Source organism: Prosopis cineraria, unplaced genomic scaffold (genome assembly GCF_029017545.1).
Source record: "Prosopis cineraria cultivar Desert tree isolate PC_DT_omini unplaced genomic scaffold, ASM2901754v1 PC7, whole genome shotgun sequence".
Classification (NCBI taxonomy): Eukaryota; Viridiplantae; Streptophyta; class Magnoliopsida; order Fabales; family Fabaceae; genus Prosopis; species Prosopis cineraria.
The window spans coordinates 39015307-39139200 of record NW_026555338.1 but is presented as its reverse complement, the minus strand read 5'-3'; the positions used below and the strand labels follow the sequence as shown (position 1 = coordinate 39139200).

Below are 123894 nucleotides of genomic sequence, written 5' to 3'. Positions count from 1 at the left end.
ATATTAGTTATTATACTAATATTATTGATATTTTTGACATTATTGATAATATTTTGAACATGTGGTTGTTATTGTAGTTTTTTGAAAATTGAACTTTACATAATAATTTGGTTTGTTTAATTCCAAATAATGATTTCTTTATTCAAAATTTAAAAAATTACTTGATTTAATTTAAACTAGAGAATGATTTGACTTATGTTATGCATGTGTGTTAATATTTTTAAATTATATTTTTGACAATGGAATATTTTTACACTTATACAATTTGATATTGTATGATTTGAATTAGAAATTTATAAATTTAATATTTTATTACTTGAAATAGGAGTTCTTTTGCCTAATAATAATGCTAATGTTGTTATTAATGTTTAAACGTAATTGTCTTATTGAGATTTAGAAAAGAATCATTAGATTTAATCAACTTTTAACAATGATTAATCCTTAAGTTTGTTAATACTCCTTTCGGTTCTTATTATATGACATTTTTAGTCGTTTCACACATCTTAGTAAAAAAAATTTTTTCTAATATCATAAAAAAGTGAGATATATTTTCATTTTTACCTTTGATTTTAAATAATAATACAACTACATTAACTATCTTTATGTTAATCAAGAAAGGATAAGGCTAGAAAAAGTAGTTTAATTATTGCAAGGTATCTTATATTTTAGACCAAAAATTATTTCTAAAAAGTGTTCTATAAATAGGACCAGGGAGAGTATTTATGATATGAATTCAAAATTTTATAAATTTGTTTTTTATTTTATATGTTTACTTAAAAGAGCAAAAACATTTAAAAAAATATAAAAGGGCCTGAAACTTATAAGGCTGGCCCTGGGCTTGTGAAGTCAAAGACTGAGCTTTATAAATGAGACCCTTTTTGCATAAACGGGTTTTTCAAGCCCAACCATTTCAAGCCCGAGCTCATTAAGGGCTAGGCTAACCTATTTTCCTACCTCTAACAGTTTTGAACTATTAGAGGAAGTATTACATATTAAAACAAAACTAGTAAAGTACCCATGCTTTGCACGGGTCTAATATTAAAGTTTTTATAAATACATGTCAATCTTGTAGGAAAATCTTTCTCGAAAGAATAGCTTGTAGTATACCATCTTCAATACTCTATATCATCCTATACGTAGCGGGACTATGTAATTATCATTTTTTATGTTAAGTAAATGTAAAAGCTAAATGAATGCGATGTTAATAGATATGATAAGAAGCAAATTAACAAAATTGCATAATTAATTAGATCAAATTATTGAAGACTTCCCTATAAATAACATTAGAAGTTCTGTCTATGGTGAGTAGATCAATCATTCTCATCAAGAACTAATATTTTTAAAACTTCCATGCTTCAAACATGAGAAACAGGAACATATAATTGGCTATATGTGAAAATAGGCACGAGCTTTAGCCCTGGCTCTTATTAAAGGTCATTGCAAAAGCTGATATAATAGAAAACTGCATTCTTCTTACAGCAAATAGAAACCTAAAATTGGTAGTTGACTCAAACATTTCTTGGGCCTCAATAATATGTTTTCTAATCGTGTAAACTATGAGACGTGTACTATAAACAACCTCATAGACTTATCAATGTTCCGCATTAAAATAATCAGGGCACCAACTTTCAGCCTTATTTCATGATTCAGGAGCCTAATATTATAATTAAATTTAGAAAATTTATAAAGTGTAAGTCATCAAGTGAATTTATGTCCCTATTGTCTTTTGCAACACTATCAAAACTTAAGCATACAACTCCTATTCAAGGATCATGGACAACATGTACTTATTTACTTCTTCAGCCACAATCAACGCAAAGGCTAAAACAACCCTATCTCTAAAACGTGAAGAATTATGGATATTGTTAACGAAATTTGAGAAAGTCAAATCAACAATGAACTTTATTGAATTATTTAAATCATCTAGTAACAAATCATCTACAATCTTAATGTGCATATTTCCTTCATTAACTCCAATAGCAGTTCCATCATCAATTAAGATATTCTAATTAGTAAAATCTTGAATAGTATTATTAGATGTTATATTATTTGTTGCCATAAATCTCATGTTTCTTGTTAGTAAAAAAATTGACAATTATCTCAAATGTCTGAAGAGTTAATGGTAGCAAAAACAATGTCTTCTCTAGATCCACTTGGAATAACATAAAGAATTTGCTTGAAATTTTCACCAAACACGGTAATTTTTCCTCCAAATGGAAGATTAGCAACCAATGAGTTACTGAACTTTGAGAATATGTTTTAAGCATTTGCCAAGAGCTTCAAAACAAAACTTATGCGATATTGGAGCCTCATCCTATATAATTAATGACACGTGAACTAAAAATTTAGTGAAGTTACTTCCTTGTTTTATGCTAGTGTCTTCTGTTATAGAATGAAATACAAAATTGTGAGTGAGCTGTTCGTTCTCCTGAAAGCAATAAAGAAGCTATCCTACTTGATGTTAAATTAAGAATAATTTTACCTCTAGATCATAATGAAGTAAAGAATGTCCTTTAAGCATACATTTCCCCAATACCACCATATCCATAGAGGAAAAAAGTTTCTTTTTTATTAGATGCGACAGCAGCAATGATTTTATCATAAATTATCCTTTATTTAGAAGCTAGTGTCTAAAGCAATCTTTCCAATTTAACAGATAATGTAACACTATCATAATTTAGTTTTTTTCTGCTCTCATTTGCATCTAAGCTTGACATGTTAGCTAAAAGCATAGGCTCATAATCCATGAGACTTTTCCCATTAGATTGAAGTAGTTTCTCAATCTCAATTAGTGTAAAGTTCATAAATCAGCCTCATCTAATTGTAATCTTGTGAAAAGAATGTTGTTACATCAATAGTGTTGTCCGATAATTTATATAAATTCTACCGATATTATTAAATTGTAGAAAAAATTAAAGAAGGCAAATGTAATTACTACATAGTGTGGCATCTAGTAATATTTTTTGCCTATTCATAATGTCATCTGATAAGAAGACCTATGTATTATCTCGAACAACTTCTAGTTGAGAAAAAGAATTACAAATAAGAGTACTGTAAAACAACCTTGTTAGAAATTATTCTAATGCTCACTAGCTTGCTTCTCTAATACTATCAATATATTCCTTGTCATTGTCGGATAACCCCAGTGCATAATAGGCATCTCTAAAAGTAGGGAAAATGACTTCGTCAATGGTACATATACTCTTATAGGAAGTACAACCTTTAATGATGGTTAGCAGGATGTGCTAACAATACAATTCACTACTACTTAAAGGGGTACAATACAATCTTCTGATTTAAAAACCGTGCTTCCTAGTTGCCACTTATATGGATATTTCTTATAAAAAAAATTTGGTTAGAAATTCAAGATATGTTAAGCCCTTAGCCTCATTATTATCCTCATTATCATTAGCATAGAACCATGCCTTAAGCATTGTAATCTTTCCTACACTATGATTGACAACTAAATCTATATTTTTTGTTGTTTAATTATTCATTCCTTCCTCTTCTAATCTTCCTCATTCTGTTCTAGCATCTTTGTCGTTTTAGTACGCTGCTATTAATGAAGGGGTGAGTTTTGGATATCATCAGGTTATTAGTTTTTAACTATTATAGACACACATTTTTGTTTTCCAAAATGAAAGTGAAGAACTCCAAAAAAAAAAGAAAATATGTACATGGTATTGTGATTGAATTTGCAACAATACCATGTGAAGTGATTTGAGAAAAGAAAGAGTTTTATTGATTTTTCTTCTCCTTCCTCATCTTCTTTTTACTTATTTAACCTTTTTTCTTTAATTCCTTACTTAAAGATAATAAAATAATAATAATAATTGTTGTTGTTAAAGATAATAAAAATAAATTTTAAAAAAAATAATATTTTAATGCAAGCATAAAGATAAATATAAGATTTTTTTAAAAAAATGCATATGTTAATGCGTTGGGTTGAGGAAAACATACTTCATTAAAGAGCGTAACTTTTCAACCTGTACTTACTGACTCGTAACCTGTGGGTTGGCCCATTTTTTCAACTCTATTATTAATTAAAGTTGTGCAAATCAATCTAGTGGCTCTTGTCTAATTGTAGTCATGTGAAAATCTAAATTAATTGATAGAAGATATGCTTAAAATAATTAGATCTTATATTCTTTCAGTCCTATTTATAAGTCACTTTCAACATCTCTTATTAAAATCAAGAAAAACTTTAAAACTCATTAATTCAATCTAAAAAATTGACAAATGTTTAACTTTGCCCATATTAAATATACATATTTTAACAACATGTTTTTTCCCTCTAACATTCAATGAGAGGGTAAAAGGAGAAATATATACTAAAAATTTAATAATGTGATTTATGAATAGAAAAAAAATCTTCTCTCTCTACCATATAAATAGGATAAGAGGGAGCAAGAATTTACTTTTTAGATATGTATATTTTTTATTATTTGATGGCATGGATAACATGGATCTCATATGTAGCAGCCATGGATAGTATGAAAAATAGTTGAAAAGAGAATGAACTTAATGCAATTAGTTAGAGGAGTAAGTCAAACGTGAAGATGTGAAATGTACAATTGACCTAACCTAATAATTTATGATTGAATAAGGCTAATTTAGGAGGAAAAATTAAGAGGTGATATTTTTTTAAAAAAAAATCAAGATGATTGATATTAAATATTTACTTCTATGAGTATAGATATTTAAGAAATTTGAATTTTGCCACACTTAATATATGAATTTAACGTAATGAGATCTAAATAATTAAATAGATTAATATATATATTTTATTATATTTATAAATTTTGAACCATTAAGGGCTAGGCTAGCTTGTTTTCTCACTGCTAACAGTTTTAAACTATTAGAGAGAGTATATACATATTGAAACAAAATAGAGAATGTGAATTAAAATAATGAGCCTACCCACTATTATTAGGTGGCAAGATATTCAAACTGCACTCCCCCACATTTAATTTTTGTCAACCAATAGAGACGCATTCAAAAAAACAATGCTGCATCTGAAGAGGGAGATTTCAAAGGGCAAACTCCATATTTTGAGTGTGATTTGAAGCTTTTCAAAATCATGCAAGTATTCTAAATTTTTTCTTAATTACCTATCCTTTGGTTTTTTTTTTTAGTGAATGCTGGGCTCTAACGGGACAGCAAGAGCATAAAGTTGGAGTAGCAGAGATGAGAATGTTACGATGGATGTGCAGACATACACGTAAAGATAAAATTCGAAATGAGCACATACATGAAAAAGTGAGGGTGGCACCTATTGAGGAAAAAATGGTAGAAAATCGGTTGAGATGGTTTGGGCATGTACAAAGAAGACCAAGGGAGGCACCAGTGAGAAGAGTGGAACATATAACTTTGAGTCCGATTAAGAGAGGTAGAGGAAGGCCTAAGAGAACACTCTTGGAAGTTGTTGAACGTGATCTCTTAATTAATAATATTTCTAAAAGCTTAATAAATGATAGAGCACAATGGCGTCTTGCAATCCATGTAGCCGACCCCACCTAGTGGGATAAAGGCTTGTTGTTGTTGTTGTTGTTGTACCTATCCTTTGGTTTTTGATTTCCTAATAGTGGAAAACTTAGGGTTGGATGGATTTTGAATTTTTTGGCATTTCAATTAATTACTTGTTATGGAGATAATGAAGTTGGAATAAGAGTTTGTACGATTTAGATTTTGTCTAATTAGTTGACTTGAAGAATTAAAGTAAGGGTTTAGTTCAAAATCTGTGATTTATGATTTTGGTAATGACATATTTCAAATTTAATAATTTATTTTGGATTAATGGAGGTTATATTTATGATTAAAAGGATTGATTTTGAAGTTTATAATGGAATGTGAATATTTGTGATCTTGGTGGAATTTTAAATGTTGGAATTTTGAGATTAATGATGACTTTAGTAAATTTTTGTTATTTAATGACTCTAACAAGTGAAATAGAATTATTGAAGTATAGGAATGTATTTAGGATGGAGAAATTTATTTGTGCTTGTAAATTGAAATTTTTAAAGAAATTAAAGTCTAGAGACAATTGGGGTTTTTGGATTTGGTTAAGCTCCTTGGGGTCTAAATGTAACATCCAATAATTTAATTTAAGAGTTAAATTAATTAATTTAAAATTTTATTTAGTTAATTGAGGAGCCTAAATAGCCATTTAGGTCTATTAAACCCTATATGAGATTTAAAATAGGGCTTGGAAAGCTTTTAGGTTGCCTTGGGCCTAAAATATTGGGCTTAAGTGAGGCTGTCTATTTTGAGCCATCTATCGGTTGACATGATGGGATTTTAAATCATGAGTTTACATTTCAAAAAACATAAACAATGAGAGATATTGAGAGAGAGGCCAAAGGAAGGAGAAGTGCTTTGCTAGGGTTTCATATTGGATGCCATTGGATGTAGTTTAAGGCTTTTAAATCATTAGGTAAGCTTCATTACTCCTTCTCTTATCCCTTCTTGCATCTCTTTTATAGTTGTTGAGTTAGGGGAATTAATGTCCAATGCTGGGGGTATTGTCCATACACTCTAACGACTTTAATGAATGAGAGTTATTTAAGTTCCTTATCACTAGCTTAGGTTGTTTTTAACATCCCAAAAATCTCTTTAAGTACTAATTAAATTAATCGAGAGGTTTAGTTTGTCAATTAAGGTAATTCGAGGTTAATTAGAATAATTGGATGATTATCAAGTCGATTGGACCCCATACGGAATGTAATTTTAGACTTTAATTGTAATTGGGCCAATTTAGGCCTACTTTAATGGGCTTAAGTAAGGGTTTTTGAATTGGATCATCTGCTGCAACAAAATGTGCAGTTTGTAACATCTGAAGTTTTTAATCTAGAATTTATTGGTAACTAAAGGAGAAATTATTTAAAAAATAATTAATTAATTTAAGCATGTTTTCAGGTTGTTAATTAATTTTTTGAATCATTGGATAGCTTTAAGGTCGGGTTAAGGTCAAAGTTGGGTCGAATCAGGATAAGATAACTTGATACAAGTGAGACCAAGCTCATTGTGTATTATGCTGCGACATAAGCACATTATGTTGCAACATAATGCCCAAATTTTGCAATTAAATATGCATGAATCAACTTGGAATTTCATATGAAAACTTGGTGAAAGTAGGAAGCATGAAGGGAGATCTTGGGTGGTTAAGCTAGAGATTCCATTTGGGCAAGATTGGAAATTGATTTGGGTTCTCAATCATTCAAGTAAATTTTCTAACTCCCTTTCTTCCTTCTTTAATTCATTTTTAAATGGTGGAAGATTTGGAGATTTTGGGTTTTGAGTTGGGGAAGATTATATGCAAACCCTAAAGGTTGTATGTGATGTTGGAGCTTAATTAAAGTTTTTTGAGTTGAATAAGTGTTAATATGAAGCTTAGGTGTTATTTGAAATGAGTTAGATCAAGCCATAGTTAAATTATGGGGTTTTGAAGTATGATAAGTTGAGATATCAAATGATATGTTGTGATAGAGTTAGAGAAAAGCTTGAGGAGATGGCGTGAACTAGCTGTAACCTTGATTAGCTTCTTTGTTAAGAATATGAGTAAGAAGTGGGAGAATTTGGGTGATATAAATAGTTAATAGTACTTGTGCTAAATGAACATTAACATCTAGTGCTTGTTGCTGTAGATTGAAGTGTGGGGAACCTTACTGTGACTTAAGAGAAGATTTAGTACTATGGGTAACCCTTTTAATAACAAAAGGATTGAGATAATTAGATAATTTATATTATTTATTATCTTATAAAAGTTGTTCACAAGTTATTTTTATATGATTAGTTATATATATATATATTGTAAAAGTTAAGTATTTAGAAATGTGTAAAGTATTGATTTGAGAAACTTCATGTTTTTGAAAATAAGTGGTAAGAGTATTCATTATAGTTGTTTAAAAAATTATTACGCATAGTCAGGTGGAGATATGTAGTGAACTGTGGTATGTTAGTGGGTGGAAGGTCACCCTAATGAAATTAGTGAAAATAAAGTCTGTATGGCATTGTTAGCATTTTAGGATGCCAGGTGCAGATTATATTTTTTCTTAATGCTCGAAAGGGTATAATGTTAGAGAATTACTCTCCTTAGTACTTAGAAGAGTGCAGAGTTGGAGATTATAGTCTTTAACATTCGTAAGATGTGATATTAGAGTAACGACACCTCGATTACTTGTAATAGAGGGAACTTATAGTCTAGAAGTAGTTTATAACGTCTTGACCTGGTAATCCTACCATGAATGAAAAGTTTAGGGACCAAACACGTGGTCTAGTTTTGTAAATAGCTTATTAGTTTGATTGGGAGTATTGGAGGGTTGGATGAATAACGATCATGCATTATAATTGTGGTGATTTGTATATAGTGTGTTTGCTATGCATATTTTAAAACTTGTTTATAACTTGGCATGTTAATCGATAATATAGCTTATCTTGGTTACTAAGATTTTTACCTCACCTCATAGTTATTATTTTACAAGTTCTGCCGCTAAATTTGAGTAAGGGAAGGAATTGAGTAAGGATTAGTTGAGTAGCTACACTGATTATAATGCCCAATTTTATTTTCAATTGTGCACATAAACTTAAATATATGATACTATATGTTGCCAACTAATAATGCATAACATTTTGTTGTTTACACTTGTATTATATCATGCCATGTTGTATTTTAGTGAATATATGGTGATTTTTATGGTGAAGGGCTAAAATACCAGTATAGGTATAAAGAATGTTGTATATATATAGTGATAATCTAAACTTAGTAGGTTATGTTGTAATAGAGAGCCTAAATGGTGTTTGTTTGTAATTTTGTGATATTGGCCATATTGGATGAAATTGGCATTATATAGCTTAATTTTGTATTTGGTGTGTTATCGTATATTTAAATGCTCAATCAAGTATATATTGGTTCAAGCCTTAAATTGGATTAATAATATAAGTATTGAGTTTTGGATACTTGGATGTTTGAAAATTGTTTTAAAATTTGCCATTTTCCATCCATGTGTCTATATTATAAATGTTGTATTTAGTGTGTTATCGTGTATTTACGCTATAATGAATGCATCATGCATGACAGTGCATGATATAGAAAGGGTTAGTTGCGATGCATAGCTTGTTTAGCCTCGGTTGACACCCTCTATGTTATCAGTTGTAATGGATGTGCAATCAGCTATAGTAAATGTGCAATCAACTACAGCAGATGTGCCAATTTGGGTAAAAATGACTATTTTGCGTCCTTTTGGGTGTGTGATGCTATTGGATGATTGATTTATGTTTTTGTTTGTTAGATTACTTTGATTTTAACATGCATGAGCTCAAATGATCTTGCAATATGATTCTAAATTTTGGGATTTCATTTTCAAAAGTGTTTTCCTATTAAACTTGTGTTTGGACTTTCTTGACGATGGTTAATTCCATTTACCATGGTAATGTTTAATAGGAGATTTAATTCTTCATTATCATGATAGTGATACTAATTAGTGCATTAACTGTAGTGAATTTTACATGAAATTTAACTTTGTTAGGGCTGGGTATGACTTGTTTATAAATAGGTTAAGCCTAAAGCTTGTTTATATATACTTATATATTTTAAATACTTGTATATTATATTTATATTTATATTTATATTTTTTATATTTATACATTATATTGTATTTAAATTTTATCTTGTAATTTCTTTTTTATCCTAGGGTAATTAGTTTCATTTTCTTCTCTTACCCTAAAATTTAATTTTTGTAATTTCACGGCATACATGATGTAACTCTTTAAAATATATTCATTTATATTCATTATACTTTTTGTTCATTATAATTATACATAATCCTTAAATAGGTTTTAAAGCTTTAAGCTTATTTAAAATTTGAAATATGTAAGCTTTGAAGTTTATATAAAGATGTATTCTTTGGTAGGTTTGAAGTTTACTTAGACTCCATTTGGATATACTACATCCTATTTTTGGAAAGCACTTCTTAACTTTTAAAATGGAAAAAGTTGTTTGGATATAAGATGAGTAGGCAAAATAACTTTTTAAATGTACTTCCTAAACTAATTTGAAAGTGGATTTGAAAAAGTGGCTGGAGGAAATTTTTACATTTGGAGAAGTCAGTCAAAGTTTTAAACTTAAAACAATTTTTTCTTTACCATGTTGCCCTCCTTCCCCTAGTTGCGATGAAATTCTTTCCATGGTTAATAATTTGCATGAGATGGATGAATAAAATACCAACTCAATTAATCTTATATAGGAAGCATTTAATTCAATGTGTTTATGTTTACCATTCAAAATTTTTATTATTTTTATTTTGGTTTTAAAATTTTATGTTGCTTATACTATTTTTATTATATAAATTATCCAATATAATCTTTTACATTATTTATGCATTCTTTTATTTTATAAATTATTTAACATATCAAATTTTTATAACATTTTTAAAAAATTTCTAATATATTATATTTGTATAACAAAAAATATAAATTTTCATACATCAATGTTCTTTTTAATAATTATACTTTTAAAAGTATATTTTACTGTATTCTAAATAACTTTTAGTTTATCAAATTAATTTTTTAAGAAATGTATTTAAATATAAATTTTATTACAATAAAAGACTTTTATTAAATGAACTGTTGTCAAATAAACTTTTGACAAATTAACTTTTGTTCAATGAAAAACCAAACACACACTTAAAGACTTTGAAACCTAAATTCATAAACCTTTTTAAAGGCCTACTTATGGCTATAAGTAGGCCTTTAATAATGCTTTAAGTTAAGCCAAGCCTACCATTGAGACTTGAGCCTATAAAAAAAATCTTTTATACATAGAAGCTTAGACTTGCTGTTGTATACAAGCTTAAGTTTGAGATTTATATTACAAGCTCAGGCTTATTTAGTAAAAACTTGGCTTGACTTATTCTCACTCTTTGTATTAATAGAGGTTAGATCTAGTGAAAAGGACTAGCCCTCTATAATAAGACAAATCAAGTTCCCTCATTCTTGTAAGATTAGTGACTAGGATTAAACCTTGTTTAAATTATATGCTAGTCATATTCATGAAAGTACTTATTATTAATTGGGTGATTTATGTGGAATTTGTATGATCCAAAATTTAATTAAATTAGTTTTATACTTTCAATAATTTTTTTATTAAGCATAGGTAAGATTGAGGCAGATGATTAAATGTAGGTACATTTTTTAATGAAAATTTGAAACTTTGATTCATGATACTGTGAGAAATTAACCCCTTCCAATACACCTAACATTACTTTAAAATTTTAAAATTATTAACTTTCAAGATATATATATATATATATATATATTTTAAAAAAGTATGAATTAAAAACTTTAAATTCAAATTACTTTTCTTGATGTCACCGTGCCTGTAACTGAAATCCGCATTTTCGTGTTCTTGTTGGTCATGAATAGTCAACCTGCCCCAAGTTCCAACTCGGACCTTCCCGGCTGAACCAAGTTTTAAAAACTCGGAGAGGCAGATCGAGCGCCTCCATCTCTGATATCTTCGCGCAAATTATCCTTTATTTCACTTGCTCTGACCATTTTTTTGTGCCAAAAAAAAAAAAAATCTGACTATTTCCAATTTCTCATTCCTCATTTAGATCACTTTTCTGGGAATTTGCATTGTTTACTGTAATCCGAGATGTTTCTGGTTCCTGTGAATGGATGCTGATCATTTGAGCCGACTAAACATAGTCTGGGTTGAGTGTGAAGGTGAATCAGGTTAGTGAGAGTTGGAGAAGGAGCAAAAGAGTTTTCCTCTTGCAGGGTGAAGGAAAAAGAATGGGCCACAGTTCAAGGAAGAAGAAGCGTGGAGGAGGTAGTGGAAGGAGAATTAAGGGAAGAGCACCCCATAAAGATCGTGTATCTCAATTTAGTGGGGATGATAATGAACTGTCGGAAGAAATCACTGCTTTGTAAGTGTTTTTGTTGCTTGAGTTATATTCAGCGCGACCTAGATTAACCTGTGAACTCTTTAATTCAGGCCAAGCATAGGCTAGGAAACCTGGATAGAATTGATCTAGCGAATTATTAAAACATATTTTTCTTTGTCAAGATACTTTAATTAATATGTATTTAATTGGGGTGGATAAATTGTTTGGATTAAAAATAGAGTGCCAAACTAATCAAATATCGGAGTACATTCAGGCTGCTACGTCTTACTCTTTTGCTCAGGTTAATTGTAATGTATTAACGTAATTGTAATTGTAATGTGTTAATGTGCTCGCTTGATTATACTAGTAATTTATGAATCATAACTAATTCAGATATAGAAGAATAGTACATCTATATCATGAGATTCTGTTTACTAGCAAGTTAGCAGAGTCCTTCTGGATTTCGTTTTAATACATTATGACAATATTGGACACCAGCTTTGGATAATTCGGTGATGCTCTTTGGGGAACCTGACTTGGATCAATAGTGCAATTGGAGTAGTATAAATAGGATTTATTGTTACGTAACTGGCTTTTAAGTTTGACACATGTGCTGCCATTATCTGGTTTTTTGCTTGAAATGTAGAAGACACATGTCTCATACCATATAGTGGGCTATCTTCTGTAAGACTCTTGTTGGTTTGCAACGACATTAAGGTTCTATGTGTTTTCCCTATCTTCTTTCACTTCCCTGTTTTCCGCTCTGTCTTTTGCATTTATGATTCTTCTTTTAAGCCCAGCCTTTTTTGTCTTCTCAGTTTTTCTTTTAAGAACTTTTAAGTTATGGATAGCAAAGTAGTATCTGCACTGTTTTGTAATCATGGTTTTCGTCTTCTGGCAGTGGGAGTATATTAACATAATCTAGAGGTGCTCCTCAAAGAAAAAAAATATTGCTTGCATCACTTCATTGAGGCAGACGACTTTTTTTTTTTTTTATCCAAGAAATTTGGGCCATCTATAATTATAAATTTAGGGCACAGAAAAATGTTGATAACTGAGCTTATTGCTGATGAATCTCTTTTCAGTAGTGGAGGTTGGATTTTGAGCTACAACAAATGTCGTTAACTTCTGATTTTGTCTTCATGATCTTATTTATATGATATTTTTGGGCATTAGATGTGCGATTTTCCAAGAAGACTGCAAAATTCTTCCTGGATCACCTCCTCAGATAGTTATTAAGCTCAGGTTTGTTTCTTTGCTGCTTTTCTCTGCTTCTGTACCAGGCCTGATAATTTTCTGTTGGTATCTCATAATTGATTTCTGGTTGAAATCAAGCAGACCCTATTCAAAGGACATGGGGTACGAGGATGTAGATGTTTCTGCTGTTCTTGTTGTTAGGTCAGTAAGGCTTTGGTTGATTAGCATTGTGTCTATCCACTACAATGTTGTTGCTAACTCTCTCTCTCTCTCTCTCTAGGTTCTTACCTGGCTATCCTTTCAAGTGTCCAAAGTTGCAAATTACTCCTGAGCATGGTTTATCAGAAAGTGATGCTGATAAACTTTTGTCTCTCCTCCTTGATCAGGTCTTAGTTAATGGGTGTTTGTTTCTTCAATAAGCTGTTACATGTTAACTAGTGATGTAATCTTTGTGTGTGAATTGTGATCATATTTACATCAACGCTATGACTATATTAGCACCAATCCTTTTGGTTTTGAAGTTGTGTTTGCTTGGTGCAAATGGGGATTAACATGTCTTATATTGGTGCAATGTTAAGGAAAATGAACAAGAAAGGTGAAAATGAAGGCAGAAAAACCCTCAAAACCTGATCAATATATTGTAAGAGAAAAAGTGAAAGCAGGAATTATATATCTGACTTATCTGCCTCCTAATCTTCAAGGTGTAGGTTTATTAACGAAGGGGTTGCTTAAGCTTGCCTTTGAGAGTTGTATGTGTTATAATTAAGGTAGAACAGCACTGATATTTTATTCATAAGAAGTGTTTACATATATAGAAGAGATGAGAGGAAGAGAATCTACACAAATCACTAATATCTCTCCTATAATCTTGACAAATCAAATCAGATGCTGATACGAGATAAAATCAGATATTAATAATAGATAGTAGATCTTATTTAAATGAGGAAAAATAGGTCTAATCTTGATATTGGTTTATGGTGCCTTGGGCCGTTATCCAACACTCCCCCTCAAGCTGGCAAATAGATATTAATCATTCTTAGCTTGCTTCTGAGTCCTTCAAATTTGTTTTGGGTCAAGGATTTGGTCATAATGTCTGCAATCTGGTTCCCTGAAGGGATGTCAGATAGATCTATCACCTTAGCTTCAATTTTTTCCTTGATGAAGTGTTTATCAATGTTGAACAGGGTTGTTAGCGATCTTTACAGTTGACATATTATCACACCATACTTTAATCAGACCATTTGGATTAATCTTCAATTCCTTCAAGAGACAGATGATCCACATCCTTTCACATATTCCTAGTGATAAGGCTTAGTACTTTGATTCTGCTGAACTTCTTGACACTACTGGTTGCTTCTTACTCCTCCAGCTTACTAAGTTTCCCCACACATAAGAACAATACCCAGTAGTTGATCTTCTATCACTCTTCGAGCCTCCCCAATCTGCATCAATGAATAACTCAAGATTTCTGGTGACATTCTTTGCAAAAAGTCCTTGTCTAGGAGTCTTCTTCAAGTATCTAAGAATCCTGTAAACTGCTGTCATGTGTTCCTTTTGAGGAGCACTAGAGAATTGACTCACGACACTAACTGGAAAGCATATGTCAGGTTGTGTGAGGGACAAATAAATCAATTTTCCTACTAATCTCTGGTGTCTTTCTTTGTTTACCGCTGTGCCATTAGGTTTAATTGTCAACTTCTGATTTAGTTCCATTGGAGTGTGTGCAGGCCTTGCCTCCAACATCCCTGTTTCTTTAATAAATCTAGAGTATTTTTGTTGTGATACACTAATCCCCTTTTGTGTTCTTGCCACTTCCATTCCCAGGAAGTATCTTAAGGGACCAAGATTTTTAATCTCAATTTCTGCAGCCAAATTTCCCTTTAGTTTAGTGATTTCTTCCACATCGTTCCTTGTCAACACGATGTCATCCACATAAACAATAAGGACTGTTGATTTTTCTCCACAATGCTTGAGTGTTATCTACTTGGCATTGTTTGTATCCCCAAGACTTGGCTCGAGAGAATTGGTCAAACCAAGCTCTTGGAGACTGCTTTAATCCATGTAGCGATTTGTACAACCTGCAAACTTTATGAGAGTTTTCAGAATTTCTCAAACCAAGAGGAATCTCCATGTATACTTCCTCATCTAGATCACCATTTAGAAATGCATTTTTAACATCCAATTGGTGAAGTGGCAAATCTAGATTAGCAGCAAGTGATAATAAGACCTTAACTAAGTTGAGTTTGGCCATAGGGGAGAAGGTCTCTTAGTAGTCTATACCATAGGTCTGAGTAAAACCCCTTGTAATAAATCTGGCTTTATATTTGTTTACACTTCCATCAAGGTTATATTTCACAGTGAAAACCTACTTACTGCTAACAACAGATTTTCCCTTTAGCAAGTTGGTGATCTTCCAAGTTTGATTCTTGTAAAGTGCCCTTATTTCTTCATCTATAGCTTGCCTCTATTTATGATCAGTTATCGCTTCTTCAAAACTACTAGGAATTTTCACCTGTTCAACATTCGCCATGAATGTCTTCATATGGGGAGAAAGTTTCTTATAGGAAACATACCTTGCAATGGGATGTTGGGTACAACTTGTCTTCCCTTTTCTAAGGGCAATAGGCCATTGTAGGTCTTCAAGACTCACCTCAGGTGTGGAGTTATGGCTTTGCATCGGAACATAAATGGGTTCAGCTCTTTCCCTATTATGGTCCTGTTCAGTAGCACGATTAGGTTCCTCCACCCTAGTTTCAAGGTCATCAAGGAACAGGCTAAGAGTTTCAAAAGGATTAATATCCTGAAAATCTGATCTGTTTTGGGAATTTCCAAAATTTGTAGAGTCTGTTTGGTGAGGATTTGAATTGATTCTTGGTGAAACATTAGTATATTGAGGTAAGGCTATATAATCAAAGGAGTCAGTATGTTCAAAGGTGTCATCTAGTGATATATGGGGAGCATCCTGTTTCCGTCCAGATTTGGAATATTTATGATGATCATTACACATCAGCCATTTATTCTCAGATTTATTCTTAGTAGTCTCCCCTGAATGGGTGATTTGGAGTAATAGGGTTGTTTTTCAAGGAAGTGAACATTCATGGTCACATATACCTTATTGGTGATAGGAGAAAAACATTTATACCCTTTTTAACTAGAAGAATAGCCCAAGAAAATGAATTTTATGGCTTTAGTATCCAATTTTCCTGCTCCCTCATTATAAACAAAAGCTGTGCACCCAAAATTTTTTTGAGGGATGTTGGTAGGAGAGTTAGGAAAACTTTCAAAAAACTTTTGAAAGGGTGTGGCAAAATTTAAAGTTTTGGAAGGTAAGCGATTTATAAGATAAGCGGATGTAAGAATAGCATCCCCTTAAAATTTGTTTGGAACATGACTTTCAAACATAATAACTCTAGCTACTTCAAGTAAATGTCTGTTTTTTTCTTTCAAACACACCATTTTGTTGAGGTGAGCAAACACAAGATTTTTGATGATGCATGCCTTTTTCTTTCAAAAATTTTTGAAAATTCAGATTCACATATTCCCTCCCATTGTCACTTTGAAGAATTTTTATGGAAGTCTGAAACTGATTTTGAACAAAGGCATAGAAGTTTTTGAAGATATTGAAAACTTCTAATTTTTTCTTTCATTAGAAATACCGAAGTCAAGCGAGAATGATCATCAATAAATGTTACAAACCATCTTGTTTTAGAATTTGTTTCAAATTTGGATGGACCCTAAACATCACTGTGGATGAGAGCAAAAGGGTGACTTGGTGTATATTTGTGGGATGGATGAGAATTTCGAACTTGTTTAGCAAAGTGGTAAGTCTCACAATGAAATTTAGAAATTGACTCTTTATTGATATTTGGAAATAAAAGTTGCAAATAATGTGGACTAGGGTGGCCTAACCTAGAGTGCCATAACATCAAGTCTTCATGAGACATAACAGAAAAAACACCATAACTTTTATTTGATGGAGATCTATGGATATCGTAGAGCCCATTCGTCTCCTTAGCATTGCCAATCATCTTTCCTAAGGCCAGTCCTGAAAATCACAGCCACTTTTGTCAAAAATAGCATGACAGCTTATTTGAGATGCCACACATTTTACAGACAATAAGCTGCACTTAATCTCAGGTACATATAACACATCCTTCAACACAATATTTTCAGAGATTATCATAGTGCCAGATCCGAATACTTTAGCATATTGTCTGTTTGCAACTTCAACAGTCTCATGCTTAGAAAATTCACTAAATTTAGAAAACAGATTCCTAAAACTATTACATGATCAGATGCCCTAGAATCGACAATTCAAATATTGTTGGATTTTTCATACTATCAAAAGTTTGAGTTAAAGCTGTACCTGCTTGTGCTATAGTCGCAGAAGGAGTATTATTCTCACATATTTTTGCAGATGCAGAATGTTTCTCCAGAACTTTCCTTAAGACCAGCAGCTCTTCAGTGCTTAATTCCCCAGTTTCAGCTTCTGTTGTGGTCACTGACAGTCCCTTTCCTTTCTGTTTGAAATTCTGAAGCTGGCTATGTAGCTTCCAGTAGGTTTCTCGAGTATGTTCGTTTTTGTTGCAGTGATCACACCTTCCAGACTTCTTACCCTTCATATCTCCTTGATTTCCTTTGACAGCAAGTGTAGAATCTTCGGGTGAAGTAGATGGTGTAAAATGTCCCTAAGTTAAAATCTTTTGACTTTCTTCACATTTGAGCATGTTAAAGGCATCTTCTAGTGATGGAAGAGGCCTCATGCCCATTATATGTCCTCGAACATCCCCAAAGGAGTCATTGAGTCTAAGTAGAAACTCATAGCACCTTTCTCGATCAACAATCTTTCTGTAGTACTTTTCATCTTTCTAGCAAGTCCACTCATGGAGCTCGTAGATATCAATTTGTTTCCATAGCCTCATGAGAGCATTGTAACATTGAGTGACAAATTGCTCTCCTTGCAAGAGATTTCAAAGCAATCGCTTCACTTGAAAAATGGTAGCTGTGTACTCATTGACTGAGTAGGTGCTCTTCGTAGATTCCCATATTTCTTTGGCTGTGGTTGCCAATAGGTAATTTTTGCCAATCTCAACAGTCATAGAATTCACGAGCCAGGCCATGACCATATTGTTTTTTGCCCATCAAGACTCAAACTTTGCATCTGTGATTGCTGGAGGATTCTCTGTGAGGTATTTCTCACAATTCTTTCCTTAAATAAACATTAGAGTATGTTGCGACTATTGGAGGTAGTTGTTGCCATTGAGACGATGAACAATCACAGCTTGCGAGAACGAATCGTTCCCTGGAATCAACGCCCCGAAGGAGAGTTCATCCTGTGTGCATTCAAACCAGTATCTTGTGAGTCTTCGTTGGTCGATGATATTGTGCCGTCGCCTGTGGTGAAGACTCGCAGTTGCTTTGTTAGAGTTGCCCTATATGCCATTGATCACAGACTTGAGCTTTGATACCATGTTATAATTAGGGTAAAACAGCATTGATATTTTATTCATAAAAAGTGTTTACATATATAAAAGAGATGAGAGGAAGAGAATCTACACAAATCACTAATATCTTTCCTATAATCTTGGCAAATCAAATTAGATGCTGATAAGAGATAAAATTAGATATTAATAACAAATAGCAGATCTTATTTAAATGAGGAAAAATAGGTGTAATCTTGATAAGGGCCTATGGCGCCTTAAGCCCTTATCCAACAATAAGTAAGTTGGACATGATTAGCATTTATGATCCAACTTAAGGGGAAGAGTGAAAATATTGTGTAAATAGGCATTATTATTGTATAACATTTATTAGTAGTTATTGGGCTTTATTAGGCTTTACTCTATTGTCTTTACCTTGGTGTATATATATTGACAAATTTGGTGAAAAAAACTCTTTATTTCACTACTAATATTTGTAGAAGCTAGCTGTGCTATTTATAAGAAATAAATGCTATCTTAACTTCTAACCACCAACCACCAACTAATCTATCTGTTAAAGAAATAAAATGAATTTACACTATTTAACTATACATTTCAACACTTTCCCTCAAGCTGGAGGGTGGATGTCATCCATTCCTAGCTTGGATGCTAATGTATGAAAGTGTTTACTTGATAATCCTTTTGTGAGTATATCTGCCAATTGATCACCAAAAGGAGTACCTATTAGACCACTTTCTAACTTCTCTTTGATAAAGTGTAAATCAATTTCAACATGCTTGGTCCTATCACGTTGTACAGGATTATGAGCAATGTTGATAGTTGACTTGTTGTCACAATAAAGTCTTATTGGACCTTCCCATTTGATTCTCAAATCTGATAAAATTATCATCACCCACAATAACTCACAAATTCCAAGTGCCATAGCTCTAAACTCAGCTTTAGCACTGGATCTAGATACTACATCCTACTTCTTACTCTTCTAAGTAATGAGATTTGACCCAAGAAACTTACAATATCTTGATGTAGACCTTCTAGAATCCATATCCCCTTTATGATCTGCATCTGTGTATGCTTCAAGAGTCAATTTTGTCCCTCTCTTAAACAGAATGCCTTTTCCTTGGAGTGCCCTTCAAATACTTAAGTATGCGATACACTGCTTGTAGATGAGGTTCTTTAGGATCATGTATAAATTGACTTACCACCCTCACAGCGTAGGCAATGTCTGGCCTAGTGTGAGCTCCTAACAAGTCTTTGATAGGATTCCTTATTGACAGAAGGCTCTGGAGGAGGAGGTTTGCTGGGCTTATGACTTTTCTTCGGTTTGCCAAGATGTTTTTCTTCCTTACAAAGTTTGTGATTTTGTTCAATTAGAGTGTCCATAGGTTTGCACCCCAATTTTCCTGTTTCAGTAAGCAGGTCAAGAATATGTTTTTGTTGGGATATAAAGATGCCGTGCTTAGAATGAGCCACTTCAATGCCTAAGAAATATTTCAACCTCCCTAAATCTTTCATTTGAAATTTTTCATCAGTTGATTTCACAGAGACTGAATCCCTTCCAAATCATTCCCTGTTACTATGATATCATCAGCATAAACAAGTAAAATTGTTACTCCCCATGAAGAAGAATGTTTGATCAACAAAGTGTGATTGTCTTGACTCTGTTTGAATCCCATGCCAACCATGACCTTTGAAAACCTACTAAACCATGCCTTAGGTGATTGTTTCAAGCTGTACAAAGCTTTTTTTAGCTTGCAAACAATACAGGAGGAAGATGAGAACCAAATCCAAAGGGAATCTCCATATAAATCTCTTCCTTTAAATCACCATGTGAGAATGCATTCTTCACATCAAGCTACAGCAATTCCCAATCATAGAGAGTTGCTAAAGATACTAAAATATGGAAAGTATTCATTTTTGCAACAGGAGCAAAAGTTTCTTCGTAGTCAACCCTATATGTCTGAGTGTATCCTTTGGCAAGAAGCCGAGCCTTGTATTTGTCTAAAGAACCATCAGAATTGCATTTGGGAGTGAAGATCCACTTACACCCAACAAGCTTCTTTCCCTTTGGAATGGAACAAGATTCCATGTATTGTTGTTCTCAAGTGCGTCCATCTCAACCTTCATTGCCTTAAGCCAATTTTCTTCTGCTAATGCCTTAGATACAGACTGTGGTATTGAGATGAGATGAAGACTAGTAAGGAAAGCTTTGTGATTGCAAGACAATTTCTTGTAGGAAAGAAACGAAGATATTGGATATAAGGATTTTTTGGTACAACTGTGGGTTCCCTTTCTCAAAGCAATAGGTAGATCCGAATCAAGTTGTTCTGAATTATTTTTAGATACATCTTGATTATCAGAAACATCATGAGAACTAAAAAGAATTTCAGGAAGATTAGGAGTTACCTCACAATTTTCATGTACTGGTTCAGAAGTTTGAGTAGGAGCCGTTTCAGATGACTGGACTTGTGTAAGTTGGGATATTCTCTTCTTTCGAGTGAAAACTTGTAGTGGACGAGTAGATTTAGGAATTGATGGTGCTTCCAAGGTCTCACTAGATAAGGAACTAAGAAGTTCGTTGATAAGAGGATCATGACTTTGGTCCTCACTAAGAGGGCTCTCTTTTTCAAGAGGGGTATTGAAATAAGAATCAGATTCAAAAAAAGTGACATTAGCAGACAGAAAAAAACTTCCTAGAAGGAGGATGATAACACTTATACCCTTTTTGAGTAGAGAAATACCCAACAAACACACATTTAAGAGTTCTAGGGTTAAGTTTAGTCCTTTGTTGAGAATGCACATGAACAAAGACTACAATAGGACTTTTCGAACTAGGGATTGGGGTTGGAAGTCTGTTAATCATTTGTGTAGCAATTAAAACAGATTCTCCCCAATATTATTTAGGCACATTAGTTTGAAATAATAAGGCCCTAGTAACATTAAGAAGGTGACTATTTTCCCTCTCTGCGACCCCATTTTGTTAGGGAGTATTAACACAGGATAATTCATGTAGAATTCCATGTGTATCAAAAAATATGGACAATGATTGATTAAAAAAATCTTTTGCATTGTCAGACATAAACCTTTGTATTCCAACTCCAAATTGAGTTTTAATCTTGTTAAAAAGTAGGAAAAATAGTACTAACATCAAATTTTTGTTTTAGCAAATAAATTCATGTTACAAGAGTGCAATCATCAATAAAGGATACAAACCATCGAGACTCGGTAACATTAGAGACACTAGAGGGACCTCAAAGATCACTATGAATCAGGCTAAAAGGAACAGAAGTTTTTTTATTACTCATAGGATGTGAAGATTGTTGATGTTTTGCAAACTTGCAAACATCACAATGAAAGGATTCAACAGGTACATCTTTGAACCAAGAAGGAAACATAGTTTTCAAAACATTAAACGAAGGGTGACCCAAACGATGATAATAAAGCTAAATCTAATCTTTTCTAGACTCGACTCTTTTTGACTGAGAAGAGGAGGAAGCCATCAAGCTTTGAATCCTACCACATTCACTAAGCTCATCAAAAAAATAAAGTCCATCTCTTTCTTCAGCAAGCCTAATCGTTTGTTTTGTCTCTCACTCCTGAAAAAGACAAGAGAGAGAAGAGAATAAGACATAACAATCAGAATTAGTAACAAGTTTTTTCACAGAGATAAGGTTTGTGCACAGTTTAGGAACATGCAAGACATTTTTTAGGAGAAGACTATCACTCAATCTAATAGCCCCTTGACTAGTCACAGTAGCTACAGACTCGTCACTCCACATGATTTTCCTAGTATTAGGACATGGACTATAAGATACAAAATTCTTGGAGGAATTTGTCAAATGGTTTGAGGCTCTAGAAGTCACAATCCAAGAGTGAAGAAAGTCTTGTTTTGAGGCAATAAATGCAGATGAAAATTAGACAAATGAAGGCTGAAAGGAGATACCTGAGAACCCCAAAGAACAGGTACTTGTACTAGAACTAGAAGTAGTTGCCTTGTCAAGTGATTCTAGCATAGATCTTAGTTTCTCAATCTCCCCCTTAAGGTCAATGTAACTAGAATTCTCCTTAGTAGAATCAGTCGCTACATGAGCTTGCCCTTTTTTTATATTTTGGGGCTTACCATGCAGCTTCCAGCACTTCTCTTTGGTGTGCCACAGCTTCTTACAATGAGAGTATCGAATAGGTTCTTTCTTAAAAGAGTCCCCTTGTTTCTCATTTTCCACAGAATAAGAAGCAACATTCCTTGAAACCAGGGTAGTGCTTTCCACAGATGGAGTTTCCATCATCACTCCTTGATGGCCTTCTTTTGCTAATACAATGGCAATGGTCTCATTGAGAGGGGGAACATCTTCTAGACCAAGAATTTGAACTCTTACAGGATAAATTCTAAATTAGGCCCAGCAAGATACTAAAAAATTCTCTGCTTCTCAATAAAGTGTTTAAAGGTAGTTGCATCATCATGATCTTTCAAAGTAATACACTGATAGTGGTTTAATTTTTGCCATAAACTCTTCATAATAGTAGAGTATTCGGTGGCAGATTTACTGCCTTGTTTGGTATTGAAAATCTTAGTCCATATCTCATAAATTTGGGCAGCATCCTTCGCCTTCGAGTAAGTCTGGTGCACCGCATCCTAAATCTCCTTAGCCGAGGACAGAAACAAGCACATGCGACTAACTTTAGGAGTCATAGATTGCCACAGACAAGACATTACCATTGAGTCAGCTTCATCCCAAGCATCGAACTTGGGTTCTCCTGGCTTAGGACTAGTTCCAAGTAAATCATTAAGCTTCTCTTGACCCTTTAAAAAGGTATGAACATACTGAGACCAAGCTAGAAAGTTGGTTCCAGTCAATCAATGAGCAACCGAAACACTTGACAGCTCCTGAGAAACCCCAAACAAGGAAGACCCAGTACTGTCAGATGTGTTTTTTTCATCAGACATGACTGAAACAAGGAGAGAAGGAGATTCTGAGCAAAATGGAAGTGACTGGAGGCCAAACAAAGCCTAGACGTGCTCTCATGCACCTAAAACGCAGCATTGGGTAGATTCATTCAGGCGGCGTGTGCAGTAGCGGACGGCGATCAGATTTCTAGGTTCGGCCAGTCGACGGTAGGTAGAGGCAGTGGTCTGGCGTGTGTAAGCTAAATAATCTTCGGCAACAGTGGGTCTGATTGCTTAGAACCCTAGCGCACAGAGACAATTGAAACCCTAACGCAAAAAATGAACTCAACCTCAAAAGAACTCTAAACCTCAGATAGGCTTTGATACCATGACAAATTTGGTGAAAAAACCCTTTATTATTTCACTACCATCATTTACAGAAGTTAGCCGTGTTATTTATAAGAGTACATCAACATTGAGCAATAAATGCTATTTTATCCTCTAACCACCAACTACTAACTAATCTATCTATTAAAGAAATAAAATAAATTTACACTATTTAACTACACATTTTAACATATACTATAGATAATTGTATCTTAGTATTCATATCTAAGAAATATTCTTATCTTCCAAAATACCACCCCATATTTCCTAAATCTTAATCACAGCTTAATTACTCCTTCAATCATTTTCCCATCTTGTGATCTAATAGATCCATACCTTTATTAATATAAATAAGGGAGGTGACACATGGAATAGATGGGATCATGTAATTAGTTAAAGTGGGAGAAATGTTCTTGTTTTATCCACAAGAATGATAGGTATATGTCCATGGGTATGGGCCTTTATATATAAAGGCCTAATTAATAAAAATCAATTCCTTATCAATATTAATCCTTATAATTACTCTTGTTATAATTGCAAGGATATATGTTGATATTACAAATCAAGACATATTTTTTGACACTCCCTCTCAAGTTGAAGTATTGATATTAATGATATCCAACTTGTTATAAATATAATCAACCCAAGCTCCATTAAGAACTTTTGTGAAAATATCTTCTAATTGATTTGTTTATGGAAATAAAAGGAGTGGTGGGTTTAAGAGATTCAAAGGTTCTTGATTCATTTAGAAGTAGGCAAACTTATCAATATGAACTGTGATAATACTTTTAGAAGTTATTGCAGTGGAAGACACAAATGTGCCAGCCAAGTTCTTTGTTGTTTATTCTAAAGCTTCTTACAAGTACATTTTGGATGGCCTGGTTCCTTATAATTGTAGCATACAACTCTTGATTCTTGATTGTTTATGTTGGCTCCCCCTCCTTTGTTTTGGCCTTAACTTATTAAGGTACTATTATGATCAACAAGTTGATCAAGTTAACTGGGGTGAAGACTTTCTATGCGAAGCATACTAGCAAAGGTTTCCTATAGGTTAGAAAATTTAGTTTCGAACAAATGACTAATAAGAAAACTCATAATTGCCATTTTTTCCTATTGAGCTTTCAAATTAGAATAGGTATCAACATGTTCAACTCCACATAAGTCCTTTTAAAGTTTATGAAGTAGGTCATAAGAGTCTCATCATTCTTTGCATGATGAATGGCTTTGCACACATCACAAATGTTGGAAATATTCTAGTTTCCTAAATACAAAAAATGTAGATAATCCATAGGCTATTTAATTATTTAACAAATTCATAATGATTAATGAAGCTAATTATATCACTATATTAATTTTTGAATTTATAGGAATAGTAGTGCACCATCCTCATCCAAGCTTGTCATGTGTCATCTTTAGGAGGGTTTTTAGTCAAATGGTCCTCTTTCTCAATGTTCTATAAATAATCTTTGGCTCTCTTGCTCCAATCTAGATAAGTAGTTTAATTGAGCTTATAGCCAATGATCTTGACCATTCTTGGAAAAGCATCAATTAGCACTGTTACTTTATCCTCAACCATCACCATCTTTGAAAATAGATGACTAAGAGAGGCAAACTAGATATAAGGAGGAAAAGTATAACAGCTTCAATAACTAGTAGCCTTACTAGCATCCAAAGACAGAGATGAAATACCAGAACAACAAAGCACTCATCTCATAAGGGCCAAGCAACAAGGAAATTATGAAATACAGAGATATATATACTTGGAAACCATTTGTATATGGCTAGAAAAGATGTGTTGCAGGAGAATCTTTAGTTGCAACAATCTTTCATCTTATAGGCCACCATCATTACCTATTCTTATTTACCTGTGCATGCGGACTTTGGGTGAGGGCCAAACATCCTTGGCATGGATTTTATGGTCCACATATAAACTAAATGGCCCAATCTCAATTGCATAGGCCAAAACTTGATTGGTTTTATTACTAATAGGTTGAGGTGATTTCTAAATAAATGAGATAGTTAGTGTAGTTAGAGGGGGGAGGTTGTTAATGACACTGACTATAAATAGTTTTGTCTTGGTTAGTTTGTAATTAGGCTTTGTTAATAAGATTTTGAGTTGATATATCTCTCTCTCTACATTCTTCCCTTTCTCTCTTTCCTTCTCTCTCTTCCTTCTTAGTGTTCTTCCTTCATCTCCTTCCTGCGCATTAGCGTCATACACAAATCACGTTATATTGGATTCATGAACCACCTCCCTCCCCAATGTGTTCCCACTTCACAATCAGAAAGAAAAATAGTGGGTTCTTCTTTGCTTTGATATGATGTCCACAATCATAGAGAAAGAACATATTCTTCTTGTTTTATTCACAAGAATGATGGGTATGTATATATTGGTTGGAGTCTTTATACATAATTGCCTAATTAATACAAATCAATTCCTAATCAGTATTAATCCCTGCAGTTACTCCTATTTTAATTATAAGGATAATACTGATATAGCAAATCAAGACATTCTCTAACAGAACAAATTAAGTATTATTTTGTTTTTCTTAGGCTCTTGCCATGTATCATACAAGGAGTTTCAATGGGTTTTGAAGTGGAACTTCCCGGATTTAGTTCTGAGGGAATTATAATGTTGTGTTTTTCTGTTTAGATTCATAAATTTTTATTGCTACTACAATCCTTTATGTCCATTCTATCCTTTTGCCTTGCCATAGACTTGCATACACAGGAGTACACTTATATTTCTTCTGTCATTTGATTTGGTATAAAGCAATATTTTTATTTATATTTTTTTTATTCTTGTCCTTTCAGGCTAATTTAAATGCCAGGGAGGGAAGAGTAATGATCTTTAATTTGGTGGAGGCTTCTCAAGAATTTCTGTCTAGTATTGAGCCAGCTGACAAATTAAATGACTCTGTGAGCTTTATCTTCTATTTTTTTGGCTTTTCATTGCACCACTAATTTCTTACTGTGAAGAAATTGGTTAGTATTCCTTTTAATAGATTTTTGACCATTAAATGATTGGCTAAAGTGTACTTTTGGTCCTCAACTTTATATAAGTTTTTAGTTTGATCCCTTAATTTTATAAAATTTGTTTAGTTCTCTAACCCTAACATTGTTAGTTTTAAATTATTATTTTTTGTGCCAGTTATTATTATTTTAAAAAATTAAACTTAAATTTCAACATTTTGAAAATATTTTGTTAATATTTAAAAGTTCAATGTAGGAATGTTTTGTTGATGAAACTATCAGTGTTAGGGTTAAATGATTGAAAAGGTACCTTATACAATCAAGAGACCAAAATGAAATTTTGTGTAAAGTTAAAGGACTAAAGTTGCACTTTAGCCTAAAGAATATATTGAAAATTTTTGTTTTCAGTATATACTGGGAAAAAAATTACTTTATTGCTACTAAAAGTGTGATTAATATATTTTCATTATTTTTGAATTAATTGTCATATATATGATAATCTATTTTAAGAACATGTATATTTGATAATCTATTTAAAAACATGTTATTTTTCTTCTTAACTTGATGGTAATAAGTTTGCATTACCATTCATAGAAGAATTTGCACTCAGCTATGGAAAGCAATGAAGAATTATTTTTCAAGGATATAGCAACTTCAAATAGAAGTTCTGCTTTTGTTTATGGTTTCATAGACCTCTTCAGTGGCTATGGAGAATCATGGAATTGGGGTTTTGGAGTGGATGAAACAAGGGGTAAAGTTTCTTCTGTCCCACCAATAAAGTTAGATGCCTCAGAACATGTTTATGGGATTGAGGAAAATAAATCTGATAGAACTTCAGAACCACCTAAAATGCAAGAATCAAAGCAAGGTCCATTAGTTTCTCCAACTGCCAAATTACATACCTTGAGGGAAAATAGTGAAGAAAGCAACACGAGCATGCCTTCATCTAATTCTGGTAGGTCTCACGCAATGGAGCTCATAGGGAGTGGCAATAAAAATGAGAAAGAGGTAAATATAATGAACCCTGTTTATATATTTTGTGTCTGCAGTGTCATTAATTTGTGCATGATATACGTTATATAGAGAAAGTGTTCTCTCTTATTGTGATAAACCTAAAACAATGTCTCCGTTAGGGTGATAATTTTAAAAAGTATTAACCATGTAAGGTAATTTCCTTACAGGTTCTAGTTGTGACATTAGCAATAAAGGGTGGGGATTTCTCAATAAATTTAGGGTTTTTGTTTACTTGTTCTCCTTTATTAGAAATTGGCTTATGGTCAAGGGCTTAAGCCCATTAATTCTAAAGAGAAAATTGAAAATATGAATTCTAAGTAAATTTGTAATAGTGATAAAAGACTCAAGAAAGGCTACAGAGCGTTGAATTGTAATTTAAAATGAGGAATATGAATTGACGATGCAAATTAGGTAATTTAGAAGATTTTAGAGCTCATTTGTAGAGTATCTTTAAATTTGATATTTGAAACCATTATGCAATAGAATTTTGATGAACATATTATAATGGTTTTAATTATCATATTAAAGTTTATAATATATAATTTGTGCGTGTAATATGTAATCCCATTTCAAGATCTAATAGTAGCTTGTTCATCAATCGTGATGAGAAGAGCCTTACTTGGCTAGTTTGTTTCTTTGTCATCTAAGATTCCATTATATTAATTATTAAGACATGTCAAGATGGTTGTTTATTTTGTGAATTGGTTTGAGGTTGGGTGGACAACAGAGTATTCATGTTCCATTGAATTATATGAATTCTGTTATTTAGTTGGTATCAATATGACATGGCTTGCATCCATTTGAGGTAGTTCTTTTCTTTTAAAAAGTGGTACGATGGTCTTTCGATTTCTCTTAACAACATAAATATTTATTGCTTCAGCAAGATTTTATCCTTGATGAGTATACATCAGAGGATAATGAAGAAGGTATTTATGCAACTCCATCTTCAGGGTCCCAATCTTCTTCATCCATGACTCATAATCAAGAACTTCAAATAGATGAAAGGGATATGATAATGGTAATGTTGAATTTTTGTATTGTTTTTGTCACATTTATATTTCATCAAACATTGACCATGTGCTATATTTTGGACTAGGTTCACTTGCTTCGCCTTGCTTGTTCCTCAAAAAGTCCTTTGGCTAACTCTTTGCCACAAATAGCTACTGAGCTATACAATTTAGGGGTATAAATTATAAGTTGACTCAATGCTGGAGAACTCTTATTGTAGAATGACCTTAATACTTTTGAGTTCTATTCTTAGGTCATTTCTGATTGGGCAAGGCATATGGCGTCTGAACCACCTTCTCATTTTAACATAACCTTTGATCATGTTTTCCAGAAACAACTGGTGTGTAATCACGCTTCTCCACATTACACACATAATTGTCACCTTATTTCTCATCAGTAACTTGTTATTTTCATCCAGGTATCATCCAAAATATCGCAGTTTTGGAAACCTTCTGTTCTTGGAGGCCCAGCTATGGTTCCCATAAGTTCTCGATATTTGAATGACTTTGAGGAGCTACGGCCTCTTGGTAAAAAAAAGAAAAAGAAAAGAAAAACTTGATGTATTTCTATTTGAGTTTTTCATATTGATAGCTTTTGTTCTCTTTTGGTTAAGTTGAGAATTAGTTATATTTATTCTTTATATTCTTTGTATATTCCTAGGGTAGTTGTTAGGTGTATGTTATTAACTCTCTCATTTACTGCTTTATTTGTACATACCTTGTATATATGACTGGCTAGTAGATCAATATCACATACTGACTACATTTCAAATTTCTTTCTCTGTCATAATATCTAAATTAACATGATATCAGAGCCATTATTTTGAATTTTTAGGGTTGTGGTTCTCATAAGATTGGGAAGTTTAGGAAAACTTATGAGAGGAAAATAAGGGGGAAACAAGGGGCAAAGAAGAAAGATCCAGTAGATCAAGGTAATTATCTTAACGGTTGTGATTATAAGGAGTAAGTAATAATGTGTGTAGTGTGGTTGTAGGCTCAGCTTAGATGCCAGAGTCACCTTTTGGCTTGCATTAATATTTTGTTATGTTTTGTTGAGCACTCGAACAACTCCGCCTATGTTTATAGCCGGTCCCAAGCCCGGGTAAAGGAGGAGGGTTGTGTTAGGCCATCAACAGCCAATGTAAAAATTTGTTGAATCTATCATGAACATGGACAATAGACGTTATAATGTTAATGCTAGGTCGTTGCCCGTAAGTAACGCGCTGCATGGCTCGAGTACAGTGATAAGTGAGTTAGAGCCGCTGCATCGGCGCCCGGATGTAGTGTTAAATGAGCAAGGGCTACCGCGTCATTCTGGACGCACGCGGCTAAAGAAGTTAGTCCATAAGAGCAAAATTAGATTTGGTACTTGGAATGTTGGGACATTAAATTGTAAATCTGTAGAGGTTGTAGGGGTTATGATTCAAAGGAAAATCAATATCCTTTGCTTGCAAGAAACAAAATGGCGTGGAGAAGAAGCTAAGGATATTCAAGGTTTCAAACTTTGGTATACAGGAAAAGTAAGTGCACGCAATGGAGTAGGCATCATTATAGATAAGGAGTGGAAGAAGAACGTTGTAGAAGTTAGCAGAATTGGAGACAGAATTATTTCTTTAAAAATGATAATTGGACGTGAGACTGTTAATATTGTTAGCGCTTATGCGCCGCAAGTCGGGACAGAAGCCAGTCTTAAGGAATTATTTTGGGAGGATCTGGAGGGGTTGATTCGACACATACCACAGAGTGAAAAGATTTTTATTGGAGGAGACTTTAATGGGCATGTCGGGAGGGAAGCTGGTCAGTATGCGAGGGTGCATGGTGGTTTTGGTTTTGGAGAGCTAAACAATGAAGGGCAAACTCTTCTTGATTTCTCATTGGCGTATGATTTTAAGATTGCCAATACTTGTTTCAAGAAGAGAGATGAGCATCTCATCACCTACAAAAGTGGAGCCTCAAGGTCGCAGATTGATTTTCTTTTGGTTAGGAACACAGATAGAAAACTTTGTAAAAATTGTAAGGTGATCCCTGGAGATGCTGTAACGACACAACATAGGGTCCTAGTCCTTGATGTGTGTATTATGAGTAAAATCCAAAAACGTCGACAAGTAGTAACACCAAGGATTAGGTGGTGGCAATTAAAAGGTGAGAAGCAAGATATTTTCAAGCGAAATCTTTTGGATAAAGGAATTTGGGATTCTCAGGGAAGTGCTAACATCATATGGGAGGATATGGCTAAAAAGATACGGGAGGTTGCAAAAGTAGTTTTGGGAGAATCGAAAGGTCTTGGTCCGAGAGATAAGGAGTCTTGGTGGTGGAATAATAGTGTACAGGACAAAATCAAGTATAAGAAGAACTGTTTTAAAGCCATACATTTGTGTAACAATGAGGAAAATTGGGAGAGGTACCGTATGGCTAAGAAGGAAACTAAGAGAGCTGTGGGTGAAGCTCGTTCTAAAGCTTTTGAAGAATTTTATAAGAACCTTGAGACGAAGGAAGGAGAGCAAAATATTTATAAGATTGCCAAGAGTAGGGAAAGAAAATCAAGAGATCTAGAACAGGTAAGGTGTATTAAGGATGAAGAGGGAAGAATTTTAGTTACAGATGATGAAATTAAAAATAGATGGAAGACTTATTTTTCTAAACTTTTCAATGATGGAGAGGATTCATCTAGTAACTTGGAGGATTTAGTAATTGGTGAAGGAGAACAAAATTTGTCATTCTATCGAAACATACGTGATAAGGAGGTAAAGGAAGCTCTTAAGAAAATGGCAAATGGTAGAGCTAACGGACCTGATTGTATATCTATCGAAGCGTGGAAATGTTTAGGTGAAGAAGGGGTGAGATGGTTAACTAAGTTATTTAATGTGATTTTACGGTCCAAGAAAATGCCTGATGAGTGGAGGAGAAGTACATTAATTCCTATTTATAAAAATAAAGGAGATATTCAGAATTGTACTAACTATAGAGGGATTAAACTCATGAGCCACACAATGAAATTGTGGGAGAAAGTAATTGAGCATAGGTTGAGATTGGAGACAAGTATTTCTGAGAATCAATTTGGTTTTATGCCAGGTAGATCAACTACAGAGGCGATTTATCTACTAAGGGGATTAATGGAAAAGTATCGTTGTAAAGATAAAGATCTACACATGGTTTTTATTGATTTGGAAAAAGCTTATGACCGTATACCAAGAGAAGTGCTTTGGAAAGCGTTGGAAAAAAAGGGAGTACGGATTGCTTATATTAAAGCCATACAAGATATGTATGAGGGGGTAAAAACTAGTATAAGAACGCCTAGTGGTCAAACAAAGGATTTTCCTATAAAGATTGGGCTACATCAGGGATCATCTCTGAGTCCTTATTTGTTCAACTTGATTTTAAATGTTTTGACGGAACATATTCAAGAGGAAATCCCGAAATGTATGCTCTTCGCGGATGATATAGTTCTTATAGCAGAGACAAGAGAAGAGGTTAATTGCAAACTTGAGTTATGGAGGAGGACATTGGAGTCGAAAGGTTTTCGTCTGAGTAGAAGTAAGACGGAATATTTATATTGTAAATTTGATAAAGGACTATTCGAAAATAATTTGGAAGTAAAATTGGGAGATCAAATTATACCTCAAGTGGAAAAGTTTAGATATTTGGGAGCCATTATCCAAAATGATGGCGAAATCAGTGGAGATATTTCACATAGAATTCAAGCTGGGTGGTTTAATTGGAGAAAAGCTAAAGGAGTTATTTGTGACCGTAAGGTGCCTAATAAACTTAAAGGAAAGTTTTATCGTACTGCTATCAGACCGGCAATGTTATATAGTAGTGAATGCTGGGCTCTAACGGGACAGCAAGAGCATAAAGTTGGAGTAGCAGAGATGAGAATGTTACGATGGATGTGCGGACATACACGTAAAGATAAAATTCGAAATGAGCACATGCGTGAAAAAGTGAGGGTGGCACCTATTGAGGAAAAAATGGTAGAAAATCGGTTGAGATGGTTTGGGCATGTACAAAGAAGACCAAGGGAGGCACCAGTGAGAAGAGTGGAACATATAACTTTGAGTCCGATTAAGAGAGGTAGAGGAAGGCCTAAGAGAACACTCTTGGAAGTTGTTGAACGTGATCTCTTAATTAATAATATTTCTAAAAGCTTAATAAATGATAGAGCACAATGGCGTCTTGCAATCCATGTAGCCGACCCCACCTAGTGGGATAAAGGCTTGTTGTTGTTGTTGTTGTTTTGTTGAGCACTCGAACAATGTTTTAGAGAGAAGATAGTTGTGAGGAGAGTGCTGGTCTCTCAAACAGTAGTGAGGGACCTAATCTATGTTTATGATTTATGCTTCTCTATATTTTGTTTATCATTGGGGAATAAGGTTTTGGCTAGAATTAATGAAGTTCCTTTTATAACACTGATTCAATCATCTGTGTTCATTGACAGCAAAACCCTAGAATTTCTCTCATTTATTGCTTGCTTGCTTTATTGTTTAGAGCAGGGTTATATCAATTGGTATCAGAGTAGTACAATCTTAGGGCATTGAGTTAAGAAGAATGGCAGAACAAGTGCAATGTGCTAACCTGGAAGTATAAGAATTGAAGGAAACAGTTGGAAGGTTTACCAAAGGCATGAGTATTCTTAGAGAAATGATACAAAGGATAGACGCGAACCTGGGATAGATGCAAAAGACTTTGGTAGAGTATGCACATGGTGAGGAAACTTCTCACAAAGAAGGAGTCTCATAAATTTGGAAGGTTCAAGAGATTGGAATTACCTGTCTTTGCAGGGGAGGGCCCATTTGGTTAGCTCTTTCATGTTGAAAGATACTGCCACATCAACTCCTTGATTGAAGATGAGAAGTTAGATGTCACAGTGGTTTGTCTTGAAGGAAAGGCCTTGAGTTGGTACCTATGGTTAGATACTAGAACCTCATTATGCAGCTAGTCTAAATTTAGAAAAGAGCAATTGTGCCATTATCATTCTACTCAACTTAGGGGTGAATATGAGACATATTCGCAGCCAAGTAAGGAGGTTCTGTGCTTGAGTATATGGAGGAGTTCAAGAGGTTTGCACTGTTAAGAGAAGTGTTTGAAGAATGTCTAATCGGTGCTTCTCGTTTTGGCTTGAAGGTTGAAGTTAGAGCAGAATTAAAGCTCTGGCATGCTTCGACTTTACAGCAAGTCATGGAAGCTACCATGTGCGACGACAACAGTCACAAGTTATAGGAAGAGAAGAGTCTTAAGGTTTCACGAGCCTAACATTTCCCTAATAGGCCTAAGTTCTTTTTGGCCCAACCTTATCTTCTAAGGGTCTCACATGTGCTAGAGTCAAGTAAAGGGACGAGTACCTTCTCTATGACATCGCATGCAGAAAATTCCAAGAAACCAAAGACGAAACATAGAGACTTGAAAACAAGTAGTAACACTTCGGGGATGAGCTTGGCGTGTAAGGGAGGAGCATCTTGTAGGTTGTCTAACGCTGAGATTGCTTAACTACGAGAATTAGGGTTATGTTTTAAGTGTGCTAAAAAATTGGCCCCATCTATGTCTGCAAAACAAACATCTTCAAGTGATGTTGTTGGAGATGGATGCTGAGGACATTAATGAAGAGCTCACACTTGTTATTGAAATTAAAAGTGCTCTCTTTGTTTCAATCCTTCTATACTGAAATTAAAATCAGTTTGGTACTTCAATACCTATATTACAAAGAGATAATGCAAAGGAGTATTTTTCTACCCCATCTCTCCATTATTTATCTTCTCAGGGTTTTCTACATCAGTCTTCATGTGCATATACATCCTAACAAAATGGTATGGCATGCTAAAAGAAACAATTGGCATCTTATTGAAACCGCTCACACTCTTCTTGATTCTAAAATGCCACACCTGGGGCAATGCTGTTCTCAATGCTTGTTATTTGATTAACTACATGCCTTCGCCTATTTTACACAATGAGATTCTTTACTCTATTTTGTTTCCTTCTGCACCTCTTTATCCGCTTCCTCCTTCTGTTTTTCGCTGTACTTGCTTTGTCCATGATTTGACCCCTAGCATGACAAACTTGCTGCCAAAGCTATCATGTGTTTTTTTTTGGATACTTTCGGGTCCAAAAGGTTATTGTTGTTTCTCTCCTACCATTAACGAGTACATTACCCCTGTTGATATCGCCTTCTTTGAGACCTCTCTTTTTTTTCTCTCCTCTGACTTTGAACAATCTATGTCTAAGGTCCTTCCTCTTACCTTGATCCGCTTGCTATAAACAAACCATCCATCACTCAAACATACCATTGTTGCGCTCACCCTTCCTCCTTGGCTAGCCCTAGTGAAATACTTGTGGACTTGCCTATACTCCAGTATTAGCTCCTGCTCAGATCCTACATCCTTTTGATGATGCCCTTATTGCTCTTGATAAGGGTACTTGTTCTACTTGTAATCCTCATCCTATTTATAATTTTTTGAGCTATCATTGTATATCTACATCATATACTGCTTTTGTGTCTTTACCATTCCTGGGAATGTTAGTAAGGTACTTTCCCATTGGGTGGTGATAGGCAATGCTTGATGAGGTGGTTGCTCTCCTACTAATCATACTTGGGATCTGGTTGCTTTACCTCTTGGAAAGTCATTAGTTGGTTGTAAATGGGTGTTTACTATCAAGTTTGCTCTTGATGGTTCTTTTGATTCACTAAAAGCTTAGTTGCCTAGAGCTATACCTAGATTTTTGGCGTTGACTATGACTACACTTTTTCTATGGTTGCCAAAATTGCATTTGTTCGATTACTCTTGGCCATTGTTGCCATTAATCAGTGGACTCTCTACTAGCTTGACATGAAAAATGGTTTTCTCCATGGAGAGTTAGAGGAAAAGGTGTATATGGAGCAACCTCTTAAGATTTGTTGTTAAGGGGGAATCTGGGAAGGTTTGTAGGCTGCGTAAATCCCTTTATGAACTAAACAATCTCCTTTTGCTTGGTTTAGCAGTTTCAGTATGGCTCTTCAAGAGTATGGAATGATCTGCAGTGTTGTAGATCACTCTACATTATATCATCACTCACCATCTGGTCAATGCATTTATCTAGTTATTTATGTGGATAGCATTTTTATTACAGGCAATGATTAGGATGGGATCTCTAAACTCAAGCATCATCTGATGACATCCTTTTAAACAAAGGATTTGGGTAAGCTCGAGTATTTTTTTTGGCATTGAGGTAGCTCAATCATCAGATAGAGTTATATCACAATGAAAGTATGTTCTTGATATTCTAAAAGAGACAGGGATGATGGATTATCATCCAGTTGACACTCCTATGGATCCAAATGTCAAACTTCTGCCAGGACAGGAGGAGCCTCTTGCAAACCTAAAAAGATATCGAAGATTGGTTGGAAAACTCAACTACCTCACTCTTACTTGTCTCGATATCTCTTTTCCTATAAGGGTGGTAAGTTAGTTCTTGGATTCTCCATGACATAGCCACTAGGAAGTTGTAGCTTGAATTCTTATATACATTAAGGATGGATCCCCAGGCGAAGGACTCTTATATGAAGACAAGGGGAATTCTCAAATAATTGGCTATGGTTATAGTGATAAGGATGACGCCCAATATGATACTTAAATTATTGGGTATAGCGATGTAGGCTGGGCTGGATACTTAATTGATTGATGTTCTACTTTAGGATATTGTGTATTTATTGGCAGAAATCTAATTTCCTAGAAGAGCAAGAAACAAAATGTTGTTGCAAGGTCTAGTGTTGAAGCAGAATATCGTGCCATGGCCTTAGCTACATGTGAGCTTATTTGGTTAATGCAACTTCTTCAAGAATTGAAATGTGGGAATATTACTAGAATGGATTTGATCTTTGATAATCAGGCTGCAATACATATAGCCTTAACGTAGTGTTTTATGAGAGGACTAAATACATTGAGCTTGATTGCCATTTTGTATGAGAGAAGATTCAATTAGGATGTCTTGCTACAAAATATGTAAGTTCTAATGATCAACTAGCAGACATATTAACCAAAGCTCTTTGGGGACCTCGAATAAAGTACATTTGTAACAAGCTTGGTGCATATGATTTATGCACACCAGCTTGAGGGGGAGTGTTGAGAATTAGTTATATTTATTCTTTACATTCTTTGTATATTCCTAGAGTGCTTGTTAGGTGCATGTTATTAACTCCTTCATTTACTACTTTGTTTGCACATGCCCTATATATATGACTGACCAGTAGATCATTATTACACACTAACTGCGTTTCATATTTCTCTCTCTCTCTCTCTCAATCGCTAAATTAATAGTTGACGACTGACATAATTTTTAAGTGAACTAATTGAGCTACTTTTTCACCATATGCTTGTGCAATGCTTTCTTATGCCTTAAATTCTAGTATATTCAAGATATAGTGTATATTTGATAGAGTGCCATCTGTCCAGTAGTCCTTAATTTGTTATGTAATAAATAAATAAATAATATTAGTTAAAGGGTTAATAGGTTGTTAGGATAGTTACTTAAGGATGTCAGGTATGGGCTATAAAAGGACACCAAAAAGACCGTTATAATCAGTTCTGGAAATAATAGACTTAAGTTCCTTGTTTCTATCTTCCTCTCTAGTCTCTTTCTCTCTCTGTTTCCTCTATTTCCTCTCTTTCCTTCCCTTTTCTCTAATTATTATGCATCATAATCATACACAGCTAAAGGAAGAAGAAGACTAAGGTTGGAGATGTTGATGGGAAAAGTAGGGTTATTTGTTGATTGGTGTATAATTTATACAGTTCCATTTCTATTTTTTCTTCAATAAAGTATGATCAATTTCCATATATTTTGTTCGATCGTGGATAGGATATTTTACTATCCCATTGGTTGCCATATTATCATTGAAAACTTTTATTGGCCCTTCTTAACATATTTTCAGCTCTAAAGGCAATCGAGTTAACCAAATTCCCTATGCTGAAAAAAGCTCGAAACTCAGCTTCAGCACTTGTACATGTGACTACCTTATCTTCAAGCCTGTTAATAGTTTACGGATAGCTTATGTTCCCTTTCTGGTAAAAGTTGACATAATTTTTAAGCGAACTGATTGAGCTACATTTCTACTAGATGCTAGGGCAATGGTTTCTTATGCTTTAAATTCTAGTATATTTGAAAAATTGTGTATATCTGTTAGAGTACCATGCGTCCAATAGTCTTTAATCATGCACAAATGAAGGAAGAAGAGGGCAAGCGTTGATGATAACAATAGGAAAATTAAGATATTTTACGTACTGCTTCTTTATGTCATCAAGTTTCCCTAAACAAATGTGCAATATCCAATGGTTAGCCTTCTATCTGTAACAAAACCTTCCTAATCAGCATCTAAATATGCTTGAACTCCCTATGTGCCCTTTTTTTGAAGTTTAGACCCTTTCTTGGGATAAATTTTACAAGATTCTACAGACATCTGCAAGGTGCTCTTCATTGAGTTTACTTGCAAACTGCATCTCTCCAATAAGTGGCTAGAACATTACTAGTCATCATAATAGCTCTTGCTACCTCCAACAAATGCTTGTTTTTCCTTTTCACAACTCTATTTTGTTGTGGAGTGTTAACACTGGACGTTTGATGATGAATCCCATGATCCTTGAAGGATCAGAAGGCTGTACTCAATTACTATTTTCCATTCTTAAATGAACAAAGGGAAGCTTTTGCAAGTTGAATTTAGCTAGAAAATTGAACACCATGCCAGCCTTGTCTTATTTGGACCTTCATCTGAACACACTAGGTAGTTGTTTGACTATTATTGTTTTTTGAGTTTTGTTGTTCAAGCTATTTATTGATATGATTGAGCCATGTTTTGAATCTTTTTGGATTACAATTTCAAGAATGCTCCTCTATCCAAATAATTCACCTCTTCTTTTTGGTTTTCTTTTACATGCAAGACTTAACTTGGATATTCTTGAGATACATGACAAAGTATTTCATAGAATATTCTAATGCTATTAACTAGGTCTGTTAATTGTTTAATCTTTGCTGAAATGTGTTAATTGGCACTGTGAACAGGTCATGGTGGTTTTGGTCATGTTGTGTTGTGCAGAAACAAACTTGACGGAAGGCAGTATGCAGTAAAGAAAATTCGCCTTAATGACAAAAGCATGCCTGTAAATGACAGGATTTTAAGGTAAATTTATATGTCGGAGCATGCCTGTAAATGACAGGATTTTAAGGTAAATTTATGTGTGGAAGTATCTTTGTTTTATTTTAAATATTCTCTAAGATAGGATTAATGACTAGGAGGTAATTGTAAAGTAATTATTATAATTTATTAGGCTTTATTCTATGTCTTTTCCCTTTGTGTACATATTTCAGTTAACTTGCTTTTTAGAAAAATGAGGATTTTTTTCCCAAATATTCCACATTATGTTCAAAAGTATTGGGAAAAAATTGTGGATAAAATTTTTTCGAAGTATATTTCTTATTGTTTGGAAATTCAACTACAATAGTCCTTATAGTCATATTATTTGATGTTGGACAGACTTGCCAAAGAGAATTGTTTCCATTTATGCTTAAGAATTGAAACATTTATCTATGCCTTTTCAAGTATCTCATGCAGACTGTACAACAACAACAACAACAACAACAAGCCTTTATCCCACTAGGTGGGGTCGGCTACATGGATTGCAAGACGCCATTGTGCTCTATCATTTATTAAGCTTTTAGAAATATTATTAATTAAGAGATCACGTTCAACAACTTCCAAGTGTGTTCTCTTAGGCCTTCCTCTACCTCTCTTAATCGGACTCAAAGTTATATGTTCCACTCTTCTCACTGGTGCCTCCCTTTGGTCTTCTTTGTACATGCCCAAACCATCTCAACCGATTTTCTACCATTTTTTCCTCAATAGGTGCCACCCTCACTTTTTCACGTATGTGCTCATTTTGAATTTTATCTTTACGTGTATGTCCGCACATCCATGCAGACTGTAATTTTTAATTTTGACACTGAAAGTTTATGCGAGTACAATAGCATGTGATAGAAGGGGAAGCATGAGAAGAAGAAACTAGAGGAAATGCAATGCCATAAACTGTCGTAAGTCTTGTGTAAAGTTGATATTGGTTAGTTAGTTATACTCTTAACTAACCTTCTGTACTGTAAACAAGAATGAGAGAAATAATGGAACTGACTACCATTTGTTATCCCTAATGCATCCTTGTCAAGCCAACAATACTTCCTGCCATACCCTGCCTTTAAAAAGGAAAAAAATTGTCAATGGTGGCAAATGTCAGAGGAGCAAAATTCTAGGACATTGATTGCAAATCATAAAGTTGGTCCCTTGTTGCTTCTTCATCAGGAAAATCCTTATATTGGACCATTACTTCTGTCATTTGTGTACTTCTCTTTTTTATCATCCTTCTTTGCAGTATCCTCTCAGAAATTTGGTGCTCAGGTTGAGCTGGCCAATCTTAAGAGGATGTCTAGGTTCTATTGTTGTGTCAACGAAGGCCTTTAGAAGTGAGAGTGTGAGACATAGAGGGTATGATGGACTTTGAAGTCACTAGGTTGGACCATTACTTCTTTGCAGTAAAGATGTTTGCTTTATGGTTTCTTGCAAGAACATAGGTCATGCAAATAGTTCCTGCCTTGTCCTTCTCTTTGATAAAATGTCTTTGATAGAGCTGGTGATTCCCAAAAGATTTTCCTGTCATTTCCTAAGGCTTACAGTAGACAATCTAGGAAGGGAGGTGATTTAGAGAAGACTAAGACCAGTGGTCAAGATGTTTATTTGAAGGTTTATAATTGTAAGATTCAAATGATAAAAGAAAAGTCAGGTTAGGTGTAGCCTAGGATATGGGTAGTGTCAGTAGGGGTAATGACTACTTTTTGACTCTTTAAATATGTACTTCTGTGATAAGGGATGGAGAGGACTGTTGGAGAATTGTGGGCATGTGAGAAGAGTTTTAGCCTCTCGAATGCCAAATTAGGGGTAGAGAAGATCATCTTTTCTTTATCATTTTATCTTTCTACTTCAGTTTGTATTTGTGAGAGACCAGTGTTCGTGTTGCTGCTCCAAAGGTGTAGTTTACTTTGTTTCATGCTCTATAATTGCCATCTGAGTGTAGTTTCAGTCTTTATTTTGATTGTAATCCCACTCTATTATTCAGCAATAGTAATTGTTAGTTACATTTACAGTGTATTTTCTAGTTTTGCTTCTTTTTAAGCTTAATAGAGTAGAGGGTTCCATTAGTCTCCACCTTTAATGATTAGTTTTCTTATGCTGCACCAAATTAAGAGAAATATTAATAGCTACTTAATTGTCAAAATAAAACCTATTAGGGAGATGAATTTGAACTTGTTGTAAAACCAGTATCCTTTATAATCAAAGACCTTCACATATTCCCTGGGTCTCACAGCTCGTTGTGCTACTCCTTGCCTCCCCATTATGTTTCTTACTTCTCCAAGTGACTAAATTGCCTGATGGAAATTTGAAAATCTAGGATATGATATTTATTAAGAATTATTAGAATTTTAGTTGGATTGGGATTGACTAAGATTTATCCCTTTTTTAATTTTTAATTTAAAGTTTAGGATTTAATTTGTTTTAAGATTATATTTATCTTTATTTGAATAAAAATTATCCTATCTTTTAGGATTACCGTAGTATAGTTTAAATAGGATTATGAGAATAGGGCTTTATATATAAGGTTGAATGACAAATTTGCTCATAAACTATGGCCCTGTTTAGTACAAAGTATTGAATTTTGTAGGATTGAGAATGGAATTGGTAATGGGATTGGAACTGAAAATAAGGATTTAAATTCATGTTTAGTACGTGAGATTCAAAAATAATAATAAGCAACAAAAACTAGCTCAAAGACCCAACTACCATCATCTTCCTCCTTTGTGGCTTCAACTTGCGTTTGCTCCATCTTCCTCATCTTCCCCCTTCATAGCTTCGTTCCTCACGCCCATAGTCTCTCTCTCACACCCATGCTTTTGGGCTCGACACTGCTACAGTTGTCCTTCACTCGAGTCTCTGCATTGTCGATGGTGGTTAACAGGTAGTCCAGATCTAGGTGAAAGATTTAGGCTCACGACTCCATATCTCTAGATCTGCTCAATTAAACTTCCCTTGTGTTTCCTTTCTTATTCATCTTCCTAGTTCCGGCATCGCTATTGTGCCTGGGTGTGGTTGTGGGAAGCCCGATGGAGGAGGCTGGCAGAGGGCAGTGGCAGAGACGTGAAAGGCGAGGGTGGAGGACAGAGGGAGAGACGACAAAGACGGGAATGATAGAGGGTATTTTTGTCAAAAAATAATCAATCCCGGGATTGATTTTCCAGTATTAGGGGGTATGTGGTATTGGGTAATCCCACCTAGATGGATTTGGGCTTGGGATTAAAATCCTTATTCCCTCATACCAAACCTAAAAACTTAGGATTATTTAGTGCCAATGCCAGTCCTACTCCCTCATTCCTTTGTACCAAACAGGGCCTATAGATCCAGGACCATCTAAGATCCTAAATTCATTTTCAATGCAATGTTTCTCTTTAACTTTTGAAAATGGTGCAATCTTGTCACTACCATTAACAAATGTTAACTTTGACCATTAATTGACCTCTAAAATTACAGAAAAGGACAAGAAAATTTTATTGGTCATTTTTTGTAATTTTTGCGGTCCTTATTTGTAATTTTGGGTCATTCATTTTCTATAATTTTTTTGACATTTTTTTTTTATTTTTTGGTGAACTAATAGTTAAAGTTGACTTTTGTTAATGATAGGAGTGACATTGCTCTATTTTTAAAAGTTGAAGGAAAACATTGCACCAAAAATGAGTTTAGGGTCTCAAATACTTTTAGACTTATAGTTTAAGGTCAAATTGCCCTTTAAATCTTATAGATAAGCACTAGGACTAGTTATTGACTTTCTGTCTATGAAATGGAATAATATTTTGAGCGTTTACCTCTCTATTTTATCCCTCCTACTCAAAGTCTTCCTTCTTCTGTTTCTCTGTCTTCCATCTCTTCCTACTCATCACTATATTACATCATTCTTCCATACAAATGCACAATGGGGGATACTCTATGCTCTGTTAAACTTGTCGAAATAGCTTTTGTAAACATTTCTATCTTGGCTCATTTTCCCTTATTAAATCATAGACCTTTTATATTTTTAGAATATCTGTGATTCCATGCAATTTAATTGCTGTTATTAGGTAACAAGGGATTTGAGATCTCATAATTATGGGTCTCGTGTTACTTAAGTTGATGTCCTAGCCTTTTCCATACAGGAAGTAAATGTGAAATTCAGAGTTGTGAAGGAACTTTGAAATTTCAAATTCCACAATTCTTCATATTGGAATGAAAGTTCCATGTTGGAAGGAACTGACTTTTGAGAGCAATAGGTAATACATTGGTCCATAGACTTGATATTTTCTAGGTTTTGGGTCAAGATAGGTGTCAATTCCATGACCGTAGATCTTCATGGAGGCCAATGACAAAATCCCAAAAGTAGAAGATCTTCTTGATGTTTGAGGCTTTCTGAACCCTAAAGAAAATAAAGCTTATGATTAGCAACTTGTTCAACCTGAACAGAACATAGTCAGTTGTTAAGAGAAAACAGTCAATTCATCCTCAGGAAGTATACTTGGCTGTTACTGAGATGCAGATTCAGATATTACAGTTATTTAGCCTGGTGCCTTTTTATTGTTTATCGTCTGTTGTTATGATGTTGCACATTACCCTTGATATTTTTCTCAGATATCACTTCTTCTTTACCTTTGTGAGGTTGTGCAAAAGAAATTAATGCCTCTGTTTGACTATTGTCAGTTGTGTTCCTTTTCTTTAATTGTCAATTCCCCACATGTTTTTCTCCATTACCATTTCTTACTTTGTTGTTCATTGTGGGGAGATGATCAGGGAAGTAGCAACTCTTTCCCGTCTGCAACATCAGCATGTTGTTCGATATTATCAGGTATCAAATTTCTGATTTTATCCTTCAATTTGTTAATTATGGTGGCTCTTTTGAGTAATATACATTAATAATCATTCCTAATATGCTCTGATTTTCTTTGTTTCTTTTATCTCCCCATGTATTCTACCCTGTTGTTTTGGATGGGTACCTTGTATGTCTTAGATGCAGCTTTTGCTAATATCTTGAGAGGGGCATATAATTTCTGGAAGAGCCAATGTGTATGTGCAAATATAACTTCCTTTATCTGTTATAATAATTGTATAACTTCCAGGCATGGTTTGAAACTGGTGTTGCTGATTCGTACACCGAAGCTACTAGGGGTTCAAGGACTCCATTGAGCTCCGCCTTCAGCTTTAAAGCTGCAAGGTCCCTAGAGGCTTTTAGACATGAGAGTCAGCTTGAATCAACTTTCCTTTACATTCAAATGGAGTACTGTCCAAGGTAAGACTTTCAATGACTTCTATTCTTACAATGCAGATATATTTGTACGCTCATTCTTAACTGCATGGCCTTGTCGAATTATCATATTGTTTGTCATTTACAGTTTTTTTTTTTTCCAAATAGATATTGTTGAATGAAGGCTGAGAGAAACATTCTGCTTCTGAATGAATGTTCTAATTGTTTACAAATTAGGAGACCTCTATTTATAGACACGAGGCAAACACAATTTTACAGAGATGCCCTTAGAGCTAAGATAAAAATACAATAATGCCCTTAAGTGTTAATATATTTTGCATCAACAAAAACTAAAAGAAATAAAAATATCTTAATAGTCCATATGAATCAATGGAGAAGTCCCCCTTTCATTTGTTTATGAGAAATTTGGTGAAAAAAATACTCTTCATTATTTCTCTCAATATTTACAAGAGCATGCTGGGATATTTATAAGAGTATATCAACATAGAGTAATAAATGCTATCTTAACCTCTAAGCACCAACTAATATCCATCTACTAAAGGAATAAAAATAAATTTACACAATTTAACTACACATTTTAACACTCCCCCTCAAGCTGGAGAGTAGATGTCATTCATTTCTAGCTTGGATGCTAACTTATGAAAATGTTCCCTTGATAATCCCTCTATGAGTATATCTGCCAATTGATTACTAGAAGGCATATATGAGGTATAGATTAGACCACTTTCCAACTTCTCTTTGATAAAGTGTCGATCAATTTCAACATGCTTGGTCTTATCATGTTGTGTTGTACAGGATTATGAACAATGTTGATAGCTGACTTGTTGTCATAATGGAGTGCCATTGGACCTTCCCATTTGATTCACAAATCTGATAAAATTATCTTTACCCACAACAACTCACAAATTCCAAGTGCCATAGCTCTAAACTCAGCTTTAGCACTAGATCTAGATACTACATCTTGCTTCTTGCTCCTCTAAGACTCCTGAGTGTGAGTTAGGACTATGCTTAAGTTGAATAAGAAATATTGTTTAGTATTTCTTGCTCCTTTATTTCTCTCTTCTCTCTCATCTCCTATCTCTTCCTCTTTCCTTCTCTTTCTCTCGTGTGTTTTCCCTTCTTTCTCCCTTTTCCTTGCTTTTCTATATGTTAGTTGTATGAGAGCCGGTCTTTCCTCACATTTGTATGCCAAACAAATGTTCACAAGCTATGTTGAAGAAGATGATAGTTTCGCATTATGCAACACTTAGTACCTTAGAGAGTCAACACCAAGCCCTCATTACCCAAATGGCTCAACTTGTTAGACATTTTGATCAATCCTGCAATTGGTAGAAGGTCATCTTCAAATGACAAAGGTGGCAATTATCTACCCATATTAAAGCAACGTGATTATCAACTTCTCACTTGATTCAAAAAAATAGGATTTCCAAGATACTAATGAGATGACATTCTTGGGTGGCTTTTGAAGTGTGAGCATATTTCCATTTGAATGAAACACCAAGTTTGTGGAAGGTCACTATGGTGAGTATTCACTTAGACACGGAGGCATTTTACTGGCATCAATCTTTCGAGCAATTGAAATGGGGCAAAAAGCTTTCTTGGGAATATTATGTAGAAGCCATTAAAGCTCATTTCCAAGAAGAATATGCTGTCAATTTAACTGTGAGATCAATGATGTCAATTACTTTACAAGAAGCACATAGCCTTGGCCGGTTACAAGAGATAAATCTTTAGAAGGTGGTAGAAGCAAACTCGTCATAGAAAATAGCTTCGTTGGCTCTATTGGAGATTCTTAGGTGTCTTCACACCCTTCAAACAGCTGGATATTGAACAAACATAGAGTCTTTAGTAGTGGGTCCTTGCCATTCAAGTCAAAAATGACTAAAACCATCTAGTGTGTCTGTGTTGTTGAGCTTAGTACAGGAAGTTCTTCTCTCCAAATAAAGAGCCAACTTTTGGTGCAAAAATTTTGAAAATGTTGAATCCAGAAGATGAAGCAAAGCACAGAGCCCAGAATATTTGTTTCTTCTTTCATTGAAAGTATTGCAAACATGGGTTTTTGTTTGGGTTCACGTGCTTGGGTAATTTTCTGGTTAAAAAGTCAAAGCCACAATTTCCATATAGTTGGCATTTTCAAAAGCACAAGCAATGTCAGTTTCCTTTAATAGGCCTAAAGAACTTTGAAATTGGGTCAATCATGTTGGATCATACAAGATGATAAGGAGGGTAGAGAAAATATTCCATAAGAAGATTGGAAGGAAGAAAGGTAGGATCATCATAAAAATATTGGTTCAATAGAGAGACTTGCCTAATGAAGAAGCAAATTGGATGTTGTGGAATTTGAGAGAAAAATATTTCTCATTTCATATGAATACTAAGCTGACTATATATACACAAGGGAGAAATAATTACTAATAATGTCTAATAAAACCTAATAAAGACTATTCAATATTTACAATAAATATCAAATATTCTCACACTCCCCCATAAGTTAGATTATAGATGCTAATCATGTCTAACTTGTTTATACAATTCTCAAATGTAGGGCCAAGCAACCCTTTAGTCAAAACATCAGTTGCTTGTAACTTTGTAGGCAAATATGTCAAACATATAATTCCTTCTTCCACCTTTTCTCTAGTGAAGTGTCGGTCTATCTCCATATGTTTTGACCTGTCATGTTGTACTGAATTTAAAGCCATACTTATGGCGGCTTTATTATCATAGTAGAGCTTAAATGGTGAACTTGCTTCAACCTATATTTCATTCAAGACTCGTACCAGCCACAACTCCTTTGTTATTCCTTGAGCTAAACCTTTCAACTCAGATTCGGCACTACTTTTTGAAACAACTCTTTGCTTCTGGCTTCTCCATATGACTGGATTACCCCACACAAATGAACAATAGCTAGAGGTTAACCTTTGATATTGGTAAGTTCCACCCTAACTTGCATCAAAGTAAACTTCTATAGATCTTTACTTATGTTTTCCGAAGAACGGCCCTTTACCAGGAGTACTTTTTAGATATCTCAAAATCTTGTAGACTGCTTACATATGACTTTTCATTGGGCAACTCATATATTGACTTTCTACACTGACAGCAAATGCTATATTTGGCCTTGTATGAGAAAGATATATTAGTTTTCCAACAAGTTTTTGATATCTCTCCTTGTCAATAGCTTCTTCCTTTTCTTCTTCATACTCCTTTTCTAAGTTTTCTTCCCCCTCAAAGTTTTCCAGCAAATGTTTCTTCATAGTCTGAGCCATATGTCGGGGTAAACTCCCTTGCAATCAAGCATGCTTTCAACTTGTCAAGAGCTCCATCTACCTTGTATTTTGGGGCGAACACCTACTTACAACTCACTGTTCTCTTTCCTTTTGATAGCTGGACAAGTTCCCATGTCTCATTTATTTTTCTAAAGTCCTTGTTTCCTCCATGACAGGACTTCGCCATTCAGGGATGCTTAGAGCTTCCTGTATAGTCTTTGGTACCTGTACTTTATCAAGATTCATAACAAAAGCCGATATTGAGGAGAGAGTACATTGTATGAAACAAACCTCTCTATTGGATGGTGTTACAAGAGATGTTGGAAGGATAGATGAAGGTAATGGCTCAGGTTCAGATGGTGCAAACTTTGGCTTAAGAAGCACTAGTTCTTTGTTACATTCTTGTTCTGAAGTCTGGAATTCACCTGTGCTCTCCCCCTGAATTGAAGAATTGGGATAGAATATAGTAGCCTTATGAAAAGTGACATCAAGGCTAACAAATGTGTGTTTTGTGATAGGGTGAAATCATTTGTATCCTTTCTGAGTAGGAGAATAGCCAATGAATATGCATTTTATGGCTCCAGGTTCAAGTTTGGTGCTTTGGTGGTTATGGACAAAAGCTGTGCAACTAAACATATGAAATGGAAGAGTGGTTTCAATATGAGATATGGAGAAAATACGTTGTAATTGGTTGAGAGGGGTTTTAAAGGATAAGATTCGACTTGGCATACAATTGATGAGGTAGGTCACGGTCAAAATAGCAGCCTCCCAATAAAATTTAGGCACATTACAAATAAACATGAGTGCTCTAGCAGCATCAAGTATATGATGATTTTTCCTTTCTCCAGTTTAGGCGCATGGGCACAAGAATTGGTATGGACAATACTGAGCATCTGAAGGAAAGTACTTAAAGATTGGTTAAAGTATTCGGTGCCATTGTTAGTATGTCGGACTTGGATGGTGGTATTAAACTAGGTTTTAATCATGTTGAAGAAAGTCATGAATATGAATGCAGCTTTAGACTTATTTCATAACAGATAAACCCAACAAATACGAGTGTGGTCATCAATAAAGGAAATGAACCATGTTGCTTTCATACAATTAGGGGTACGAGATGGTCCTCAAAAGTCATTGTGAATGGTTTAGTGGGGGTGTATTTGGCTTTGGGAAAGGATTTTCTATGGTGTTTGTCCAGCTCACACACTTCATAATAAGGGTCATTGATATTCACATTTGGACATAGAATCGAGAACAATTGTTGAAGGTAATGAAAATTAGGATGACCTATCCTCTTATGCCACAACATAAAATCACTAACTTTAGAAGTAGATGTAGTGTTACCGACAACTGTTAAGTTACCCAATCTAGTGGAGACTTCAAAATAGTAGAGCTCCTTATACTCCTTAGCATTTCCAATTGTCGTTCTAGATGACAGATCTTAAAACACATAATGAGAGGGGAGGAATTGAGCAAAACAATTTGATTGCTTGGTCAGTTGACTCATCGAAAGTAAATTGCAATCAAGCCTAGGCACATAGAGTACAGATTCTAACACTATAGATTCTGAGATTTGAATACTCCCGTTTCTCGCTACCAGTGCTAAGGAGCCATCTGCAATCTTTACCTTAACATTCTCAGCACATGGGGTGTAAGTAGTAAATAACTTATGACAGTTAGTCATATGGTCAGAGGCTCCAAAGTCTATAATCCAAGCTATTTTATTTCTTGAAGTTGTTAGAGCTTGAAGGAAGGTCCCCCGTTTTGCCACTGTTGCTATATGTATAGGCCAAGACATGGTATATCTTATATTTGAGAGAGCCCACAAGAGCACTCCTATTATTGCAAAGAGGAATGCATTCTCACGATAAAATGGGTACAGAAGCCACAATCCCTGAGATATAAAAAATCAGCACACACAGTATAGAAATGAGTACATGGGACTAAGAAGATGTAAAAGGAGGGTTCCTAGATGCCGGAGTGAATAGGATCTAACTAGAGATGTTGTATAAACAACAACAACAACAACAATAACAAGCCTTTATCCCACAAAGTGGGGTCGGCTACATGGATTGCAAGATGCCATTGTGCTCTATCATTTATCAAGCTTTTAGGAATATTATTAATTAAGAGATCGCGTTCAATAACTTCCAAGAGTGTTCTTAACTAGAGATGTTGTATCATCATCAAAAAACCCAACTTCTACTAGTCTCTAGCGAACACACAGCTCCATGTGCCATTTGATCGTCACTCGTGCAAAACGTTAGGGCGGAGCTTGTAGCTCACACCCAGCATTGTTAGGCGTCATTTTCTAGTGTTTGGCTGGTTAGAACCTCTCGATCTCCCTAGGGCTGACAGTGAGAGTCCAAATGAGTTGCACTAAGGTCTACATGAATGTCCTCGGGTGCTGTACAGGAAGTCCTTTGTGATGCATCCCAGAAAATGAACCTTAAATTTTATTGTGAGCCTAATGCTCTGATAACATGTGGAATTTGAGAGAGAAATATTTCTCATTTCATATGAATACTGAGTACAAGCTGATTATATATACACAAGAGAGAAATAATTACTAATAATGTTTAATAAAACCTAATAAAGACTATTCAATATTTACAATCAATACTAAATATTCTGACAAATGTCTCAGTTTTATTTTCAGAGCGTTTCCAGACTTTCCTATCTTTAACCCTTAAGGACAAGGGTTTTTTTAGGGGAGAGCATTGATATGCAAAGGATAAATAAATAAAGAATAAGTGGTTTAGTTGGTTAGGGGTTAATTAGTTAGGTTCCCATAGAATAAAGGGATGTAGGAGCCTGTATAAGGGATCCCAAGTGAGTTAGAGGCTATGCTTAATTTGAATTAGAAATATTGTTCAATATCTCTCTATCCTCTGTTTCTCTCTTCTCCCTCATCACCTATCTCTTCCTCTTTCCTTTTCCTTCTCTCCTCTATTTTCTCTTCTTTCTCCAGCTTCCCTAATTTTCTATATATCATGATGACACACACAATTGTCCATTATGTTCTATTCACCATATTTTATTTCCATGTTTCTTTTTCTTTATGGGTGGGCTTTGTTGGTGTTTAAAGGACCCTCCGCCAGAAATTTGAGTCATATACTCATTTTGACAAAGAACTGGCATGGCATTTGTTTCGTCAAATAGTTGAAGGCTTGACACACATACATGGACAGGGAATAATTCATCGGGATTTGACTCCAAGTAACATATTTTTTGATGCTCGCAACGATATCAAAATTGGTGATTTTGGTCTAGGTAAGAACCATATTGCATCAACTGATATAATTTGTATTCTCTTTAGTATGACACCTGAAGTTACTTCTTCTAGCTTTCCCTAGCAATGCATAATTTTGTATTTTGGTTTGCATGCGTAGAGTTAATTGATAGATGCATTCTGTTTGTAAAAATGCTTTTGTTGGTGAATATTAAGATGATTTGAGATGCCTAGTAGTCCAGTGATAACAAATAGAGGATTTTGTTTTCTTAAGAAGATACACAGAGCATCAAAGGTGTGTTTAAGGCTTCCTTGTTTGGGAAATGAGTTTTGTTGGGGTATTCATTTATGGACATTCAAACTTATTGGAAAAATTAGTTGTTCTTCATTCTAATTTATTTTTACATTTTTTCCATTTATTTTTCTCATATGTGATGGCAGCATATATTATCCTCTGTTTGCTCTTTCTAGTCTCACCCTTTACTCCCAAAAGAAAGAGAATTAAGAATTATTATTACAAACATTATTGCATTAGAATTATCCACTTTGTGATTTTTGTCTTTCCGTTGTTATCACTGTTTTAATGCTTGAGAATTCCAGTTGATGAGAGAAATTGTTTGGGATGCCCTCAAATATATGCATGTTTTCCTGAAGTGCTCCTCTATCTCTGTGTATTCATAGTTGCTGTAGTGTAAATATCTCTTAGCATGGTCTTCAAATTTGAATTCAAGAACCTGAAACTAGAGAAAGAGAAGGATTTACTATGTTATCAGAATGCACATGGGGCCCTTAAATGCGCCTGTCCTTACCTCCATCTGTCAGTTTGTCCATCTCCCTCTCTCTCTTGGTGTGTGTGTGGGGGGTGAGTGTATGCACTTGCTTGCTTTTGTGGGTGCATGCACGTGGGCAGGCATTGTGGTTTACACGAAGAATAATGTGCTGTTAAGTTATGTACATCATGTAGAATAATATAGTACAGCTAGCTCAATCACAAAATATAATCATATTCATAAGGTTGCTGTTTCCTGTGGATTAGCAGCTTTCTGTGGATGTAATGTCAATTTCTCTAATATTTTTCATTGTCAGCCAAGTTTTTGAAGTTGGAGCAGTTGGATCAAGATCTTGGATATCCAGCTGATACAAATGGAGTTTCCATCGATGGCACTGGACAAGTTGGTACCTATTTCTATACAGCTCCTGAAATTGACCAAGGATGGCCTAAGATTGATGAAAAGGTTTGGGCCTTTGCACCCTGTAATTTTTAACTACTTGCTCCATGTCTGTTCTAGAACAATGGCATTATGTAATCCATATAGATGACCTCACTTAGTGAGATTAGGCTTCTTCTTGTCATTGTTGGTTCATGCTTGTTCATTTCTTTGGTTTGCTTGAGTTACAGGCTGATATGTACAGCTTGGGGGTGGTTTTCTTTGAACTTTGGCACCCGTTTGCAACAGCAATGGAGAGACATATTATATTATCTGATCTGAAGCAGAAAGGAGAACTACCTTCTCAGTGGGTTGTTGAGTTTCCAGAACAGGAAGCCTTGCTCCGTCACCTAATGTCTCCAAGTCCAAGTGATCGTCCTTCTGCCTCAGAACTCCTACAGCATGTATTTCCTCCACAAATGGAGTCTGAGTTATTAGATGGCAAGTGTTTAGGACGTTTTCTGTGAATGCTGCCACTTTATCGAACCTATTTAGGCATGCATTGTTCCTTGAAAGAAAAGAATTGAGCATCATGCATCATTAAAAAAAGTTTCCTTTGACATTGTACCGAGCATGAACTTTGAACATACAAGTTAGTTTGAAATTTTCTTGTGGTAGATATTCTAATCTTAGCTAGACCTCAAGCACCTATGTGCTTACAATCAAATTTATTTGCAGTTTTTTTTTTTTTTTATTTTAATCCGTAGTTAAAAATTGTGTTGCTAAAAATATATTATTCTCATGTGTATCTTAGTTACAAGTGCCCAGCAGTACTTCTGAATATGCTATATCTGAGCTCGTTTATAATTATTATGATTGACTATATTTCAAAAAGAATGTCTTGCTCATATAGTGAGTTCACTGGCTCTGGTGCAGTTTGAACGGGCAAGTAGCTTTCAAAGAAATCAAAGAACATATTTTTCTTCTTGATGAGTATTGTTTTCCTTTGATGAATAATACAGCCTTTATTAGGATTATGACGGAAGGCCAAGTGCCAAAGCAACAAATACCTAAGATTATACTGTTAATAACTCATATAGGAAAGATAGAGAGCAAATAAGAGGAGAAACAGAGAAAGATACCGAGGAAGAGAAATAGCATGAGAAAGAAGAGGGAAGAGAGGATAAAGAGAGGAAACCGAGAGGGAAGATATTTTCTGATGTTGCTGAATATTCTCAAAACATAGCATCTGGTTACAACTAGGAGACCCCTTATATAGGTTCCCAAGTCATTTATCCTAATGGTAACGACCTAACTCCCTAACTAATTAACAGTAGCAACTAAGAGCTAACTTCATTAGTTATTTATTTTTACACATCATATACTAATAAGATCAATAAGAAGATCAAAAATCGGACAGTAAGAGTTAATAATGGAGAAAATTTGTTTTATATAAGTGTTCTTCTGTATTTTTATTAATACTGACACCAAAGACTTTGAAATCCCTCTTTAAAGTTAATTTTTCTATTCCTTACATTAACTATGGTAATTGTTCTCTCTCTATTTCAGATATTTTACAGACAATGCGGACATCTGAGGACACGAGGATATATGATAAAATTGTGAATGCTATCTTTGATAAAGAGATATTAAGAGCAAGAGAAAACCTCCGTGGGGCTGGTAGATTGGGGTCAGTTGGAGATAATAATTCGTCCATTCAATACACGGATTTAGAAACTGAGGTTCGTGATTATGTTATGGATGTCACAAGGGAAGTATTTAGGCAGCATTGTGCAAAGCACCTGGAAATATTAACAATGCGGTTATTGGATGATTTTCCAGACTATAATAGGTCAACTTCTAAGTAAAATTATTTTCTCCCATGTTTGAAAATTTCTTTTGGACTTGACTACGTTTGTGCGAGAGCTGCCTGATGGTTCTTTTTGTTTATTTTAAAATAATAATTACCAGAAATGCAGTCAAACTTTTGACTAATGGAGGAGACATGCTTGATCTTTGTTATGAGCTGCGTTTGCCTTTTGTAAACTGGATTGTATCTAACCAGGTACAAGTGATGTTAGCTTGATATTTTCTCTTCTGCTTTTATTTTTTCCAACCATATGAGTCCTTACTATCTTCAAGTTGCATTGCTGAAAAATGGTTCAGTTGCATATATAATGATTGAGGTTGTAATTGGCATACCATTGGACGTAGGAGTTTTTGGACGTTTTGTGATATTAAATTTATGGAAATAAGACCAGTTATGTGTGTTGTATGGATTTGTCAATGCTTTTATATACTCCAGATAAATTTTTTTATACTAGGTAGTATGGCATGACCTGGTTGTGACCCTAATATATCCAATATGGAAATAAAAAACCACGTCTTACATTTATGTGCTGTGTCTTTGCTCTTGTGTTGGTAATAATTTAATTGAACTACTTCCTCAGAAAACAAGCGAATTGATTTATTACTGGTGAAATTCGCTTGTGAAAAATATTCAATGTTAAAGGAAAGAACTAATTTGAAAATGCCATAAAATTTTTGTTGAAAGCTAAATGTAACTCGTTAGTAACCAATCACATCTTCACCTACCTGGCTAAACAAAAATTGCAAAAAAAGGCAAGAAAATTGTTCTATAAGAAAACTGCACTAGACACAAGGAAAATGACCTGTGGTAAATATTAATAATTATTCCATTATCATTTTGATGTATTTCATCATCATCTTTTTTTTTTTTTTTGGGTTATTTCAGGAGGGTTAAACCCTTGATCTCTAGTCACATCTCACCCACCCTTGCCATTTGAGTTAGCCCCATATCATATTTTTCTTGTTATTATTTTCTTTAGTATATTTAGATATCTAGAATATTGAGGTAATAGAATCCCATACCTGCTGTGATATTATAAGAGAGAGAGAGCGAGGGATTGCTTAGTATCATAATCCAAGTTGTATTGCCGTAATTTATCGTAACATGTACTTCGATTTTATTTTTGCTCAGTGAATATATAGAGATGGACAGAGAGCGGTGACATGGTAGAGAAAAGATGAATTGATCTAATGCAAAGGCTAGAGCACAATTATCTATTTCGCTGAAATGTTCCAAGTCCGAATACAAAACCAAGCAAAGAAACCTAATAAACTGACTAGCTGAGAAGACAGACTCCTATGTACAGACTATGTCCATTACAAAATGGTTCCTCTGCCATCTGACATGAATGAAAACATTATCCTAAGTTGACACATGGCCCAAACATAGAATAACAAAACAACACGGCAGTAACCTAAGGCACAAAACATAGAACGAACAATTCTCGCACATAATGATCATTTCTAAGTGACTTGCAATGCATATAGGAGGCAGACTTTTGAATTCCATAAAATTAATGTTAAATTATTTTCCTTTTTATGTTCTCGTTAGAAATCTTGGAGCTTGATCACCTTGAAGTTTTGAATTAAGTTAAGATTTATGTGTGATTCGAGCCTTACTGCTCCTTCACTAAGATGGTCTCAATTGTTTGTGTTGTTTTAATATTATCATAGCTCGATTTCAGCATCTTATTTTCTGTAAGCATGAAGGTTGGAATCTGAATGATAAATCTAATGTGAGTGTAGAAATCTTCTTTCAAACGATATGAGATATCATGTGTCTACAGAAGAGCAGTTGGACGGTCATCACCAAACCGGTACCTTCAGGTATGCATGTTAATTTCTTTTTTTCCTTATGAGTTTCCCTGTGGTTTTTTCCATGATCACTTTTGAACTGCTCAGGATAGCCAATGTTACTTCCTTGTCGTTTTTTTTCCCTATGAGAAAAATGAAAACCAGATATAACTACTGCAACTCTATTTTATTATTGGAATAACCTTTTTGGACTTTATATGATGCTTAAGGACGTGAGGCATTCTAGAAATATTTAGTCTAAGTTCAAGTCCTTTTGGTATTAACTTCGTTTCTGATAAGGGTCTAAGTCAGCATAACAGACCACTAATCACTTAATCAACGCAGAAAGAGGAGAGAGATAACAGAAACTGATGCTGTCATGCAGATTATGTGGGATTTATCTGATTTAAATTAATTATTTTCTGTTATTTAAATTAATTGCTGTTCTGTTTTGCTGTTAGTTGCTGAATAATAGGACCTCAACTTTGTTAGTGAGGTACCAACGTACTAATAAGTTATTTTCTGATTTTTAGGCTATTATTCTGTATTATTTGATTTATTCAGTTGTAATTTCTGATTATAAATATCCTAGCTTCTGTAACAGCAGTATATCATTAAGAAATAAACCTTATTTTCTGTTGGAGATTCTCCTATTTGGCTATTGAGTTCTTTAAAGTGAGATTCTTGCCTGATTAACTCAGTAGATTGTTTCCTCTAAACTTCCTGCTTTCTAAGTGCTTATCAATTCAGTATTAGGGCACCATTCGATCAATATGGTGGCCACTTGCTCCGGAAACAAAACTACTAACCCCACTGCTAACTCCTCCAACAATCCCCCACATGATGATCCTAATGAAAACCCATTTGCAAAACCCTTGGCCATTATTGCATCCAAACTTCAAAAACTCAACCTACTGAAAGAGAAGGTTGAGGCACTTGAGGTATCTACTAAGAAAGGCAAAAGACCATTGAGAGGCTGTCACAGATGCTCACACTGGGACGAAGACAGTGAGGATGAGTCGGACTATAGAAGAGACCCTAGTTCACCACACACCAAAATTGAATTCTCAAAATTCAATGGGGGTGACCCATATGGTTGGATTCCTAACACTGAGAAATATTCCCAGTATTATCAGACATCCAAGGATTTCCATGTATTTAGAAGGAGATGCTTTGGATTTATTTTCACGGATAAATTCATAGTGTGCCTTGCTCTATTGGGATGACTTAGTCAGAATGCTACAAGAGCATTATGATCTTCTAGAATATCAAAATCCGAATGAGCATCTTGTAACCATCAGACAGACCAAAACAATGCAAGAGTATCGTTAAGAGTTTGCCAAACGCATCGCACAAGTTCACAACTAGCCAGAGCACTGTCTTCTGGGAATTTTTCTCAGTGGCCTCAAAGAAACCTCGCACTGTTTACAAAGCTGCTAGCTTACCCCTAGAATTTGATAAGAAGGCTCAACTACATCATAGGCCCAAACCCAACCCTTCTCAAGCCCAAAATCGGTTCATTCAAAGGCCCTAACATCTTCACATGTGATCCACAAGGACCAGCCATAGTGTTTGCATCAAAAGCGTTCAAGAGTTTGCTTGTGTCTTATTCAAGTCTACTACCAGGGAGCACCATGACACCATGCCCTTTTCTCTTGGACTCCAAATAGTAATGCCAACAGGATAAGGGGTTGTATTTCCATTACAGGGAGGTTCTCCAGCCTGGGCATCACATCAAATTCTCATCTTTGTCACTTAGAGATTGACAAGTATGGGCAACCCATCTTTGAAACTCTCTATGCTATTACAGAGGCTGAAGATGAGATTATGAAAAATGCAGAGATCTCATTTAATGTTATTGTGGGCAATGCCACTACATCAACTATGAAACTAAGTGGTAAGGTGCTTAATCATGATGTATTGCTTCTTGTGGATAGTGGGTCAACCCCCAACTTCATCTCTAACTTATTGGTGGAAGAGTTGAATTTGCTTACCTACTCTATTCCCACCTTCAGCAAGCAAATTGGGGATGGCAATGTGGTTCAAGGGAATCATGTGTGCAAAGAAGTAGATGTGAAGCTACCTGGTTTGACCATGAAACAAGGTTTCTACCCTTTTTTACTTGCAGGAACAAATGTGGTATTGGGAATCAAATGGTAAGCTTCCTTGAATACCATACAAGCTAATTGAAATGAGTAAGTTGATAGCAAGTGGTATAAACTTAAAGGAGTACCCCAAACCTTAAACTAGAAAGCAAGTTTGGATTCCATGTTCTCTTTTGAGCTCAAATTAAGGTCTCCTAGTATCAAATCATCGGATGTGGACAAGCTCATGTTTGAATTTGATGGTTTATTTGCCAAACCAACCATTCTGCCACCTTTTAGAGATTACTATCATGCCATTCATCTTCTACAAAGGGCTCAACCTCCTAACTTACAAAGGGCAGGTGGATGAATTGTTGCAAAAAGGCTTCATACAGCCTAGCTCAAGCCTTTTCGCCAATCTAGTTTTATTAGTGAAGAAAAAGGATGACTTTAGAGGTTTTGTATGGACTATAAGGCCTTGAACCATATCAAGATCCCAAACAAATACCTAATTCCCAACATAGATGAGCTTCTGGATGAGTTACATAGGGCCATTTATTTTTTTAAAATCGATCTCGATTCTTGGTATCACTAGATACGAGCATTACCCACTGATATTCAGAAAACAGCATTTCGAACTCATAATAGACACTATGAATTTGTTGTAATACCATTTGAACTGACAAATGCACTAGCCGACTTTTCAAGCAACCATGAATGATCTTTTCCATTCTTTAATGACATCCTAGGTTACAATCCCACTCCAAAACAGTATGAAGATCACCTCCGATTGGTGTTTACTACTTTGCAGCAATAATTGTATTATGCTAACTTCAAAAAGTGTCAACTTGGGTAGACTCGTGTGTCCTTGTTGGGCATAAAGTTTTAGCATAGGGAGTGGAAACAGACTTTGAAAAGCTCAACACAGTAAGTGAATGGCCCATACCTACAAATGTGACTAAGCTCTATGGCTTTCTAGGGCTCATTAGTTAGTATCGAAGGTTGTCAAGAATTATGGTATTATTGCTCGTCCTTTTACTGAATTGACTAAGAACAATGCTTTTTGCTAGTCCCCTAAAGCTTAAAGAGCTTTTGAGAAGTATAAGCTTTATCTTATCACTGCCCCTATTTTAAAACTTCTTAACTTCACAGCTGAGTTTGTTGTAGTGTGTGATTCTTTGATGGAAGGGGTCGGGCTATTCTCGTACAGCATGACCACCCTATTGCTTTTTATAGCAAGGGGCTATCTTTCTCTAATAGTTCCAGTCTACTTATGATTGGCAACTACTGGCTCTAGTATTGGCACCCAAAAATGGCATCATTATTTGTTGGGAAGGCATTTTATAGTAAGAACTGACCATAGCAGCTTGAAAAATTTGTGGCAGCAAAGAACTTTAAAAAATACTCAATGGCGTCTCATCCTTAAGCTCCTTCCATTTGATTTTACCATTATGTATAAGGCTAGTAAGGAGAATATTAGGGCTGATACACTATCTAGAGCTGTGCCTTTAGATTTCTTAGAATTATAGGAGGCCTTAATAGCTGACTCTTTTACAACTCCTACGGTTGCTTCTTTAAAAGAAAATCCTAATTCTCGGCCCGTTTACAGTCTAATTGAGCAGAAATTAGATTTCGTGGGTGCTTGGTCATTCCACCATGCTCCTCTCTTCACTCCAAGCTACTACAAGAGGCTCATGTGACACTTGAAAGGCAATGTCACTTCGCTCCAAAATCAAATATTAGACAGACTTTAATGTAGATAGAGTGTAACCTAGGTTATTTCCCTAAGAGCTTGATCGAGTTGTTTAGTGAGCTATTCTAGTGTTACGAGTTACCAAATGTGATGAGTGATTTGTTTAACTAGGCTATCAAAACTACAAGTAAAAACCTAAGCTATAAAAGTGAATGTGTTTCCTTATGAATAAAGATGAAACCCTAGAGTTTAGTTTATTGGAAGAATCCCTACCTAATATTGATTATGGCATTTCTTGTGTTTTTCTCCCTCTTGGCCAAATTAGATCTCTCTATGACAACTATCCTAGATTAATCAACCTAGCTAGCTCAATTCCCTAAGTTATCAACTAATGTCCTTAGTTCATTTCTCAAGTTTAGTTTTAGAATTGACCAATGATTAGTTAACCTTCCTTAAGTGAGCCGTGGCTAAGTGAATTAGATTAGGTCATAAGACTATGTAAGACCTTTTCTAGTTAAGTCTAAGATCAACCCACAAGACTATGGAGACAAAGCAAGACAATATCAATGATCAAGACACAAAATTATACATTCATAACATTGATACACAAGTATATAGCACATGTTCATCAAGGAAGAATAAACCAAACCAAGAATTCTCATTGTACTAGATGAATTCTAACTAGAATTACAAGCCAATAATGAATCAACCCTAGAATAAGGATCAAAACATCAAGTAAAATAAAAAAGCTAGGAATTAGAATAATTTTAGCCGAATGTAGCCATTGGTTTCATCTTCCCCCCATCCTTCCTCTAGGATCTCATGTTGAATCCAGCCTCTAATCTTCATCTTCAATGCTTCTATGGTAAATCCCACTAGCCCACACCATGTCTTCATTTCCAATGAGTGATCAAAGCCTCAAATCCTTGTAAAACTATAAGGGATAGGACTGATTGGATGGGAAGAAGAGAATGGAAGTGGTTTTATGTGATTTGATTAAAACATGAGAGAGATATGGTAGAAAGTTTGGAAGAGAAAGTGGAAGAACAAGATAGAAAGTGAGAGAAAATCTATGAATGAGAGAAAATGAGAGTGGAAAGTGAATGAAAAGTGTGTTACACAAGTTGGCTAGCTAGAAACTAGAGGAAAATGATGGAAAATTAGCAAGTAGTTATGGTCTTCCAACAAATCACTGTTTGGCCAAAACTAACTCCAAGTTTGGAGGGAAATAGTGACAATTCCAATGCTCTACTTTGATCTAATGTAATGCACCATTCCACTTACACCTCTATAACTCTTCATACATTACACCACTTTGCCTTTGAATTGCTTCTTAGAGTAGCTTTAGATTATGTCTTCATTATCTCCCATTAATTTCACCTATGTTACAATTAAATCAAATAATTAATTCATCAAGCGTGTAACATTTATTTAATTGGACTAAGACATGAAGTATTTAATTAGACTTAGGTGAAAGAATTAGTAAAGGAATGTGAATGAGATGGCGACACAAGACACAAGTGGATAGATGCACACACTTGAACACAAGCCTAAGACCAAATTAAAACCCTTTAGAGAGAGAACCATAAAGTATATCTTTTGCTAATAACTCACAACCTAGGATGAATCAATGAAAATTAATCAATGAAGGAGACCGAGTTAAGTAATGTGGAGTGCAACCGTCAGGACATCCGCTTTTCATAGGAGGCTAATTGATGGAGACTTAGTAGTATGGGATACCAAGTCCTACATTGAGTAGTATGAGATACTCAATAGGGTATATAAATGGGTTGGTTTTCCTACTTCAATAGCTAGCTTTTGGGGTAGGATTCCAAATCCCACTTAGGTACCCATCATTTGGTATTAGAGCAATGAGGTTATAGGGGCTACCCAGGCAGCGCAAAAATGAATGAGCACGTACATTATGTGGACCCAAATGTTCAAGAACTGAAGGAGATAGTAGGTGGGCTAACTAGAGATATAAACTCTATCAAAGAGGTGCTAAAAATGACGAATGAGGCTTTAGATCAGATATAGAGGAAGATGGCAGAAACTCTTGCACCAAAACAAGATGCTAGTGACTGTGGAGATGCAACTAGAAGTTATCTACATGGAGAGAAAGATGGAGGAAGGTACAAAAAATTAGAGCTACCTGTCTTTGCCGGAGAGGACCCATTAGGGTAGCTCTTTCGTGTAGAGAGATATTTTCAAGTCAACACGGTCACCGAGCTCGAGAAGTTAGAGGCCATTGTGGTATGCCTTGAAGGGAAGGCTTTAAATTGGTACCAATGGCTAGAGACTCAAGCACCTCCCCGAAGCTAAACTGAGTTCGAGAGAGTATCATTGTGCTGATTTCATTCTACTCAACGAGGGGGAGAATATGAGCTGCTATTCTCAGCAAGGCAAGGGCGATCGGTGATCGAATATGTTGAAGAATTTGAGAGACTCTCTGCACCCTTGAGAAAGGCTTCAGAAGAGTGTCTTATCGGCGCATTCCACACAGGGTTGAAGGTGAAAGTCAAAGCAGAGCTAAAAATCATGAATGCATCGTCTCTGTGAGAGATAATCAAGGCAGCCATCTATATTGAGGAAAGGAACTGACTTCTTGAAGAGAAGGGTTATCAGGTGACTCGATTTCAACGGGCCCAAATTGGACCTAAACCCAACTCAGCGCAACCATTTTTTTCTAGAGTCACACACATGCCTGAGCATTACAAGACCATGAACTCAGCGAACACGAGCACCCCATCTTTAGACGCAGTAAAAGGGACAGAATCACGTACAGGGGACTCACAATCTTCAAGCAACATGGTGGGTACTGCCTCCGTGCAAAGAGGCAGACAATCTCGCAAGCTGTTAGATGCTATGATTAGTTGCAGATGAGAACTGGGCCTTTGCTTTAAATGTGTAGACAAGTTTGGTCCCAATCATGTTTGCAAGAACAAGCATTTGCAGGTATTGTTGTTAGAAATGGATTCTAAAAGGGGTAAGGAAGAAGAAGGGGTCACAGGACTAAAGAAGACGCTACACACATGGAATTGTCCTTAAATTCCATTGCTGGTTTCGGAGATAGTTATATGATGAAGATGAAAGGAAAAATTGGAGAGGAAGAAATTGTGATCCTCCTTACAGTGGGGGAACCCATAATTTTGTCAGAAAATTTGCATGGCAAGTTGGAGATACCGATGGACAAGATTCCCGAGTAAACAATTACAATTGGTGATGGGTATACCTTGAAGAGAAGGCAATATTGCAAGGGTCTTCATTTGAAGGTACAAGGCCTTGATATAGTTCAAACTTTCTACCCTTTTCCCTTGAATAGGATTGATGCAATCTTGGGTATGGAGTGGTTGAAATCTTTAGGCGATGTAAACATGAATTGGAGCTTTTTAACAATGAAGATTGGCAAAAAAAGTAGTCAAGTCTGTTTACAAGGTAGCCTAACTCTGTCAAAAAATCAAGCTACCATTAAATCCTTGATGCAGTCCATGAAGAAGAAAGTGTGAGAGAGAGTCGACTGAAATGCTTCAATTCGTATATACAAACATGAACAGACATTTTACAATATATACACAGTGCTTGGCTAGTCTAATCCCTGATTTTAGCCTACGATAAGGGAAGGAATAATCAGCTTTAATTCCAATGGTCGAAGGCGAAAGAGAAGGGATAACAAATCAAGCCTATTTACTATTTACACAATTAATGGGATTTCCACACTCCCCCTCAAGTTAGACGACATATGTCAATCATTTCCAACTTGCCCACAAACTTCTCCAACATCTCCTTGTTCAAGCCTTTGGTAAAGATATTTGCGATTTGATTCCGTGACGACGCATGTATGAGCGACACAAGACCTCTTTCAATCTTTTCTTTGATAAAGTGTCTATCAACCTCAACATGCTTGGTTCTGTTATGATGAATCAGGTTATGTGAGATGTCTATAGCAGCTTTGCTATCAGTGTACAGCTTCATTGAAAGTTCTAACTCAATCCTCAGTTCTTGTAATACCCGTTTTACCCATATCTCTTCACGTATACCATGAGTTACTGCTCGAAATTCAGCTTCCACACTACTCCTTGCAACAACGTTTTGCTTCTTACTCCTCCATGTTACTAGATTTCCCCGCATATACGTGCAATATCCTGATGTTGATCTTCTTTCATTATGGGCGCCTGCCCAGTTTGCATCTGTAAATATTTCTACATTTTTCTTCTCTGTCTTTTGATATAATATTCCTTTTACATGTGTGCCCTTCAAGTATTGTATAATCTTGTAAACTGCCTTTAGATGTTTCTCTTTAGTAATATGAGAATGTTGGCTTGCCACACTTAATGCAAATGCAATATCTGGTCTAGTATGGGAAAGATAGACAAGTTTCCCAACTAGTCTTTGGTATCTTCCTTTGTCAACATCTTTCCCTTCATTTTCTTCTACCTCTTCATCTTCTCCTTCTTCTTCTTCTTCTCTATCATCTTTTTTTATCTTCTTTTTTGATGTTACTTCAATGGGTGTGGTACTAGGCTTGCACCCTAACATTCCCATCTCTTTTAGCAGGTCGAGAATGTATTTTCTTTGGGATATATAAATCCCTTTTTTAGATCGCACTACTTCCATTCCCAAAAAATATTTCATTTCCCCTAAGTCTTTGACTTGGAAGGATTTGGCTAATGCCTTTTTAATTTTTTCCATCTCTTCATGGTCATCCCCTGTGAGGATGATATCATCCACATATATGCTCAGAATGGTTTTCTTTCTTTCCTGTGCTTGAAGAACAATGTATGATCACTCTCCCCTTGAGTGAACCCTTCCTTTCTTAGAACCTGTGTGAACCTTTCGAACCATGCATGAGGTGACTGCTTTAATCCATATAAGGATTTTCTTAATTTACAGACTAGGTTCCTTTTCTGGGCAGGGAATCCAGGTGGTGGCATCATGTACACTTCTTCCTTTAAGTCTCCATTTAGGAATGCATTCTTTACATTTAACTGATACAATGGCCAATCAAGGTTTACAACTAGGGACATAAGAATTCTTACTGTGTTGAGCTTAGAAACTGGTGTAAATGTCTCTTTATAATCAGTTCCATAGATTTGGGAAAAACCTTCTGCCACAAGACGGGCCTTAAACTTTTCAACAGTACCATCTGCTTTGTACTTCACTGTGAATACCCATTTGCAACCTACGGCTTTCTTTCCTTGTGGTATCTCAGCCTCTTCCCATGTACCATTTAGCGTGAGAGCATTCATCTCTTCCATAATAGCATTTTTCCAATCTAGGGACTGTAGTGCTTCTTCAATGCAAGTTGGGATTATAATGCTATCCAAATTGGTTGTGAAGGCTTGAAATCGTGGTGAGAGAGCTTTATAAGAGACAAACTTGTCTATTGGGTGTTTAGTGCAGCATCTGGGTTTCTTCCGAAGTGCAATGGGAAGATCCAAATCTTCTTCTACTCCTCCTGGCAGATCACAGTCAGTAATATCTTCTTGAGATTCAGGATTTGCCATTGGTTTAGAATCATGGTCAGCTTCGAGAACTTGGGTCTGGTTCCTTGATGTTTTCCTTCGAACATAGAGCCGATCATAGAATTTATCAGTGTTTGCTCTCTCCCCCTTATTGTTTGTTCTCTTCCCCTTATTAGGATTCCCTTCGGTGTTAGGTACATTATCTAGTTTAGGTTCAATTGTTGACTCAAACTTCAAAAGGAAGTTTTAATGGAGATTCATACTCATGGGGTAATTCTAATTCAGGTTGGAAAGAGGATTCTAAGGAAGGCTCCAAGTCACTCACACTCTCTCCCTGAGTTGGAGACTTCGGATAAAAAGATTCATCTTCATAGAAGGTGACATCACAACTAAAAAAGAATTTTTGTGTAAGAGGATCATAGCACTTGTACCCTTTTTGGGAAGCAGAATATCCAAGAAAAATGCATTTAACTGCACGGGGGTCAAGTTTACTATTGTGATAAATGTGAACAAAGACAGTGCACCCAAAAACTCACAGTGGAAGGTTGTTTTCAAGGTGAGGAATAAGATGGGTGATGTGAAGAACTTCAAGTGGGGTTTTAAAAGATAGGATTCGGCTAGGCATTCGATTAATGAGATGGGTGGCAGTAAAGATGGCATCACCCAAATAAAATTTGGGTACATTATAGGTAAGAAGAAGAAAGTTATTGAACGCGATCTGTTAATTAATAATATTCCTAAAAGCTTGATAAATGATAGAGCACAATGGTGTCTTGCAATCCATGTAGCCGACCCCACCTAGTGGGATAAAGGCTTGTTGTTGTTGTTGTTGTTTATAGGTAAGAAGAACAGCTCTAGCAACCTCTAAAATGTGCCGATTTTTTCTTTCAGCTATGCCATTCTGTTGGGGCTATAAGCACGAGTGCTTTTAGGAACAATTCCATGGTGCTGTAAGAAATTGCCTGAAGAGTTATTGATGAACTCAGTACCATTATCGGTATGTAGGATTTTAATGGAGGAGTGAAACTGGGTTTGAATCATTTTGTAGAAGTTGATGAATACAGGGACAACATCAGTTTTGTCTTTAAGGAGAAAGGTCTAGCAAACACGGGTGTGATCATCGATAAATGTTATAAACCATTTTTTATGTGTCCTGTTGGTAGTTCGGCTAGATCCCCAAAGGTCACTGTGAATAGTAGTGAACAGTTAGGAAGGTTGGTAAATATTAGCGAGAAAAAGTGGTTCTATGGTGCTTTGCAAGTTCACAAACATCACAATAAAACTTGGAAATATTTTTATTAGAATTAAGAGAAGGGAACATTTGACTCAAATACTGAAAATTGGGATGACCAAGACGTTGGTGCCATAACAAAATACTACTATTCCTAGGAAAGGAAACTTTATTGCAAACACTACCATACTCTTTAGAGGATGCATCAAGGTAATAAAGACCATCAAATTCTCTAGCACTGTCAATCATTGTGCCCGTTGGCATTTCCTGAAACATATAATAGTTGGGATAGAAATCAGCATGACAGTGTTTATCCTTGGTCAATTTGTGCACAGATAACAGATTACACTTCAATTTTGGAACATGAAGAACAGAATGAAGAATCAGCTTATCGGAAACTTTTATGTCTCCAACACCAACAATTGGAGATACTGTAGCATCAGCAATTTTAACGTTAAGGGAGCCACCATATGGAGTATATGTGGAGAATAATTCTCGATTATCCGTCATGTGATCAGAAACACCTGAGTTTACAATCTAGGGATTTTCAATACACAAATGTTGAATGACATGTAAGGCTTGTAGGAAGTTACCTTTGTGGACTACTGTGGCTGTTGGTTGTTTTGTGCCAGGCATTTGGAAGGTATTAAGAAATTCCATGAATTTGGCGAACTGTTCAGGAGGGAATTGCTGGGTAGCTGGATGTACTTGAGGTGTCGTGGGCTTATCATCACTCTTTTCTATGCTAGTGTGATAACCACGACCCCTTGGCTTCTTTGGTTTCCAGTCTGGGGGTTTGCCATGAATATCCCAATAGGTATCTTTCGTGTGACCTATCTTTTTACAGTGTTCACAAGTGGGTCTATTCTTCTGGCCTCTTGGATATGCACTTTTAGTGACAAGTGCTAATGGTTCAGGTACAGTAGTAGTCCCCTCGGCATCAATTTTCAACATAACACGCCGACGTGCATCTTCACGTCTTACTTCAGCAAACGCTTCACGGACAGATGGTAATGGTACGAGACTCAAGATCCTCCCCCTTACCACATCAAGTTCTGGATTGAGTCCTGCTAGGAACTCAAATAGCCTTTCTTTGTCAATGCGTTTTTTAAACTGGGCAGCATCCTCAGCACACTTCCAGGCATCTTCATTAATCAGATCCAATTCCTGCCAAAGAGCAGTCATTTCAAGATAATAATCATTAAGGTTACGAGAACCCTGACTCATGTGCCACAATTTAGTTCTGATTTCAAACATTTGAGAAACATTTTCTCCATCAGAATATGCCTCTCGTACAGCCTCCCATATCTCTCTTGCAGTAAGTAGATACATAAAGCTTCTTTTTATGGTTGGAGTCATCGCATTAATGAGCCAGGAAGCCACCATCGAGTTTTCATTTTTCCAAAGGCGAAGGGCTTTCGGATTTGAGCCATCTGGAATTACAGACTCGCCATTGAGGAAGCCCAGTCGTCCACGGCCTTTGATAGGGAGCTTCATCATCTGTGCCCACTCCCGGTAATTGTCTCCAGTCAGTTTTTCAGAGATGATGAGAATGTTTGAGCCCTCTAAGCTTGGCATCGATACGCACAGTCCCCCCTTTGGCTCGAAATCAGACTGTCAAACCCCTCAAAGTCACTCGCAGAGTAGTTCGTTCCTTCTTTCTGATTCGGAATCATGCCATCGGAGCCTCTCGGGCCAGTCGCAGATCGTGTTTGGGTGTCGCGTACTGCTCCAGTCGGCTCCATCTTTGTTTCCGAATCAGATATGTTTTCGATCTCTCCCTCAAGCTCTAATACCATGTGAGAGAAAGTCGACTAAAATGCTTCAATTCATATATACAAACATGAACAGACATTTTACAATATATACACAGTGCTAGGCTAATCTAATCCCTGATTTCTAGCCTATGATAAGGGAAGGAATAATCAGCTTTAATTCTAATGGTCAGAGGCGAAGGAGAAGGGATAACAAATCAAGCCTATTTACTATTTACACAATTAATGGGATTTCCACAGAAAGGTATGAGGTATTTGGTAGAATATAATGGATTGGTGGGGGACATAGGATTGGTAGTGTGTATGATTCTAAAAGTGGAAGAGTTGTTGCAACAATTTCCCCTAGTATGCCAAGCGATCAGGTCAAACAAATAAAGACTCAAAACATCTGTTTGCACTGCAATTTCCCAATTTCTGCCTTAAGGACAAGTCAGTTTTTTTTTCCAAGGGCAGTAATGATAAGGGTCCAAGTCAGCATAACAGACTACTAATCACTTATCAATGCAGAAAGAGGAGAAAGATAACAGAAACTGATGCTGTCATGCAGATTATAAAGGATTTATCTAATTTGAATTAATTATTTGCTTTTATTTAAATTAATTGCTGTTCTGTTTTGCTGTTAGTTGCTGAATAATCGGACCTCAACTTTGTTAGTGAGGTACCAACGTACTAGTCAATTATTTTCTGATTTTTAGGCTATTATTTTGCATGATTTGATTTATTCAGTTGTAATTTCTGATTATAAATATCCTAGCTTCTGTAACAGCAGTATATCATTAAGAAATAAACCATATTTTTCCCTGGAGATTCTCCTATTTGGCTATTGAGTTCTTTAAAGTGAGATTCTTGCCTTGATTAATTCAGTAGATTGTTTCCTCTAAACTTCAAGTGGAAAAGTTTAGATATTTGGGAGCCATTATTCAAAATGATGGCGAAATCAGTGGAGATATTTCACATAGGATTCAAGCTGGGTGGTTTAATAGGAGAAAAGCTAAAGAAGTTATTTGCGATCGTAAGGTGCCTAATAAACTTAAAGGAAAGTTTTATCGCATTGCTATCAGACCAGCAATGTTATATAGTAGTGAATGTTGGGCTCTAACGGGACAACAAGAGCATAAAGTTGGAGTAGCAGAGATGAGAATGTTATGATGGATGTGTAGACATACACGTAAAAATAAAATTCGAAATGAGCACATACGCGAAAAAGTAAGGGTAGCACCTATTGAGGAAAAAATGGTAGAAAATCGGTTGAGATGGTTTGGGTATGTACAAAGAAGACTAAGGGAGGCACCAGTGAGAAAAGTGGAACATATAACTTTGAGTCCGATTAAGAGGGGTAGAGGAAGGCCTAAGAGAATACTCTTAGAAGTTGTTGAACACGATCTCTTAATTAATAATATTCCTAAAAGCTTGATAAATAATAGAGCACAATGGCGTCTTGCAATCCATGTAGCCAACCCCACCTAGTGGGATAAAGGCTTGTTGTTGTTGTTGTTGTTTCCTCTAAACTTCCTGCTTTTTGAGTGCTTATCACTTTGGTATCAAAGACGTTGAATCCGAAGATGGTACTCTCTCATTCTACTGCCATTCTTGACAAATTCAGACCAACTTCTTCCCATCATATACTTCTTCCACCAGTTATATATCATTACAACTATCTTATATCATATCTCGTCTTGACATTATTGATGTTGAACTTGGTTGCTTAAGAGTTAGGAGAGAGGTCAAAATCCATAAATTTGGAGTCAAGAAACCCAGATCGGTTTATAAATCCATGAATTTGGTTTTAGAATTCGAGGAGAAGGCATAACACATTCATAGGCCCAATTCATTAACCCAGTCTAATGAGAATAGAGCTCCTTTGACTAGGTCTAAAGCTCTGAGCATCTATTACAAAACCCAGTTTTTGTGTTAGATCTTAAATGTCAGTGCTTTCATGATAAAAGTCTCCTCTTTCCATCTGGAGGTATCTTTAAACTTGAGCAATGATGCCAATCATCTTTTTCTCTCTCTGAAATTATTAAAGATGGCATGGAATGCATCTCTACTCTAGAAAAGAATGCTGAAGCTGTAATAGAGCTAGAAAGTGCTGAAAATTCCATTGCTGTAGTTTTAAGGAGAACTGCTACAGCAACAATGAAGCTTTAGGGGACCCTCTTCTAGATTCTGTACTTGGTGAATATTCGATCTATACAAGAAAGCTATTGCCTCGCCTTGAGGACAAGGCAGATTCCCAAGAGGGAAGTATTGATAGAGTACCGAGTAATATGGGATAATGGGTGATGTGGGGGAGTTAGAGAGATATTAGGAACAATTATTATTTTCAAGTTATTTTAGATATATCTATTTAATAATTTTTTAGATTATTTTTCTGTTTTGTTGGTGGTCCTTAAATTCAGCAGCAGTAGCTCATGGTACTTGGAGATTAAGTTTTATTTATTTATTTATTTATTTTTTAGGTAGTTATTCCCCACTATCTTAGTTATGGATTAATGGGAGTATTTTTAAGAATTATTAGTTATTTTTCTATCTATAAGTATTGGGGCACATATCATGCAGAAAGCATCCAGAAATAAAATCATTATTTTTATAAGTGGAGATTCTGCTCTGACTTTATTAGTTGTATGAGTTTAAGATTCTTGCTCATCTTCTATAGTTCTATTAAAGATTTTCCTTCATCTTTATTAATTTATGAAGTTAGATTCTAATTTCATATTTTAATAAAAATTCATCTTCCTTATTTCTCTCTACCTTATTGGGATCCTATCAATTGCCATAGGGTGATTTTGACATAATTGGTGGTACATCAGCATTGACAGAGGCAGAGGTCATAAAGGTACCCATTTCCAAACCAGTTTCTGCATTTTGTTAAAAAATTGTTCTCCATTGTGGCCTTGGTATTTAATTGTCCAATGTCAATGAATTACTTGTCCTCCTAGCACTAGAACTAGATTGTATGGGATCTAAGAATAACTACCAGCATCATTTTTTGTATATTGATTTTATTTTATTTTTTTCTCTCGTGTTCACTGATACAAATTGGAATATAACTTCAATGAATTGCAAAACTTGAGTTTTAGGTGGGCTGTTGGGTTGGATCGCCCACAACTCCCTTCCTCTTATCCCAAGACCCATGATGGTCCACCTAATGCTCACCAAAAAAATGAAAAGAAAAGAAAGAAAGAAAATGCAAAAAGTGACATCTTTATTGGTTATATTACAGGTGACCAGGGATATAGTCACTTATATTTTTCCTGCAGACGCATGTGACATTCATCTAAACCATGGTGACCTACTGGATGCAATTTGGTCATGGATCGGTGTCAAGGCTGAGCATAGACTTAAAGTGGCAGAGGTTAGTTTCTTGTGCATCTTTTAGTATTGCATTATTAAGTCTGTAGGGACATAATATTACATATAATTAAATTTTCTGAAGCTTCTTGCGATGATGGGTTCTCTGCGCCCTCAATCCTCAGTAAGGAAATCAAAATGGGCTGTAATACGGAGGCAGCTTTTGCAGGTGAGAAAATTTGTAGAAAAGTCTTGCATACTTGGTTGCAAGAATTCGATACTAGTTTCTGGCTTTCAACTATCAAAATATTCACAAGTGACAAATTAAATTGCTTTCCCAGGAACTGAATTTAGAAGAAGTTATTGTAAATAGGTTGCAAACAGTAGGTTTAAGATTCTGTGGAGCTGCGGAACAGGCGCTTCCTAGACTAAGAGGAGCTCTTCCTCCTGGTATTATTCTTATAATCAGATTATCATAGACAATTATCAATTACAGAAAGAAGCTCGTGCTTATTGGTAAATGTAAGTCAATGCAGATAAACGTACACGCAAGGCACTTGAAGAATTATCTGAGCTCTGCAGTCTCTTGAGAGTTTGGAGGATTGACAACAATGTTTTTATAGATGCTTTAATGTCTCCAACTGAGAGTTATCACAGAGATTTCTTTTTCCAGGTACCATAAATTGGCCTTATTGCTGTTGTTGATTCATTTTTTCTGTCTAACACTTCTACTGGTGACTGCACTTTTTTGGTGTGTTATATAATTTTGGAGGTAATATGAGATTGTAGGATTCTAGGAAAAATTCCAGCAAGCCTAATGATTGTATTATTTAAATGTTCGATATATACATATAGCTCAATACAATATGGGTATAACCTTAATGACGCGCTCCGTGTGACAGAAATTATTAATAGAAATTTCTAGGAAAACATTTCAAGGTAAGGTCTGAAAATCCTGTTCATATAATCCATAAAGATTGCTGGTGCATTAGTCAACCCAAAAGGTATCGCTAGAATTCATAATGCCCGTATCTCGTCCTAAAGACAGTTTTAGGTTCATCATCAAAATTCACCCTCAATTTATGGTAACCAGATCTCAAGTCAATCTTCGAAAACACTGCTGCTCCGGCTAATTGGTCAAGCAAATCATCTATCTGTGGCAAGGGATATTTGTTCTTGATTGTACCCTTATTCAATTATTGATAATCAATGCACAGCCTTAGACTCCTGTCTTTCTTTTTCACAAATAGTACAGGCGAACGCCATAGAGATACGTTCGGTCTAATGAACCCTTTCTCTAACAGTTCTTTCAATTGCTTCTTCAATTCCTCCAGTTCAGATGGAGCCATATGATACGGAGCTTTAGAAATTAGCTCGATACTAGGTACCAAGTTAATGGAAAACTCAATCTCTCTTTCTACTAGTAAGCCTAACGTCTCATTAGTGAATATCTCAGAAATTCATTCACAACCCCAATCTTGTTTAGAGCACCATCATATATCCCCTGCATTAAGAAGAACACTAGATGCTACACACACTTTTTCTTGTATATATTCATTTTGGATTTTATCTTTATGTGTATGCTCACACATCCATCTCAACATTTTCATCTTTGTTACTCTAATTTTATGCTATTGCTATCCTATTAAAGCTCAACATTCACTACCTTATAACATAGCTGGTCTTATAGCAATTCGATTTTTTCTTTAAGTTTATTCGGTACCTTTTGATCGCAAATAACTCTTTTAGCCTTTTTTAATTAAGCTATCCAGCTTATATCTTATGTGCAACATTCCCATCAATTTCCCCATCATGTTGAATAATAGCTCTGAAATATTTAAACTTTTTCACCTGAAGTATAATTTGATCTCTCAATTTTACTTCAAAAATTTCTGTTAATTGACCTTTTATCAAAACTACAATGCAAATATTCTATCTTACTTCTACTCAAACAAAAACTTTTGGACTCCAATGTCCTCTTCCGTAACTCAAGTTTACAGTTAATCTCTTCTTTTGTCTCTATAATAAGAATTATATCATCTGTAAAATGCATGCATTTGGGGATTTTTTCTTGAATATGCTTAGTCAAAACGTCTAGGACTAGATCAAATAAATAAAAACTTAAAGATAATCCCTGATGCAATCCAATCCTTATAGGAAAGTTTCTTATTTCACCAGACATTCTTATACTAGTTATTGCCTCTTCATACATATCTTGTATAGCTCTAATATAGGCAACCTGTACTCATTTCTTTTCCAAATTAATGAAAACCATATGTAAATCTTTACCTTTGCATTGACACTTATCCATTAATCTCCTTAGTAGATAAATTGCTTCTATAATTGCCCTACCTAGCATGAGGCCAAATTGATTCTCAGAAATATCAGTCTCCAATCTCAATCTATGCTTAATTACTCTTTCCTATAATTTCATTGTATGACTCATAATTTATTAATTTATTTTTTTGTGCTGTTAGTTTTATTTAATAATATGGTATCTAGGTCAAATGTAAAAAACTTACTTTCTTGTTTGATTCTTAGTATCTTGGAGATTAGATTTTAAGATCATGATCTAGCAAGATATTAAGAAACTGATCCTTTAGATTGTTTCTAGGGTTTTTGATCCCTTATAAAGGCCAAAAAAACATGAAAGTTACAAAAACAATTAATTCAAATATTGTAAATTTAAATGAAATAGCCTTATGTTGATTACCATTTTTATTTTATAATATTACATACAAAAAATTCCTCTAATAACAATGAAAAGCCTGTTATGACCCTTAGATTAATTAAAATCAATATGTTAAAATATATTTTTTTTTAAGAAAAAAGGAAGAACGATCAAAGTTGGTGAAAGGGCAGTTATGTCTTTTCCCACAATCTCCAAATTACAAAGGATCTATTAGTAATAAACCAAATTCAGAGGACTTATTTGTAATTAATAGGCTTATTTGGGATCTAATTGTGACTTTCCTAAAGTTTAAACTCTTCTATACTTTTTTTTTCCAAAAAAAAAAATAACATAACTTATTTGTAATTTAGACATATCTCTTCTATATTTGATTGATAAAGACTAACTTATTCAATTACAATGTTCCAAAATTTGAATTGCATGAAAGCCAATAGAAATAGCATATCTAGAACGCCTGAGGTATGTCTTAATCATTTACATGAAGTTGGACTTTTCTTTGAAGGTGTGCATAACAAAGGACAATAATCCTGGATCCCTCCCAGAAGGTGCTTTGTTGGCTGTTGGTGGTTGCTATGACTATCTACTTCATCAGATGTGGAGCCATCATTATGTAGGTTTTTTATGCACATATCACATCTGCTTGTGGTTGTTATCATTGTTTTGAAAACCGGACCAGACCGGCTGGTCGGACCGGTCGGACTGTCGACTAGTCTGGTTTCCGGTCTGGTTCAAAGGAAAAAACCGTTTTAAGAGTTGAGCCGGTTTGAGCCATTTCGAACCAGCGGTCGGATCGAGAACCGGATCCGGTTTTCAAAAACCAGACTGTTCAAAAAAAAACTTTTTTTTATTTTTTATCAAATTTTTTTAAAAAAATGACTAATTTTTTTAATCATTTGATATTATATTGTATCATATGGCTTTTTAAGTCATGATAAACTTAAAATATTTGATAACAATTTCATATGTATTTCTTACATTTAAATTATTATATACATATATAAGTTTTTTAATTTAATTATTACGTCACCGGTTGGACCAATGGTCTAACTGGTTGAACCATGCGAACCGTGAACCGCTAACTTTTCCGGTTCAGTGTCCGGTCCAGTTCTGAAAACATTGGTTGTTATACTAATTTATTTTCCCTTTGTATTTCTCTGCTGGTCAAAGATGCTTTTAGAAAGTGAAATTATCCTAGATTGCTACATCTTAAAGCTTGACTCACTTATACTATTTTACTGCTATAGTATAGAGTGAGTATTCCAAGTTCGCCCAATGTATATAATTCTTGGTCTTTAAGAGTTATGATATTACTCTTTCACATTTGGAAATGGGTCACCCTTGTTTATCCGCTAAAAGAAACAAGTGAGGTATCACATGTTTGTCACCATAGAATGATATAGACTCAATTCAATGCCAATATCCAATTACTGTACGTTAGCAATGAGATTGAATATTCCAATCATTCCTTGCATTCTTATCTTTAGGATCATCAATAAAGGCACTTGCTCTAGTACCTCTTTAACAAAATAGGATAGCTTAAAGAAAGAAAAGAAACATACAACCAATGTACCAAAATACTTGTGGGTGGATGCAGTTATGACTACTACTTAATCAATAAAATGCCTGATAAAGTCCTTTTATTTAATACAAATAATTTGTCTGAAACCTTTTGTGAAATTTCTGAGAGAAGAATATTTCTTATTGATCTTAATACTAAGATACATGTTGATTATATATAGAGGAGGGAAATAATTACTAATAAAATATAATAAAACCTAATACAAAATAATAAAGCTTATACGATAAATATTAAATATTCCCACACTCTTCCTTGAGTTGAACTATATATGCCAATCATGTCCAACTTGTTTATGCAATTCTCAAACGTAGATCCAAGTAACCCTAGTCAAAACATCAATTGCTTGCAACTTTATGGGCAAATATGTTAAACATAAAATTCTTTCTTCCACTTTTTCTCTAATGAAGTGTCGGTCAATCTCTACATGTTTTAACCTATCATGTTGTACTTGATTTAAGACTATGCTTATGGCAGCCTTATTATCGTAGTAGAGCTATACTAGCAACCTTGCTCCATCTTGTATTTCATTCAAGACTCATTTCAACCATAGCTCCTCTACTATTCCTTGAGCTAAAGCTCTGAATTCAGATTCAATACTACTTCTTGAAACAACTCTTTGCTTCTAGCTTTTCCGTGTGACTAAATTTCCCCATACAAAAGAGCAATAACCGAAGGTGACCTTTGATCTTTATAGTGTCCACCCCAACTTGCATCGATGTAAACTTTTATGGATCTTTACTCTTGTTTTCTGAAGAACAAGCCTCTACCAAGAGTATCTTAAAATCCTATAGGCTACCTACATATGACTCTTCATTGGACAGCTCAACTATTGACTAGCTACACTGATAGCAAAAGCTACATCTAGTCTTATATGAGAAAGATATATCAATTTTCCAACAAGTTCCTAATATCTCTCCTTGTCAGTTGCTTCTTCCTTTTCTTTAGCTTCCTCCTCTTCACCTTCCTCATCTGAGTTTTTCTTCTTCTTTAGTTTTTTTTGACCTCAATAGGGGTTTCAATAGGCATACAACCCAACATAACTCTTTCAAAAGATTAAATATATATTTTGTCTGAGAAACATAGATCCCTCTTTTTGACCTGGAAACTTCCATCCCAAGAAAGTAATTTAGCATCCCAATATCTTTAACTTCAAATTCCATACCAAGGGCAGCTTTTACTCTTTTTATCTCTTAAAAGTGGTCTTGAGTGAGTATTATATCATCAACATTGACAATTAGGATACATTTCTTGCTTCCTTCAACATTAACAAACATTTTATGATCTAACAAGAGTTGCTTTTGACCTTCAGATTTTAAGACTCTTAAGAACCTGTCAAACCAAATTCTTGGTGATTGTTTTAAACCATATATAGATTTTTTTTAATTTACAGACTTGATTCCCTTTGCCTTTATCAAACCTAAGAGGTAGAGTCATTGAGACATCTTCCTTTAACTCTCCATTCAAAAAGGCATTCTTGATGTCAAGTTGATGAAGAAGCCACTCAAGATTAGCTACTATAGACAATAAAACTCTGATAGTGTTTAATTTTGCCACTAAAGCAAAGGTTTCTTCATAGTCTAGACCATATGTTTAAGTAAAGCCCTTTGCAACCAAGCATGCTTTCAACTTGTCAAGGGCACCATCAGAATTGTATTTTAGGGTGAATACCTACTTATAACTTATTGTTCTCCTTCCTTTGAGCAATCAAACAAATTCCCATGTCAAATTCTCTTCTAGAGCCCTCATCTCTTCCATGACAACGCTCCACCATTCAAGTATAGTAAAGCTTCCTATATAGTCTCAGGTACCTTCACCTTATCAAGATTAGTAACAAAAGCCCAATATTGAGGAAGAAATGCTTGGTATGAAACAACCTCTCTACTGGATGGAAAATACACAAGTAAGGTTGCTTTCTCAAGGCAATAGAGAGATCAAGATCAATAGATCCACTTACTTGTTCCATATCATCTAGCTTTGGGAATTACCCTAACTGCTATGTCACCATGAGTTTCTGCTTTGGTTCAAACTCTCTTAGCACTTTAGGTACAAGTTGCTTACTGTCTTTCGAGTGCAAACATACAACTCTCCCTTTTGTGGTTTTTCTGCTTCTCCTCCTGCCTGTATGTGTTCTTCAAGTTATGGCATAGAAGATGGTGGTGATAGTAAGGTAGGTGACGGTAATGGTTCAGGGGTTGGTGGTGGTAGTAATGGCTCATTTGGTGTAAACCTTGGTTGAGGAAGCACCAGTTCTCTGTTAGGTTTTTGTCTCCAAGTTTGAAATTCACCTATGTTCTTCCCTTAAATTGAAGGATTGGCATAAAAAGGAGAATCTTCATAAAATGTGACATCAAAGCTAACAAATGTATGTTTGAGACAGGATGAAAGCATCGGTATCCATGTCTAGTGCTTTGGTGGTTATGGACAAAGGCTGTGCAACCAACTATACAAAGTAGAAGATTGATTTGAATGTGAGATGTAAAGAAAACACTTTGTAATTTGTTAAGGGGGGCTTTCAAAGGATAAAATTTGACTCGGCATATGATTGATTAGGTAGGTCGCAGTCAAAATTGCCTCCCCACAATAAAATTTAGGCAAATTACAAGTAACCATGAGTGCTCTAGCAACATCAAGGATATGATGATTTTTCCTTTTGGCAACCCCATTTTGTTAGGGTGTATAGGCACAAGAATTGATATGGACAATACCTTGCCTTTAGAATAAAGTACTCAAAGATTAGTTAAAGTATTTAATGCCATTATCAATGTGTAAAAGTTCGATGGTAGTGTTGAATTGAGTTTTGATCATGTTGAAGAAGGTCATAAATATGGATGCAGCCTCAGACTTGTTTCTTAAAAGATAAACCCAACAGACACAAGTATGGTCATCAATGAAGGAAATAAACCATGTTGTTTTGGTACGGTTAGGAATACGAGATGGTCCCCACGAGTCACTATGAATGGTTGTGAATGGTTTGGTAGGCATGTATGGTACTCTAGGAAAGGAAGTTCTATAGTGTTTGGCAAGTTCACATACTTCATAATGAATATCATTAACATTCATGTTTGGGCACAAGGTTTTGAACAAATGCTAAAGGTAAAGAAAATTAGGGTGACCCATTCAAAATCAACAATCCATAAAGATATATCCTGTGTGGCTTTTAAGGCTTAAAGGAAGTTACACTTTTTAGCTACTAACACAGAGCACATAGACTCTGATATGTATCCGTAACAACAGCATCAATTAGTGGCTGGAACACCCTTTGTATGCCAGATGTTATAGACACATAAAAGATAAAGTTGAGAACAACCACAAACAGCGCTCTGTAATCAAGAAAGGTGAACCGAGGGGTATAATAGTCACTAAAAAATAGCCATAGTGACCAAAAAAGTACTAGTTGAGGAACCCAAGACTAGGGGGCTTCCAAATATGGCTGAAATCTTCAAGTCAACGCCGAAATCTAGCTAGCATCTTCAAGTCAACGTCGAATGAAGTCATTGGAGCTTCATCAAGTGTCTCATGCTCTCCCATGCGCCAATGAGAGCTTGCTGGTGCATAATGTTGTGAGGGCACGTGTGAGGCTTGACTTGGAAGGCTTTGGCCAATGCTATTTTAATCTGCTTCATTTCTTCATAGTCATCTCCTGTGAGGACGATGTCATCCATATATACGCTCAAGATGGTTCTTTTCTCCTTTTTGTGTTTGAAGAATAATGTATGATCACTCTGCCCTTAAGTGAAGCCTTCCCTTTTTAGAACCTCTGCAATCTTTTGAAGTAGGCACAAGGTGACTGTTTTAGTCCATATAAGGATTTTCTCAATTAACAAACCTAATTGCTTCTTTGAGTAGGGAACCCAAGTGGTGGTGTCATATATACCTTCTCCTTTATGTCTCCATTTAAGAAGGCATTTTTAACATCTAACTGATATAATGGCCAATCAAGATTCATAGCAAGGGACATTAGAATTCTTATAGTGTTGAGCTTGGCAAAAGGCGCAAATGTCTCTGTATAATCAATTCCATAGATTTGAGAAAAACCTTTTGCTACAAGACAGGCCTTGAATTTTTCAACAGTACCATCTGCTTTGTACTTCATGATGAACACCCATTTACAACCTACAGCTTTCTTTCCTTGTGGCAACTCAACCTTTTCCCACGTGCCATTTAGTTTGAAAGCATTCATTTTCTCCATAACAGCTTTTTTCCACCCTAGGGCATTCAAGGCTTCTTCTATTCATGTTGTTATCTTAATACTATCCAAATTAGGTGAGAGAGCTTTATAGGAGACAAACTTGTCTATTAGTTGTTTAGTGCAACATCTAGGTTTTTTCTTAAGTGCAACAGGAAGATCCAAATCTTCTTCTATCTCTCCTGGATGATCATGGTCAGTAATATCTTCTTGAGATTTAGGAATTGTCATAGGTTCATAATCATGGTCAGCTTCGAGAACTTAGGTCTGATCCCTTGATGTTTTCCTCTAAATATAGAATTTGTCAATGTTTGTTTTCTCCCCCTTGTTAGAATTTCCCTCAATGTTAGGTACACTATCTAATTCAAGTTTACTCGTTGACTCAAAGTTCAAATAGAGGTTCATGCTCATAGGGGATTTCTAATTCAGGAGCTAAGGATGAAGAGAATATTAGGATTTCTTCCATAGGCTCCAATTCACTCACATTCTCCCCCTGAGTTGGAGACTTTGGATAGAATGATTCATCTTCATGGAAAGTGACATCACAACTAATAAAGAATTCCTTTGTAATAGGATCATAGCATTTGTACCCCTTTTAGGAAGCAGAATACCCAAGGAAAATACATTTGACTACACGGGGATCAAGTTTGCTATTGCGATGAATGTAAATAAAGGCAGTACGCCCAAAAACTCACAATGGAAGGCTGTTTTCAAGGTGAGGAATAAAATGTGTGGTGTGAAGGACTTCAAGTGGGGTTTGATTAATGAAATGAGTGGCAGTGAGAACGGCATCACCCCAATAAAATTTAAGCACTTTATGGGTAAGAAGAAGTACTCGGCAACTTCTAAGATGTGTCTATTTTTTCTTTCAGCTATGCCATTCTATTAGGAGTTATAAGCACAAGTGCTTTTATGAACAATTCCATGTTGTTGTAGAAAGTTGCCTAAAGAGTTGTTAAAGAATTCGGTGCCATTATCAATACTCCTCTGATTCTATTTATAAGTCACTTCCAACATGTTTCACTAAAACTAAGAAAAACTTTAAAACTCATCAATTTTGTCTTAAAATTTAATTAGTTCTCAACTTGTCCTTGTTAAATATACATACTTCAATAACATATTTTCTCTCTCCAACATTCAATGGAGGGTAAAAAAGGAAATTTATGATGAAAATTTAATAATGTGAATTATAAATATGATAAAAAAAATTCTTCTCTTTCTGCCCTCTAAATAAAACCAGAGGGAGTATGTAGAATTTTTATAGAGGTTTAAAACTAGGTTTGAATCGTTTTGTAGAAGTTCATGAATGCAGAGACAACATCAATTTTATCTTTGAGGAGAAATGTCTAGCAAACACAGGTATGATCATCAATAAACATTATGAACCATTTTTTATATGTTATGTTGGAAGTTCGACTAGGTCCCCAAAGGTCACTATGAGTAGTTGTGAACGGTTGAGAGAGTTTATAAATATTGCGAGAAAAGGTGTTTTTGTGGTGCTTTGCAAATTCAAAAACATCACAATAAAACTTGGAAACATTTTTATTAGAGCTAAGAGAAGGAAATATTTGACTCAAATATTGAAAATTAGGGTGGCCAAGATGCTGGTGCCATAATAAAAGATCACTATCCTTAGGAAAAGAGACTTCATTGCAAATACTACCATACTCTTTAGAGGACTTATCAAGGTAATAAAGACCATCAAATTCTTTAGCACTTCCAATCATCATCCTAGTTGACATTTCCTGACACGTACAATAATTAGGATAAAAGTCAGCATGATAGTGTTCATTTCTGGTCAATTTATGCACAAATAATATATTACACTTCAATTTTGGAACATGGAGAACAGAGTGGAGAACCAACTTATCGGACACTTTTATGTCTCCAATCCCAACAATTAGAGATAATGTGGCATCAACAATTTTAAGCTTAAGGGAGCTATCACATGAAGTGTACGTGGAGAGTAGTTCTCGATTATTTGTCATGCGATCAAAAGCACCTGAGTCAACAATCCAAGAATTTTCAGTATACAAATGTTGAATAACATGTAAGGTTTGTAAGAATGAACATTTCGTGCCAGGCATCTAGAATGTATTTAGAAAGTCCATAAATTTGGGGAACTGTTCAAAGGGGAATGATCGATTTGCTGGATGTACTTGAGACGTTGTGGGCCTTCATCATTTCTTTCTATGCCAACATGATAACCATACCCCCTTGGCTTCTCTCATTTCCAGTCAAGGGGTTTGCCATGAATATCCCAACAAGTATCTTAGTATGACCTGTCTTTTTACAATGCTCACAAGTGGGTCTATTCTACTGGCCCTTTAGATCTGTACTTCTAGTAACAAGTGCAGATGGTTAAAGTGCAATAGTAGTACCCTTGGCATCAAATTTTAGCATAACACATTGATGTGCATCTTCACACCTTACTTTAGCAAATGCTTTATGAACAAATGGTAGTGGTACAAGGCTAAAGATCCTCCTCCTTACTGCATCAAGTTTTGAATTGAGTCTTGCTAGGAATTTGAATAGTTGTTCTTTGTCAACACGTTTTTTAAACCGGGCAACATCCTCAGCACACTTCCAGGCATCTTCATTATTCAGATCTAATTCCTGCCTGAGAGCAATCATTTCAAGGTAATAATCGTTAAGGCTACGAGAGTTCTGACTCATTTGCTATAGTTTAGTTCTTGTTTCAAACAATTGAGAGACATTTTCACCATCAAAATATGCCTCTCGCATGGCCTCCCATATCTCTCATGCAATAGGAAGGTACATAAAACTTCTTTTTATGGCTAGAATCATTGCATTAATAAGCCAAGAAGCTACCATAGAGTTCTCATTTTTCTAGAGGCAAAGAGCTTGTGGATTTGAGCCATCTGGAATTAAAGAATCACCATCAAGGAAGCCTAGTCGCCCACGGCCTTCAATAGAGAGTTTCATCGTTTGTGCCCACTCCCGATAATTTTCTCTGGTCAATTTTTTAGGGACAATGAGGACATTCGAACCCTCTAAGCTTGGCATCGATACGCATAGCCCCCCTTTTGGCTCAAAATCAGATTTTCAAACCCTCCAAAGTTACTTGCAAATCGGTTCGATCCCTCATTCTGGTTCGGAATTATGCCATCAAAGTTTCTAAAATCAGTCACAGGCCATTGCTTGATGTCACGTACTGCTCTAGTCATCCCCATCTTTGCTTCCGAATCATATAAGTCTTCGATCTCTCCCTTCCACTTTGATACCATGTGAGTGAGAGTCGAATAATTGCTATATATTACACTGAACAAGAGAATACAATATATAGAGTGCCAGAACAATCTAATCCCTTAATTTCCAGCTTACGAGAAGGGAAATAAAATACATCAGTGATCCCAACAGTCAGAAGAGAAAAATAAGGAATTACAATAAAAAACAAAGCAATCCTATTTACTACTATTTACAAAATAACAGGATTTCCGTATGCACGAATGCATCAATGGGAAAAATGGGTTTTAGAAATCAGTAACATTTATTTCCTTGTGTTGAATTCCTAATTCAATCAAGAAATTGCCAATAATCTTAAACCAGAGTATAACTGAAACCAATGTCTAAACTCACACAATAAGCTATATAAAATTTCACAAAAAAGCAAATGTTTCGGTTACCTTGAACTCGCTTCAAACCAAAAGCCAAATCACAAGACTCGTTGAGGCAACCCAAAAAAAAAAAACACTATGGAATCAAAACTCGATCAACATAAAGAATAATCATGGAAGCTCAAATTTCCATTGAAAAGTCTATCAACTTCAATCTGTATATAGTCTAGAATAAAATAGAAAGGTCTAGAAAAAAACCAAGAAGCAACACAAACCTTGCAAGCATAGATGGCTAGAGGGGGGGAGCATACCATTGCAAAGGCCAAAGTGCCCCATTCTGGAAAACTCCTCGGCCATAGACGACAAAGAAAACTTGTTCGATAATTGCAAATTCAGGTGAGGCGAGTAGGTTTCTAGCAAAGAATGGCATTGGAAAGCAAAGAAAATGGGCTCTAATTGGAAAGAAAGTTTTTATAACGTGGCAAGAGGATTTATATTTTTTAAAAATTAAAAAAATGCCGAGTATCTACCACATGGCATTAGAGTCAAAATAGCATTCAACACTGATGATAGGGCTTTTTTACTTCCTTTTCGAAAGTTCCAGGGCAACATTATTCAAAAAACAAGTTTAGCATACTAAGTGCCCCTCACAAAAAATTTCTAAGGCATTTTTACTTTTTAACCCTAAAAAAAAAAAAAGAAATTGAAAGATACAAGGCTCGCTTAGTGACCAGAGGCTTCTCATGGACCTATGGTGTTGGAAGTGGGCTTTTACCTATTAGACCCACTAACTCTATATTTGTGGGTTTATTAGTTTATTACTTCTTTCTTACTATCAGTATTATCTATAAGATAACACTCAGTATCTTATCATTGATTTTCTGTTATTAAGAGAGGATTTTATACAATTTAGTCAATCTCTCTCTCTATGTGGATTGATCAAATTAGTGAATAATATACAACTTCTGCACCACCTTTCTCACATGGTATCAAAGTGGCTCACCATATGTTGTTCAAAGTAGTGCTAACTGATTAGCCAAGGGCCTTCACCATTGGTGATGATGTCAACAAAACACCATCAACGCTGGTAGGAGACTTTGAAATGCTAATCAAGCCTGGGGAGGAGAACAAGTGGTGCAAACATCCCAACACAATCTACTAGTGGAAATTATGTATTAGATTCCTTCTCCCAAGCCATCATAGCCCATCATTGGAGTGGGAACAATTATTTACAATGGTCCAAAAACGTTCTAATATTTATATGTGGGAGAAACATAGAGAAGTATCTCACCTACAACCCTAAGCCACCAATAATTGAAGACCCTCAATATGAAATGTGGTATGCCGAGAACAATGTCGTGATGACTTGGCTCATTCATTCTATAACTAGCGGGATTAGTGAGACCTATCTCCTTGCTAATTTTGCTCGGGAAATTAGGGAGCTAACAAGGCATGTCTATTTTGTCAAAGAAAATGCAGTCGTTATTTTTCAAGTCAAATGAATGCTTCATAGGCTCACCTAGGGGAAGTTTTTTGTTACTCACTACTACAGTGCTCTTATGTGATTCTAGCAACAAATTGATCTATATGAGGTCCATCAATAGTCTTATCATAGAGATGAGGTTTATTTTCGTCAAATAGTTGATCACAAGCATTTCTATGAGTTTCTACTTAGGTTGGATGATACTTTAGAAGACATTTGTGGGCGAATTATAGGCATGAAGCCCATTCGATCACTGGAGGATGCCTTTAATATGATTAGGTGTGAAGAAAGCTATAAATAGATTTTTCAAAATCCTTCATCTGTCACTCACTCTCCAAGCCAAGAGGCTTTAGCTACGATAACACGTGGCAATCATGGAAGAGAGAAAAAGAGAAAGAAGCATCTTAAATGTGATCATTGCAACAAAAGTGGTCACACTAAAGATTCTTTCTAGAAGATTCATGGCAACCTGCTCACTTAAAGCAACAAAATAAAGGTGCTAGCAAGGGCTTAATGGTTGGCAACCCTGATAATGACACCTTGAATGATGAAGATCTTACCATCCTACAGTGAATTTTAGATAAGTATCTCATGGAAAACCAAGTGAGAAAAATACTCCCTTAGTCTCTTTAGCCCAAGTAGGTACTACTCTTGTTACTACTCTTAGCACTATTGCTTGGTCTAAAAATATTTAGGTAACTCGATTCTAACGCTACTAATCATATCATTGGTTTTCAAGAATTGTTCTTTGAATTTCATCCCTCTCTTGAGCATGCTCAAGTTCAAGTTTCAAACAATACTTATTAGAAGGTCTTGGGATCGAGCACTATTTTTATTTTGCCTCATATAATCCTTACAAATGTAGCTTGTTGTCTATCAAGTGCATAGCTTACCAATTAAAGAGGAAAGCTTCTTCGGGCCTTAAAGACCTATTGCAACGCCATAGTGTGGGTTGTTGGTTCGAGAGCCTCCAACTATATGACTTGTTGTTTACTACTCCATGTGCTGGAAATGTTAAAATGTAAATTGCATATGGCTCCTTAGCACCTATAGTAGGAAAAGGAAGTATTCAAACTTAATTGCAATTTACTTTCAATTAGTCAAATTGTTATGCTAAATCCCTCCCATCCCATTATGTGTTTTAAGATCTATCATCTAGAGCGATAATAGAAAGTGCTAAGGAGTATAAGGGGTTCTACTATTTCAAAGTTGCCGCTCTAGTGGCTCACTCACCAATTGTTGATAACTCTGCATCTACCTCTAAGTAAATGATTTTATGTTGTGGCATAAGAGGATGGGTCACCCTAATTTTCATTATCTTCGACATTTGTTCCCTATCTTATGCCCAAACCTGAATCTTAATGACATTCGTTGTGAAGTATGTGAACTTGCCAAACACCACAGAACTTCCTTTCCTAGAGTGAAATATGTAACACCCTCAAAAATACAAACCGATTTTTCGCAAATTATTAAAACCATTATCATGGTAGAAAATTTTATTACCATGATATATCCAAGACAATATACCACAGGTCTTAAAATATTTCAAAAAAAAAAGCAATTAGAACCATGAGGGACAGTCAGGATCCTCATGGCATGATATTTAAATTAGGTCATGAATCAAGAGAGACAAACATAATCCTCTTGGTCAAATAAATACTTTTAATAAAAAGGATTAGAGTTTACATGCTTCACAAAGAAGATATGTCCTAAGTTGGCACAAGATACATTGTATAATCTAAAATAAGAGGCAACGTAAAAGATGGTGTTTCATACACCATAGTTACACCTCTGGTGCTTTCTCGACCGGACTCGCTCCTGTAAAAATATTAACCACGGGGAATGAGACTTAAAAGTCCCAGTAACCAAAAATTAATATGTAATGATGCATGCGATTGTAACTAATCATGCAATTGCTAAGTGGGCACACAAAACATTTAACCGAACAATATTTTCAAACAAACCGAACAAGTATTTAATTTGCATGACTGCACCTTATATCCTCCTTTCGCCATGCTCGAATGCCAAATCACCCGGCCAAAGGTGAGTTGGACCAAGCGACACGCCACTCATTGGGTCCAATGAGGGCTTACCACGTGGTAATAATTAACCGAACAGAAATTCCCATTAACACCATACATTAAATATCCTGACAAGTCATGCATCATTCAAATATCCAAACAAGAATATATCCGAACAATAATATCTCATCATGATAAACAAAAATAAATTTTTTAACCCACTTGGCAATAATTTCAAACAAGTATATACAGTATTTATTTTCAATACTTCATAATTTTTCCCAAACAACAAAATAACACATAACCATTCACAAAAACACCCATCACAACACATTAATAATGGTTACCTTGTGTCTTGAATAACAAGTTCCCCTTCACAACTCCTCTTTCACCACTATCTTTGTCAACACAATCTACATAGTTATTTCATAATACTATGTATTAATTTTACATTAAAATACATACCTCTAATTTAAAGAGTTAGAAAGTCTTAGATCTATAATCCATATTAACACTAATTTAAGATTTATGCCTCATTTAACTTCCCAAATTTTTTTTTCTAAAATTCTCGTATCCTAATAAACTATTTTTTTTATTCTCAAATCACTTCTAGTATCACAATTTCATCCTAAAAATTCGTCCAAAAAATAAATTAAAAATTTTAAAATTATCCTGAAACCTCAAATCACCTTTCTATAACCTCAAAAATACCTATTCATACTTAAATAAATATTTAATAATCAGAGTTTTATCCCTACATCTCAGATTCCACATAAATTCAACCATATAGATCTAGATTTTAACTCAAAAATTCTTAAACATGAGTTTCAACCTTAAGAAAATATTCTATAATATTTATTATATCCCTAAGAGTTTTAACCTATATTTTTAATCCATCATATCATCAGATTAACTATCCTATAGAAAAATCCTAATCAAAATATTTACTCTATCCTACAAAATAATCATATCACTAGAAAGCTAATATTATTTAGAAAATAACTATAAAATTAATTTTGTAATTAAATAAATTTTTAAATGCTAATCTAAATAGGAAAGTTAGAACATACCTGAAGAAAAAGAAAATAATCCCCTCTTGCGAGAAAACGCCAAGCAACGTGAGAGGAAGAGAGAAAAATAATATAAAAATGGGATTGTGAGTTCCAAAATTATATTAAAAAAAAACTATAGGTCTGAATTTAATTATTCAAACCTTTGAGCCATAAGTTTCAATTTTCTCTAAATTGCATCTTAGCCTCTCATGCTTCCTAATGCACACACCCCCTCCTTTTTATACATGAAGGCACCTCTTCTCTTCCCTCATCTAACCAATGTGGGACTTAGAAACAACAACCTTCCACCCCCCCTTTTTTTTGTTCCTTCTACCTTCTCTCTCTTTTTTTTTTGACACACACATAAAAAAAATTATTTATGTATTATATCTTAACTAAATATTGTTTATGTGGTTTTAAATTTAAATTTTTAAATTCATAATTAAATACCTAACCATAATATTATTTCTAAATAATCTCAAATAATATAAATTCCTATTATTATCTTTTTTTTCCTCAAAACCTAAATTCCACAATTTCTTTATTATATAAAAATCAGGATGTTACAAAATACACATCTACTAAACAATTCACAACTATTCATAGTGATTTATGGCGACCAACTCATATTTCCAATCATACTAGATCAACATGGTTCATTTCCATCATTGATGACCCTACTTGTGTCTGGTGGATTTATTTTTTAAGAAACAAATATGAGGCTACCTTCACATTCATGAACTTCTTCCACATGATCAAAACTCAATTAAACACAACTATCCAAGTATTACACACTGACAATGGCATTAAATGCTTTAACCAATATTTGAGTGCTTTCCTCCAAATGCATGGTATTTTCCATACTAGTTCTTGTGCCATACACCTTAACAAAATGAGGTTACAAAAAGAAAAAATCGCCATATCCATAACGTTGCTAGACATGTGCCCAAGTTTTCTTAAGGGGATGCTATTTTCACCACCACCAACCTTATCAACCGCATGCCCAGCCAAATCTTATCCTTTGACACCCCTCTCTACAAATTGCAAAGCATTTTCTCAACATCCCATATTGTAACAAATCTTTTGCTTCGTGTGTTTAATTGCTCAGCCTTTGTCCATCATCACCAAAGCACTAAACGTGAATCTCAAGCTATCAAATACATATTCCTTGGCTATTCAACTCCTCAAAAAGGATACAAATGCTTTGATCCTATCTCAAAACATACATTTATCAGCTTTGATGTCACCTTCCATGAAGATACTCCATTCCATCCCAAACCCTTGATTCAGAGGGAGAGTATAGGTAAATCTCAAACCTGGGAACCTGACAAAGAACTACTACTTCCTAAGCCAATACTACCTCATTCCTTCTAAGGAACAAACTGCAAATATCCTTACCAAAGGGCTGCCATGAAATACATTTGAAGGACTTGTTGGCAAGTTTAGACGTGATCAATACCTATGATCTGACTTGAGAGGGAGTGTAAAGAACTTTTACTATAACTATTATTTTTGTACCTCTAGGATTATTAGGTGATTTACCCTTTATTTCTGTCAATTATTTTCCAAATTTCTTGTGGGTCTTGCTGTATGTGGTTCGACCCTTTTTATTATTGTTGAATCAATGAAAAACAGTTTTGTAAGAATCCTCAAATTGGTATTAATGCAGAAAAGTTATAGTGTCTATGATAGATCTCAGCTCAAAAAATAAATACAGCAACAGAATTTAAATGCAAAGAGTGACAAATAAGGGAAATACTGAGGTGTTTTGATATGGATAACTTGAGAACCGAACCAGTGTTATAAAAGGAAAGTTACTGACTCTGGCCAAAACTCTATTCCCTAATGCTGAAAAACAATAAAAGTGAACGGAACACAACAACACAGAACAAGGTTTCACATTGTGTTCGAGAGGCTAGCGCTTTCCTCACTTCTATCTTATTCTTAAAGCAGGGTCTGAGTGCTTACAAGATAACAACAAAATAGTAAAGCAAGCCAAAAAGTGACCCTAGCATCTAAATAGAATCTAAAGCCACCTTACAACACATTATGACTTAATCCTCAAAATCTAGATCCTTAGGATACCTGCTGGTTATTTGCTGTCTGCCCCAGGTTTCCTCCTTAACTTTCTCTTATGTATCTGAACATACCCAACGGCTACATCAGTCTATTGTTCATAAATGATAAATTTATATGTTTGACTTGCCCATGGTTCGCTGCTGATAAACTGCTTCCTACTTGCTTAGACAATTTTTGGTTTCTTATGTCCATGAATTTTATGTTTAAGTGCTCTCTTTGATTTACCCAGAAAACAAATCCTCCCAGTGGCGTAGGAGCCAGCCTTGCACTAGAGACAATAATTCAGAACTGTCCAGTAGATTTTAAGCCCATTAAGTGAGTGTGCTTTAGCGCTGAATTTGATATTGCCATTTTAACTTCTTACAAATTCATTAGAATTCAAGTTATCATTTCTTTTGTATGTACAAACACACAAATCCACAAACTTGACTTGCTCAACTGTTTCAGAAATGAAGCCTGCACCAATATTCTTGTTTGCTCAAGAGGAGGTGGTGGTCTGCTAGTAGAGCGAATGGAACTAGTGGCTGAATTATGGGTGAAAGACTTCAAGGTTGAGAAATATCGGGAACTTAGTTTGAGAAATTAAGTTTTTTTTATGTAGCTTCTTGCTCATTGGTCTCTATGTCTCAGCAGGCTGAATTTGTTCCCAACCCTGATCCAAGTCTCACAGAGCAGTATGAGTATGCCAACGAACGTGATATCAAATGTCTTGTTATCATCACAGATCAGACGGATTCTGTCAAGGTAATGCGTAATGTTTTGGAAAATCGTCTTCCTGATTGTGTTTCTCTTGAATTTACAATTTAATAGTATATAAACTTTTCTGCTCATCTATATCCTCCAATATCTGTGCGGGCAATAATTAGGTAACTTTTAAGTTGGATTAGGTCATCATTCTAGACTGAAATACAGAAAATTTAGGGGGAATTATGAAAAGATCCAGCTGGAAGAATATTGAGGATGACCAATAATGACTTTCGATAAGAGTGTCATGAAAAAAGATATAGCTCTTGTAAGGTTCTGGATGTGTGAATTATATGCAAGTCATATTGGAAAGCAAAAGAAATTAATGTGGAACATTTTTTAGTCACCGGCACAAGTTACGACTCATTGGGAATTAGGACTGAAATTATTCATCGTCGTCATCCTTCTTTTTATCACTCCTGTTTCGGTCGCAGAAATTCCAAATAACTGACATTAGCATAATTACAACCCATCAAATTATACAAACAACAAATAACAACAACAAGCCTTTATCCCACTAGGTGGGGTCGGCTACATGGATTGCAAGACGCCATTGTGCTCTATCATTTATTAAGCTTTTAGGAATATTATTAATTAAGAGATTGCGTTCAATAACTTCCAAGAGTGTTCTCTTAGGCCTTCCTCTACCTCTCTTAATTGGACTCAAAGTTATATGTTCCACTCTTCTCACCGGTGCCTCCCTTGGTCTTCTTTGTACAAGCCCAAACCATCTCAACCGATTTTCTACCATTTTTTCCTCAATAGGTGCCACCCTCACTTTTTCGCGTACGTGCTCATTTCGAATTTTATCTTTACGTGTATGTCCGCACATCCATCGTAACATTCTCATCTCTGCTACTCCAATTTTATGCTCTTGTTGTCCTGTTAGAGCCCAGCATTCACTACTATATAACATTGCCGGTCTGATAGCAGTGCGATAAAACTTTCCTTTAAGTTTATTAGGCACCTTACGGTCGCAAATAACTCCTTTAGCTTTTCTCCAATTAAACCATCCAGCTTGAATTCTATGTGAAATATCTCCACTAATTTCGCCATCATTTTGAATAATGGCTCCCAAATATCTAAACTTTTCCACTTGAGGTATAATTTGATCTCCCAATTTCACTTCCAAATTATTGTCAAATAGTCCTTTACCAAATTTACAATATAAATATTTCGTCTTACTTCTACTCAGACGAAAACCTTTCGACTCCAATGTCCTCCTCCATAACTCAAGTTTGCAATTAACCTCTTCTCTTGTCTCTGCTATAAGAACTATATCATCCACGAAGAGCATACATTTCGGAATTTCCCCTTGAATATGTTCCGTCAAAACATTTAAGATCAAGTTGAACAAATAAGGACTCAGAAATGATCCCTGATGTAGTCCAATCTTTATAGGAAAATCCTTTGTTTGACCACTAGGCGTTCTTATACTAGTTTTTACCCCCTCATACATATCTTGTATGGCTTTAATATAAGCAATCCGTACTCTCTTTTTTTTCTAACGCTTTCCAAAGCACTTCTCTTGGTATACGGTCATAAGCTTTTTCCAAATCAATAAAAACCATGTGTAGATCTTTATCTTTACAACGATACTTTTCCATTAATCCCCTTAGTAGATAAATCGCCTCTGTAGTTGATCTACCTGGCATAAAACCAAACTAATTCTCAGAAATACTTGTCTCCAATCTCAACTTGTGCTCAATTACTTTCTCCCACAATTTCATTGTGTGGCTCATGAGTTTATTCCCTCTATAGTTAGTACAATTCTGAATATCTCCTTTATTTTTATAAATAGGAATTAATGTACTTCTCCTCCACTCATCAAGCATTTTCTTGGACCGTAAAATCACATTAAATAACTTAGTTAACCATCTCACCCCTTCTTCACCTAAACATTTCCATGTTTCGATAAATATACAATCAGGTCTGTTGGCTCTACCATTTGCCATTTTCTTAAGAGCTTCCTTTACCTCGTTATCACGTATTATTCGATAGAATGACAAATTTTGTTCGCCTTCACCAGTTACTAAATCCACCAAGTTACTAGATGAACCCTCTTCATCATTGAAAAGTTTAGAAAAGTAAGTCTCCCATCTATTTTTAATTTCATCATCTGTAACTAAAGTTCTTCCCTCTTCATCCTTAATACACCTTACCTGTTCTAAATCTCTTGATTTTCTTTCCCTACTCTTGGCAATCTTATAAATATTTCGGTCTCCTTCCTTCGTGTCAAGGCTCTTATAAAATTCTTCAAAAGCTTTAGAACGAGCTTCACTCACAGCTCTCTTAGTTTCCTTCTTAGCCATATGGTACCTCTCCCAATTTTCCTCATTATTACACAAATGTATGGCTTTAAAACAGTTCTTCTTATACTTGATTTTGTCCTGTACGCTATTATTCCACCACCAAGACTCCTTATCTCTCGGACCAGAACCTTTTGATTCTCCCAAAATTATTTTTGCAACCTCCCGTATCTTTTTAGCCATATCCTCCCACATGATGTTAGCATTTCCTTGAGATTTCCAAATTCCTTTATCCAAAAGATTTCGCTTGAAAATATCTTGCTTCTCACCTTTTAATTGCCACCACCTAATCCTTGGTGCTACTACTTGTCGACGTTTTTGGATTTTACTCATAATACACACATCAAGGACTAGGACCCTATGTTGTATCGTTACAGCATCTCCGGGGATCACCTTGCAATTTTTACAAAGTCTTCTATCTGTGTTCCTAACCAAAAGAAAATCAATCTGTGACCTTGAGGCTCCACTTTTGTAAGTGATGAGATGCTCATCTCTCTTCTTGAAACAAGTGTTGGCAATCTTAAAATCATACGCCAATAAGAAATCAAAAAGAGTTTGTCCTTCATTGTTTAGCTCTCCAAAACCAAAACCACCATCCACCCTCGCATACTGACCAGCTTCCCTCCCGACATGCCCATTAAAGTCTCCTCCAATAAAAATCTTTTCACTCTGTGGTATGTGTCAAATCAACCCCTCCAGATTCTCCCAAAATAATTCCTTAAGACTGGATTCTGTCCCGACTTGCGGCGCATAAGCGCTAACAATATTAATAGTCTCACATCCAATTATCATTTTTAAGGAAATAATTCTGTCTCCAATTCTGCTAACTTCTACAACGTTCTTCTTCCACTCCTTATCTATAATGATGCCTACTCCATTGCGTGCACTTACTTTTCCTGTATACCAAAGTTTGAAACCTTGAATATCCTTAGCTTCTTCTCCACGCCATTTTGTTTCTTGCAGGCAAAGGATATTGATTTTCCTTTGAATCATAACCCCTACAACCTCTACAGATTTACAATTCAATGTCCCAACATTCTAAGTACCAAATCTAATTTTGCTCTCATGGACTAACTTCTTTAGCCGCGTGCGTCCAGAATGACGCGGTAGCCCTTGCTCATTTAACACTACATCCGGGCGTCGATGCAGCGGCTCTAACTCACTTATCACTGTACTCGAGCCATGCAGCGCGTTACTTACGGGCAACGACCTAGCATTAACATTATAACGTCTATTGTCCATGTTCATGATAGATTCAACAAAGTTTTACATTGGCTATTGATGGCCTAACACAACCCTCCTCCTTTACCCGGGCTTGGGACCGGCTATAAACATAGGCGGAGTTACAACCCATCAAATTATACATGCCCATTTTTTCATGGCCAGTCCGCTATGAACTCTGGTTTCTAGAGCTGTGATCTTTTCCCTGAATCTCTAACCTGAGAGTCTTATCAGTGTCATAGGGATCCAGTTGAAGTTGAAGGTGCATTTTCTTTTTCCATGAAATCTGTGTGTTTCTAAGTTTCAAAATGAACATGTTTCTTTTCACTGGTTCTTCTTTTTGAAAGCTTACACGTTGCACCAAATATCAAATAAGGTAGAAGGGCCACTCTGCACTGCAAATTGATTTTAATTCAAGTTCAACCACATTCGATTTGAATTCAAACCTCGCCGACATTTTCTTTTTAATTCAACTGATTTTGGTTACAGGTCCACCAAACAAAAATTAATCAGTTACTCTACGAATTAAGTTCATAACTTGTCAAGAAAATCAGCACTCACTGACGCTTATTGCTTGTACGAAAGCATGCAATTCTATCCTAAGAAAATGTACCATTGACTAATTCTGGCTGTTTCCAATTCCAGGTTCGCCACCTTGAACTCAAGAAGGAGAAGAAAATTGAGAGAGAAAATCTAGTCAAGTTTCTATCAAATGCTATGGCTACACAATTTAGAAACCCCTTCATTTGGAACTGACTTTTGCAGAAGATCAACTTTTCGGCTTGATGCTGGATTTATTCAATACTAGATTATATTTCATTTCATTCAGCAGGAGAACGTTACAATATTCTAAGAAAGTGGAATCTGAGACTTGCTTGGAATGAATCTTCTGTAGGGTTGCTACAGTGTGAATATGTAATTTATAATTAATAAATCCCAGGAGAAAGGTTTTCATCTTGCCCCTTTGCGCCTGCCCCCTATCACACGGTAGTAGTTATGATATTCTTGTAGAGTCAGGAATAAATAATTAAAAAAATGGATGAAACTGCCTTCGCACAGTTAGCAAAATAGATCAATTCTAAAAACAAAACAAAACAAAAAAGTGTTATAGATATTGCAATATTTTTTGATTACTCATATGAAACCTCTTACTAAAAGCAATCATGTTCACGATACAGTCGAGTACACAATGTGGGATAAAAAAAAAGTTGTAAATATTGTAATGTTTTTTTATTGTTCATAGGCATCTTCCTGTTAAAAATAATCCTATTTAAGAGATGGTGAAATATTGAATGTAAACATCTCTCTCAACGTGAATTCAAATATTCATTCCTCACATTGTGAGAGATTGATCCATTTTGCTAGACCTCGTCCCTATTGGTGTAAATATTGCAATATTAAGTGTGAATTTTCTTTTATCTTTTGAAGTTTTACACTTAAAAGCTATATACACTATCACATAAATGACTTTTTTAGAAATTTTCTATTATCAATACATATAACTTCTAAATATTATATATTCTAAAAAAAATTTATTATAATTTTCAAAATAAAATTTAGGAAAAATGACAGAAAAATATCTCCAAAACAGAAAAATGACAAATATTTAAATTTTTTTGCACTTAATTGTTCCACTTTTAATATTTAAACTTCTAGTTTTATAATTAAATTGTACTATAAAACTGAGAAAAATAGTAAAGAGATTTAAGATGACAAAAAAAAAGAGAGAAAATTGAAATGAGAAAATAGGGAGTAATTTTTGTTCATAAATCATAAGTCCTTAAATTTTAGAAAAAAATGACAGTAAAATATATTTGAAATAGGAAAATAATAAATAAAAACTATAAAATGTGATAATTATTTTTTAATTCAAAAGGTCTTATTTGTCATTTTGAATTTTTGAGAAATGACTATTTGCTCTTGCAAGAAGTAACTTCAATCAAAGAATTTCCTTTTGATCACAACCGCCAAAATCTCCAAAAATCCTTCAAATACCTTTAGCAGTCAAGGTTTAAAATTGGAGTGGCTGCTACTGCTAGCATCTAGATCCCTTATATATCTTTAGCATCTACTCTCATGTTCTCAAATCCACTCAAGGCTAGGACCAATCCGCACTCCATACCTTCTCTCAGGTCCCTCCTTCCTTGTACCTCCTCGTTGGCATAAGCAGCACCGTCGCCTCTATCATTAGTGCAATCATTGATGCAAATGCTTGACACACTATTGAAAGATTGATCCACCCTTAGTTCTCCCTAACACCAGTGACCTACAAGGACTCATTAACGGCAAGAATGCGTCCATGTTGTCTGACTTACACACCTTAAGCTAAAGATTTGTCGTCGGCATCTTCTACATCACTATCGTATTCACCGTTGCAGTGGACTTTCTTGCTTTGGTGGCTTGAGATTCAAGAACTTGGAAGTTGGAATTTGAACTGTAATGGAGGAAGAGGGGCGGATAAAGATTTTCTTCACTTCATTGTTTGAACTTTGATCACTTCAAGGATTTTTGGAGATTTTGATGGTTGGTATCAAAGGTTAGCTAAGTTTGTTTCTTGCAAGGCAAATATGTCATTTCTCAAAAATTCAAAATGGAGACAAAACCCTTAGGATTAGACAATAATTACCACATTTCGTGTCACCTATTTGTTATTTGCCTATTTTAAAGATATTTTATTGTTATTTTCTCTAAAATTTGAGGACTTATGTTTTATAAATAATGGATATATATCAAGCGATTGTAAATATAAAGGGAACAAAAATTATTCCCTATTTTATCATTGTAATTTTCTCTTATTTGTTTCTATTATTTTAAATGTCTTCTCTGTTTTTATTAGTTTTATAATAGGACTCAACAATAAAACTAAAAGTTTAAAAATTTAAAGTGGAATAGTCAAGTGTAAAATAATTTAAAAATTAAAGACTTCATAAAAAGTAAAAGTTTACTTTCGGAAAGCAATAGATTCAATTGTAAATTGAAAGATTTATTATAAAAAGTGGAACTATGAGTTTGAAACAACTAAAATTGAAAGATCAGTTAGAAAAGTGAAATACTTAACTATAAAATGAAAAGATCAGTTATAGAAGTGAAAAAGGTAAGTTGAAAACAGTAAAAAAATTATAAAAATTGAAATAATAAATTATAAAAACTAAGACATCAGTTACAAAAAGTAATTAATTTTAAAAACTGATGTGTTTAGATTAATCAATATTTGAATTTGAATTTGTCTTTAATCTAAATCTCTCATTTTGATATATAAAAAGTTATGAATTTGGATTTGACAATTTCAAATTATAATTCATTTACAATTTCAAATTCTCTCTATATCCTAATTATTTAAAATTCTAATTATTTCAAACATATTGTTCTGTTTGTATTTTTACTATTGATACATTTATAATTCTTATATATTTTTCATCTTCTATCGAATAAAAATCAGAAATAAATTCATCATTTTTAATTTTTTTCGTTTAAAATCTCAGTTTATCTTTCTTTTTTATTTAAAAATTTTTAAACCACCCAAATAAAAAATTTTAAATACATTAATTTTAAATGTGAGATTTAAAATGTAATATTTCAAATCTAAAATTTAAGTTCAAATTTATCAATTCAAATGCTAGCTAAAATTACTTGCAAAAAGTGGAATATTTGGAAATGGTTAAAAATCAAAAGACTCGTTACTCGTCTGTAAACATAAAATAAAATAAAATCATATACAAAAAGTGGAAGAGTCAGTTATTAGAAAAAATGAAATATTAAAAGTGGAACAGTCACTTGTATTATTCTCTTTCATCGAGTATTTTAATAATAAATTTGCAACTTATTATTCATTTGTTTGCAACTGATATTTTGATTTTCAGAATTGAGCTACTTTGCTAATTAACCGTGTAAGGATAGCTTCATTTCCTTTTTTATTATCTTGTTAGGTAAAAACTCTGGTCCTTCCCTATAATTTTGTTAATTAAAATTGCACACATAAAAAATAATTTGCACATGTCATTCATATATATTTTATTTTATTTTTTTGAACAGTTTTGGTTTTTTTCCTAAAATATAGGTCTTCAAAGAATCATCACCTTTACCCTTACCAAATTTCATGAAAACTTGTACTTAAGTAGAAGCATAGCCCAAAGGGACCCATTTTTTCTCAAAAAATTGTGATCATGTCCTGAAACTTGTTGCATGTTTTCTCTTACGCAGGATAAAGTTATGGGATTTTCAAGAAATACCATCCCCGCATTTTAAAACAAAAAATAGCGTTCTGAATCGGGTACACAGAGAAAACGAAAACATAAGAGGCTGTTTTTTTTTTTTTTTGGGCCAGGAAACCATGGGGGCTATATTTGAAGTTTAAAGGAATTTGGATAGCTACCTGAGTGCTTGCAACATGCTCGGGAGTTTTCTTGACGCTTTTTTCCTCAATTTCATTTCATTTGAATTCGATTTTTACAATTATTGTCCTAGTTGGATAATCCTTTATGAATTTAATGGTGTGTATGATTGTACAATGAAATTGAGGTGCCGAATTACTATCTTGAATATTGGTTGTGTGCTGGAATTACAGTTTATATTCGATTTCCTTAGTGAATTTATTACTTGCTTCCTTAACTTGTACATTTAGTCTAGGCATTACTTCACCGAAATAGCTCATCTCAGTTGCCGCCATTGTTGCCTCTGCCCTTAAAATACTTCCTCGTGGATGAAAAGCATAGGCTCTTGAAAATTTTCATACATTTGATCTTGAGGTTTGGAAGCTATTGACTTTAATTGATTTATGTATTTTGTAATTTGGAGCACATAGAATGTTTTTAAAGCTAATGAGGAGTTGTGAGCTTGGCAGATTGAGACTCCATTTTTATAAGATTTTCGTGGGCTTTCAGTTTTGCCCATTTTTTAATCAAATCACCTGGATTAAATTTGAGGTTCATGAGTAGAAGGATATTAGGATTTAGCAATGTTTTGGTGTTCAAAATGGCCTCAGATAAGTTTCTGGAAGCTTCTGTTCAACAATGGTGGCATTGTTGAAGATGGGAGGTGTTGGGGAAGAATGTTAAACAAGGGCAATTTCATCCTTCCCTCTTCATATTTTTTGCTCTCAAAGGACATTGGTTCTTGAAATGACTTTAGGTTCTTTTGCATGATACTAAATTGGGAAAATTGTTTAAAAAAAACTCCACCCAAATTTATTTGCCCATAAGGATTTAGAAACTTTTGTAAAATGAGGTCTTTCGTTGGCAATATGTTTAAAGGTAAAAGGATTAAATTGCCTTTGACAAAATCTTCCTCTCTCCCCAAAAATTCTCTCTTTCTCCCACGAGATCTTCTCTAGCCCTTGACAAGCGTTTGCCTCAATGGTGTCTCCTTGGCAATTGCCAGGGAGAGGGAGTTGGCATGTGTGATTGTTGTTTTGGCATACTAGTTGGTATTTTGGTGAGTAGTGTTATGCGTAGGCAATTTGGAGTAAATGGAGAGATTAGGATTCATTGGCTCTCAAATGTAAGCTTTCAAGTTTGGTAATTTTGTTCATTCTTGTTGATTTAAGTTTTTCAGGTTTGTTCTATTCTTGAAAATTTGTCCCAAAAGCCAAGTTTTTGATAAACAATCTAGATCTAGATTTGTGCAAGAGCATAGGTAAATATCAAGTGGAAGGCATGGTTTCTGATGAGTAAAGCAATGAATGTTCATGAATTCTATTTTAGAAAGAATGGTTTAAATTTTCTTGATAATGCTTTTTTTTTTTGAGATCTCTCATACTCTGTTTCTTGGAGATCCCTTTCCTTTGTCAATTTGATTGTTTATGTTTGTCATGGGAGTTGGATGATATGGTAGGTCGGCTAAGAAAAGCCATTGTCTTAAATCCCTATTCAACAATACTATATGCCACTAGAGGTGCTCTACTAATTTACTTTCTCAAAAAAATTGAGTTGAAGCCATTTTCTTGGTGTGAATTCTTCCATAAATACATAAGAAAGTTTGCTTTGTATGACTCACACTTTCATAATGAAATTAGGACTCTCTACTTCAACATTTTATTGTCCTTCCAAGGCAGAAGATACTCTCTATTCAATTGGTTTTCATAAGAAAATGAGCCTAATTTTGTGAACATTAGGTTGGTGAATAAGTAGAGCATGCATTGGCAAAACTAAGCCTTGTTAAACTACTAATTTTGCTTATAATTTTGTAGTAAACGTATTAGATTGTGTAATAATGCTTTTAGTTTGGATTTTTCTCTTTTAACATCAACTTAATTCATCTACCACTTTAGGTTGTTGGGAGTCTTTCAATTTATTCAATTTTTTCTGTTTGGGTGAACATTTTCTATTAGCTTTGCATGTTCATATTTTTTGCTATCTTATTTAATGGGTTGATTGGTGAAATGCCTCTAGATATGGGAAAATTATCGCTGGTCTCATTCCAAAGACGTTGATAAAAGCTTGTTAATTCTTATCCTTCATTGTTTTTTGGGAAAATCTTGGCTTGTGTGTCAGTTGTTCATCATCAAACAAATTAGATTGCGATTAGAGCATCCATCTAAAGACATGTGGTGAAAGAGTGACAAATCAAAAAAGCTTTGGTAAAGTTAAAATAGCAACGATAGCATTTGTATCATGTGAGGAACTAGAAGAAGGTTCTATATTATTTTAGTGTAATATAGTTTATGTTATTAAGATATGGAAGAACATGTTATTGTATAATGATAAATAAGCTATTGGTTTGACTTGTGTTATTTATTAACCGCAGTGTCAATTGACTTGTTTAATTGTAGAAGAGGGGTCACTTGTAATTTTATATTTTAATGAAATAAAGTTGGATTCAATTCAATTTTCAATGTTCAATTGTTGTTCTTTATGCTTTAAGTTGATATGATTAAGTTTTACATATAACAATATTCTTTGGCATTTTCAAAATAATTATTTGTGTTTTTATTCAGCAACTTTCATAAGTATTTTGTTCCCTTTGTCTCTCTCACAAAAATATCTATTGTCCATATTCATATGAGATTAAACGAAGTCTTACATTGATTGCTGAGGGTCTAATACAACCCCCTCCCTTGTTTGAGTTTGAGACCTGTTATAAACATGGATGAAGTTTATATATATAGATATATACATATAGTATAAATATTATTTTTGTTTAATTATTATATTAACAAGTTAACATAATCTTTTTGATTAATAGTCAATTTTTTAGGACATTGCTCTCCGTGAGTGTAGATACATTGTTTTAAATGTTTTACTTTTTAGGAACGTTAATTGACTTTACGGAATTGTTTTTCTTGATACATTAATCTAATAAGTTGAGTTTACAAATTACTCAAATCAAGTTGTTTGAAATAAATTATGCAAATGTTGAATTTGATTAGTTCGGAAGTTGAAATAATGTATTTTGAGCAACCAGAATTTTATAAACAGGTTACCATGTCTAACGTTAGACCTAATAAGCCTTCTAGAAACCAAATAGGTCTTGAAAGAGATCAACGGAAGGATGGAGAGAACAAACAGAATAAAATAAAATTTATTTTGAAAAGGTTATAATTCTTAGATAATAATATCTTCTAAAATTTTAGATTTTTTTTTGGCAAAATAAGATTTTAGATTTATAAAAAATTTAGAGAGAACAAAAATAAAACATGGATATACGACAATATTTTTTTTTTGAACGAACGACAATATTTTTATTAATAAAGAGAAATATGATCCAAACTGTGAGGACAGGGATATAAAATTAAGAAGCTCTAAACGATATGAAGTATGTAAGCCTATTTATTATATATGATTTGTTCATTTGTAAGATATCTTTAATTAAATCTTGTAAATTAAAAAATGATTAAAATTAGTTCATGGTCTTGATTTTTTTTACTATATTGTCAAAGCATTTTAATATTATTTTTACATCTAATTGAATTAATTCAATGGTTTGCGAACCTTTTGTATGCTATAAAGTCAAAAATCTTAATTATTAATTATTAATTAAGATTATGTTAATCCTTAAGAATTAAAATTCTAGAATTACACGGACCTAATTTAAAACCGATGAAAACCAAAATGATCCATAGATCAATTTTTCTAACTTTTTTATAAAACCCAAAATTAATCTGTGAGCCTTTGTTTGGTATGGAAATGACAATTAAGGACCATATAAAGATATTAGTAACATTTGGAGACTTTAAAATATTGAAATGATAGAAAAGAACTATAATTTTTATTTGCAATTAAAATATTTCTTTTCATGAATTTAAAAAAAAGTTGATTATGAATTCATTTGTGAATATATATAATGTTAGTTGTGAATGAGTATAAATAATTTTATTTTAAATTAATGATTTAAGGATTTCCTCATATTTTTAAATATCTATTCACAATCAAATGCTCTTGCATCAATGCATAAATTAACAATACTATCTATTTGTTTAAACTAAATTTTCATAAATTGACTATTAATTTTTTAAAAATTCACAAGTAAATATTTTCAAATTCATAAATGATGAAACATAAATTTATAAAATTACTTATTCTTTCACAATTGACTTTTTATTGATTCACAAGTAATATTATTTAAATTTACAGTCAATTTTACTTAAATTTATAAATACATTCCATTAATTATTTTAACATTCTTTTTGGTTAGATGGGAGGAAAGGGGAGGGATTTTAATGTCTTTTTTTGGTTGAGGAATGAAGGGGAGGGCAAATCAATAAATAATTATATATAGACAACTATAACCCTATTTTATTAACTTGTTCCCTATTTTTTATGAATATTTAATAAAATATATATATGTAAACTTTAAACAACATAATGATGTAAGCATAATTTAACAAAAATACCCATGCAATTTTTTTTTTTGGAGATGCCCATATTTATTGCAACAGGCAACACTCATTTTTTAAAAAAAAGAAAGATCAAATATTTATATTAAAAAAATAAAATTATATAATACAATAAAATATTAGCTAAGAACAAAACGCTTGCGACCTGAAAAGATTTGGACTTTGGATGACGATCAAAACAAGGGTAAGGGGGTAGTGATGGCAAATGATAATCTGAAAAGAGGGATAATGATGCAGACAATGATTTGAATGGAGGGAGAAGCAATAGCGGAGCGAGCTGGGGTAGAGGATCAACGGCACGAGTTGGCAGAGATGAAATAGCAAGAGCAGTGCTATGAAGAACTTTGATGTAGACGATACAATGATTTGAATGGAGGGAGCAGAGATAACGGCACAACTTGGGGAAGAGAGGGACGGCGGCGCAGGCTAGGGAGAGAGGGGCGGCAAGATCAGGCACAACGACTAGCATCCAAGAGAGAGATTTTTGGATCACAATACTATAATATGAGTAAATTAATCATAATATGATAAAATAATACCCCTCCTCTCCTCAACCCCCGATTTGGGGGCAGGGAGATTTGGAAAAATGAAGAGAAATTTTTTTTTTTCACCCAAACAAAAAAAAAGAGCAAAATTTTCTTTTTTCCTCCCTTGGAACCAAATGAAAAATAAGAGTAAAATATATTAATTGTTCTCTATTTTATTTAAATTTTAAATACATTCTTTCTATTTAAAAAATTTATACAAACCTCTCATAAAATCAATGATCACAAAACACATTTTTTTTTTACTTTAAATATTTCATTTACACCCACCCAAGTCGTTAGTTAACAATTAAGTCACATCTATTAGATCAAAATACTTTTATTTAAACATAAATGTTATATAAAATCATTTAAAATATAAAAAAATGGTGCATTTTTCTACTTTTTTATACCTATTTTATTTTTAGTTATGTAAAATTAATTATTTTTTATTTTTCAAAAAAAATAAATACATAAGTTGGCCAAGATAATACTTTAAACATATATAAAAAAAATTTAATTAAATAGGTATTTAACATAATAAGAGAGAAATTAGTTAATATGATTCATGTTTATTTTTCTGTACATTTTATCCAATTTCAAACACTATTTTAAAATTATTTGTTTAAATACTAATATAATTAATTATTTAAAGTTTAATACGTTCAGAGAGAGGGAGTATCAATTATGAGGGAAAATTAATAATTATAAATTTTTCAACGTAATTACGTCAAAAATCAAATATTTAAAATAGTTAACTGAATATTTTTGACAGAAATTGAATTCAATTGGATGTTTTGAAGCTAGGAGGGATATCGTTATAATTTTAATAAAATAGAAAGGAGGTCACAATATTCTACTATAATTTTAATAATTATTGTTATTTATTTTTTTAATTATAAATAAAAAATAAGTTAAAATATATATTTAATCTTTTAATTTTACACAAAATTTTATTCTAATTACTTAATTTTATAAAGTGTATTTTTAGCCTTTTAACCAATGTTTTCAGAAAATCGAACATTGAACTAAAAAAGTCAGTAATTCACGATTTGTATGGTTAAATCGGGTTCGACCAATGATTCAATCGATGATATAAAAATTAAATTAAAAAAATTATATATGTATATAATAATTTAAATATAAATATATATATATGAAATTGCTATTTAATTTAAAAAAATTAAATATTTTAAGTTTATCATGACTTAACAAGTTACATAATACAACATAATATTAAATGATTAAAAAAATTTGTCATTTTTTAAAAAAATTTGATAAAAAATAAAAAAAATTTTGAACGGCCTGGTTTTTGAAAACTGGATCCGATTCTTGACTTAATTCTGATTTTCGATCCGACCACCAGTTCAAAATAGCTCAACCCCTAAAATAATTTTTTCCTATAAACCAAAGTAATCGACGGTCAAGTCGGTTTGATTTTAAAAACACTACTTTTAACTTTGACATTATTAGTTTTATCACCAAAATTTTTTACATTAAATTTATAAATATTAATAAATATTTTTAAATATTGAAAAATTAAATTAATTTTTTTAAAAATAACAATAATTGATATAAATAATAATTTAAAACTAACAATATTAGAGTTAAAAATTTAAAAAAATAATTTATAAAAAATTAAGAGATCAAATTAAAATATTATATAAAATTACATAATTAAAAATATATTTTAATTTAAAAAATATAATCCTTTAAAACATTTGAATAACATGATATTTTTAATTATCATTAATATTTCTAGAGTTAGAAAATCTGTAACAGGGAAGATTTATATATTGACGTGGTGCCCAAGATCGGGATGCGCTGGTCACTTTACCCTCTCTACAAAATCCCTTTCTCTCTGGTTTCGTTAGGGTTTCCGTTGGTCCGGCTGGCCCTAGTGATTTCTGGAGTGCAATGCCTCTTCCGAATAAATCAATCAAGGCTGCTCAGGAAGGCGGTGGCACCTTCAAGGATTTCGAAGATCCTGAGACCCCTTCCAACAATTTATGGGTTGGCAATTTATCGCACGAGGTTACCGAGTCAGATCTTATGGCTCTCTTTGCCCAGTACGGCGCTCTTGATAGCGTCACCTCGTATTCCTCTCGGAGTTACGGCTTTGTGTTTTTCAAGCGCGTCGAGGATGCAAAGGCTGCCAAGAACGCGTTACAAGGCACCCTTCTGCGCGGAATTCCTATGAAGATTGAGTTTGCGAGACCGGTTCGTTCTGATCTTTGTACTTGGTTAGGCTTGCTTAATTTTGGTTTCATCTTTTTTGCGGGTTCATGTATTGTTATTTACGCATTTGCGTTAAAATTTCTCCCTTTCTATTGTACCAAAATGATTCGCGGCATGACAAATCTAACTTTATTCTCCAATCCGATACCCGTCCATAATCACATCTAGCTTTTTCTACAAGTTCTTTAAGAAAAAAAAATTGAAGCTCAAGCGACTCAGCTGGGTGGATTCAAATTTACCATGCGAGGTGCGTCAGGCATGGACCAAACTTAATGATCACATGGAAAGCATCTTGAGTATTGTTAGACAGAACAAACTACCAATTTGTTTTTATTGGAGGAAACTCGAGTCCCGAATTCGACTTCTAAAATTTTTATTCCAACGCAAAAGACAGCCAATTTATGTTTTGAAGTGAAAATATTTGAGTCGGGAGTTTGCCAATGAAAAGAGTTGTAGATAAAACATAGCCGGACTTTTGCTGAACTTTCTCTGGTGGTCCAAATTTCCAAGATAGTTTCATGGGCGGCCTAATGTGAATCGTTCAAGTCATCCAATGTTGTAAAACTAGCATTTTTCTTCCTTTTCGCCAAAACAGACATTCTAATTTGTGGGCTCAGGTGATTGCCTTAATTATTATCAACCTCAAACTTCCAGAAAGTAAAATTTAGAGGACGATAGATCTTTACAAACGCATACGGAATACATACAGACCCTTAGCTAGTTATATTTTGCCGTTGACTTAGTTGCATGGTTAAACATGTTTTCGATATTTGTTGGTTATGCACGTGATATTAGTTTTCAACTTCACCCACTCTATTAATTAGGTTGTCTTTAAAATTTTACTCTGGCAAAAGAATTTGTCAGAAAGGGAACATCCTTTTGAATGAAGTAAAAGGAAAATAAGAAGAGAAACCTGCATCAATGGAGCGAGGATATGATCCTGTTACACATTTTAAGTAAACAGCCAGCTGAAATGTTAATATCTTCAAAGTAATAGAAAGAACAGTACTATAACCGAAAACCCTAAAGGCTGTTATATAGATTTTAGCAGTGGAGAAATAATTGGCAATAAACCTGAGAGTATTAACTAATGCAAATGTTAGAGAGTGCTCAGTAAGGTTTGCGAAGCTGCAGCTTTTTTGTTATATCATGAAGATTCTGGCAGCGGAGAAATAATTGGCGATAAGCCTAAGTAAATTATGTAATGCAAAAAATTTTAAAAGAGTGCCCAGGAAGGTCTGCATAACTGCATCATGCTTACATAAAAATCTTAGATTTGTAGTCTAAATCAAGGACCTCGTCAGGTGCCGTGGCAAGATGGCAGGAAGCGTTCTCTCATCGTAATGTTTTAGCCTTTTAGGCCTTTCTTGCCTTCTTGAGGGAGTGTTTCCATTGCCATATATTTACCACGATGTCAAGATTCTATGCTGCTTTTGTCAAGTAAGTGAAACATTAGCTTTCATTACCCGTCATCTCACTTAATCAGGGGGGAAGTGAAGCCTGAGGAGGGAAGGGGGAATCAGGAGGGTCAGGTTAATGACTTGTTGATACGAGCTGATTAAGCTTATTCTAAATTTAATGACTGAATTTCTATTTGTAATCAGATAAAACTTATGTGAAAATCTTAGAGCATCTACTGTTTTAAGTCGTCCAATAGGGGAATTAATATTAGAAAGAATTGGTCGTGTATTGAGTAGTAAAAAAAATGTCCAATGATCTGTTTTTGTTGAAGAAATTGATAACATATCATGTATACTTTCTTGTTTATGGCATACGTGATTGAATCATAACTCAGTTAGTCTAGCAATGGACTCTTTAACAAGATTTTTGAAAGGGAATGTTAAAAAAAAAAAAAAAGCTTGGTTATAATTAGTTAAAAAGATTCTGACGTCCAAATCCTTCTCCCTGCAAAATAGAGGTTCCATTGCAATGAATCATCCAAATAAGATAGAACAGCTCCATTTCAAAAGTTTTTCATCATCAATATTTTGAAAGCAATTCTATTTCTAATGTCAACAACCAATTTAACTCAAAAGGGTAAGCTGTTAATAGAGACCCGTCAAACTTACGGGAATCTTTTGTGCGTATTTTAGGAAGCCTTGGTTAGAAATTTCTTAGCATTATATACTGTATCATGTCTGGCTACATTAGACTTTTGAGTCTGATTCAGTGTTGAACAATTTATGCCTACCTTAAAGTAAAACTACTTATACTATATTCTCGAGTCCAAATCCTTCTCCCTGCAAGTTGCTTATTATAAAATTCTTGTGGAGGCTGGAGAGAGAATAGAGAAAGGATAGAACAACAACAAATCTTATCCCACTAAATGGGGTCAGTTACATAAATTGTACGACGCTATTGTACTCTATCATCAACCAAGCTTCTAGGATATAATAAACAAATACGATACATAAATCATATATGATATGTATGCGATATGTCAATACTTTATTTTTTGTGTATGTTCAAACCATCTCAAAATAATTTTCTACCATTTTGCCTCCTTTTTTTTTCCTTATATACTCATTTTGGATTTTATCTTTTCGTTTGTGCCCGCACATTCATTTCAACATTTTCATCTTTGCTATTCTAACTTTATACTCTTGTTGCCCCTTTAAAACTCAACATCCACTATCACTAATATAACTAGTTTTATAACAGTTTAATAAAATTTTCCTTTGAGTTTATCAGGCATCTTTCAATCACAAATAACTTCTTTAACCTTTCTCTAACCAAGCCACCCCACTTGTATTTTACGTGCAACATTATCAATTTTTTCATCATGTTGAATAATAGTTCTCAAATATCTAAATTTTTTCACTTGAGATGTAATTTTATCTTCAAATGTTACTTTCAAATTACTACTGACTGACATGTGAGATTCAACAAAATTTATGTTGGCTATCGAGGGCCTAATACAATCCTTTTCTTTTATCCGGGCTTGAGACTAGCTATAACATAGTTGAAGTTAGAATAGAGAGAGGATGTGGGAGAAAAAAGCGGAAGTGACTCCATTTACACCTTTTATCTTTGTGCTATTTTCCCTTTCATCTGTATTTAGCATTTTTCAGTGAAGAACTCTAGAGGATTCTTACACTTTTTTGGATCCTATCATGGAGTTGCTTCAAAGGATTATGGAGATTATTGGAATAGACCGAATCTGACCGCTAGTTCAGCTGTAATTCTCATTATCTCGTTTTCCTGAAGTGTTGAAGTGTTTAGCTTTTAGCATGAATAGTGTATAAACTTTATATATCTACTTCTATGCGTCAGTTTGGTCAGAATATTATGATTCTGGCTAGTTTTTGAACGGTTATAACCATGAAATGAACTTTGGAATTGGACTGAAGCACTCCCCAAAGTATAGATGGAAAAAAAAAACTGACGTAATGGTTAGTTGTTTGATACCTTTGTTTGGGCGTGCTTGGACCAATAAAGCATTCCGAAATTTTGATTCTTCAATGTCCGCTTCTTTACTCCTTTGAACCGCTGATAAATGTTTGCTCTTTAGATTTACTTGTATCTTTGCTAGGCTTTTCAAAAGATGTTGATAATTATTTTCCTCAAATTATGATATACCAACTTTCTAGCAAAAGGAAATATTCTATGATCTGATGTGGGTCACAAACAATTTAACTTTTCGACATTGTTACTTTTTCCTACAAGCTGCTTCAGTTTATAGATGCCTGTATTTCATTGGTTCAGCTGATTTTTTTTCCTTTTCAGCCGTTCCCCCTTATATATGAATTTATGAGTCTTCTTTGCCTTACTTTACCTGCATATATTTGTTAGTTCATAGTCCTGATACTACGGATTGAAGAAATGACTCTGACATCTACCCGTATATGTCTTCCTTTTGAAGGGTAAGAAAGTTTATGTTGCTTGAGAGCATTGTGTGAAGATTGATGCGAATATGATATAGACAGAGATCTTAATTATTCGTTGTAGTTAGCCTTGGTGATTTATGCCATGGTCCACCTCAGATGCCACTGTTGTATTTAAAATTTAATGACCTTGAATTTACTGAAGTAGCACTGTGGCCTTGCTCCACCCCAATGCATAGTTTGGCTTTGAAGCCTGTATTACAATGCTGCTCCATTGAAGCTAGCTGATTTGCTTTTAACAGCAACAAGTTGCTTTTATGTCTTTGCTTCTTTGTTGAATTGCTTATGGGTAGTCTATGAAAGATCAGTGTTTGAAATCGTGAAAAAACCTGTTTTCAGGCAAAGCCATGTAAACAACTTTGGGTGGGTGGTATTAGCCCAGCTGTTACAAAGGAAGAACTGGAGGCTGAGTTCCGCAAATTTGGTAAGATTGAGGATTTTAAGTTTGTCAGAGACCGCAACACTGCATTTGTTGAGTATTTCAATTTAGATGATGCAACTCATGCCATGAAAATGATGAATGGAAAGCGTATTGGTGGCGACCAAATTCGTGTAGATTTCCTTCGATCACAATCCTCAAAAAAGGTAAGCTTTTGCTTTATAATGTTGATTTGCTTTGTTCCCCTTCTACTTCATTCATTGCTCAATAACCTGTTTTATTGCACATTTGGCGATTGCTCAAAGCTGCTCCTGTGTATTAGATTTGATTGGGTCTGTGGAATATGATTGGGTGAATGAGAAGCGATCTGGAACAGTGTTTCTTGTATTCCCCGATTATTCATATCCGAGTGCACTCTTTGCAGAGCTATTTTACTTACATTTTATCTATCTTATGATTATGATTGCTCAATGATGTAAAAGGCGCTCGCCTCAGCGCCTAAGGCGCCTGGGCGAGGCGCTGAACTTGGCCATCGCCTCTCAAGTGAAGAGAGGCGATGGGTTTCCTCAGGCGCTCGCCTTTGAGCGCCTTGTGCGCCTCGCATATCCTAAAGGCGCGCGACTGTCAGCGCCTGGCAGCAGTGAAGATGAGAAGATTAGAAGAGAAGACAAAGACGTAAGATTTCAGAAGAGAAGACGATAAAGGAAGATGAAGGAGTGAAGAATGCTGACTGGGTGTGAAAGAACCGAAAAGAAGAGTAGGAGTTGGTTCTTGTTCGGCTGCCGGTGTCGACTGGGTATGCAAGAATCAGAGACGAGAACTCGTCTGCACTCCACTGACTGTATCTCCACCGAAAAGAAGAGCAGGAGTTGGGTACGACCGTATCGTGCGAGTATGCTAGCTGGCCATAAGTTCAGCATCGTGGACTGAATATCATCCATTAGAATATAATTTTTTTTAACCAAAATCCATTAAAATATGATAAAAAAATATAGTAAATAATTATAAAAAATTTAACAAATCCTATCCTATCTTGTGAGAGAAACGTATAACATATAATAAATTAGGAAAGATTTAAATTTTAAATAAAAGATAATAAAAATATTATATATAGAAAAAGATTTTAATTAATTATAAAAAATTATCTTTGATTTAAATTTTAAATATGATTGAGATAATTATAAAAGATTTAACAAATCCTATCCTATCTTGTGGGAGAAACATATAACATATAATAAATTAGGGAAGATTTGAATTTTAAATAAAAGATAATGAAAAATATTATATATAGAAAAAGATTTTAATTAATTATAAGAAATTATCTTTGATTTAAATTTTAAATATGATTGAGAAAATTTTGCTATCTGAAGGAAAATTTTTAGGAAAGTTTAAGACTTTAAAATCCCTCCCAATGAATATTTTTTAAGATATAAAAAGAAAACCTATTACTGTTTTTTGGTATTGGCATCAGTGTGTCTCGAGGCTTAGAGCAAGTGAGCAATATCTCCAAGGATCACGTCTTGCACATCTTGCACTCTAACAATCAGGTTCTAACTTCTAAGTTTCAAAGTTCAAACATCATATTATTTTCTATTTTTCTTATTTGATTTGCTTGATTTTAGGCCTTTAGCACTACAACACACAGAACAATTATTCAAAAAACAAACCTTTAATTTTTCACTCTCTTTTTTGGTTTTTCCTGGTATTTTTCCCCAGTTTTTAGTGCTTCCATGGCTGAAAGTAGTGGTCAAGTTCAAAACAAGCAACAAGAACAAAATAAGAGAAAAGACCCTGGATGGAAATATAATTTCTTGAGTGACCCAAATGACACCAATACTGTAACTTGTTCCTTTTGTAACAAATCTACAAAAGGAGGGATTCATAGAGCTAAGTTGCATCAAGTTGGAGGTAATAGGAATGCTGCTAAATGTTTGAAGTGTCCTGATAATGTGAGGAAAGAGTTGCAAGATTACATAGACAAAAAAAAGGTAGAAAAAGAGACATATGATAATCCAATTATAAATGTTGTGGATATAAGTATGCATGGTGAAGAAGAGGAGGAGGAGGAGGAGTTGTATGGAAAGAAAGGAAAAAATGTTATGCTTACATCAAAGAAGCCTAGACAAAAAGGTCCCATGGATTCTTTTATGAGGAAACCAGAGCAAGTTATTCAATTACGAAAACAAGGAAAGTTGCGAGATGGAAATATAACTGATAAATTTGATAAGGAGAGAAGAGCTATGGTTTGTCAATACATTGGTCGATTTTTCTACCAAGCTGGCATTCCATTTAATGTTGCTAACATGGATTCCTTTAAAATTATGATTGAAGCTATTGGACAATATGGTCCAAATCTAAAACCCCCAAGTTACTATGAGTTAAGGGTGCCAATTTTGAAGAAAGAAGTTGAACTTACAAATGATATGATGAAAAATCATAGAGATATGTGGAAAAGAAAAGGCTGTTCCATTATGCTTGATGGGTGGACTAGCCGAACAAATAGAAGCTTGATAAATTTTTTAGTGAATTGCCCAGTTGGCACAATGTTTATAAAATCTGTTGATGCATCATCATATGTTAAAACAGCAGAAAGATTGTTCAATTTGATTGATGATTTTGTTGACCATGTTGGGGAAGAGAATATTGTTCAAATAGTGACGGATAATGGGTCTAACTTTAAAGCTGCTGGTAAATTATTAGAAATGAAAAGGTTGAATCTTTTTTGGACACCATGTGCAGCACATTGTGTAGATCTTATATTAGAAGACATTGGAAAAATTTCTAGGGTATCAAAGACTTTGGCAAGAGCAATCAATTTGACAGGGTATATATATAACCACGTAGGACTTCTAAATATGATGAGAGAGTTCACTAAGCAAAAGGAGTTGGTGAGGCCTGGCAAAACTAGATTCTGCACTTCATATCTTACTCTTAAAAGCATTCATCAACAGAAAACTGCATTGAGGACTATGTTTACTTCAGAGAAGTGGGAATCAAGTAAGTGGTCAAGAGAACCTAAAGGAAAGCGTGTGGTTGAAAGTGTGCTTATGCCTTCTTTTTGGAATACTGTTTCTTATATATTAAAAGTTATGGGACCTCTTGTTCGAGTGCTAAGACTTGTAGATAATGAAAAAAAACCAGCCATGGGTTATATATATGAAGCAATGGATAGAGCCAAAGAGGCAATTCAAAAGGCATTTGATAATAATGAAGATAAGTATAGAGAGATTTTTCATATTATTGATGAAAGGTGGAATTGCCAACTTCATCAACCTTTACATGCTGCAGCTCATCTCCTAAATCCAGAATATTATTATGACAACCCAGATATAGAGTTTGATGAAGAAATCACTAGGGGCCTAATATCTTGCATAGGGAGACTTGTGAAAGACCCAACCACCCAAGAGAAGATCATGAATGAATTGACAATATATAAAAGAGCAGAGGGACTTTTTGGGGTTGATTTGGCCATTAGAACAAGGAAAACAAGAGCTCCAGGTAGATTATAATCACACATTAGTTATTTAATAGTCCTAGTTTTACTAATTTAGTTAAAATGTTAAATAATTATGTATTATTTTTATGACTTTGTAGCGGAATGGTGGGCTTCTTATGGAAGCTCTAGCCCTAATTTACAACATTTGGCAATCAGAATACTAAGCCTTACTTGTAGTGCATCAGGCTGTGAACGTAATTGGAGTGTGTTTGAACAGGTTAAATTTAAATATTTCAATTTTTTAAAATAGGTCAATGCTATGTTTTATCATATCTTCACTTCATATTAAGATAATTAATTATTATATATGATTTTTCCACTTAGATTCATACAAAAAAGCGGAACAAGCTTGCTCAAGATAGACTCAATGATTTGGTCTTTGTGAAATACAATCAAGCACTGAAAAATAGATATGATAGGCAAGATGTAGATCCCATTTCCTTGGCGGATATTGATGAAAGTAATGAATGGCTACTTGGTAGTATGATGGATGTCGATGAGGACGCAGTAGATGAGCGTGTTTTTGGTGATGATGAGAATGAAGAGTTAACATGGGGGGCTGTTGCATCAGCAGCAGGTGTTGGAGAACCAATTAAACAAACAAGAAGCCAAAGCCAAGCTAAAGGAAAAAAAGCTAGCTCATCTAGAGCTAAAGGAAAACAACCGATTACCAACATTGAGGAACTTGCAAATTTTGATTCAGATGAGTTAGAGGAAGACGATGAAAGATATAAATCCAACAATGAAGGAGGAGAAAGTCCTGAGCTTGCCACATCTGAATCTGATTCAGATTTCTAGTTTGATTTTTTTATAGGCCTCAATATTTTTTTTCATATTTTAAAGACATTTTATGCACTTGATTGATTATTGGAATAGTTTATATTATTTTGTTGTAATTTTGTAGAAGTTTATGATTGAAGTAGATTTATATTTATCACTTTATCTATGGTTTGTTGTCTATAATCTATGTATTATGCATTTTATCTATAGTAGCGCCTTGCTTCACTCAGGCGTGCGCCTTTGTAGCGCCTTGCGCCTAAGGCGTTTTACCAACTTTGCGCCTTGAGTGCGCCTTTCGCCTTTAACAACACTGTGATTGCTCTGATTTTGAGCATTGTCTGACTGGTTTCATATTGTTTTGGATGAGTTATATAAGCAGTAATTAGAATTACTTGGTGCGTTTATGTTCCATGTAGATTGGTGGGCTGGGTTATTTCTTTACTGCTTTCGTTGCCTCAGTAGATATTTATTCTTTTGGTCTGTGCTATGATGTTTTTTCTTGGTAAGTAGCTAATGTTTGCATTAGTTTTGTATAGGATATGTTGCTTGAGTATGGACAGTTTCAGGGAAAAATCATGGGCCCTCCTGATTTCTACTCTGGTCAGAAAAGGCCACTGGTGAGAGTCCTGAGCATCTTTATGTAATTGTGTTGTGTTGGTTTATAAATCTGTTTGTCATTTGATGCATGATGACAAACAATATTTGGAGCCTGCATGTAATTTCTTTGAATTATGTTACTTAATTTTTTGTCAAGAATGATTGTCATTTTGCCACAGCAAACACAACCTTCAGTTGTGAGGAAGGGAGATGGTCAACCCAGCAATATTTTGTGGATAGGTTATCCTCCTTCTCTTCAGATTGATGAGCAAATGCTCCACAATGCCATGATTTTATTCGGTGAAATTGAGAGAATCAAGAGCTTTCCTTCCAGGCACTACTCATTTGTGGAATTCAGGAGTGTGGATGAAGCTCGACGTGCCAAAGAGGGTCTTCAAGGTCGACTCTTCAATGATCCTCGGATTACTATAATGTATTCAAGCAGTGAGTTGGCACCTGGCAAAGATTACCCTGCCATTTTCACTGGAAGCAAAGGACCAAAACCTGACATCTTCCTAACTGAGCAAACATTTCGACCATTACAGATGGATGTGTTTGGCCACAATCGTCCAATGGTTCCAAATAATTTTCCACCTGGTGTTATTGTTGGGCCAAACGTACCATTGAGACCTTTTGGTGCTCAAGGTAGCCTTGAACCTTTGCTTTCAGGCAGTGAATTTAATGAATTGGGCACAAACCAAAAGTTTCAGGATGGTAGCTCCAAAAGTCAAATGGGTCCAAATTGGAATCGGCCATCTCCTCCTGCAGCAGGGATGCTCCATTCTGCACCGGGTATTAGACCTCCAACTAGATCCACATCTAGCGCATGGGATGTGCTTGACATAAACCAATTTCAGAGGGATTCTAAGCGTTCAAGGATAGATGGTGCTTTATCTGTTGATGATGCTCCCTTTCCTTTAAGGAATGTTGATGATCGTGCAGTAGGGTTAGAGCAATCTTATGGGATGGAGCCAGTTATTGATGGTGGTTCTGGTCCATTTGTAAACATCCAAGGGAAGGCTCACCCTGGTCCAGTGGGCACAAGGATCTCAACTGGAGTGCTTGCTCCTGTTCAACTTGATATTGATCACATATGGCGTGGGATAATTGCAAAAGGGGGGACACCAGTTTGTCAAGCAAGATGTGTCCCTCTAGGAAAAGGGATAGGGACTGAGCTGTGAGTACATATTCATATCTTTATGTTCTTAATATTCCTGTGAATTAAATAGTATCTTGATTAAGGAAAAGTAAGGAAATTAAATAGTATCTTGATTTCTGGCTTTAAGGATTTTTTTTTTTTTTTTTTGGGAAGGGGGGCGGGCTGAGCCCATTACACTTTTTCTTTAGTTTGTCCTTAAATGCTGGGGCCTTACTGTTAGTGTTTGTAATGTGAGCTCTGTCTTGGGCACTGTTTTGTAGAAGTGGTTAATGTTTGTTGTGCTCCCTTGCAGTCCAGAAGTTGTTGATTGCTCAGCCAGGACTGGATTGGATATGCTAACAAAACATTATGCAGATGCTGTTGGTTTTGATATTGTCTTCTTTCTACCTGATAGTGAAGATGACTTTGCATCATACACTGAATTTCTTCGCTACCTTGGTGCTAAAAACCGAGCTGGTGTTGCCAAATTTGTTGATGGGACTACTCTCTTCTTGGTGCCTCCATCTGATTTCTTAACGAAAGTTTTAAAAGTTGCTGGGCCTGAACGTCTATATGGTGTGGTTCTTAAGTTTCCGTCTATGCCAAGTGGTACGTCAATGCAACAGCCATTGCCCTTGTCTGTACCTTCAACTCAGTATATTGATAAGCAGCAGGTTCCTCCTTCTCAAGTAGAGTATGGTCAGAAACCTGCAAAGGAGGAAGAACTTTTGCCTATGGATTATAATAGATTGTTGCATGATGAGTCTAAAGTTCCTTCAAAACCACTTTATCCAGCTACAAGTGGCGCCTCTTTAGTCCAGTCTGTACCCTCAGATTATACTTCTAGCAATACTGCTGCAGCAACCCAACCTGGAGTTACATTAACACCTGAGCTTATTGCCACTCTGGCGACTTTGCTTCCTGGAACTACACAATCATCTGCCACTGATGGTGCCAAGTCAGCAGTAGGCTCCTCAACTATGAAAGCTCCATTCCCTCCGGTTGTGCCTAATGATGGAAACCAATCTCATGTCTGGAAACAGGACCATCAAATTGCAGATCCATCCAGTCATGTCCTTCAACAGGCAGGGAGTACGTACTATCAACCTTATCCATTATCATCTACTTATGGCCACCCTGGTCAAGTGGTCACTGGCAGTTCAAATGTCCAAGATTCTGCTGCCAGCTTACAGCAGCACGTTGCTATCTCATCTAGACCCATGACTAACTTCTTGATGCCTTCTCAAAGCGGACATGTAACTTTATCCCTCCCAATGAATCAATCATATCAAGTTGAAGCCTCCTCCAGCTCTCAGAAAGGTTATGGAGTGGTGCATGGAATAGATGCCTCTGTTTTATATAGTTCTCAGGCTCCTCAGAATCCTAATATTTCTATTTCCTCGTCCAATCAAGTTCATGGTGCTAACCCTTCTCAGCAACAAACTGCTATGCTATATTCAGCAGACAAAGGAAACACAGAGCCTCCAAGTCAGCAATTTCAATCTGCTCTCCAAGGAGGCAGTCAGGGCACATCATCAGAAGTGGAGGCAGATAAAAACCAGAGGTACCAGTCAACACTACAGTTTGCTGCGAGTCTTCTCCTCCAAATACAGCAGCAGCAGCAGCAGCAAACCCAAGGAGGGCGTGGGGCTGGAAATCAACAATGAGAATTTTTGTAAGTAATCATTTTCCGTGAAGTGTTCTTTTTGGTCATATTTCTGTTTGTGTAAATTATTCTTTGCCATACATGTACTCCATGTTTAATTTTTGACATTCTGCATAGCCATGTTGCAAATATTAGCCCAAAGCATTAGTGGGATCTGAATCTGAAATTATAAGAACCATCTAGTTTCATTGGGAAATATGGATCTTTTAGAATTTGAACTTTAAAGATGCGAAAACAAGGAGAACAAGAGGCAAGTGTCCATATTTGCAGGAATAATTGTGATTTGAAGTTCCGTAAGGGGGATCCTCAGAAAAAGATTTCTTGGTTTGCTTAGGGCATTTGAAGAGAAAGTTCAAAGTTATCAACATGTCTTGACTTTTTTGATAGATTATGATCCCGGGGGCTTCTATATAACTACTAGGTTCTATAACAATTGCTTTACTTGATGTTGTACTTGAACTGATTTTGGTAAATAAAAGTTTGACATTCTGCTTGGCCTTGCTGCAAATGTTAGCCAAAACTTCCCATGGATTCTGGACCTAGTGTGATAAAAACTATCTAGTCACATAGGAAGTGTGCCCACCTCCGTATTTTTTTTTACCCCAGGTTGAGAGCATCTGATTTTGCGTATTGCAATCAGTTCATTCTTGATAGCTAGAAAGATTCTCTGTTGAACTACAGTTTCTGAGATGCTATCTCTGGAACCAATTAGAACATTTACACTGTTTTTTTCTTGGTAAAACTGTTTCATCAGTTGGCTTTGTTTTCATATCTATATATATATATATATTAACTAGGTATCAGCCATATGGTATGGAGTATAGATTCTTCTGCCATGTTCCGATGGAGTTCTGTAAATAACTCGTGGAGCAGACTGTAATTTTGCTTATATTGTGCTCTATCATTAGTTCCTTATAATACCTATCTTGATTTGCTGCCTTGCTGTAATTCATGCACCATGATGTTTCTATCTGTATGTTTTCATTGCTATAGCATATCTTTGCTGGTGGTTGAACATGCTTGTTGATTTAGTGTGCTATACTATTATAACATAAACGAGCATATTGAACCTTAAACTCTGCTTCAATTGCATGGCATTACTTGTCATCAGTCATGTACCCCATAATTGCTTTGCTTTAGGCTTGAAAAGCCTTTTTCTTTAGCATTTTCCTTGGATCTAGAATTTTTTGTTTTTTGGACTTGACCCTTAAATCTAGATTTTAGATATGAGAATTCCTATTAATTGTTTAATTTATTTCAATACGAGCTGTAACTTGAATTATGTAAAGATCTTCACTGTGCTTTTAAAGATAATGAGAAAATGACTGCTGATTGAATTTGTAAATTTAGAATTACCATTATTTATTACCATCTCATGATCATAATTAGCTATGGGTTGAGCAGATTCACACATTCAGTACTTGATGCCAAATTTCCGATCTTGACCTTCCACTGATTCTCCTTATTCCTCGGTATTATTTCTCTGTTGGTGAGGTCTTTTTTTCTTTTTTTTCTTCCTTTGCAAAATACAAATTCTGCTTTGGGGTTTGGAAAGGTTTAATCATATAAAACATTACGGCGGTGAGATGTTTTCTGATGATAGATTCCCAACTAAAATCATAATTGTCTGTGAATTTATCCTAACCCGTTCATGAAGTAGAGTGATGGAGTAGCTTTTAGATTATTAGTTCGGAACCTCCACCTCCTTCCCCTCAACAACTCAACCCGTTTATTCTTGTTACCGAAATTATGCGGAAATATTTATTGGGAAACTTAAAATAATTCTTTTGGTTAATTTGAAAATATCCATATGATCAGATTGTTATTGCAATGGGTGTGTTTGGAATGTCCTAAAACGAATCTGTTTGTGAGAAAACCAAATCAAATTACATTTGGAATATTGGAACCCCTTGTTTTGAAGCACGGGCTCTTTTTTTTGCCCCTACACCTGACATATCTTCACATGGAATGCAACCTTTAGCTGCATGCATTTTTATGAATGTATCGACTATGGTGGCGTCCGTTAGAACTAGTATATATATAGAATTACAGATTCATGTGTGATACTGGCCTATTTGAAAATCTACTAGCTATTCGATGCGGGTGAAACTTCGATATTTGATTTTATTACTTTGAACGGTTAAGCACAGAACTAGGTAATAGCGCCTTATGGCCTTGATAAAATTCCATGTCATTCTTCGTCGTGTTGAAACTATTAATTGACCAGCGTAAATATAGTGAGGAGCCATGTGTAGTGCCAGAGGATACAAGAAAAAAACCCTCTAGCCCTTATAGTATTGATTGATGGTTGAGTTGATCAGCTGGTCCGAACAGCTTATTTAATTTGGAAAAAAGTTTGATAATGTGCTGTTGATTGAGTATTTATGTACTTAGCTTTATCCCAATTCCAATGTCCTGCCCGAACAGCTTGAAGCGATTAATCCACTGCTCCGATGTAAATCCAAAATCACTCAAGTTTATCATAATCGCAAGTTATAACTGATCTTTGTGAATCATTTTCTTTTAAAAAAAAAAATTAAAATACCTTATATTCAAGTTGCCTCATCTCACGTAAGCTACATGGTTGATAAAATTGTTGCTTGATTGTCGACTGCTTCAATGTAGGATAATAGGTTAATGCCTCATCTCACGTAAGCTCCATTGTCGACTGCTTTAATTAGAGTCTGGACTCGTCTCGTTTAGCTGAGGAATCATTTTACCATTGCCCTTGCTATTGTTTTTTAACGAGTTATATGGCATGCAAAACTTTTGAGCTGGAAATAAATTAGGTGTCTGGAGATTCTGATCCTCTGGTTTTGTTGATTTGTGTCAGAATTTGGCGGTAGATTTAAACGGATTTATGGAATTAATTAGGCATTAAACATGGATTGACGGTGAAATGTGTGGTTCATGGCACTGAAAACTTGTGGATGTTAGCACGCGTATTTGACAAATAAAAAGCTTCTTGCTTTTTCGCTCTATCAACAAAGTACGTTTATATGATTACCACGGCGGCTTTTTTGGGTTCCTCGCAGATCTTAGTTGTCCTGGTTCGTATTGGAACCACAATCAAAAGCATAACGATTCTACTATTCATGGACGTGTAGGTTTAAATGCTGTTCGCGAATGCCTGTTCGAGTGGGATTCATCATTCGTGGGCTGCTACGGCCACTAGAGGAAGAGAAAGGTCAACTCGTGCTATTGGTGCCATCTAATCTTCGACCCTCTCCAAGGGTTTTAAATTGTTACTACGAAGAATGTAGTTCCTGTAGCAATCTTAGTCTTCCACCTTAGCTGCATAACACTTGTTTTGGTATTGACAAGTGTGCTTAATTATTGCAATGTCCGTGATACCGTCCAAATGCAAATGAATGAAGATCGTTTGTCCCTGTTGAGCGAGACAGTCTCCGATTGCATTTTCTAGACAAACCTTCTGGTCACAATATATTTGATCTTGTAAGCAACGCGAGCAACAATTTTGAAGGTTTACCGCGGTAGCTAGAAACAAAAAATAACGCCCTTTTTTTTGTTAAAGGTGATATAATGGCAATAACTCAAACTATTTCACTCATACAATTTTTGGAATCAATTTTTTTTTTTGTTAAGGGTTTTTTTTTCTCATTATAGATCTAGTGAATTTTGTGTCTGCATATATAACCACATGCTTGAGTGCGTTGCATGAATTGGTGATTGGTAATAACTACCGAACATACTTTAAGAAAATGAAAAGTTCGACAAGTCGAAAAAGACGCTGTTGCCTTAATTTTGTTGGCTGAATTTGTGTTTCAAGTATTTCGTAAAATGAGGGGAATATTTAATCAACGTTGTTTATTTTATGTGACGTAAGCTATGGTGCTTTACAGCGTCACGGGACATGGTCTCCTTTGTTGAATGGTTAGCACGCGCAATATTGGCACTTCGCAATGTTATTCCTGGAGCAAAAACCTATTTGGCAGGAGTTGCTTTATTTGTTTGGAGGGCCCTGGCCCAACAAAAATAAGAGTAAAGATAAAAGTTTCCACACAGATGCACCTGTTAATTTATTTTTTTTTTTTATGTAATGTCGTTCCATGTTTATCAATTTTGTACAATGTCATCATATTAGTAGGGTTTGATCATGTTGACTGTCGCACCCGAAAAAATGCGACGCGGACGGCGCGCGAGTGGAGGTCTCAGCCTTCACGGCGGGAACCGGATTGAACGAGGAGTCGCCACTAAGATTTTGAGGTAAATCTCGAAAAACTGATTAAATGGAGGATAAAGATGATCTGCGTAATCAGATAATAGGTTCGAGAGTCAGTTGAGTGTGGGGAGGTGTTAGGCACCCCACAACACCCGTTCGTCAGAACGGTTACCTGAAATTTGTTGTGCTCTATTAATATGGTTTTATAATTATTTTAATTATCCCTTTTATATTCATGTGTTTGATAAAAAAGATGAGAAATATTTATTTATTTACGAGGGAGGACGGACTTGACTCAGAATCTAACTCTGAGGCCTACGTATCCTGTGATGAGGATCAAAGTCCACGTAGTTTGGGTTTATAAGTTTGTTGGTAATTTTTTTTTTTTGAAGAGAAATTAATTAGAAATAATTTACCATTTTACAAATAAAACAATTTCTGAAATTTTGATATGTGTGTTTTAAATTGCAAAAGGTGATTTAATTTTAATTATTTTTCTCCATTTTTGAATTTTTGGAATAAAGAAAGAAAAGGGTTTAAAATTATTTTTTTTTATGTTTTATGATTGGAAATTTTAATTGCAGTACCTGCAGAACCTTATTGATTCATACGATAATGCAATTGCTCTAAATATCCGCGGAGATTCTGAAATCTCACACGATAAAAAAGTTTGGCAATTTAATTTACTTATTTATATCCCTATGTACATTTTAAGTGTTGATAATATATTTTAAGTGTGTGTATATATACATTTTAAAGACTCTTAATCATCATACCTGCCAAGCCTTATTGGCATATACGGTAATATGATTATCCTAAATGTCTGCGGAGATTCTAAAATCTCATGCGATAAAGGAATTAAATTCATTTAAATACATCCTTAATTTAATTAATTTAATATATAATTTATATATATTTTAATAAACTTAATCGTTATATCTGTAGGGTCTTATTGACTTATACGATATTATCTTATAAGTCTACGAAGATTCAAAAATCTCACAAGACTAAAAGATATAATCGGTAAATGTGATTACAATTTAAATACATTAATTTGGTTAATTAATTTCCTAAATTGTGTATTATATGATTATTTACAAAAGTCATTTATTTATTATAAGAAATCGAGAATCGCTGTATCTGTGATGACTTATTATCCCACACGATAATGTGATTAATTTAAGTTCCTACGAAGATTTTTGAAATCTCACATGGAACTTAAATGGATTATTAATCTGGGTTATAAGAAGAAAGTTAAATTTAATGATGGGCCATTAAAAACTCAAATAAATATGTACAAGATTGATCCTCATGCCTGCAAAATCTTATTGATTTACACGATATGAAATTACTTTAATTGATTATGGAGACCTATATGATTTTACACAATTAATTTTATTCGAGACAATTGAAGCTATGTCTATTAACCACACATGGTCACATTCATGCAGATTTAAACTTCAATTGTTAAAATGACCTAACAATTTTTAATTATAGCTTAAGAGACAACCAAGTGTAGGTTTTTTTTTAAAATGCCTTCCTCATAAGTTATCAACAACATAAACAACATTAATTGAAGCTAACATTGTCAAACAAGGTAGAGTGAAATTTTTTTTAAAAGGAATTAATCACAAAGACCAATTTTTGGATGATTGCAAAACAAGTACATATTTGATTTTTAAAGAGAGTAAACTCAAATCACTTTTGCCATCTAGTGACACATATATGGTAATTAAATTAAAAGGTTTCACATAAGACATGAACCTCAAATATTTTCAACCATTTAATCCATCTAAACTCCTGATCGAAGAAGAATAATTGCTATAGCCAAGCCATGCAAGAACAACATATAAAACCTTTGTAGTGTTCATGTGCAGCAACTATGAAACATTCCAGATCTAAAGGTGATAAATCATGAAACCTGTGTAATGTCTCTTCCCCTTTCACTCTTTGAAAATCGCAGATCCTCTCTCAATTCTTTCTTCGTTGATCTCAGCCTCCTCTTTTCAAAACTCTTTGTCTCTGATCGTATGCGTTTTCTTTGGCCTCTTCTTCCTTTTCTCTTAGCCTTCTTTATTCTCAAAGAACGATCATTCTCATCGCCTTTTTCGTTTGTCTCTTCTTTTTCTAACAAGAACAACTCTTTCCCTCATTCTTTCGGCTTCTCTCCCTAGCAGAACAAATATTTCCCTCTTCCTCTTCGTTTCTCTCCCTAGCAACTCCTCTGTTTTCACTCTCTTTAAAAAAAAAAACCGTCACCTTTCTC

The 123894-nt window shown here is 34.7% G+C and overlaps 3 protein-coding genes across 15 annotated transcripts; all 3 read left to right on the top strand.

Moving 5' to 3' along the window:
- The first annotated feature begins 11384 nt into the window (after positions 1–11384).
- On the top strand, positions 11385–94870 carry LOC129315988 (eIF-2-alpha kinase GCN2). Of its 5 annotated transcripts, none has more exons than XM_054960198.1 (29): positions 11385–11924; positions 13059–13127; positions 13221–13280; positions 13360–13465; positions 26604–26708; positions 27357–27770; positions 28657–28794; positions 28873–28959; positions 29038–29124; positions 29203–29311; positions 38807–38924; positions 43659–43713; positions 43985–44154; positions 50479–50663; positions 51709–51857; positions 52022–52271; positions 53340–53622; positions 53742–53835; positions 55386–55466; positions 70458–70514; positions 70902–71033; positions 71115–71198; positions 71311–71419; positions 71506–71642; positions 74164–74271; positions 89869–89954; positions 90087–90189; positions 90273–90383; positions 94559–94870. In XM_054960198.1, exons 1-29 carry the CDS (start codon positions 11791–11793, stop codon positions 94667–94669), a joined length of 3732 nt encoding a protein of 1243 aa, XP_054816173.1. In that variant the 5' UTR covers positions 11385–11790; the 3' UTR covers positions 94670–94870. The 5 variants fall into 5 exon arrangements, 4 of the variants coding, with proteins under 4 accessions (XP_054816173.1, XP_054816172.1, XP_054816174.1 ...); XM_054960197.1 differs by having other exon boundaries at positions 90270–90383; XM_054960199.1 differs by lacking the exon at positions 74164–74271 and having other exon boundaries at positions 90270–90383.
- Positions 94871–105087: 10217 nt separating this feature from the next.
- LOC129314819 (flowering time control protein FPA) lies at positions 105088–121755 on the top strand. 9 transcript variants are annotated; one of them, XR_008594283.1, is made up of 8 exons: positions 105088–105487; positions 109729–109974; positions 114581–114661; positions 114821–115818; positions 116093–117454; positions 118850–118934; positions 120365–120434; positions 120553–120848. XR_008594283.1 is itself a non-coding variant. In XM_054958255.1 (7 exons), the coding sequence occupies exons 1-6, from the start codon at positions 105185–105187 to the stop codon at positions 117444–117446; spliced, it is 2916 nt and encodes a 971-aa protein (XP_054814230.1). In that variant the 5' UTR covers positions 105088–105184; the 3' UTR covers positions 117447–117454; positions 120553–120848. The 9 variants fall into 9 exon arrangements, 4 of the variants coding, with proteins under 4 accessions (XP_054814230.1, XP_054814229.1, XP_054814227.1 ...); XR_008594282.1 differs by having other exon boundaries at positions 120279–120434; XR_008594284.1 differs by lacking the exon at positions 118850–118934.
- LOC129314821 (uncharacterized) lies at positions 110982–114075 on the top strand. The gene is made up of 3 exons (XM_054958256.1): positions 110982–113266; positions 113363–113481; positions 113589–114075. The coding sequence occupies exons 1-3, from the start codon at positions 111499–111501 to the stop codon at positions 114060–114062; spliced, it is 2361 nt and encodes a 786-aa protein (XP_054814231.1). The 5' UTR covers positions 110982–111498; the 3' UTR covers positions 114063–114075.
- Positions 121756–123894: the final 2139 nt, after the last annotated feature.

Bases quoted from the DNA above. Each gene is read 5' to 3' on its own strand.
- LOC129314819 (XM_054958254.1), top strand. From the start codon at position 105,185: ATGCCTCTTCCGAATAAATCAATCAAGGCTGCTCAGGAAGGCGGTGGC. The intron at 105,488-109,728 runs GTTCGTTCTGAT...ACCTGTTTTCAG, and splicing joins AGATTGAGTTTGCGAGACCG to GCAAAGCCATGTAAACAACT. The intron at 115,819-116,092 runs GTGAGTACATAT...GCTCCCTTGCAG, and splicing joins AAAGGGATAGGGACTGAGCT to TCCAGAAGTTGTTGATTGCT.
- LOC129315988 (XM_054960197.1), top strand. From the start codon at position 11,791: ATGGGCCACAGTTCAAGGAAGAAGAAGCGTGGAGGAGGTAGTGGAAGG. The intron at 29,125-29,202 runs GTGTGTAATCAC...ATTTTCATCCAG, and splicing joins ATGTTTTCCAGAAACAACTG to GTATCATCCAAAATATCGCA. The intron at 50,664-51,708 runs GTAAGAACCATA...TTTCATTGTCAG, and splicing joins AATTGGTGATTTTGGTCTAG to CCAAGTTTTTGAAGTTGGAG.
- LOC129314821 (XM_054958256.1), top strand. From the start codon at position 111,499: ATGGCTGAAAGTAGTGGTCAAGTTCAAAACAAGCAACAAGAACAAAAT. The intron at 113,267-113,362 runs GTAGATTATAAT...ATGACTTTGTAG, and splicing joins AAGGAAAACAAGAGCTCCAG to CGGAATGGTGGGCTTCTTAT. The intron at 113,482-113,588 runs GTTAAATTTAAA...TTTTCCACTTAG, and splicing joins ATTGGAGTGTGTTTGAACAG to ATTCATACAAAAAAGCGGAA.